Raw genomic sequence first — 144,179 nt, 5'->3', positions numbered from 1 at the left:
GAGTTTCCATACGTGGGAACCTGGCTTGCTTGGTGGGGTGACGGGAAGGCTAAGGGGCAGCCTACAGAGGCAGAAGCAGGACCAGTCCAGGTCAAGCGGGAGCTGGGAGGGGCCACTGTGGCCGTCTATCCTTTCCTACTCCTGCAGGATTAACTGCCCAGGAGGACTGCTCCAATCGGCCTTGCCTGGCTCTTACTCCTCCTGGCTAGCGGAGGCCTGAACCACCAGGACTCACTGGGGGGCATGTGACCTGAAGCAGGAGGACTCGACCCTCGGGCACCTGGACTCATGATTGTGCCCACTTTACAGGTGGGGATACTGAGGCACTGAGTGCGGAAGTCACTTGCCAAAGACTGCTGTCTTATTTGGGTTCCCCGGAAATAGACTCTGAGATGAGGATCTGTGCGCAGGTGGTTAAGTGGGTACTGCAGGAGTTATTTGGGTGCAGCTGGCCTTCTGTGAGGGAAGAAACCTCTCCCCAGCCTCTGTCCTCAGCAAGTGCCCCTCATGTCCTTTGGCCAGATCCGGGTCTGTTCTGTCCGAGATAGTAGTGCTGGGGTGGGAATGGCACCACCTCCCTCACCCCTGACCGCAGCGCTGAGGGGCTCTGGAGCTGGGGCAGTGACCACTGACTGGGCCTGGAAGACCACAGACTGCTTGTGCCAGCCAATGCACCAGTGCCCCCAGCCCAGGGGCAGTGTCACCTCAAGACCTCTCCATGACCCAGGTAGACTGGGGCTCCATCCCCAGCACACACTTAGCCCGAGTCTGGACCCCTAAGTTGCTGGCTTGTCCCTCCTCCATCCTTGGGAGGAAGGCCAGGGAAAGAGTGGTGGGACGGCAGCTCCACCACTGTGCACGAGGGCCAGGTGCAGGCCTGGTGCCGGGAGACTTGCACGGGCCCCCTCCTGCGTTCTCCTGGCCTGGGGGTGGCAGCCAGGGGCTGGGCCCCAGGGAGCTCTCCATCCCAGCTTCTCCCGCACCTGGAGCGCCCCCAGCCTTGGCAGCCTCCAGGCTGAACTGACAGCAGCTGCCGCAAAGTCTCTACACAGCTTTCCATTTGTTTTGTTAAATTAATTTTAGATAAGTAATGTGTGGATACGTTTTTCTTATACAATTGAAATTACTTTAGCAGAGCCGAGGACCCCTGACCACTTGCCCCTCGCCTAATCCCAGGCCCGGGTAACATCTGAGGGTTTGCTGACTGCCCCCGCAGCCCTTTCCTGTGCATTTACAGACACGTGTATAAGGCGTCCTTATGTGTGTGTTACAGATAGCATGATCTGTCCATATTGCTCTGCAGCTTGATTTTCTCACCATCGACTGTCTTGCTGAGTAGAAGAGATGTCAGTGTATGGCCCTCTGCCATTCTTTCGATGGCTGCTGTGTTCCCCAGGAGAACCGGACTGGCTGGTGTAGGCTTTCTCCTGCAGACGGATGTTTGGAGTCTGCTAAGATTCTACAGCTCCCTTCCTTGGGTTAGATGATTTCTCCTCCATTATTGTGGGATGTCTCCAAGCCCCATTGACTCCTTACTCTCCATGTGCTCCGTGGCCGACTCCTCCACTGCCTCGCCTCAGCTTTTGTCTCTGTGCCCACGATCCCACATCTCCATCTCCAGGGGAAACCGTACCTGACCACCTCTGCTGGATGGCCCACGGACACAGCCACCCACAAACTGGCCTCTATGTTCCACAAGAGCAGGGACTGTGGCCAACATTTGTTGAACCAGATTCTGTTGGTCATGCCTGTGTCCTTCTGGAAGAAATTCCTAAGGGCAGCCTTGGGTGGGCATGTTTACACACCAACCATTCCCTTGATCACCCCTGCTTGAGGGCAGCCAATGCTGGAGCAGGCTGTGATCCACGGAACCAGCCAGGAGGAACCTTGCAGAAGGCAGGAAACCTGGGCCGCATCCTGCTCCTCCTCTTCCTGGCTCTGCCCACGGGCCAGTCAGGACGAGATCTGAGCTCGCATCTTCTCTGTATCAATAGGTTAGGCATGATAACTGAGTCTACCTCAAAGGTAGGATTCAATGGGATGAGGCAGCCCAAATGTTACCAACTGTCTTTCTGTTAGGATCACACCACTTCTCTTCCTCACCATGTGCTGTCAAGACTGAATGCAGCAGAGAACAGCGAGGCACCGAGCCCCGTGACGGCACATGAGCGGGTGCTCAACGAATGCTGGCTTCCTTCGTTTCTCTCCAAATTTATCTTCAAATAGAAAGAGTTAGTGAATTAATGAGCAAATGATCAAATTGCCATCCCCCACGGCACTGACCTGAGGAGGATCCTTGCTGACTGCTGATCGGGAAGCATCAATCAGTGCCTAAAAGGTTGATGGGTGTCTACCTTGCAGGGACCGATGTTGGAACCACTGAGAGGAGCATCCAGACCCCCCGTGCCTCCAAAGGATGCAATAGGAAGCCCCCAGCCCAGCCTCTGAGGTTTTCTGCCATAAAGTTGAGCCTGAATCCAGTGATGGCTTTAGAACTCACTTCCGGTTTAGGAAGGAGAGATAGAGGATTCAGTTAAAAGACAGCACGAGGCAGGTTGGACAAATTGGGAAGGGGGGACACTCTCCAGGACGACTAGGTGGCTTGTGCAGCAAGCCAATGGCAAGAAGGCAAAGAGAGGAGGCTAGATTAAAAAAGAACTAAGAAATGTAACATCCACATAGCATGTGAGGCCCTTCGATGGACCCTATTTGAACAAAATAAATGAAAAGAGACTTTATTTTTGAGGCAATGGAGAAATGGACGTTAGATGACACCAAAGACTTCTTGACCATTCAGTGTCATAATGGCATTTTTTATTTCTAAAAATGGAGCAATAAAGCTATTTGCAACAATTTTAGAAAGTTAATGGTAAGAATCCAGGCTAGTGGTGCTGTCGTGAGAGCAGTACGTTCACGTATTGGTAGTGAGAGTACATGAGCATCGGAAGACAACTCGGGACAAGCAGCAAGAACCGTGAAGTGTTTGCTCATGTTCTCCAGCCCAAGACACTCGCTGCCGGGTAGTTGCTCTCATGAAATAATGCGAGAGCGGAGGGAAGCTCGCACAGCAAGGGCGTGGCTCTTTGACTTTCATACTTTGGCTGATGGCTTTGGAAAGCAAAGTGCTAAGAGCTGTGTCACAACTTGGAGGCCTGAGCAACGTGCTGGCTGTGATCGTGCAGGAAGGCATGTGGCCTGGCCCGGGCCAGCAGAGGGCCTGGAGAGGTGGCCGCATCTGGGACAGGCGCAGCTCTGCTCGGAGGCGGGAGCCAAGCTGGTACCACGCTTTGTTGGCCACAAGTACAACTTGCTCAGGAATAGATGGGGAGCCTGGAGGGGTCTGTGCTCACTCAGCTGGTGACAGCTCAGCTGGCTTTCCACAGGGCAATGCTGGGCTTCCAGGGGTCCTGGGAAGGCCCTCTCCTTGCCCCATTTCTCCCAGGAGCCCCTCTCTGCCAGTCTTGGGACTCCCTGTGCACACACAGACAGGCTTCTCCCACTAGAGTGGCATTGTCAGACCCTGTCCCGAAATCTGAGCTGGAGAAGGGGTGAGATAAAAGGCAGAGTGTCTGGGGAAGAGGGAGCCTGTGGAGCGAGAGGAAGTGGAAGGAAGGGAACTGGTGCTGGGTCCTCGCACATCTCGTTGCCTCAGACCCTGTTTAGAATGAGGCACAGTATAAAATCTCTCTTCACTATGGTCATTGGTGGGTTTCGTTATCTCTACTTCATAGATGAGAAAACTGAGGTTCTGGGGATTGGTAATTTTACTGAAGTTACCTGGCTCTAGGTGGAAAGCTGAGATGCCAACCCAGAGCTGTGTCTCTGCGGTCAGACTCTGGGGAACAGGCCCTGAAGATAAACAAACAGGAAGACTCAGCTCTCACTAGGTCATCTCTCTCTGCGGTACCCCCCACAGCTTCTCAGACAGGAAGCCGAGGCCCCACACTGCCAGCCTCCTGGATTCTTACCCCAGGATCTGACTTCAAACCCACTTCTCAGGGTGCTAGGCCCTCATGCCCCATTTAAGTATGTCCTTAAGGACAGAGCTTCCTGCAGATGCCACTAGGTCCCTCTGAGGGGTCAGAAAGATGGCATGTGGCCAAGGTCCCCTGTCAGGAAGTGGAAGAACTAAGACTTGAGCCCAGATGTTTGAGAGGCGAAAGGCTGCATCCTACGGTAGACATGCAGTTTACTTTTTTATTAAATTGTGGTAAAGTACTAAAAAATTTTACCTTTTAAACCATTTTAAAGCATACAATTCAGTGGCACTAAGTACATTTACATTGTTGTTTAATCATGACCACTAGCTAGTTGCAGAACTTTTTCATCATCTCAGATGGAAACCCCATACCCATTCTCAGTCACTCCCCATTTCTCCCTGCCCGCGTCTCCTAGCAACCACTAATCTGCCTTCTGTCTCTATGGATTTGCCTATTCTGGACATTTCATATCAATGGAATCATACAATATGTAACCTTTGTGTCGAGCTTCTTTCACTTAGCATAACGTTTTCCAGGTTCACCCAAGTTGTAGCATGTATCATAAATCCGTTCCTTTTTTATAGCTGAATAATAGTCCATTTTATTTATAGACCGCCTTTTGTTTATCTGTTCACCTGTTGATGGACATTTGAGTTGTTTGCACTTTTGAGCTGTTATGAATAATGCTGCTATAAACATTCACGCACAAGGATTTATTTGAGCACCTGTACATACCTAGGAGTGGAATTGTTGGGTCATATGGTAATCCTACGTTTAACTTATTGAGGAATGACCAGACTGTTTCCGTAGCAACTGCATCATTGTACATCCCCACCAGCAATGTGTAAGTGTTCCAATTGCTCCACATCTTGCCAGCAATTGTTGCTTTCTCTTGTTGTTATCGCCATCCTAGTGGGTGTGAAGTGGTATCTCATTGTGGTTTTCATTTGCCTTTCCCTGATGATTAGTGATGTTGGACATCTTTTCATGTGCTTGTTGGACGTCTGTATAACTTCTTTGGAGAAATGTCTATTCCAGTCCTTTGTCGACTTTTTAATTGAATTGTTTGTCTTTTTTGTTGTTGAGTTGTAAGAGTTCTTTCTTTATTCTGGATACTAGATTCTTTTATTTTTTTAAAAATTGAGATATAATTGACATATAGTTTTAGGTGTACAACATAATGATTTGATATATGTACATATTGCAAAATCACCACACATTGTTGCAAACTTTTTTCCTTGTGATGAACTGTTAAGATCTGCTCTCTTAGAAACTTTCAAATATGCAATACAGTACTGTTAGCTATAGTCACGATGCTGTGCATTACATCCCCAGGACTACTTACCTAGACTCTTATCAGACAGGTGATTTGCAAATACTTCCTCTCGTTCTGTGGATTTTCTTTTCACTCTCTTTTTAAAAATTAATTTTTTACTATTTTATTTCTTTTTGAGGAAGATCAGCCTTGAGCTAACCACTGCCAATCCTCCTCTTTTTGCTGAGGAAGACTGTCCCTGAGCTAACATCCGTGCCCATCTTCCTCTACTTTATATGTGGGGGACACCTGCCACAGCATGGCTTTTTGCCAAGAAGTGTCATGTCCACACCCAGGATCCGAACCGGTGAACCCAGGGCCACCAAGAAGCAGAATGTGCGCACTTCGCTGCGGCACCGGGCCAGCCCCGTAAAAATTAATTAATTTTTTAATTGAGGTATATTTGACAATTGAAAATTTTATATATTTAAGATTTACAATTTGATTTTACATGTACATTGAGAAATAATCACCACATTCAAGCTAATTAGTATACCCATCTCTTCAGAAAGTTATCACTTCTTGTGCGCGTGTGGTGAAAACACTTAAGCTCTACCCTCTTAGCAAATTTCAAGTATACAATGAAATATTGTCAACTATAGCCACGTTGTTGTACCTTAGATCTCTAGCATTTATTCATCTCAAATAACTAAAACTTTGTATTCCTTGACCAATATTTCCCCATTTCCCTCTTTCCCTAGCCCCTGGTAACTATCATTCTTCTCTCTGTTTCTGTGAGAACAACTATTTTAGATTCCACATATAGGTGAGATCAAGCAGTATTTGTATTTCTGCATCTGGCTTATTTCACTTAGCATAATATCCTCCAGGTTCATCTATGTTGTCATAAATGACAGGATAATCTTTTTTAAGGCTGAATAATATTCCTTTGTGTATATTTATAGCACATTTCTTGTCCATTCACCCATTGACAGTAATTTAGGTTGTTTCCATATATTGGCTATTGAGAAGAATGCTGAAATAAACATGCAAGTGTAGACATCTCTTTGAGATTCTGATTACATTTCATTTCAATGTATACCCAGAAGTAAGATTGCTGGATCATATGGTAGTTCTATTTTTAATTTTTTGAGGACCTTTCATACTGTTTTCCATAGTGACTGTACCAATTTACATTCTTACCAACAGTGTATGATGGTCCTCTTTTCTCCACATCCTTGTCAACACTTGCTATCTTTTGTCTTTCTGATAATAGTCATTCTAACAGATGTGAGGTGATATCTCATTACGGTTTTGATTTGCATTTCCCTCATGAATTATGAAGTTGAGTGTATTTTCATGGACTATTGGCCATTTGTACCTCTTCTTTTGAGAAATGTCTATTCAGATCCTTTATCCATTTTTAAATCAAATTATTTTTTTTGATATTGAATTGTTTGAGTTCCTTATATATTTTGGATATTAACCACTTATCAGATAGATGGTTTCCAAATATTTTCTCCCATTTCATGTGTTGCCTTTTTATTCTGTTGACCATTTCCTTTGTTCTGCAGAAGCATTTTAGTTTGATGGAATCTCACTTGTCAATTTTTCATTTTGTTGCCTGTGCTTTTGGTGTCATATTCAAGAAATCATTGCCCAGACCAATGTCCAGAAGATTGTCCTCTATGTTCTATGTTTTCTTGTAGTAATTTTATGGTTCCAGGTCTTATGTTGAAGTCTTTAATCCATTTTGAGTTGATTTTTGTATACGGTGTGAAGTAACTGTCCAACTTCATTCATCTGTATGTGAATATCCAGTTTCCCCAACCCTGTTTATTGAAGAGGCTACCCTTTTCCTATTTGTGTGTCCTAGGCACTGCTGCTGAAGATCAATTCACTGCAGATACATGGATTTATTTCTTGGCTCACTATTCTGTTCCATTGGTCTATATGTCTGTTTTTATGCCAGTACCGTACTGTTTTGACTACTATAGCTTTGTAATATAGTTTGAAATCAAGAAGTATGATGCTTCCAGCTGTGTTCTTCTTGCTCAAGATTGCTTTGACTATTCAGGGTCTTTTGTGGTTCCATATGAACTTTAGGATTGATTTTTTCTATTTCTGTAATGAAAACCATTGTGATTTTGATAGGAATTGCATTTAATCTGTAGCTTGCTTTTGGTAGTATTGCCACATTAACATGGTTAAGTCTTCCAATCCATGAACACAAGTTGTCTTTCCATTTATTTATGTCATCTTTAATTTCTTCCAGCAATGTTTATTAGTTTTCAGTGTGCAAGCCTTGAACCTCCTTGGTGAAGTTTATTCCTAAGTATTTTATTCTTTTTGATACTATTGCAAATGAAATTATTTTCTGAATTTTCTTCTCAGATTGTTCAGGCTAGTATATAGAAATGCAACTGATCTTCATATATTGATTTTGTATCCTGCAACTTTACTGAATTCAGTTTTGACTTCTAACAATTTTTTTTATTGTTTAGGATTTTCTACACTTAAGATCTTGTTATCTGAAAATAGAGACAGTTTTACTTATTTTTCTACCTGTATGTCTTTTATTTTTTTCTTTTACCTAATTTCTCTTGCTGGAACTTTCCATATAATGTTGAAAAGAAGCAATAAAATCAAGTATCTTTGTCTTGTTCTTGATCTTAGGGGGAAATCTTTCAGTCTTTCACCAGTGAGTATGTTGTTAGCTGTGGGTTTTCCACGTGACTTTTATCATGTTAAGAAAATTTCCTTCGGTGGGTGACATCAGCATCATAGCGGCGTGAGGTGATCCTTTAGTCCTCCCTCCCAAAAGGGCATTCATTAACCAGCAGAGGATACCCACACAGCACAATAAGACATCTGAGAGACCCACACAGCCAGACATCTTAAGGTGGGGGTACTGGACCCCTCATAAGCAGAGGAGGTGAGCAAATCTCCTCCCCCTCCCCAGTGGGAGTGATGTAGCTCATGGATCTGCACACAGTGGCCCGTGTACAACTCTGGGAGGAGGCAAGGAAGCGGGCAGGCCTCCAAGTGAACTCTTTTGCTCTCAGGGTTGAGTCCCAGCCCTTGGGTGTGTTCCACACTGAGGTGGCTTGGCCACCATGTGGGTTCACCCACCAAGCCCAGCAGCCCAAGTGGGCCACCTGTGAATGCAGAGCAGGCTCACATGTGATAAAGAGGGCGCCCCTTGCACCTGGTGCACCAGCTTAACTGGTTGACCAGGGCAGTGGATCTGTACCAGGGTGCCGTGCCTGCATGTGTGACCCACTGGGCAGTGGTGGCTGGCAGGCAGACACAGATGGGTCCTGTTGGCACAGCTTCCAGCAGCCAGGGACAACTTCAAGAAGATGTGGTGGGTTCAGAAAACACAGCTCCTGCCCCCTCTAATGGTGGCAGGTGGAAGCTGCGACCAGATACTACCACTAGGCACAGGCAAATGTCCACTCCATCAAACACCATGAAGAAATACATTAACACTCCAGATCAGATGGATAATGACAAATCTCCAGAAACCAATTCTGAAGTCACAGAAATGCATAATCTAAATGACAGAGAATTCAAAATAGTTATCATAAGGAAACTCAATGAGTTACTAGAAAACTCAGAAAGACAGTTCAATGAACTCAGGAATAAAAGTAATGAGCAGAAGGAATTCTTCACAAAAGAGATTGAAACTATTTTAAAAACCCAGATATGCTGGCAATGAAGAGCACAATGAATGAGATTTTTAAAAATCTAGAAACCTTGGGGCTAGCCCCGTGGCCGAGTGGTTAAGTTCACGAACTCCGCTGCAGGCAGCCCAGTGTTTCGTTGGTTCAAATCCTGGGCGCGGACATGGCACTGCTCATCAAACCACACTGAGGCAGCGTCCCACATGCCACAACTAAAAGGACCCACAACGAAGAATATACAACTATGTACTGGGGGGCTTTGGGGAGAAAAAGGAAAAAATAAAATCTTTAAAAAAAATCTAGAAAGCTTAAAAAACAGAGCTGACATTATGGAGGACACAATTAGTAATTTAGAGGACAGAAATATAAAAATCCTTCAGGTGGAGAAGGAGAGAGAACTAAAACTTTAAAAAAATGAAGACATTCTCTGAGAAATATCTGACTCAATAAGGAAATGCGACATAAGGATTATAGGTATTTGAGAGGGAGAAGAGGGGGAGAAAGGAGCAGAGAGCTTGTTCAAACAAATAATAGTTGAAAACTTCCCAAACCTGGGGAAGGAACTACACTTACAAGTAATGAAGCCAATAGAACTCCTAATTACATCAATGCCAAAAGACCTTCTGCAAGGTGTATAATAATGAAATGGGCAGAGGTCAATGACAAAGAAAAAATATTAAGGGAAGCAAGGCAGAAGAGAATAATCTACAAAGGAACTCCTATCAGGCTCTCAGTGGACTTCTCAGTGGAAAATTTACAGGCTAGAAGAGAATGGAATGATATATTCAAAATACTAAAAGACAAAAACTTTCAGCCAAGAATACTCTATCCAGTAAAACTATTCTTCAGAAAGAACGGAGAAATAAAAACTTTCCAAGATAAACAAAAGCTGGGAGAGCTCATCGCCACAAGACCCCACCTACAAGAAATGATCAAGAAGGCCCTCACATCCAAAACAAATAGGAAAAGGTTTACAAAGCCTTGAGCAGGAGATAAATAGGTAGATAAAATCAGAAAACTGCAGCTCTCTATTAGAACAGGTTAGCAAACACTCAATTATAATATTAGAGATAAATGGAAGGAAAGTATGAGAAATAATTATAAACACTTCATTTTAATCACAAAAACACAACACAAAATGGAATAAGTTGTGAGAACAATAACTTAGATGTGGAAGAGGAAAGAGATGGAACCTACTTAGACTAAGGAAATAAAAAGCTATCAGACAAGACTATCTCATCTACAAGATCTTATATACAAACCTCATGGTAACCACCAAACGAAAAATCACAACAGAGACACAATGATAAATAAAGAGAAAACCATCATAGAAAATCACCAAAGTGAAATGGAAGTAAAAAATACGCAGGACAAGAAACAAGGGAAATACAGAACAACCAGAAAACAAGTGACAAAATGGCAGTATGAAGCCCTCACATATCAATAATCACTCTAAATGTAAATGGATTTAATTCTCCAATCAAAAGACACAGAGTGGCTGGATGGACTAAAAAACAAGACCCAAAAATATGCTGCCTCCAGGAAACACATAGGCTTAGAGTGAAGGGATGGAAGAAGACACTCCAAACAAATGGCAAGCAAAAGAAAGCAGGTGTAGCCATACTTATATACGACAAAGTAGATTTCAAGATAAAAAAGGCAATGAGAGACAAAGAGGGTCAGTATATAATGATAATAGGGACATTCCACTAAGAAGTTATAACACTTATAAATATATATGCACCTAACACAGGAGCACCAAAGTGCATAAAACAACTATTAACAGACCTAAGGGGAGAAATTAGCAGCAACACAATAATAGCAGGGCACCTCAACACCAAATTTGTGTCAATGGATAGATCATCTGGAGAGAAAGTCAACAAAGAAATAGTGAAATTAAATGAAAAACCAGACCAGAGAGACTTAATAGAAATATATAGAACATTCCATCCAAAAACTGTAGAATACACATTCTTCTCATGTGCACATGGAACATTCTCAAAGATAGACCATATGCGGGAAACAAGGCAAGCCTCAATAAATTTAAGAAGATTGAAATCATATCAAGCATCTTTTCTGATCAGAATGCCTTGACACTGAGAAATCAACTACAACAAAAAACTAGGAAAGTCCAAATATGTGGAGACTAAACAACATGCTACTGAACAACCAATAGATCAATGAAGAAATTAAGGAGAAATAAAAAAATCTGGAGATAAAGGAAATGAAAATGCACCATACCAACTCATATGGAATGCAGCAAAAGTCGTCCTAAGAGGGAAATTCATAGCAATACAGGCCCACCTTAACAAACAAGAAAAATATCAAATAAACAATCTTAAGTGACACCTAAGAGTACTAGGAAAAGGAGAACAAACAAAACCCAAAGTCAGCAGAAGGAGGGAAATAATAAAAATTAGAGCAGAAATAAATGATATTGAAACAAACAAACAAAACAGCAGAAAGGATCAATGAAACAAAGAGCTGGTTTTTGAGAAGATGAACAAAATTGACAAACCCTTAGCCAGACTCACTAAGAAAAAAAGAGAGAAGGCTCAAATAAATAAAATTAGAAATGAAAAAGGAGAATTACAATGGATACCACAGAAATGCAAAGGATTATAAGAGAATACTCCGAAAAACTATATGCCAACAAATTGGACAAACTAGAAGAAATGGATAAGTTCTTAGGCTCAAAAATCTCCCAAAAGTGAATCAAGAAGACATAGAGAATCTGAATAGACCAATCACAGGTAAAGAGATTGAAACAGTAATCAAAAACCTCCCCCAAAATAAAAGTCTAGGACCAGAGGGCTTCTCTGGAGAATTCTACCAGACCTTCAAAGAAGATTTAATACCTATCCTTCTCAAACTATTCAAAAAAATTGAAGAAGACAGAAGGCTACCCAACTCATTCTATGAGGCCAACATCACCCTGATCCCAAAACAAGACAAGGACAACACAAAGAAGGAAAATAAAGGCCAATATTGCTGATGTACATAGATGCAAAAAATCCTCAGCAAAATATTGGCAAACTGAATACAGCAATACATTACAAAGATCATACACCATGATCAAGTGGGATTTATACCAGGGACACAGGGGTGGTTCAACATCCGCAAATCAATCAATGTGATACACCACATCAACAAACTGAGGAATAAAAACCACATGGTCATTTCAATAGATGCAGAGAAAGCATTTGACAAGATCCAGCAACCATTTATGATAAAAAACTTTCAATAAAATGGGTATAGAAGGAAAGTACCTCAACATAATAAAGGCCATATATGGCAAACCCACAGCCAACATCATACTCAACTGGGAAAAACTGAAGGCCATCCCTCTGAGAACAGGAGCAAGACAAGGGTACCCACTCTCGCCACTCTTATTCAACACAGTATTGGAGATTTTAGGAAGAGTAATTAGGCAAGAAAAATAAATAAAAGGTATCCAGGGGCCGGCCCAGTGTTGCAGCAGTTAAGTTCACACATTCCGCTTCAGCAGCAGGGGGTTCGCTGGTTTGGATCCTGGGTGTGAACATAGCACCACTTGGCAAGCCATGCTGTGGTAGGTGTCCCACATATAAAGTAGAGGAAGATGGGCACGGATGTTAGCTCAGGGCCAGTCTTCCTTAGCAAAAAGAGGATTGGCAGCAGATGTTAGCTCAGGCTAATCTTCCTCAAAATAAATAAATAAATAAAAGATTTCCCCCTAAAAAAAAAGTATCCAAATTGGAAAGGAAGAAGTGAAATTCTTACTGTTTGCAGGCAACGTGATTCTTTATACAGAAAACCCTAATGAATCCATTGGAAAACTATTGGAAATAATCAATGACTACAGTAAAGTTGCAGGGTACACAATCGACTTAGAAAAATCAGTTGCATTTCTATACTCTAATAAGAAAGTAACAGAAAGAGAACTCAAGAATATAATCCCATTTACAATGGCAAGAAAAAGAGTAAAATATCTAGGAATAAATTTAACCAAGGAGGTGAAAGACCTGTACACTGAAAACTATTAGACATCATTAAAAGAAATCGATGATGACATAAAGAAATGGAACAATATTCCAAGCACATGGATTGGAAGAATAATCATAGTTAAAATGTCCATGCTATCTCAAGCAATCTACAGATTCAGTGCAATCCCAATCAGAACCCCAATGCCGTTTTTCATGGAAATAGAACAAAGAGTCCTAAAATTCATATGGGGCAACAAAGGACCCGGAACGGCTAAAGCAATCCTGATGAAAAAGAACAAAGCTGTATCACAATCCCTGACTTCAAAATATACTTCAAAGCTATAGCAATGAAAACATCCTGGTACTGGTACAAAAAACAGGCACACAGATCAACGGAACAGAACTGAAAGCCCGGAAGTAAAACCACACATGTATGGACAGCTACTATTCGACAAAAGAGCTAAAAACATACAATGGAGAAAGGAAAGTCTCTTGAATAAATGGTATTGGGAACACTGGACAGCTATGTGCAAAAGAATGAAAGTAGACCATTATCTTTTGCCATACCCAAAAATTAACTCAAAATGAATTAAAGACTTCAAGATAAGACCTGAAACCATAAAACTCCTGGAAGAAAACATACGCAGTACACTCTTTCACATTGGTCTTAGAAGCATATTTTTGAATACCATGTCTAGTCGGGAAACAAAGAAAGATAAACAAATGGGACTATGTGAGACTAAAGAGCATGTTCAAGCCAAGGGAAACCAGGAACAAAAAGAAAAGACAGCCCAGCAACTGGGAGAAAATATTTGCAAATCATTTCTCCGACAAGATGTTAATCTCCAAAACATATGAAGAACTCATACAACTCAACAACAACAAAAAACAAACAACCCAATCAAAAATGGGCAGAGGATATGAACAGACATTTCTCCAAAGAAGATATACAGATGGCCGACAGGCATATGAAAAGATGCTCAACATCATTAATCATTAGGGAAATGCAAATCAAAACTACAATGAGATATCACCTTACACCTGTTAGAATGGCATCCATTCTAATTACCAAGAGAAAAAAGTAACAGATGTTGGAGAGGATGTGGAGAAAAGGGAATGCTCATACACTGCTGGTAGAAATGCAAACTGGTGCAGCCACTATGGAAAACAGTATGGAGATTCCTCAAAAAACTAAAAATAGAAATACTACATGGTCCCACTATCCTACTGTTGGGTATTTATTCAATGAACTTGAAATCAACAATTCAAAGAGACTTATGCACCCCATGTTCATTGCAGCCCTACTCACAATAGCTGAGATGTGGAAGCAATCCAGGTGCCCATCGACTGATGAGTGATTAAAGATGTGGTATATACATACGATGGAACACTACTCAGCCATAAAAAAGACAAAATTTTCCCATGGATGGACCTTGAGGGAATATTGCTAAGCAAACATGGATTGACCTTGAGGGAATAATGTTAAGCAAAATAAGCCAGACAGAGAAAGACAAACACCACAATATTTCAGTCATAGGTGGAAGATGGACAAACACATGGCCAAAGAGAACAGATTAGTGGTCACCAGAAGGGAAGGGGGTTGGTGGATGGGTGAAAGGGGCAAATGGGCAAAAATGTATGGTGATGGATAAAAATTTAGATTATTAGTGGTGGGTATGATGCAGTCTACACAGAAACTGGTAAATGATAATGTACACTTGAAAGTTCACAATGTTATAAACCATTATGACCTCAATAAAATAATTTTTAAAAATTAAAAGAAAAGAAATTTCTCTTCTCTTCCTAGTTTTTTATCCTGATATGGTCAGTATTTTTACCATGAAAGGGTATTACATATCATCAAATGCTTTTTCTGTATCAATAGAGATTACCATTTTGTCCTTCATCCTTTTAATATGGTGTATTGATTTTCACCTGTTAAACCACTCTTGCATTCTTGGGACAAATCCCACTTAGTCATGTATAAAATCCGTTTAATATGCTGCTGAATTCAGTTTGCTAGCATTTGTTGACGACTTTTGCAGCTATATTCATAAGGGTTATTGGTCTGTACTTTTCTTTCTTTCTTCTTCTGGTGAGAAAGATTGGCCCTGAGCTAACGTCTATGCCCATCTTCCTCTGTTTTGCATGTGGTTCACTCCCACAGCATGGCTTGACAAGTGGTGCAGGGCCACACCTGGGGTCCAAAACTGTGAACCCGGGCCACTGAAGCAGAGCGCGCTGAACTTAAACACTATGCCCCTGGGCTGGCCCAGCCTGTGCTTTCCTTTTTTGTGATATCTTTACATGGCTTTGGGATCAGTGTAATGCTGGCCTCAAATAATGAGTTACGAAGTGTTCCCTCCTTGTTTATTTTTTTGAAGACTTTGAGAAGGATTGGTGTTAATTCTTTAAATGGTTAGTAGAATTCGCCAGTGAAGCTACCTGGTCCTGGATTTTTTTGTTGGGAGAGTTTTTGTTACAGATTTAATCTCTTTACTTGTTATAGGTCTATCCAGGCATTTTATTTCATCTTGAGTCAGTTTTTCATGTTTCTAGGAATTTGTCCATTTCATCTAAGTTATCTGATTTGTTGACATACATAGTATTCATAGTATATAGTATTGTCATAACCTTTTAAATTTCTGCAATGTCAGTAGTAACATTCCCACTTTCATTTCTGTTTTTAATAATTTGAGTCTTCTCTCTGTTTTTCTTAGTCAACTTAGCCAAAAGTTTGTTGATTTTGTTTACCTTTTCAAAGAACCAACTTTTGGTTTTGTTGATTCTCTATATTGTTTTTTTATCCTGTGTCATTTTTCTTCACCTTAATCTTTATTATTTCCTACCTTCTGCTAGTTTCAGTTTTGCTGCTCCTTTTTCTAGCGCCCTAAAGTGGAACATTAAGTTGTTGATTTGAGGACTGTCTTCTCTTTTTAATGTAGGTGTTTGCAGCTGCAAATTACTCTCTAAACACTGCTTTTGCTGTGTCCCATAAGCTTCAGTATTTTGTGTTTTCATTTTCATTCTTGTGCTTGCCTTTCAGCAGTTTGATTATAATGTATGTCAGTGTGGATCTCTGAGTTTATCCTACTTGGAATTTGTTAAGCTTCTTGGATGTGTAGATTCATGTATTTTATCAAATTCAGCAAGTTTCTGACAATTATTTCATCAAACATTCTTTTTGCTCCTTTCTCTCTTCTTCTGGGACTTCCGTGATGCATATGTTGGTATGCTTGATGAAGTCCCACGGGTCTCTTAGGCTCTGTTAATTTTTCCTCATTCTTTTTTCTTTCTGCTTGCTAGATTAGATAATTTCATTTGGCCTGTTTTTAAGTTTTCCAATTATTCCTCTACCAGCTTAAACCTGTTTTGGTCAGTTATTGTACTTTTTATCCCTATTTTAATCAAGTTAGCCTGCTATAACAGACTACCATAGACCGGGCGGCTTATAACAGCAGAAATTTATTTCTCACAGTTCTGGAGGCCAGAAGTCCAAGATCAAGTTGCTGGCAAATTTGGTGTCTGGTGAGAGCCTGTTTTCTTGTTCACAGATGGCCGTCTATACCCTGTAACCTCACACGGCAGAAGGAGCAAGTGAGCTCCCTGATGTCCCTTGTATCAAGGCACTAATCCTATTCACGGGGGCTCTGCCCTCGTAACCTAATCATCTCTCAAAGGCCGCTTCCAAACAGCATCACATTGGAATTAGGTTTCAACGTATGAATTTGGGGGGGACACAAACCTTCAGTCTATAGCAATCTCCAAAATTTCTACTTGGTTTCTTTTTGTAGTTTCTGTTTCTTTATTGATATTCTGTATTTGTGGAGACATCCTTATCCTGGTTTCCTTTCACTCTTTCTCCATGGTTTTCTTTTTTTCCTTTGAGTCTTGTTAAAGACAGTTAAGTTAAAGTCTTTGTCTGGTAATTCCAACATCTATGCTTCCTCAGGGACACCTTCTGTTGATTTTTTTCTTGTGAACAGACCATACTTTCTTGTTTCTTTGCATGCCTCATATTTTTTTTTTGTTAAACACTGGACTTCTTAATATTTTGATCTGGTAACCTGAAAATCAAATTCTGCCCCCTTCTCAGGATTTGTTTTTTGTACTTATTCTGAGTTGCAGTTGCATTTGTTTAGTAACTTTTCAAAGCTACTTTTGTAAAGACTGCATTCTTTGTTATGTGTGGCCTCTGATGTCTCTGATCCTTTAGCTTAGTCATCAGCTAGTGGTTTGATAGAGATTTCTTTAAATGCCTTGAGCTGAGAGAAAGGGAGACAGGGAGAAGAAAAAGAAAAACAATTCTTCAGGTCTTTGCAGATTTGTCTGTGTTGGGGCACCCCTTTGGTGCTTAGCAAGGCCGTTGATAACTGAACCTTGGCCTTCACTCCTCCTCTGTGGAGCCTAAAGGACAGCAAGAGGCAAAAGCTTAGGGTATCCTCAAGTTTGTTTCTGAGCACACATCCTTGCCTGGCCACGCACAGCCTTTTTAGACCCCTTGTTACACGTGGGAGCTTTCCAAGCCCTTTATTCCTCAGAGTCTCTCACCCCCTCGCTTTTCTTCCCAGGCTTCTGGTCTGTCTATCGTTTGCCTCAAGTATTTTTTTCCTCAGGAAGCAGCAGCTCGTTCATTCGCCTTTCAACATTTTTGAGGAATAGCCTCTGTCTAGCCACTTCACCCTGAGATAGTTCCAAGTTGACAAAAAAAAAGCAAGCTCCTTGCATCAGTCCTTCAGGGAGCCCCTGAAAGGTCAAAACAGACAAACACACGTCCTTGGGAACAAGGTCCGCTCGGCTCCCAGGCTCCACAAAGGGAATGCGGACTGCTGTTTTCAACAGCTGCCACTCCAGGGAGGGGCCTGGGCAAGGGTAAGGCCAACTGTCACAAAGCCCTCCAATCACGTTTCAGGGGTCTTTCCTCTGGTTAAGCTTTTGCTTAGTTTCTGTAGATCTTTGACAATTTCTAGAGTTCTAATAAGGTTGCTTCTGACAACTTTTGCCAAGTTTTTTCAGTGTTTCTGGAGAGGAATGGGCCCCCAGAGTTCCCTACTCCACCATTTACAGTGATGTCACCCACATTGTATTTTTAAGAAGCTGCCAAACTGTTTTCCAAAATTGTTGCACCATTTTACATTCCTACCAACAGTGTTCAGAGTTCCAGTGTCTCCATATCTTTGCCAACACTTGGTACACTCAGTCTTTAATTTTAGCCATTTGTTGAGATTGCCTCCTATCCACCCTGTTGGTGAGGGAAGATCCCCACCCTAAGTGAAGTGAGATGGCTGAACACACACCGACACTGGACAGGTGAGATAGACAGCAGTTTATCAGCTACACGTACTCACAGTCCCAGGGAAGAGGACACCGTACACCAGGCAGGGCCACGTGAGGGTTGTGCTAAGGAGCAGAGTGACCCAGCAAGGGGCTGTGGGAGGAAGGCTTTGTAGTGACAAGAGGACGAAGTGACCCTTGGCTCCTGTGGGAGGATGTGAGTGGCTTGTTTGAATAGTTTGTGGGCTGGAGAGAGGTGAAGCCTGCTAGGTTGGGCACTGGTTGGTAGCCCAGCTGATAGGGGAGCTAGCTGGGTGGGAGCCCTTCCCTCTGGAAGGGGACATAGCTGGCAAGAACAAGGGAACTCATGGTTAGGCCTTCAGAGCCCCATGAGGGTCAAAGATATCAAGGCAGCACATGGAATTTCAGGCCTCACAATATACCCGTCTAACAGGTGAGTAGTGGCATCACACTGTGGTTTCAATTTGCATTTTCCTAATGACTGATAATGTTGAGCATCTGCTCATGTGTTTATTTGACGTCCATATATTTTCTTTGGTGTAACGACTGATTGAACAGACCAACTTGAGGAAAATGTCATCTTAACAATATTGAATCATCCACCCATGAACAAGGTGTATCTTTCCATTTATTCAGGTCTTTTAAAATTTCTGTCAGCAGTGTATTGTTGTTTTTGGTGTACAAGTATTGCACATTTTTTTAATTTACTCATATTTCATATTTTTGTTGCCATTAAAAATGCTATTTTTAAAATTTCAGTTTCTTATTGTGGAGGTTTTAGCCATTTCAACAAGTCAAGGAAAAGAAATAAAATTGATCCAGACAGGAAACAAAGGAAAAGTGTCTTTGTTCACAGATCACATGATTGTCTGTGTAAAATTCTGGTGGAATCTACAAAAAAGCTACTGGAAGGAACAAATGAATTCAGCAAATTTTCAGGATACAACGATCATACAACGATGATGCAAGATCAAAGTACAAAGTCAATTTTTTCCTATATATTAGCAATCAATGATTGCAAATTAATGTATTAATGTTCCTCAAATTGATCTGCAGATTCAATGCAATCCCAACTAAAATCCAGCAGGGTTTTTTTTTTCAGAAATTGATAAGCTGTTTCTAAAATTCACGTGAAAATTAAAAACACCTATCATAGCCAAAATAACTGTGAAAAAAGAGGAATAAAATTGGAATACTAACACTACGTGATTTCAATACTTACTATAAAGCTATGTCATCAAAGTTGTGTGGTGTTCGCATAACAGAGAAATAGATCAATGGAACTAAGTAGAGTTGAGATATTAGACCCACACATATATGGAGAACTAATTTTTGACAAATATATGAAGGCAATTCAGTGAAAAAAGGATAATTTCTTCAACAAATGATGCTGGAAAAACTGGATGTCCATATGCAAAAAACAAAACCCTCAAAACATACCTTATATCTTAACATAAGTTAACAAAAAATGGATCAGAGATCTGAATTTAAAATGAAAAACTATAAAACTTCCAGAAGAAAACATAGGACGAAATATTTGTGATCTTGATTTAGGCCCAAAGCTGTGTAATTAAGTATTTTACAGCTTTTTATATTGTAAGCAACTCTGAATTTAAGATGATAGATTGAATACACACATTAGACCTCTGCTCACATCCCACAAAATTGAAAATAAATATGCCTTTAAAAATGCAAAGAATAGAAAATTAAACACAAAGAAAATAGAAGGAAGGAAATAATACTGATACGAGCAAAAATGAATAAATGTAAGAGAAATACATAGTGAGAATTAAAAAACTCAAAATATAATTATTTGAAGATTATGACATTGATAAACCCCTGAAAAGGTTGATTAAAAAAAAAAAAGAAGCCACAAGTAACCAGTAATGAAAAAGAGAATATCACTACATACTCTTTTTTAAAAATAAAAGTTCTGGGCTGGCCTGGTAGCCTAGTGGTTAAGTTTGCAAGCTCTGCTTTGGCAGCCTAGGTTTTGAGGGTTTGGATCCTGGGGATGGACCTACACACTGCTCATCAGGCCATGCTGTGGTAACGTCCCACATACAGAAGAGAGGAAGATTGTTATGGATGTTAGCTCAGGGCCAATCTTCCTCACCAAAAAATAAATAAATAAAAATTGTACATATTTAAGGTATACAATATGATGTTTTGATATACGCATAAATAGTAAAATGATGACTACAGTCAAACTAATTAACATACCGTATCCTCACATGGTACCATTTTGTGTGTGTGATGTGAGCAACCACAATCTACTCTCTTAGCTAATTTCCTACATTCGACATAGTCTCACTAACTATAACCTTCATGTTATACTTTAGTTCTCTAGACTTACATGTCCTACATAACCGCAAATGTCCCCTCTGACCAACATCTCCCCATTTCTCCCACTTTCCCGCCCCTGGGAGCCACCATCCTGCTCTCTGTTTCCATGTATTTGACTTTTTTAGACTCCACATATAAGTGAGAGCAAGCAGTATTTTTCTTTCCGTGTCTGGCTTATTTCACTTGCATGATGTCCTTCAGGTTCATCCACATTGTCACAAATGGCAAGATCTCATATTCCTTAGGCATTAAAAATATCACAAAATGTTATGTTAAAGTTTATGACAATAAAATTGAAAATTTCAACAAAATAGATAAATTACTGGAAAAAACACAACTTAGCAAAATAGAAAGAGGAAGAACTAGAAAATCTGAAGAGCTTAAATATTAAAGTGATTTAATCCCTAATTTAGGATTTCTCACAAAACAATCTCAGCCTATACAGCTTCACTGGTGAATTGTCCCAAACATTTAAGGAAGAAATTGCAACCATTTCACTAACTCTTCCAGAGAAAGTAAAAAGAGGGAACGCTTTCATGAGAAAAGTCAAGCAGAGGCCTGGACGCTTTCTTCACAGAAGTAAGCCTGGCTGGGACGACGACCTCAGGCTGCCTTCCTCAGAGCAGTGTTTCCTCGGAAGCACATGGAGTTAAGATTCAAGTGGGGTGCCACGTACTGGGAACTGGTGATGGGCCCCGCTTGCTATGTGACTGGGCCTGGACCAGGAAAGCAGTGAATTGGCATGAAGGCCGGGGTTCCAAATGACTGGAGGGACACCAAGGCAGTGGCTTCTCTGTGTTGAAGTGCAGAGCGTTTGTATTGTTTCGAGTTAGCTGAGTTAAAACTGTTTCCCAGAATTCCTGTCCCTGCGTAGTTCTGGCTTAGCCTGGGCCACAGAGACATTTCATATGAGATTGTGGAGGTAGAGTGAAGAAGCAGCCATATTCTTTTGACACCATGCCTGACTGCAGCCCACACAGGCAGCTTGTCTGCTGGCTCACTTGGTGTGGGGCAGCTGCCCTGAGCATGCAGCCGTTCCAGCTCTTGCCAGATCCTCCTCCAGCTTCTCATGCTCCTGGGCCAGGAGCATGGTTAGCTCCATGAGGAAGGGTGCCATCTTGTCCAGGAGGTCACTTTCATCTTTAAAGCTGGAGGCTTGAGGGCAGTGAGAGAGCAATATGGGCTCCAGTCCATTCTCATAGGCTCCCATCCATCCTTACAGGTTCTGTCACGGGAGTATGCCCTGAGCAGCTCGAAGGAAGTTTTAAAGTGCTTGAGGTTACCAAGATACCATTGTGAACCAGCCTGAACCCAACCAAGCCCCACTGTAAGAGAAGCGCCTGTATAGATGGTCTGAGATGACTGAAAATCACCTAAATGTTGCCTCATTTTAATACTAAGATCTGCCCCTCAGGACGAGCCTAGGTCACATTAGCATAACTTGTGATATATGCGATGAGCATGTCTTCAGATTGCACCTGTGCCAGGTAATACCCACCTCTACATGTGATGACAAAACTTCCCTTTTCAATATTCATTCCCCACCCGAAATAAAAGACACCTGTTTCCCTTTGTTTGGGGAGAGCCGTGACTTTGGGAATGATTCCATGTGGTCTCCTATTTGCTGCAAATAAATTTTACTTTGCATGACAACTACTTTTGGTGAAGACTCTGATTTCAAGTCACCAGGAAGTGGACCCACTTTGGTTTGGTAAGAGTTCCAGCTTGTCCTTCTTTTCCCCACTTCGCATTCGTCTTCTCTTCTGATTGCCTGGTCTGCTGACTTCAGGCTCCAGCATCAGGCACAGAAGCAACAACTTCACATAGATTGTTTAACCAACTCCCACACTGCATAAGGTCCAATCCTCTAATAAATCCCTGTAATCTGCTAATTCTGCTTCTGTGATCAAATTCTGACTGATACACAACACCACCTTGCCATCATCTCTGGCAACCATGTGTACTTCCATACGGCAGGGGACAAGAAGCAGTATGCATCAGCAGTTGTTCGGTTGTTCCCCATGCATCCTATCAGGAGGTGTGTGATGTGGACACGTCTCACTACTGCTAATGTTAACCTTGATCATTTGGTTAAGGTGGTGTCTGCCAGGTTTCCCCACTACAAAGTTACTATTTTCTCCCTTGTAAATAACAGGCATCCTATGGAGGGAGACTGGGAGATTACGAATTTTTAGCATCCATTAATGGTTCCTTGCCCACAAACAATTATTACAGTAGTGCTTGCTAAGTAGGGAGTTTCTATTTCCATCATTCCTTCTACATTTATGAATTAGAATTCCACTATAATAAAGAATTTTCCCTTCTTCTCCATTTAATCATATACTTAAATGCTTATTTATATCAGATTCATGGATATTTATTTTATTATATGAGTTATAACCAATTATTTATTTTGTTGCTCAAATGTGCCTACATTTGGCCATTGGGAACTCCTTCAAGCTGGCTCATTTGTCAAAGGACCATCTTTTGATTTGTTGGTGCTCTCTATTGTTTATATACTGGCTATTTTATTGGTTTCTGGGGCCAGCCATAGGCTTCTTTTCCTTCTAATTTAACTTGCTTTTTCTTCCTAACTTTTGCAGGCAGAAATTTATAAAATTGATTTTAAACCTTCATTATTGTATAATATAAACATTTATAGTTATGAATTTCCCTCTAAGCTCTGCTTTAGCTGCATCCCACAAATATTGGTTTGTTCAGGGTTTTTTCAAGGATTCAGTTTAAGATATCTTCTAATTTTCCACATGATTTTTTCTTTGACCCATTCATTATGTGAAAAAGGTCTGAGTAATTTAAAATATTGAGGAATTTTCCAAATTTTTTTTTGTTTTTGATTTCTAATTTAGTTCTGTTGTGGTCAGAGAATGTGTTCTGTATGATTTCAATCATTTCGCATTTAGTAAGATTTGTTTAATGGACCTGCACATGGTCTATCTTGATGAATGTTACATGTACACTTGGAAAGAGTCTAAAGTTGTTTAATAGAGTGCTCTGTAAATATCAGATTAAGTTTATTGATAGTAATATTTTAAAAATTCATTCTTACTGATTCTTTTGTCCACTTTGGTTTTTATCAATTACTGAGGGAGTATGTAAAAATTCCCAACTATAAACTGTGGATTTGTCTAATTCTCCATTAGATCTCTCAATATTTGTTTTTTATGAATGTTAAAAGTTCTCTTATTAAGTGCATACACGTTAATAATTATCTTTCTGAGGAATTGAACATTTTATTTCAGTGAAAGTTCTCCTTGTATCTCTGATAATAGTCCTTGTCCTGAAATTTACTTTGTCTAATGTGAGCCATTCTAGCTTTCTAACAGTTAGTCTTTCATGGTATTTCTTTAAACCTATGCACTGCTTTATATTTAAAGAGCACATATTTAAAGTGCATAGTTGGATCTTACTTTTTTATTCGGTTTGACAAGCCCTACTTTTCACTGGAGTGTTTATCCATTTACCTTCTTGTAATCATTGAGAAGGTTGGTTTAAGTAGAACAAATTTCTATTTGTTTTCCATTTGTGCCATGTTTTCTCTGATTTTTTTTTTCTTCCCTGCCTTCTTTTGGACTAATTGAGGGTTTTTTAGTTCTATTTTCTCTCTTCTATTTGCTTTTTAATTATACCTCTTTATTTTAAATTTTTAGTGGTTGCTCTAAGGATTATAATATTCATCTTCAACTTATTAACTTATCCATTAAATACAACGGAATATTGTTCAGCCATAAAAAAGAAGGAGATCCTGCCATTTGCAACAATGTGGATAGACTTGAGGACATTATGCTGAGCGAAGTAAGTCAGACAGAAGAAGACAAATACTGTATGATCTCACTTATATGTAGAATCTAAAAAAAACCAAACTCATAGATACAGAGAGAAATTGGTGGTTGTTGCCATAGGTGGGGTGTAGGGGGTGGGCAAAATGGGTGAAGGTGAACAAAAGGTACAAATTTCCAGTTATAAGATAAGTAAGTCCTGAGGATGTAATGTACAGCATGGTGACGATAGTTAACAATATTGTATTGTACATTTGAAAGCTGCTGAGAGAGTAGATCTTAAAAGTTCTCATCACAAGAAAAAAATTTGTAACTATGTGAGGTGATGGATGTTATCTAAACTTACTGTGGTGATCATTTTGCAATATATACGGATATTGAATCATCATGTAGTACACTTAAAACTAGTGCAATGTTATATCTCAGTAAAACTGGAAAAAATAGAAAAGTTTTGGCCATTATTCCTTCAATTACTTTTTCTGCCCAATGTCACTCCTTTCTTTCTGAAACTCTAATTACTTGCATCTTAATAATACTTGAGGAGCCGGCCTGGTGGCGCAGTGGTTAAGTGTGCACGTTCTGCTTCGTCAGCCCGGGGTTCGCCGGTTCGGATCCCAGGTGCAGACACGGAACCGCTTGGCAAGCCATGCTGTGGTAGGCGTCCCACATATAAAGTAGAGGAAGATGGGCATGGATGTTAGCTCAGGGCCAGGCTTCCTCAGCAAAAAGAGGAGGATTGGCAGCAGATGTTAGCTCAGGGCTAGTCTTCCTCAAAAAAAAAAAAAGAATACTTGATACTGTCCCCACAGGTCACTGAGGCTCTATTCTTCTTGTTTTACCCTGAGTGCTTCAGTTTAAATAGTTTTTATTGACCTGTGTTCAAGTTTACTAATCCTTCTGCACTGCACGTTTTTCTGTTAAGCCTATACTGTGAATTTTTAATTTCAGGTATTGTATTTTTTAGTTCTAGAATTTCCATTGTTTTTCTTTTTCATGCTTTCATTTCTGCACTGAGTCTCTATCTGGTCCTTGCATTTCTTGTGATAGCTGGTCTAAATCTAGTTCTTGTCTCCCACCATGATTGGAACTGGAAATATCCCATTCTACTTTTCCCCATTTTTGAATGTGAATGGGTAGTCAAGGGTTACCATACATTTGAGGAAATCTTATTATTACTACGTTAAGAGAACAAAACTAACAAGCAAGCAAACAATTAACTTGAAAGAGGCAGAAACCAGGCAAGAAAAGAAAAATTTTAAAAAGAAATCTATTATTAATATCCCCAGAGAGACACTGCATCCATGCTCCAGGAACAGAATTTTCTATTTTAAAAGGGTGGGAAACCATTCAGAGAAAAAAAAGCACTGCTTTTACAAAATAAAAATATGATCCCAGAGAGAGAAAGTTCAACAAAGAGATGGAAAACCTAAGGGAGAAAATGTTAAAATTGGTAATCCAGTCTAAGAAGTCTAAGATCTGAATAATAAGAGTTTCAGAAAGAGAAAACAGAGGAGGCAGAGAGATCAAAGAAATAATTCAAGAAATTTCCCAGAAATATAAATCTCCGGAAGAATACCCCCTCAACCGGTGCTCTGCACAATCAATTCAATTCATCAACATCAAAGTACATTGCTACAAAACTTTAGCACGCTGAATAAAAAGCACATACAAGTCAGGCCTGACTCACGATGGTTTGACTTTACAATGGTGCGAGAGCAATGCACATGCAGTAGAAACCATTCTTCAGGTGTGGAACTTCGCTCTTTCCCTGGGCTGTCGGCATGTGGTACGATCCTCTCTCCTGATGCTGGGCAGCGACAGCGAGTGCAGCTCCCAGTCAGCCCGCGACCACCAGGTGAACAGCTGATACACTGACAGCCATTCCTGCAACCATTCTGTGTCCAGACAACCATTCTGCTTTTCTCTGTAAGTACGGTATTCAATAAATTACATGAGGCGTTCTTATTGTATCTTACTATATTATTACAATCTTATTATAAATAGGCTTTTTATAAAACATCTTATTATAAAATAGGCTTTGTGTGAGATGATTTTGCCCAACTCTAAGCTAATCCAAGTGTTCTGGGCATGCTTAAGGTAGGCTAGACTAAGCTAGGATGGTCAGTAGGTCAGGTGTATAAAATGCACTTTTGACTTAACGATATTTTCACCTTACGATGGGTTTATCAGGACATAAGCCCAACGTAAGTCAAGGAAGATTTGTATTTTATAAGCTCCCAGATAGAAAGGAATAAAAAACCAAACAGTTTCCATTAAAAAAAAGATGATCAATTAGAATGCTTCAGATGTCTCGACAGCAGCTCTAGAAGGAAGCAGACACCTTCTGGATAATTCGATATCCATACTCAGCAAATCTACCAGTCATGGATAAGAGGAGATCAAAGACATTTTCAGACATGCAAGGTCTCAAAATAATTACCTCCCAAGCTTCTCATTTCTAGAAGCTGTTATAGAATGTGCTTATACTACAAGGAAGAAAATCAGGAAGGAAGCTAACACAAGATCCAAGAAAGAGAGGCTCCAGCCCAGGAGGGAAGCAAGGGAGAGCCCCGGCATGACAGTGAAGGGAGGCCCTGGAAGAAGGCCGCGGCCCAGGCACAGGGCCACCCGCCCAGACGGGAGTGGGCCGGGAGGCTCTGGGAGAGACTTCCTCGAGAAGTTCAAGCTGCAAAAACAACTGAGTTATTTTTACACAATCAAAAGGTGATTTACCTAAATGGAGGAACGTTTGGGGATAAAATGAGTGATAAGTACATAGAGAAATAGGTGACAGTCATTACCTCTAGTGCACACAAAAAGCTGTTCTAGAAAAGGAAAAGTAATTACGGTACCACATGGTTCAGTTGTGAATAGCATTTACATAGACATAGTGAAATGTCCTGAATAGCACTCTCACAAAACGACAATAAAACTGCACACATTGGCAAGAGGAGGGATTAAAAGTGAGTCTGTGGGGGGGCTGGCCCCGTGGCCGAGTGGTTAAGTTCCCGCACTCCGCTGCAGGCGGCCCAGTGTTTCGTTGGTTCGAATCCTGGGCGCGGACATGGCACTGCTCATCAAACCACGCTGAGGCAGCGTCCCACATGCCACAACTAGAAGGACCCACAACGAAGAATATACAACTATGTACTGGGGGGCTTTGGGGAGAAAAAGGAAAAAATAAAATCTTTAAAAAAAAAAAAGTGAGTCTGTGGGCTGAGTTCAGAGAGGGAAAGGAAGAGCGCTAAATCTTCATCTTGCACTGCGGAAACAATGAACGAAGCTTAAAACGAAACAATCAAGAAGTAGTGATATAATTGCACTATTTAGAGATATGAAAGTTAATGCTTAAAGAATCAACTAGAAAAGTTGAACAAGAAGTGGAGGGGCAGCTGTTCTTGGTATAATTCTTGCACAGTTTCTTATGTCTTTACATTGTGTGCGTGTATAACTTTGATGATCAATAGTCAATTTAAAACAGGTAACACGGTAACGAGCACTTGTAGGCAGAAAGTTTTTTTTTTAATTTTTAGTTTTAAGAATTACTTCCAAAGGGTAGATTTCCAGAAGTGGAAGTATTGGGGCAATAGTGCACCCTTTTTAAAGTTTTTGCCACATTTGCCGTTTTCCTCTCTGAGGGTAGTGTCACTCCATGCCAGCACCAATCTGCTCTGCCTTGGACCCCACAGCCCTTCCTGCTTGCTGCACTGGGCTCCAGGGGACACCAGGCACTGGGCATCTCTGCCCCAAAGGCCCGAAGTTTGACTGTGTAACTGTGGGTTGCAGGACCCCAGAGGAGAGAAGGAGCCCTCTTAGAGGCTACTGGGGTGGGTTTCTTGGAGGTGACATTCAAGAGGGATCCTAAAGAGTAAGGAAGAGTTTACACGTGTGGAAGGCAGGGCGGCACTGCTGCTAGGAAGGGAGAGACAACTGTTTGCTGGGTTTTTTTTATGAGATGGTCAGTGAGGTAGGGCCACAAGAGGAGACGCAGGAGAGGCTTAGAGAACAAATTGATTATACTCGCAGACCCTAGAGACAGGAGGCACAGCATGCCTCACGGGGCCACGTGGGAAAGACACCAGGGTGGGCAGGGGGCAGAAAACAGGAGCAGGAGAAAGTCTAGGTCAGAGCCCTTGTTGGGGTTTCCTCGGGAAAGGTGAGGCAGGGCATGATGAACAGCTGGGACTGGCTAGTTTGGCTCTAAGCTATAGGGACAGTCCCTACTTGCCTGGCTCCCGGCCCTGGGAGGATGAAGGCAGAGGAACACCACCTCCTGGGCTGTTTGTGCGGGTAGAGAGGTCTGGCTCTGGAATAGTTACTTTGCACAGCAGAGGCCAGCTCGGGGCGAGACCCTTTGTCATCTCTAAGAATTGGCCAGCCCAGGAGGGGCAGTCTTCCCAGGTAGAAAGGTTTTTTTAAAGATGTCAAAACATCACAATAAACGGAAAATAAAAAACATAAACAATACAAAAGCCAACTCAAATTTGGAAGGGCCGGGGAAGGCAGCCTTAAGGACAACGGGAACCAGTGACAGGAACGCCAGCACGCCCTCCCGCCTCCTCTCCTCTCCATCTCTTTCCAAGTGTGTGTTGGCTTCATTCTCTCAGACCAGCTTCTCTCCCGGGTGGAGACATGGCAACCTTGGCTCCAGGACCAGAGGGGAAGACGCTTCTCTCCCCTCCGGGTGGAAAGAGCTCCCATTCACTTGGCTCAGATGGAAAGCACCCCCACGACACACACACACTGCAGACCCCTGTGACCGAGGTGGGAACTGTGCTTGAGCCAGCAGGTGTCAAGGGCCTAATTCTGTGGCTGGGGGGTGGTAAGGCATCAGGAGAGCTAAGCACAGCCCCACTTCCAGGCCTCACACTTGGCCTTCCGTCTGCCTGGAAGGCTCTTCCCCAGATAGAGTGGCTCCCTCTCCTGCTCTCCCTAGGTCTCTGCTCAAATGTCTCCTTCTCAGTGAGACCTTTCTTGGCCTCCTCTCCTGCAACTGGTGCTCACTGTGCACTGAACTGGCCTGTTGTTTCTCTGTGGCACGTTCCACATTGGCCCCTATACCTGTCCTCATGTGCTTGTTCTTGTCCTGTTTCCCTGCCACCAGAATACCAGCTCCACAGGGCAGAGCCTCTGTCGAGATTGTTCACTGCTGTACCCCCAGTGCCTAGAACAGTGCCTGGTGCATGGTAGGCAGTCCAGAAACATGCAGATCATGTGGCAGAAGAAGCGGGGAGAGGAGAATATCCTCGAAAGAAGGGGGAACTGTACAGATATGGTGCTGGGGTGTCATTCATGCTCTGAGTGTGTCTCTCCTGGCTGGGGTCCAGGAAAGACACACCCCTGATGGAAGAGCCCCCTGGGGTTTCAAGCCACACCCCCACTCAGAAGGCTCCTTCTACTTTCTTTCCCTCCCCAGGACAGAGCTAGTGGGGGCACTGGGAAAGAGACAGGTATGATTAAGGGAAGGGCGGTGGCTCTGTCCATGGAGGCAATGGATGGCCGGATGGCCGCCTAGCTGGTCCCCTGCAGTAGTCGCTGATAAAGCCACATGGACTTCTGGACACCTGTGCTGTCCAAGACGTTCCTCTCTCATAGGCAAGAAGCTGTCTTGTGACCTTACTGAGAACAAGGTCATGGTGTGGAGGAGGAGGACACCTTCTTAGGACTCAGAGTGGCCAAGAGGGAGAATCCTGAGAAGAGGCAGATGGGCCCCTGAGTGTCTGGGGAGCAGACGCCGACTGAGGTGGGACGGCAGGTGGAATCAAAAGTAGATGGATGACATTGCTCCTGGTCCTCTGCCCCACTTGGCTCCGCCCCACTTGGTCCTGGCAGTGAGGTGGGCTTTCCTCCCTGCTGCTCCGATGAGGAGACCAAGGGGCTCAGTCCTAAGCAGGCCCATCCTTGGGAAGGCTAGGTCCATGGGGCCAGAGATTTGTTTCTTTTGTTCACAGAGGTGTCTGAGTGCCCACAACAGTGCCTGGCACAGGGTGGGCCCTTCATCGATATTTGTGGGGCCAGGAGGAGCATCTGCCACTTGCTAAGCAACCAACCTGAAGGGACAGTTAAGTCTCCCTTGGGGTGGCCCCAAGGCCATAACGTGGCCAATGTGCTGTCTTTCCGGGAGACCACTTTCGAGCATCAGGGCTGGCGGGGCGTGGGAAGAGCCAACTTGACGGTGGTCAGACTCCGTCTCTGAAGTGTGTGGAGGACTTCCCACTGGGTGGGCTTGTCCCCGATGAGCTCTGAGGGCTCCGAGCTCGGGGATGCTTCTGTTTCCAGGCTTACCTGTTGAAATGTGGACACTGCTGCTCACCCGGCGCTGGAGAGGCTCTGTTAGACCCACCCACCTGTCCCCCAGGGCTCACAGGGCCCGCATGTCCCTGATCCTCAAAGGCGAGGAAGAAATCTTCCTGAACACAAGCAGCCCCAGGGCAGTGATTCTCAGGGGAACCCAAAACTTGTCAGTTGAGATGAACTATACCTCAAAAGTCCCCAGGCCTCATTAGCACCTGAGTCCCCTGGGAGCTGTGGAAGACCCAGATGCTTGGGCCTGGGAGTCTGCATCCCTAACAACCACCCCATGGACCTGGGAGAGCGAGGGTCATGTTCTTCAAGGCTGTGCGTCAAGTGGAGCCAATGTGTCCTGGCCACTCACCGGGAAACCACTCAGCCTGGGACTCCCACAGCCGTGGTTCACCACACCACAGGGCCCCTCAGGCAGCATGTGGTGTGGAGGACTTGGTCACCTCCACTGGAGGGTAAGTGGGTCCCAGGGAGCTGCCTCCTCCTTAGAAGTCCAATCTTTAATGTCCACTGTGCTGAGGGATGTTCCAGCTTGAGGACCAGGGGTATCCACGTGGAGGGGAGGATGGTAGGCTGAGTAATGGTCCCCAAAGATATTCAGGTCCTAATCCTTGGAACCTATAAACATTGCCTCATATTAAAAGAATCTTGGCAGGTGTGATTATATTAAGGATTTCAGGATAGAGAGATTATCTTGGATTATCTGAATGGGTCCTAATAGCAATCACAATTGTCCTTATAAGAGAAGCAGAAGGAGTCAGACACAGAAGAGGAAAAGGCGCTGTGAGCAGGGAGACAGAGACGGGAGTGATATGGCCCCAGCCAAGGGATACCAGAAGCCGGGAGAGTGAAGAAGTGACTGCCCTAGAGCCTCCACAAGGAACCAGCCCTGCTGACACCTGGATTTTAGCCCCTTAAGATCTACGTTGGGTTTCTGACCTCCAAAACTGTAAGAAAATAAATCTGGGTTAAGTCACCAAGTTTGTGATAATTTGTGACAGCATCCACGGGGCATCTCTCCCAGGAAGCTGTGACCTGGTATCTTGGCTGTTCTGCTGGCTGGTATAGGGGACCAGCAGAGGCCTAGGAGTCATCTGGGAATTGAACCTAATACCAGCAGCCTCGAAAACGTCCCTTCCCTTCAGCATGTTGTTCTCAGTTATCTGACGAGCGGGGGGCCTCCCAGACCCGCCCCAGAGTAGACGCCCTATTGGCGCACTTGGTTCCCAGGGCTATCTGCAACCCAGTCTCTCGGGTCCCAGGTCTCTTTGGGTGAGGCCTCCCTTTGCAATCTAGCCAGGCCTGAGGGATTGCTGAAAATCTCCATGCAAGCTGGAAAAGGGGAGTGGGGGGCCACAGTCTCTGCTCAGCATCCTCTCCTGAGCGTGGATGGGCCACAACTCCCAACGCCTGAGCCCAGGGTCCCTCTGCTGGCTTCTCCCACTCCAGGCCCATCTGGCCATTTCACATTTCAGGGCCTCCAAATCTGTCCCCAGACTGGGCCTCCTTGAGGCAGAGACTGTCCTTTCTGCAGCAGAGGGGTAGAAATTGGTGCTCACTGTAGGACTGCTGGCTCTGCACAGGCCTAGGAGTACAGGAGTGCTGGACATGAGGACCAGGCCTGCCTCCTCTTCCCATTCTGGCCCTGAAGGGCAGAGTCAGGTCTGGTCCGGCTCCCACACGCCTCCTGGGGATGGCATGAGCCTGAGTGTGTGTTGAACAGGCAGTCCTGGAGATCTTGGGAAAGCTGGTCTACTCAGGAAAGCATTAGGGCCATATTCTAGGGCTCATTCCCCACCCCACGCCCCCTCTCCTGTAACCCTCTTTCCTACCGACCCCCAGCTGCAGATGTGGACATCAGCAGGATGTGGAGACCCTTGTGTCTGACTCTGTGAAGACTCCTTGGACCTCCCCAGTACCCTCTTTAGGGCTTCTGTTCCCATCGGCACTTCCTTCACTTCTGGGCTCAAGCCCCTGCCTGCCCTGCTCCTTCCCCACACCCCACACTACACTCTGAGGCCGCCTTCTGCCTGCTTGGATTACAACTAAAACCTCCCCTGCGGACCCCCCAGCCACGGTCCATGCTCCTGTCAGGACATCCAAGCTCTGGCCTCAGTCCACTGGGCTCTGAGCCTTGCTGGGCTCCTCTGGGCAGAGGTGGAAACCCAGTGCAGACTGGGTCCAAGACAAAGGACAGGTGTTGCTTCAGTTAGCTGAAACCCCATGGGTAGACTATAGGCATTGCTGGTCAGGGGCCAGCCCCATCTCCAGGCCGATGCATCTCCTCGCCCACCACCCTGCCTTCTCCCAGCTCTGTGCTGGCTTCACTCTCAGGAGACCCAGCACTTCGCACTTCCATGTGCCCAGCTTAACAAACCCACAGGAATTAGTCCTTGCAAAAGTCCCCAAATGGTGTCCTCTCATCCTGGGTTGAACTCCTGCCTACCTCAGAAGCAATAACTTTGGTAGGAAATGGAACTCTGCGAGTCAGCCTTTCTGCCTCAGCCTCGTGCCCAAAGTGGGGGTGCTAGGAGAGGTGATCTGGCTGGAACCCCATCTGCGGAGACCAGAGCAGGGAGGGGCCTAAGGGAAAGCCACTAAGAGGGTGGGGATTCTAGGTAGGCAGAAAGATCAGATGTTTCACCCAAAGGTGCTCACATCTGCTGGGCCCTCCTGTGGCACCCTCGGCTCTCCTCATGTCCCCACTGCCAACAGGCTGCCAGTCTGGCTCTGGGCTGTGCCTGGCCCCTGGGTGTGCCACTTGGGCTGCAGGGCCTCTCTGTTCTGTTCACTCTGCTTGCCAGTGCCTGCCCCAGCCCCAGCCCGATGGCTTCAGCCCTTTGTGGGGACCAGACTGAGCCAGTGGAGTCTGCTGCAGCCTCTCCTCCCCCGGCACAGCGGGAAGATGCAGTGAGGGGTGCAGGATGAGGAGATACATCTGCCACTTAACACCCTAGAGAGCTCAGGCTCAGCCTCTTTGATCCTAAAATAGGGGGTAGTAATTCCTGCTTACCTGCCAGAGCTGCGGTGAGGACAGCTGCAGGAGGATGTTTGGCAGGCTAAAGGAACGGTTTGTATATACATATTTATTTATTTATTTAGGTTTTTTAAAAATTGCAGTAATATTGGTTTATAACATTATATAAATTTCAAGTGAACGTCGTTATATTTTGGTTTCTGTGTAGATTACATCATGTTTACCACCCAAAGACTAATACTCCAGCACCATAGAGGCACTGTTTAAATGTGACAGGGCCAACGGGTCCAGGTAGTTCCCCTAAAGAGGTACTGAGCTTGAAGAATGTGCCTTGGACCAGGTGTGGCCCCCAGATCGGTGGCTCCAGGCTGGAGTGGTCCATGCAAAACAGATGCCCAGCTGTTCATTTTCAGCAGGATACACACTGGTCCACAGAAAGGCCACCACAGAGGGTGCTCTGGAACGTGGAGCCAGGGGTGAGACTGGTCCAAAGGGGCTGACCCAGGGCTGGGATGCCCCGCTGGCCCAGCGCCTCCTTGGTGGGCTACTCAAACCCTCTCCGCAGACAAGGACTGTTAAGAATCCTGTGGTTGTGCACAGGTCTGACCAAGGGCCTCATTTTGCAGAACCCTCCCAGCCTTGTCTCTTGCCCCACCCACCAGGGGCAGGGCTGGAGGGGCGGGGTTTGCCTCGGCTTCCCTGGCTGACCAACACCCGACTCAAACATCAACATTCTGAACTTCAGGCCTAATCCCTTCCAGGAGAGCAAGACTGGAGGGCCGAGAGTCCCCAAACCCTCCCCTCAGTCACGCGCAGGCCAATGAGGTTGTTTCCTGGTGTCCCTGCTCCTGACTAGAGGGCGGAAGGTCCCCAGGGCCGCTCAGAGCTCACGGGTCTAGCAGTCTGTGTGGTGGGGGGGGGGGCGGGGGGGGGGGACGGGCTCACACAGCCCCCTAGCACTGAGCACTTGGCCAGGGGCCAATGGGAAGACCCTACACCCCACAAAGCACGGATCCAAGAATGAAATTCTGCGTAAGGCCCCATGGTATCCACTCCAAGTGCTATCTCAAGTGGCACAGATAACTGGAGTGAGGTCCTCAGAGGAGGAGACAGCCCTGGGGGTTGGGACCATTGGGGAGGCTCCCCAGAGGAGGAAGCTGGGCCTGGGGCTGAGAGGATGGGGCACAGCAGAGGGGGCTTGTGAGCAAGGCTGTGGTGGTGTTGGGGAGGCAGGGTGTGGCGGCTCAGGCAGGGGCCAGTGATGCCCTTGGAATTTCCCAGGGCTTTCCAGAAGCCAGAGATCAAGGATGGAGTGGGTTGTCCTTCCTGTCTTGCTCCTCCTACACTGGCCACACCTGGGAAGTCCTGGGAGGGTGCCCACGGGCAGCTGGCACACTCTGCCTTAGTGGGCTGGGAGGAGTAACAGGAGGAGGAGAGGTACCATAGGGCCCCTGGCCAAGGCCCTGCCCTGCACTCAAGACAGAATGGAGGGAGCTGAGAGGAGAGGGTGACGAAGGGGTCACCCGTCCAGCTGTTGTACAAGAAGAAGGGCATGTCTCTGGTCAAATTTCAGGGCCAGTGGGGACTGTTTTCTGGTCCCAGTCAGCCCCAGCAGGTCCCCTCCCCCTTGCCCAGAAGATCTGAAGTGGTGCAGGTGGGAGCAATCTGACACTCATTGTCAGAGAGGCGATGCCCTCACCCCAGTTTACAGATAGGAGAATTGGGGCTCAGAGTAGATAAGGCACCCAAGGGCCAAAGGCCAGGAAAGTGGGAGCAGGCTGGGAGGCGCCCAGGGTGGCTGACCGCTGACTCTGGACTGGGTGGAGGAGGGGGCAGATGGGCCCATCTTGGGAAAGGGCAAACCTCAGGGGCGGGTGTATCTACTGACCTGGAGAATGGGAGGTCTGAGAGACAGAAGGCCAACAAGAGTCAGGACAGAGAAGCCGAGGTGAGCTCAGACGGGCGTGGAGCACAGGCTGGCAGGGGCAGGGCCAGGCTGTGGACTGGCCCAGAGGGCAGGGTCGGGTCAGCAGGCAGGGCATCAGGGCCAGAGCAGGGCCGCCCAGGAGAACTGCCTGGATCCCACTGAGAGGGCTCTGGGGCTTCCTGGGCCCAGCCTCATCACCCTCTGTGTTCATAGCCCGAGCCCCCCCAGTCATTCCCACAGCCCCCTCTAGACGGGTCAGTTCTTCCCCCTCCGTGAGCACAGTTCAGTCTCATCTCACAGTTGACCCTGTGTGAAATAATCTACTTACAAACCACAGCTTCCCCAAACCCTGAGCTTCTGCCCCTCCTTCCGGCCTTATCTCAGGAAACTCCTCCAGAAGTGTTTCCTGAATTCCTCTGAATCCTGGAACATGTGGGCCAGTCACTCAGCTCTGGTAGAAATACGAGTGTGTGCTGGATGCTGGAGGAGAAAAGGGCACCCGCCGGCCTCGCAGTGGGGCTGACCGCCAGGCATTGGGGAGACAGCCGACAACCCGAGGAAGGAGCAAACACACCAGTGGCAACTTTGGTATCTGATGAAGGGCAGGCCCAGCACGCTGAGGATGGAGACGAGGGGCAGGGCCTCGGAGGTGGAGAGGCTGGAAGGGGCCTGCTGTGGAGACCCATGGAAAAGCGGAGAAAGGGGACTGCACAGGCGCAGCTGCACCCCCTGGGGGCGCCTCAGACAGCAGCAGACTCAGGGGCCGTGGGGGAAGGCCAGGAGTCCTGGCGGGGACCGCAGGTGTGAGATGTCTGCCAAGGAATGGAGATGGCAGGTGGACAAGTTGTCACAAGAATCTGGCAACTCTGAGGAGAGGCCCCAGGCAAATGACGCAAACCTGAGAGTCCCTGTGGCACCAAGGACATTTGTCTGAACTGCAGGCAAGTACTGGCTCTCACCACAGAGTCAGAAGAGCTGAGTTCAAGTCCACTCTACCACATGTCAGCCAGACCACCCAGACACCTTCACTGCTACCCAGGGAGGGTCCCCCACACTCAGCCTCCAGCCATCACAGGGGAGCTCCCAGCTCCCACATCCACACCTCCCGCCAGATCCCGCCCTCCCCTGGGCGTCAGGAACATGCCCAGCTCCTCTACATGCTGCACCTGGCTGGCTGTCCTCCCCCGAAGTCCTCTAGGCCCAAAAGGAGCTCATGTCTTCTCCCTCCTGCCCTCTGCCCGTCCTGCTCAGCCTCCTCCACCCTCTATCAGGGATGATGTCACTGATATCCACTCCCAACTGCCAGAAACCTAGTGGGCACTCTAGGGCTTTCAGACTGTAAGGTACACGTAAGTCACCTGGAGGTCTTGCTAAAAGGCGGGTTCTGATTCTGCAGGTCTGGGAGGCCTGAGATTCTGCATTTCTGACAAGCCCCCCAGGGACTGTGCTGGGGCGCAGCTGGAAGAATGAGGCTTCTCTAGGCCCCTGGCCCTCCCTCATCTCCCCCTCCACACCCTGAATACTTCCTGAATCTTTCCCCACTCCCCTCCTCCTATCACAGCTGCGTTCAGGTCCCACCATCTCTAGCCTGGATTGTGGCAGCCACCTCCTGACCCCTCTTTCCTTGGTTAATGTTGCTGAGGGGTGTTTCCAGAAGAACTCAAATGTCCTGTGAGAGGCATTACTTATCCAGTCACCAAGACCACGGTCACCAATGGTGGGGTGGGCGGACTGGGTGGGGGGGTAGGTCGAGGCCTCCACTCTATGGCCAAGGACAGGCTGCAGGGTTCAAGACTCTCCTCACCACAGGCACTGTACATGTGTATGTCTGTGCACAGAGCAGCGCCCTGGAGGGGCTGCCAAGATCACAGCAGGGAATGGACTCTAGTGAGGTCATCCCATCAACCCGGGCTGATTGATCAGCGGGCCTAAAGATCCAGGGCCAAAGCAAGGGAGAGCCAGGGGTGAGGCCCTCTCTCAAGAGCCAGGAGGCCTGGCCCTCCTTACCCAGGGCTGGAAATTGGTGGGTCCCAGATTTTTCACAGTGTGGACTAAAATAATTTATTAAAATACAGATGTCCTACCCTTATCCTAGAGATTCTGATTCTGTCTCCCTGGGGAGCCATGTTTTAAAAGGAAGAACTACAAACAAAAATGACTCAGGAGATGCAGACGCCCACCCCAGTGAGAGTGCTGCCGCTCTTCGTCACTGATGCCAATGGCCCCACCTGGCGGCCTTCGGGGGAGTTACACACATTCTTGATGGGCTGCTATCAGTATGTCCCCTTTGCACGAGAGATTCTCATCCCCATTTCACTGATGGGGAAACTGAGACTCAGAGAGTGGAGGTGACATCTCCAAGATCATACATCTGGGAAGTGGAAGGGTCCAGCCTTGTCATCCATGCCAAGGGCTTGTAAATCTGGCTGTAATCAAAGTCACCCAGGGAACCTTTGCAAACTAGAGATGAGGCCTTCATGGTCACCCACATGCGTGTGGCTCCTCACCCTTCTGAGCAAGACCAACACTCAGGAGAGTCAAAGGCTGTGGTACCCAGGACAGAGGCTGGCCGAGGACTGGGGTGGGTTTGGGAGACCCCTCCATGCTAAACCCAGCCTTACCCCATCAGTTGCTGGATCTCTGTGGGCGGGTAGCCCTGGGGAGTCTCAGGGAAGGGGTGAGGGCTATGCAGGACACGTGGAGACTCAAGGCAGCATCTACTTACCAGCCAGAGGAGAAACATTTCAGCATTTTAACAAGTGGGGTGTGTGTGTGTGTATATATATATATAAAATGATATGTTAAATTCTATTATTATGTTATATATGTATAATAATGTTAAATATATATATTTAAACTGAGATATATACATACCAGTTATATATGTATATTTAAAGACAAACGTATAAGCATAGGGAAAACAGAAGAGAGAACAACAGTAACACAGTTTTGGAAGCTGGAAAGCAGACAATTTGAGTGGCAACTGACCTAGCAGGGAGCATTGGCTGGATGTTGTCCCAAGACCCTGTTAACAAGAGAGTAAAGGAATAAAGGCTCTATGAGCCCCAAACACAAAGAAAAGAGGATGCCCATCAATGGATGATTGGGTGAAGAGGATGTGGTATATACACACGATGGAATATTATCCAGCCATAAAAAAGAAGGAAGTCTTGCTATTTGTGACAACACGGATAGACCTTGAAGGGAAATAAGTCAGAGAGAGACAAATAGCGTATGATGTCACTTACATGTGGAATCTAAAAAAATCCCCAAAAACCCAAACTCATAGATACAGAGAACAGATTGGTGGTTGCCAGAGGTGGGGGTGTGGGGTGGTTGAGGTGGGTGAAAGGGGTCAAAAGGTACAAACTTCCAGTTGTAAAATGAATAAGTCTTGGGGATGTAATACACTGCATGGTGACTATACTTAATAATAATGTGTGGTATATTTGAAAGTTGCAAAAAGAGTGGATCTAAAAAGTTCTCATCACAAGAAAAAAAATTTTTTGACTATGTATGGTGATGGATGTTAACTAGACTTATTGTGGTGATCATTTCACAATATATACAAATATTGAATCCTTGTGTTGTACACCCGAAACTAATATCATGTTATATGTCCATTATACCTTGAGAAAAAAAAAAAAAAAGAAAGGAAAAGAAAAGGGCGTGTTGACAGTTAAAGATTTCCACAGAAGAATGGGGAAGGGGTGAATTGAGCTGACAGCACCTCCTGGGGTCCCCCAGGCCACCCAGCCCTGGAGGAGTTCTGGTGCTCTTCCCAGCTGCCTGGTGGGACCGACAGTGATGGGCTGGCCGAGGCCAGGTGCATTTGCCTTCTGCAACCCTGGTCTCCAGGGACAAAGTCAGCCCTATGGTGACGGCTGAGAGCCAGCAAGCCCAGCCCCCAACATCCAAGTTGGATCTGTCTGCCCCACACGTGTGAATGGAAGAAGGAGAGCCCTCGACACCTGAGGATATCCAGCCTCCTACAGACCCTGCCAGGCCCCTACAGACACAGGGACAGCTCTGGGCATGCAACAGGAGTCAGGAAGGAAAACTCTCATTAGACTCTTCACAGAGATTACAGATGATGTAGCATATTTTACCCTCACCTAAAAGATGCCTACAACTTGCTTTTTTCTCAGTGTTGTTTTCCAGATTTATTCATCATAAATAAATCAAGTAGTTAAATTTTTAAAAATTCCTTTGTATGCACAGTCCACAATTTACTGAATGACATTGAGGTTGATTCTGTTTTGCTTTGTTTTGTTTTTTGCAATTACAATTAATGCTTAATAGCCCTGTGACTTTGGAAAGTCACTTTAAACTTCTCTGGGCTTCTGTTTACAGACATTCCATTTACAGATATTTGTAAAATGAGGGTAAAAGTAGAACCTACCAGAGAGGTTTGTGATGAAGATTAAATGAATTAATAAATGTAAACCTTCAGTGGGTCTCAGTCAAAGGCGATTTTGTACCCAGGGGACATTTGACAGTGTGGGGAGATGTTTCGGATGTCACACTTGGGAACTGGGGCCACAGCTGTTACTGGCCTCTGATAGGTAGAAGCTCAGGATGCTGCTAAACATCCTACATTGTACAAGACAGCCCCCCCCCCACCCCCCGCCACCCAAAGAATTACCCAATCCCAAATGCCCGTGGTGCTGAGGTTGAGAAACCCTGGAATAGTGCATGGCACACAATAAGCAGTCAGTAAGCATTAATCATTTTTTTAGAGCGGCAATGAAAATTCTTTTTTGTATCTTCTAGGAATACAAATCTCTCACAGAAACCAATACTGCCTTTAAATACTCATGGAACATTTCCCAAAATTGTTGTACTCAGCTGTAAAGACCACCTCAATAAATTCTAAAATGTAGAAATTGTACAAAGTGTTTTCGTATCATGAAGTAATAATTATAAAGAAATTAACCACAAAAGGAGAGCTTCTTCCTGGCCCACACTTTCCTCTCACACCTAACAGAATTCCAAAGCCATCCAGAATTTTTAAAGTTTCATAAGTAACTATTTTTCAAGGAAGAAACATAAAACGACATATAAATTTATAAAGTAATATCAATGATAATATGTATTAAAAGCTATTGAATACAGCCAAAGGAAAACTCAGGAAAAAACCCATAATCTTATGAAATTTCACAAAATAAATAAAATTAAAAATAAATGAGCTGAGCATTCACTTCTAGAAATAAAATGAATAAAAACAAATACCAAGAGAGTAGAAAGAGGATATTAATAAAAATAAAAAAGAAATCAATGAAATAGGAAACAAAAGTAGTCCAAACAAATAACTATTTTTGAATGCCAATAAAATAGATAAAACTCTGACAAGTATGTCTTCAAGGGGAAAAAAAGCAAGAAACAGAAATAAGCAATATTAGGAATGAGGAAAAAGATATGACCACAGATACATAGGAGATTAAAAACTGTAAGAAAGAATTCCATTCAAGATGGAGTACTGACTACATTCTTCTGATTTCACGCCTGCAAAACCCCATGAACTACAATAAAGGGATGAGGAAAAGTAAATAAGCCCACACACAAAAAATGGAGAGAACAGAGAGGAGAAAACAGCAATAAAAATTTGGAGGCTGGTAGGCAGATATTTGAGTTGTAACTGACTTAGATTCCAGACAATAGAAACTAAGCCAAGTGTGGATAAAGTTGAGAAACTGAATTAAAACCTCAAAATCTAGCTCCTATACCACACAACCTGGGCCATACAATCCACCAGCAGCAGCAGAGCAGCAAAGTCCCCAGCCACCCAGCTCACACTCCACAACCAGGGCACTAGTGATGGCACCATCTGCCAAAAGCTGCAGCAGCAAAGCCTTGGGGCATCTCAGACCTTCGACCACACTCTACACCCAGGGACTGGTGGGGCCTGCAATGGCACCATCAGCAAAGTATCTATGTCTCCCTGCCCTCCACCCAGTGCCCTACGCTCACCTCCACCCCCTGCAAACAGGTCACCCACAAACAGCAGGCAACCCAGAGAAGTACGTCCTGCCCCCTAGAAAGGCAGCTGGCATGAGCAGGAGCCCAGCAGCACCAGAAGAACAGAGCTGACTGGAATAGCACAGCAAGGGCTTAGAAAACTAAAGCATCATTGAACTAAAGTCCACAAGAGTTGACAGAACTTACATGCTGAACTGGGTGCCTGGCTGCTGACATGGAAGATTTAAATGAGATTAAGAGTACCTGCACATAATAACCAAAATAGAAAATCACTTGTTGTACCAAGAACCAGGAAAACCAGAATCTCCATGAGGGAAGACAGTCAACTGAGGTCAATACCAAGACTCCAATGTGGGAGCGATCCAACAAGGATTTTAAAGCAGCCGGCATATAAATGCTTCAACAATCAATTACAAATTCTCTTGAAACAAATGAAAAAATAGAATGTCTCAGCAAAAAAAAAAAAAAATGTTATAAAAAAAGAATCAAATGAAAATTGTAGAATTGAAAAATACCAAAATTTTTAAAGTCACTGGATAGACTCAAAGTAGAGTGGAAATGACAGAAGACAGAATCAGTGAACTTGAAAACAGACTGAGAGTAGAACTTACTCAGTCTGAACATTAGAGAAAAAATAGACTGAAAAAAATAGTGAACAGAGACTCAGAGACCTGTAGGTCTAGAACAGGGGATCTGCCGTTGGAGTCCCAGAAGGAGGGGAACGAGCATGAGACGGAAGAGGTATTCAAAGAAACCATGGCTGAAAATTCTGCAAACTTGGCAGAAGACATAAACCTTCAAGAATCAGAGAAACCCCAGATATGAGAAACCCAACGAGATCACACTAAGACACATCATAACTAAACTTTCTAAAACTAAAAACGAAGAAAAAATATCTTAAAGACAGCTAAAGACAAACGATGCACTTCTCACAAAGGCACCGCATTTCAAATGACAGCGGGTTTCTCATTTGAAACCACGGAGGGCTTCAGAAGTGAAGGAGAAATAAAGACATTCTCAGATGAAGGATAAATGAGAGAATTTGCGGCTAGCAGACTTGCCCTTAAAGAACGGCAAAGGGAGCTCTCCAGAAAGAAAACGATAGCAGAGGGGACTGGGCCCTCAGAAGGAGGAGCACAGAGGGGCAAAGAGAAGCCAGCACAGTAGATGACCCTTCGCCTCGTGAGTTTCATTAATCACTTCTCGTAGTTGAAGCAAAAGTTATAGCACAATCTGCCGTGGTGGTCGATGTGTGTAGAGAAAACACTTAAGAAAATTCTACTTTAAAAGTGGAGAGGATAAAGGAACCTACATGGAGACAAGTTGTCTACACTTGACTCAAAACGGTAAAACATCCACACCAGTAGGCTATGATTAAGTTACTTACATATATACAATAATACCCAGAGCAAACCAGTAAGAAAACTATACAGTGATACACTCAAAAACTGTATCAATAAATCAGAATAGAACTCTAAGAAATGTTCAGGTAACTTAGAGGAAGGCAAGAAAAAGAAACAGAGGAACAAGAAAGGGAGGGAACGAGCAGGAAACAAACAGTGAAGCGGCAGACTCAGCCTCAGTATACCAATAATTTCCTTAAATATAAATAGTCTAAGAACACCAAGTAAAAGACAGAGATTTGGAAGAGTAGATTAAAAAATAAGAACTCAGTTATGTTGTCTATAAGAAATTCACTTCAAACACAAGGTAGATTTAAAGCAAAAAGATTGAAAAAAATAGTATGTCCAAGCCCAAGCCATTCCCCTGGAGTAGCTGACCAAATGTTCAAAGAATTAAAACCACTTTTACACAATCTATGTCAGAAAATAAGAGAGGAGGGACACTTCACAACTCATCTTGCATCTGTATTACCCTGATACCAAAACCAGGAAAAAGCACAAAAATGAAAACTACAGACCAATATCCCTCACCAACTTAGATGCAAAAATCCTCAAGAAAATTTTAGCAAAACAAATCCAAGAACGTATAGAAAGAGTAATACACCATCACCAAGTGGGGTTTATTCTACATATGTAAGGTTGGTTCAATATTTGAAAATCAAGAAAGTCATGATTATATCAGCTTACACAGAAAAAGCATTTTCCTAAATTCAAAAACTAAACCATTCATGATAAAAATTCTCAATAAACCTGGAATAAAGGGGGACTTCCTTAACCTCATAAAGAACATCTACAAAGCCTATAGCTAACATCACACCTAACAGTGAGGACTGAATGCTTTCCCTCTAAGACGGAAAACAAGGTGAGGATGTTTGCCCTCACCATTCTTTTTTGACACAGCGCTGGAAGTTCTAGCCACTGTGACAAAGCAAGAAAAAGGAAAAAAAGGCATACAGATAGGAAAGGAAGAAACAAAACCGTCTCTACTTGCAGACGACATAATTGTCGACACAGGAAATCACAAGGAGTGTACAAAAAATCACCTGGAACTAATAAGTGAGTTCAGTAAGGTGGCAGGACACAAAATTGCCATGCAAAAATCAATTGTACTTTTATGCACCGACAACGAACAAGTGGAAATCAAAATAAAAAATACCACTTAAAATTGCTCCAAAGAAATGAAATACTTAGGTAAAAATCTAATAAAACATGCACAAGATCTATACGACGAAATTTATCAAATGCTGATGAAAGAAATCAGTGAAGGCCTAAATAGCTGGAGAGACATACCATGTTCAAGAATTGAAAGACTCAACATCGTAAGGATGTCAGTTCTCCCCAAATTGATCCGCAGGTTTATCACAATTCCTATAAAAAATCTCAGCAAGCTTTATTTTATAGATAGAGAAGAGCTTATTCAAAAATTTATATGAAAAAGGAAAGGCCCTACAACAGTCAAAACAATTTTTAGGAAGAAAAATAAAGTGGGAGTAATCTCTCTTCCCGATGTTCAGGCTTCACTATTAGCTACAGTAATCAGAACGGTGTGGTACCAGCAAGGGGACAGTCACATGACTCAAGGGAGCAGACTCATGGAGGGAATGAAGAAACAGATCTGTACAAATATTCTGAATTAATTTTTGATGAAGGAACAAAAGCAATTCAATGAAGGAGGGAAAGCCTTTTCAGTAAATGGTGCTGGAGCAATTAGGTATCCGTGACAAAAATGAAAAAAAAAAAACTTTGAACTAATCCTCCCACTTTATGCAAATTTTAACTCAAAATGGATGATGGACTTAAACGTAAAATGTAAAGCTGTAAAACTTCCAGAAAAAAATAGGGGAAAATATTTTGGACCTAGGACTAGGCAAAGCGTTTTTAAATTTGACACTAGACACATGATCCATAAAAGGAAAAGTTGATTAATTGTGCCTCATCAAATTTAAAAAATTTTGCTCAACAATAGACTCTGCTGAGAGTATGAAAACACAAATCAGAGACTGGGGGAAAATACTGGCAAATCACACACGTGACAAAGGACTGGCACCTAGAATATATAAAGAACTCTCAGAAATCCAACATTAAAAAGACAAACAATCCAATTAGAAAATGGGCAAAAGACATGAAGAGACATATCACTGAAGAGGATATACAGATGGCGATTAAGCACATGAAGAGACGTTCAATATCATTAGCCATTAGAAAAATGCCAATTAAAACCACAATGAGACATCATACCTATCAGAATGACCAAAATAAAAAACAGTAATAACACAAATGCTGGAGAAACTGGATCACATATACATTGCTGGTGGGAATGTAAAATAATACAGGATAATATAATTTTTTAAAATGCTGTCTGGACCAGTTTTGAGGCCCTGGTTAGGGACTGGTCAGTTCCACTTCTTGAGCAGCCAATTAAGCGCATTCCCCACTACCTCCTCTATTGGGCTCTCACACTCCTGGTCACTATACACCTGCCTTAACCACCCCAGGGCCAGGTACCAGACAACCAAGGATAGCTCCTATACCCCAGAACCCATGGAAATTATCCAAATTAGCCAATCATAAACCTGTGTACCCTGCCTCACCAGTTCCTGCCTGTGGAAACTACAATAAAGGCACTTGCCTACAGTTGCCCCCTCCCTCCCTCTGCCCCCTGCCTGACCCTGGTGCTGCCCCGAGTGGCCCCGTGTGGAGCACTGTGTTCTCCACATTGAACTTTGAGTAACAAAAGTGTAAAATTTTTTCCAGTTTTTCTCCCTTAACCTGTGTCTGGCTTCATCTTACCTCACTCAAGGAAATATGATTAAAACATACAGCCACTCTGGAAAATAATTTGGCAGTTCCTTTTAAACCTAAAAATGGAGTTACCATACAAACCAGCAATTACACTCTCGGGCCTTTATCACAGAAAAATGAAAACTTATTTTCATGCAGAAATTTGTACATGAATATTCTAGAAACTTTATTCATAATAGCCCCAAAGTGAAAATGACCCTAATGTCCTTCAACTGATCAATGGTTAAATAAACTGTGGTACATACACACCATGGAATACTACTCAGCAATAAAAAGGACAAAACTATCAATACGTGTAACAACTCAAAGGAACCTCAACGAAATTATGCTGAGACAATCTCAAAAGGATACATACCACATAATTCCATTTATACAAGATTTGTGAGAGAACATAATTATAGAAATGAGGTTAGTGGTTAACTGGGGCTAGGCATGGGGACAGGAGGGGTGGATGTGGCTGTAAAGGAGAGCACCGGTGAGGCTTGAGGTGATGGTACAGTTAAGTGTCTTGTTGTGGTGGTGGTTCTATGAAGCTACACATGTGACAAAATTGCATAGAGCTACACACGTTCACACACACACACAAGTATAGCTTGTGCAAATACAAGTACAGTGCAAGTGTAACTGCTGAAATCTGAATAAGCCTGATGGTTTGCACCTAATGTCAGCTTTCTCATTTTGATATTGTACTGTAGTTGTGCAGGATGCTAATATTGGTGGAAGGTGGGTGAAGGGTGAATGGGACCACCCTGTACATTTCTGTGCAACCTCATGTGAATCTGTACCTACTTCAAAATGAAATTTTTTTTTAAACAGAAAGGGACTCCTAGAAACAAAAACAAACAAAACAAAACTCCAAAATACTCAAAAGTCTCAGAAATCGGCATTAGCTACATCTGCAACAGGAAGTTACACCTTTTTGAAAGAGTAGGGGAGGCTGAAAACAAGAAGGATGGGAGAAAGCCCTCTGAGAAGAAATTAGACCCCAGAGCCCTCCCTCACTCTGCTCAGTGTGATGTCTGCCCCTCCCCGACTCCAGGGGTTTGTTCTGTGATGAGAGTAAAGCAGAGGATTTCTAGATATTTGTCCCTATTCAGCTCTAAGAACTCTGGCAAGTAAAGGGAGGCTGGGAAATTCTGTCTCTGTTCTGAAGAGTTATACTGTAGTTCTGGTAGAACTGATCCCTTTGGCCTCTTTCGTACACAGGCAGCCCACTTCACACACACACAGCACTCTCATCCTCTCCCTAGGGGCCACCTAGGAGCCGCGCAGCTCTGAGTACACAGCAGGTCCCATTATGGCTTCCTATGGTCCAATAACCAAGGCACTGAAAGCCATCTGCCTCCGACACATAGATACATAATCAGGTGTAGAACAGGACAGTTGCAGCAAACAAACCAACCATCTAATTCAAAAAGAAGGAGGACAGTAAATACACAACAGTCACTGGTTCTTGCTCATCTGGTCTTCTAGGAACCCTGCAGGCTCCCATTCTCCGGAGGCAGAGTAGGTTTTGGTCAGCCCCCAGCAGTCCTCGGTCTGCTGGCCTCTAAAGCTTTGTCCCTGTTCTCTAGATGGTATATTTTCTTTCATGGTCACATTAGACGTGGGAATAAGAGCACCTGCTTCCTGCTGGTGCATGTTTGGCATATTGGGTGTTGCTTTGAGGTTAAATAATTATGGAATTGTAGGCCACATTGGTGGTTTCTTTGGCAGTAAGCTTCCCTCTAAAACCTACTAGGTTCCAGTTTATCCTCATCCTATTAGTTCCAATGTGAAAGTACCCATAGCCAAAGATCTTGCCTGGACATAGTTTTTAAATTTTAAGACTTGGGTCATTTACTTATGTGCTTTTGTGGTCTGCTCATTACCAAATTTCACAACCTAATGAATCTGAGACCATTTTTTTTTTTTTTTTTTTTTTAAAGATTTTATTTTTTCCTTTTTCTCCCCAAAGCCCCCCGGTACATAGTTGTGTATTCTTCGTTGTGGGTTCCTCTAGTTGTGGCATGTGGGACGCTGCCTCAGCGTGGTCTGACGAGCAGTGCCATGTCCGCGCCCAGGATTCGAACCGACGAAACACTGGGCCGCCTGCAGCGGAGCGCGCGAACTTAACCACTCGGCCACGGGGCCAGCCCCCCTGAGACCATTTTTAAAATAATCAGCTTAATTTGGAAGGCAATACCCTCAATATATTTTCTGCCAGCAAGCTTTTGGTTTCTGCATGGCAGAGCATCAATCTTACCTCCTGTCAATATATACCACGATTCTGGAGGAACTCGCCTAGAGCTGGTGTGTGTCTCTGTTCCACAAAATGCTCAGAAACCAAGCTTCTTCCAGCTCCCATTCTTATTCTGACATTGTAGGCCTCACGCTCATGGTCCAAGACGGCAGCTCCATGTTCCAGGCAGGAGGATAGAAGAAGGGCTAAGGAGAAGGAGGCAGCAATGGATGGGGCCTTCCTTGGGGACAGGAAGAGTAGGTACCATTTGTTGGAAGAAGTGTGCATGTGGATATCTGATAGCCAGGGGACGGACGGGACTGTGGCATAGATGTTTATCTGTTTAACAAAATTCATGCTGTTCTTTCCATTGCGTAGGTTTGTTGTTGAGAAGCAGCTGCTCAAACAGAATTGAGGAAGCTGTTTCCAAGCTTACAGAAATCTTTCCCAAGTCTTCTTTGCATTTGGTGGGGACATGTGACTAGTTTTTGCCAATGGAATGTGAGAAGCGCAATGGGTGATTTCAAGCTGAGCTAATGAAGAAGCACATGTGCTTTCTCTCCATCTCTTTCCCCTTTACCGGTAGATACAGAGGGCTCCAAAGCACAGGGCTGGAGTTCTTGACATTTTTTATGCCAAGAGCCCTCTTGGCAGTCTGATAAAGTCTACAGACTCCTGCGCAGAATAATGTTTTTTGAAAGCATAAAATAAAACACATAGGATTACAAAGGAAACCAGTTATAGTGAAACACAGTTACCAAAATACTTTAAGTATTACAACATAATAATATTTATGCATTTAAATAGTATATCAAATAACAAGATCTACCGGTGGGTCTACTATCTGCCACGTTTTCAAAGTAGCAAATGGGTAAAAATGATATTTCTAGATATTCCCAACATTTTCTTTTAGGATGATGAAAATGTTTTAGAACTAAAGACAGGTAGTGTTTGCACAACACTGTGAATACACTAAATACCACCGAGCTGTACACTTTAAAATGGATTATTTAAGTTATGTGAATTTCACCTCAACTAAAAAAAAGGAAAAATTAACTGGGGGGAAAGGATCTCCTGAGTAACTGTGATGGGCTATGAGAATATCAGGCCACTGGTGATAGTCACAGGCCCTTCTCATTCTACTGGGATTTGTTATCTAGATGCCAAATGGCAGGAAATGCAAAATATTTCCCATCTGGGTTCATAGCGTCCCTTCCTGAATTCTATCCACAGATCCCTTGGGGTTACATGGACCTCACTCCCCACCCCCAGAATAAGAACCCCTGCCCTAGGGGACAACAGAGCCGTAAGAGGAAGGGGCCCAGGTCCCTGAATCATTACATGGAAGAAAGTCACCTGCTGAATGGGCTGTTACATGAGCAAGGAATTTTGTATCTGTTTATTAGAGCAGCTAGCACTAACCTGAGCCAACAAATTCCCATTTCTGCTTAAATTACTTCATCATGTTTCTAATCTAGAAACTGAATGAATCCTGATAATTCAGAGAGTGACGCACGAATCAAGTTAGACATGAAGAAATCTGGGATTTCTGTCACCTGGACCCTTCCTGATGAAGCCCCAAGACCCCAGCCATCTCTGGGAGGACACACATCCTCTGCATCTCTTCAGATTTTGCCTTCAGCTCCACCGAGTTTCCCCGTGGACACTGCACGGGGGGCTCTGGACTGATCCCCTGCCTACAGAAGCAGAGAAGCCACCCAGGAAGCCAGCAGTGCAGGTGCAGTGCCCACGTGAGTGTCCTTGAGACACACTGAGTGTCCTCAGTTTGCCCACTGTGGTTTCCTGGGAGCCTGAAAGGTCAGCTGACAATGTCAGTTTTGGGAAACTTAACAGGCCTCACGTTACCTGCCTCAAACAAGAGTCAACTTTCCCTAAACTTCCTTTTCTTTTTTTTTGACTGGCACCTGAACTAACAGCTGTTGCCAATCTTCTTTTTTATTTATTTATTTTCTTCTTCTTCTCTCCAAAGACCCCCAGTACATAGTTGTATATTGTAGTTGTAGGTCCTTCTGGTTGTGCTATGTGGGACACTGCCTCAGCGTGGCCTGACGAGTGGTGCCATGTCTGTGCCCAGGATCCGAACCAGCAAAACCCTAGGCCGCCAAAGAGCAGCATGCGAACTTCACTACTTGGCCACGGGGCCGGCCTCTTCCCTAAACTTTCTTTAGGCCGATCTCCTTAAGAAATGTCATTCAGACTCCCCTCCTAGTTCAGTCTCCTGCCATCACTGCAACACCCCGCATCCCATAATAAGCAGCAAGGTAATAGAATGCCTTTTGCCCAGGGTAGTGCCAGCTCCTGTAGACCTGACATCAAACAGCCCTAACGGCCGCCCCACATTTGGACTTTCAGCCCTAGGAGTCAGGAAGCAACCTTATGGAGTAAGCAAATCCGAGGGAGTTTTGGTTTGTTTCTTTGTTGTTTTGTTACTTAAGGCCAAAGCGTCATAACCAGTTCAAATCTCTGGGAGTGTGGCTGGGGCGACAGCAATGAGACACTGCTTTCTTCTTCAGGCCCTTTTGCTGTTTGGTTTTAATTTTTTAAAACCACGACCACAAATTATTTTTATGATGAAAATATGGGTTAATCTTAGAAAAAAATAACATATACTTAAAACAGAAATGGATTTGCTGCCTTTCCTCTTTCCCGTTACTTCTCTAAGGTGAGTCTTCATGGAGAGTGAGCTCTAAAGTGGGAGAGTCCCTTCTATCTCCCACATTCTAAGGCATCGAGGCCCCTTCTCCCGACTGCACCAGGAGTGAAACCAGGACCACAGCGGGGCTGGAGAAGCAGCCGGCAGGGGGTCTGTGCATCTGCAGGTGGAGGCTTGATAGAGAGCGGACTTTGGGCCTTTACTTCTCTCTGCCTTTCTGCATCTATTCCTGTTTCTTCCAGCAACAGCATCCCTAATTTTTCTCTGGGACCCCCCAAATCTTTCCATATGTGCTTTGTGTGAGGCTGACAACAATCCAGCTCCAGGAGAGGGCATGTGACTTCTTCCTGGCCAGGGTAGGACACTGCCCTGAACATGGTGTTTGGTTCAGGGATGGAAATGAGAGTAAGGCCCAGGATATTTGTTTGGCTGTTGAGGGAAGTTCTCTTTCCTCCGGGCCTGAATCCTATAGGACCCGGTATCTATTCTGTTTCCATATGGCCCCTGATCATAAAGTCAACATGGAGGTGAGCAGAGCTGAGCGGCATTAGCCCCCAGATCAAGCCCCACTTGAAGCTGATACACTCTTCCTGGCCTTTTAAAGCTATTTTGGCCAACTAATTCCTTTCTTTTCTTAAAACTGTTTGAGTTGGTTTTTCAATCAATTGCAGTCTAATACAGAGGACCCAGAGACAAAGGACACTCTGGGGAGGAGATATGACCAGGATCTGAAACTTCACCTATTAAACTGGGCCTTATCTGAAGAAAACTGTGGCCTGAAGGCCTCAAGCCCAGAGAAGGGAGACAGGTGACTAAGGTGTGTCTATGTCCTTGGTACTGTGGAGGGGTAAGGGACCTTGGTCATTAGTACTGGTCTCTGGCCAGAAAGTCTCCATCCTGAGAAGGGGCGTCAGACTATCAGCGCTGAGCGGCTGCATAGGATCCATACTGCAGGCTCACCAAGCAACCTCTAGCACGACTTAGCTTTCCAGGTGCTTTCCCACTGGGAGAGGAGGAGTGGAGCTTCCACCACAAGCATTCTGCTCACACAATAGTTGGGTTTGTCTTGCAAACAAACCTTGGAACCTGCTTCATTCAGCAGTCTCCTGTGCATATTCGTTATTGTAGTCAGTCTGATCAACCTGGCCCATCTCTGGGGACCCTGGCAACTCCAGCTGCTGGGCCCATAAAGTTATAGTCCACATACCATATCGACTCTGAGTTTGAATTCCAACGCTCTATTCACGTCCGAGAAATAGCACAGTAACATCCACAATCGTGGCCATCACTTGGTTGTGTACCTTCATTACTCTTCCGCCTATCCATTAGCCAATACAGATACTAAGCATCAAATTAGAATTCTTTTGAATGCTGGTGACAGAAGCACAACTTTAACTTAAGCAAAAAATGAATTTACTGGCTCACGTACCTGGGATAGGTCACAGGCTAAAAGGAAAAACTACCAACATCAGGACTTTGGTACCAAGAAAAGAGGCTCTGCGTCACCAAGACGGTCTCTCTTCATCACTCTCTCATCTCTCCACGTGGTGGGGAAGATGCACTGGCTGCCACCAATTCATACTGTCCCAGCTTAGCACCCCAACAGAGCAAGAACTCTCTTCCTACATCCACCTGTCAATCCCAGACTGGTCCTGCTTGGGTCACGTGCCCATCCCCAGGCCTGAGGGGCGAGGTTCTCAAAACAGGGGAAGGAACCGGGAAAGCCTGTGGGCGAAGAGACTCCGAAGCAAGCCCTGTTGCTTGTGGAGGGAACAACATGCGTCAGCCTTGAGCAGCTCACAGCCTGGCAGGGGAGAGAATAACGGCATTATCTGCTAAGTGCCGTGATGGAGGGAAGGGGGCCGGGAACCCTGAGAAGACAGAGAACAGCTCTGCCAGGGCAGCTTTCCAGAGGAGGGGTGAGGTGGAATCTGCTCCCCTCCTGACCACCCCCAACTCTCCCTGAGGAATTGTCCCTTCCTCAATCTCAATATATCCGGTTCATGTGGGGCTGACCTCATGCCTTACAGCAGAGGTAGAGACTGAACTCAGGCCAGGCCAGTGACAGCCTGCCCTGGATTTCTTGCTGGATTGATTAGGAAAGAAGTACTCTCTATCCAAGTAGAGAAGCTGGTAGAATCTAAGGCTGCAGATGCTAGTGGCCATCTTTCTTTCCTGGTCACACAGCCCTGTGTGAAGAAGCCAGCGGGGAGGAGAGCAGTGTGGAGGGGAGGGGGGTGAGATCTACTCTTGGAGACATGATGCCTGAACTTTTCAGTTATCCAACACCTGCATACAAAAATGACCTCTTTCTGCATAAAGCTTATTTGAGTTGGGGTTTTAAAACTTGCAATGGGAAGTCGTGCCTAACATGAGGGGTACTTCCATCTGCATCTGGAAAGGTGAGAGGCATTTGGTGGGGTTCTCTCCAGATACTCAGGAGGAAAAGGATGTGCAGGGCCACCACTGGTACCCTCCCTGTGTAGCTAGTCTACTAAGATGGCTCCAAATAAGTCCTCCCCCCAGTATGTGCATACAGCTCCTGGGTTATGTCTTCTCCTCTTAAATCTGGACTGGGCTGTGACTGCTTTGACCAATAGACAGACTACAGAGGAAGTGACATTCTTCAGGAGGCATGGTAGCTTCCAAATCCTCCCTCTTGGAGCCCTGGGTTGCCATGTAAGACATCCAGGATAAGCTGCTAGAGAGGCCACAAAGAAAAGCAGGAGAATGACACTACACAGAGAGAGGCCTCACTGGGGGCACAAGGGTGCTAGACGTCCAACTCCCAGCCACTATCTCAGTAGAGGCATGAGACCCCCAAGTGAGACCAGTAGAACTGTCTAACTGGGCACCAGAATCATGAGATATAATGAATTTGTTTTCTGCCACTAAGTTTTTTGTCATGCAGCTAGACGTCCCCTCCTCCATACACACTGCCAATCACAAAAAGTAGCTCCCTCTGGGCAGATGAATTACAAAAAGGACCCCCTCCTCACATGGGGGCAGGGGCCCAGCTGGATGTATAGCAAGGGGGGGTGCACAACCCCAGTCTTCAGTAGCTTTGGGTTGGAGGCTGCCGAGGGATGCCCACAGGCAGCCGGTCAGTCCTCACTTGTCCTACCAACCCTTTACTCCTGCTAGTTTTTCACGATGCCTGCCCTTGTCCAGCGCCCTCTGGCACTAGAGGACTGGGCAGTCAGTGTTGATTTCTTGGCACACGGCAGGCAGTGACCATCCCAAGGCCATGCTGCGGAGAGGCAAGCGGAGAACTCAAACAGCCTTTGTCCCTCAGTCTTTTCCTTCCCCTTCCAGCTCTCCTTTGCCCCAGCAGCAGCCACCCATTTTCCATATTCTCTAGCCCAAAGCAGCCTTTCGAGAGGGGATGTCTCACTTGTTGCTATTGTTAGTTCCTGTAACTCATATCACACTCATTTTTCGGGGTTCATTTTCCAGAAGTTGCCAGAAGCCCATCCTAATTTGATTCTAGTTTGCCATGTAGGTGAATGGGCGGCTCTTCCTTTTACCTCGCGACGAGCTGGTCCATCTCTAGTGGATTTTTAACAACCGGGTTGGGTGTTTCTCTCGCCCTAGTCTGCGAGCTTACTGAGGGAGGGTGGGGCCTAATTCCTCTCTGCCCTGGCCCCAGCGTAGGGCCTGGACCGCCAGTCAACTAATGTTCCCCGATGCAAGCATCATCACCAGCCCGGTGGTTTCTCTGCTCACCCCCCAGCTCCACAGACTAGAACATCTTGATTTTTGCACGCGCCAACGGACAGTTTACTCTGGCTAGAACTCTCCCTTAATTTACCGGACTGAATGACTATTAATGGACCGAAGTGGACCATTAATTAATTTGTTCGGCATGTCTGAGGAAGGAAGAATCACGCGACTGTTCACGACGGAACATCTCGTCTTCAGGAGCATCAAGATACTGGCTGAGGTCCAAAGTCTGAGCGCTCCTCCGTGTTTCCACGTGACTGACAGACAAAACGAAGGCGAAGAAGATCAAGAAAAAAGAGGGAAAAGAGGGGACCAGTGTGAACTTCCCGAGACAAACGAGAGCGAGCCAACGAAGGGAGGAGCGCTCGGGCGGGGAGCCAGGAGCGGCAGGCGCGCAGGCCCCACGCAGCGCGCGGGCGGGGACAGGGCGGGAGCGGGGGCGGAGCGGGAGGAGCCGAGCGGGAGGAGCGGGCCGCGAAGGGGGCTGGGGGCGGGGCGAGGGCGGAGCGGGGGTCGGACCGCGGGCGGGGGCGGGCCGAGGGCGGAGCGAGAGGCGGGCCGAGGGCGGAGCAGGGGGGGGCGGGCTGCCCCGCACGCCTAGTGGTCGCGCCCGGCGGCAGCGGCCAATGGGCGGCCGGGATGTTGGAGCGGCGGCGGCGGCCGGGGCGCTCGCTGGCTGGGGACGGCGCCGCCGCCATGATGCTTGTTTGCTTTCAATGAAAGCGAGGGGGGCGCGGAGGCGGCGGCGGCGGCGGCGGCGGGGGCGAAGGCGGCGGCGCGGGGGCGAAGGCGGCGGCGGGCGCAGCGAGGCGGGCGGGGCCGGGCCCGCGGGCGGGCGGGCGTAGGGGCCGCCGTCGGGGCGGCTGAGCCGGCGGCTGACGCGGTGGCGCCCGGAGGGGGAACAAAGAGCGGCGGCTGAGTGCGGCGGGACTGGCATGGTGGTTCCACAGGGCGCACCGCGCTGCTCTCACAGGGAGGCGGCGGCGGCGGCGGCGGCGCGCCCGCAGAGGTGAGCGGGCCCCGCGCCGTCGTGCCCGGGCCCGAGCGCGCGGGCCCGGCCGTGGGGCTGGGTGGGCGCGGGCGCGCGGCCGGCCGGGCCGGGCTGGCGGCTGTTGGGCCCCTCGCGCCCCCGCGCCGCGTCCCGGGCGTGATTGACGGCGGGGCGGCGGCGCGCAGGGGCGGCCCGCGGCTGGGGAGCGGCGGCCGTGGGGTGCCGCCGCGGAGTGTGGAACTTGGCGGTGGCCGCCGAGCGGGAAGCCGCCTGCGAGCGTTCGGGGCAGCGCAGGCTCGGGGCGAGGTGGGAGCGCCGGTGGAGAGATTCGTGGCGCCGCTGAGGCCTCGGAGACGCCCCTAGTTACTTGAAGCAGTTTTGTCCGATAACCCGAATCCCATCTCTCCTTTTTCTTTCCCAACACCAGTCGTTCTTGTCTTGGCACACTTTTCTTTTCTTTGACTCTCCCTCCACCTTGCAGAAAGAGCCTAATAACTAACACCTGTAACCTTTAACTGTTACTGCGGGTGACAGCCTTGTGCGTGGGCATCCTGCTTGACCCGCTTGGGTTTGTTGTTAGGCTGACGCTGTTTAAATAGTCTGCTTGGATTTTGAGTTCCCATACTTACCTGTTTTCCAGTTGGATCGTCCCGTTAGTGCTGGTGCTGACCCGTTGCCTCCTCGTGTGTGGGAATTCAATTTTGGAGAGTAAGAGTGAATGTGAGCAAGTGAGAAATAAAATGGCACCTTGTATTTCTCACAGTACACGGCGATTTATTGTTCCAAAACGGTTTTGTAGGCTGTTGGAGCTGATAGGGTCATTAATCGAAAGGTTTTGAAGACTTCTTTTTTTGTAATTGCTATATCAGAGTAGTATAGTCTTTATAGTGTGACTTTTACGGTAAAAATTGCTTAATATTTTTAGACCAGTGATCTAGTCCAGTCCCCTTGCTTTGAACAAAATATTTGAATAGGTGCCGATGAGGAAACAGACCTAGAAAGGTTAAAACGACTTGCTCAAGATACTACAGTTAAGAGGGAAAGGCCTGAGTTTTGCGTGAAGGTGAGAGCTCATGAGAGTGATGTAATTGCTGGAGATGAGTTCTTTGGGGAGGGCACAGGGTGTGTCAGTGGATAGACGTTATGTGAGGTAGGTGAGTCTGGTCAGTTCTTAGGTGAACGAGATACTTAAATCGTCAAAAATGAAGATGTGACAAAGGACGTAAATTTTCTTGTGAGTCTCAGAAGATTCCCACTGAAAGTTGATCCTTGCATAGTTTCTAAAGTGCCCTTGGTCAGTGGTAATGTAGATGAAGCAGCTCCTTTTGAATGCCTATTCCATTTGTAGGTATTTTCACGTTTCTTAAATCTTCGCGGCAAAGTAAAACTACAATTATTGGGAAATTTCAGACTATTTTCTTCTCAACAGATAAGAAGTTGCTTATAGAACTTGGTCCTGACTACAAATAAAGGCATTGTAGGAATTTGCCTAATGTACTTGTAGTTTATAAGTATGTGTTTTGGTTAGTGTTTAGGCATCCCACTATAACCACATTAGCTTTCTTATGTTCTTTAAAGCATGAACCTTTTTTCATATCATATGCAACAGAAAGGGACAATATATGTAAGGCATACTGGAATATGGCCAAGGCTGCTCACAGTGGTAGCCTTTGGGCCACGAGGGGTGAGGGATCAGTAACTTCAGCACACTTGTAGCTTTCCTGCACGCGACGTACACTGGTTGGGAAGCGCTGCTTTTAAAATCTTTATCACATAGGAAAAATCCAAATAGTTTCAGCTAAGAACGTATATTTTAGTGGAGGAAAGACTTGGATTTGTGGATGTGCAGTGCTGTTTACACTTTTGTTGTGATTAGAACTTAATGTTGTTTGGAAAAAAAGTTCCGATTTTAATTTTCAAATCCTTAGCTTCCACAAATCTTTTACTGATGTACATTTTTTTTCTTTAACCTGACCTGCTACTCACTTTAGGAAGTTAGCCATTTTATGACAAAGTGTGATTAATAAAATACTGTGTGTGTGAAATTAAGAAATACTAAAATAAAACTGTAAACTGTATGCATAGTCTGTGTGCATTAGAGTATAATGGAATGCACCATATTGTGATATTTGAACAAGTAATTAAAGAGAAGATAGTTTGCATCCAAGATGGGGACTCATTTAGGCTGCCTTAACCTTATCCTTCTGGACTTTACCTCTCCCTCATCCATTTAGATTTTCCTGATAAGTTATGTGTCAAGGAATAGCATGCTGGACACAGTGTTGGACCCTGAGAATTTGACAATGAGTAATGCTCATTTCTGCCTTCTTGTGGTCTGTGGGCTTAGTAGGTGGACCAAATGCTGTGGGAGAACAAAAGAGAGAATGATTAAATTTGTGGAAGGTATGAGAGCTGTTTACAGAAAGTAACGCAGAATAAGTGTTTGTCAAACTGGGGAGACGGGGTCATTTCACACAGAAGGAATGGTGGGTGCACTGAGATGCCAAGTGTTGGGGTAAGGCCAATGGTGAGTGGTTACTGGAACAGGGAGGGTGCCTGCAGATGAGCCTGCAAAAGTGTTTCTGGCCTCAATTTTGAAGGACCGCGGTTGCTAAGCTAAAAGTGAAGTTTACATCTTTGTCCTATAGCAGAGGAAGGAGCCAAAATATTTTTGGTAGGGGATCAAGGAGATTTAGAGATCACTTTAGTATCAGTGTGGAGGGTTGAGTGGAGGCCCTACAATATAAAAAAGTCACGTTTGAGATAGTATAGAATTAGTGACTGCGTCTATTTTTAACTTGGATGTAGTGTCTCTTGTGTCTGTGGGCCCTTTTATAGTGGAGTTTAGGGCTCTGTCCAATTGCTCTATAATACAGGGTAATTTAAAATCAACATGTCAGGATGTTTTGGAGAAGTTAAAAGCAGTCAAAACAATGAAACCCATAAAATGGTACACTTGAAAGTTCAGGCATCGAGAACATGTCTTCTGAGTTAGGCTGAGGTGGGCTGTAGAGCTTAAGCTGGAGAAATCAACCCTCTGCTCACCAGAAGTGAAAGCCACCAGCTGAAAGGTTATGACTATCCTCATGGTCTCTTGGGATATGGGCTGTAAACGTTTTGTGAAATTTTGGGGGGAGGGTAGAGTTTTTTCTCCAGTAAATTATTGAAATTGGAATATTGAAACTTTCTTAAAGCCTGGGAACTCTTCATACAGTTGTTAATTTATATAGTCAGTTCTGCTGTAAAGCGACCTATAGGTTCCTAAAAACCGTGCTATGCAAAATTGTGTAAAAACTAAATGCCTTATGGGAAAAAAATGGAATTGGGGCGCAACATTAAAAAACTTTGTCAGTAACTTACTTAAAAAAAAAGGAACCTGATAAAAATGGTAGCACAGTTTTACACATGTTGAAGGGTTTAGGGACATATAAGTACTGCAATAAATGTGGCACTTTACCATCAACCCATCAGAAGGGTTACTGCCTGTGAGTTATGGTGAAGTGGTGGAAAGAGGCTGACCTGAAATCAAGTGGAATGTTATAATAGCACCAGCTGTGGATGGGTGGGGCTCATAACACACACACAGACACACACACACCAGGTAGAGGTTTGAGGTGTGTGTGTGTTGTGTATTTCTACACAGCTCTGTTCAGCTGGGTGCATTATTCTACCTTTATCTAGTGTTTTTCACAGACAAAATCGCACATAAGCAAATGGGAATTTTGCGTTATGCTCAGATTCCCTGATAAATCAATCACGTTAGAACAAATTCACATTTTTGGAACAAGCGATATAGCAGAACTGATTAGACTTGAATACAGCAATTAAAAAAACTCAGCTCCAAAAATACTTGTTGAACACCCATATGTCAGTACCATGTATAGACTTGCTACCCTTATGGGGCTTATGATCTTTTGTCCCAAGTGGGTTTGTAGTGGTACAGAGAGAAAGACAAATGAACCAATAAAGCCCTTATCAGCTCGTGTAGTAATTAGGAGTATACACAGCATTTAAGAGGATACTGAGGAAGGAACAACTGGTTTTGCTTGGAACCTTGAGAGAGTTATCTCAGAGGTCTTTGAGCTGAGTTTTGAAGGGTGGATAGGGTTTTGTCAGGCTGAGGAGGACATTTCAGAGAGAAGAAACAGCGTGTGCAAAGTCAAGTTACAGATAACTTGGGTTGTGAAACAGGATGCAGGGATGTGAGGGGCAGGAGGAGTGGCCAGAAACAGTTCCTTAATAGTCTTAGGCTGCTTCTTAAAGCGTTGGGACTTCTGTCTATATATAATGGGGATCCATTGAGAGTTTAGGTGGATGGGGTGGGGCAATTGTGTGTGGCGTACTTTTTCAGGAGACACATAGTAAAAATGGGGAGGCTGGATGAAAGGGGGCAAGAAACTGGTGTTAGAGAGTTCATTGAAGTCCTTGTGAGAGGTCAAGGATATCAGCGTAGGAGCTAGAAAAGCATAGGATAGATTTGAAAAATATCATAACTAAGGACAGGCCAGCAATGAGCTGTAAAAATAGGAAGGAGTTGAGTATGGTTCAGAACTTCTTTAGCTTGGGGAACTGTTGGTATGATTTAACTCTTGGTATGAAATACAGGAAAAAGAGCAGATTTGGGTGAGCAAAGTGAAATAGACTTAGGATCTAAGTTTGACTTGCTTGTTGGATATTTGGGATGTGTAGTAGATAACTGGATCAGAGAATGGTTGGGGATTTTATAGACTTGATCATTATATAGTTGGCGTTGGAAGTTATGAGAGCACTCAGGAAGGGTGAACAAATGCTTTTCACCCTTTTTGGGCAAGTAGGGTCCCCATTTGAGAATCGCTTGAGGATTATGAAGAAGGAAATGAAAGTACGCACACATTCAAGCTTGGAACTTGCTCATGGACCACAGGTTAATAAGGACAGGAAGAGGAGAGGACCGAGGGAACTTGTAGGATCAGCCAGCATTTTGTTTCAGACAGGATTGCAGTAAAGTGGTTAGAGAGGCAGAAGAACAGGAGAGAGCAGAATTACAGATGCCAGGAGAGGTAAGAGTGCCGAGCAAGGGGGAGTTTTCAATGGTGACTTGTAGTTCCCAGGTGTAGGGTAGAATGCGCTCTGAGAATGGATTAATAGAATTTGACAGTGAGGTGAATATAAGCAGAGCAGATTTATGTGGGACCAGGGAAGTAGAAGTCAAACTGTAGATTGGGCTATGAGCAAATGGGAGCTTAAGCTGAAAAAGGTTATAAACTGCTGTTTGGAAAAGTTTAAAGTGGACGAGAAGGAAAGAGGGTTATAGTTTAAAGAGGAGACAGGGTTGAGAGAAGGTAGGCACCTGTGTTAGTTGCCAGCATTCTGTTTCCTGTAAGTCCAAAACTTAGGAAATAAGTTTCTAATATGTATATTTCAAACTTTTCCCTGATGTATTGGCTGAAATGATGGACTTACATGGTCACATAAAATTGTGGGTTTTTTTGTGGAATTTTATGTGATTTCAAAAACAGTAAAAGAAATGCTTCCTCATTGGAGGAGGAGATATCTAATGTAAAATTTTAATATTAGAACTTTTAGTCTTCAGTTACTAGGAGACTAAAATTTGCTTTTTGTATTCCCTGTGCTAGGTTTGTACTTGCACTGTGCTTAATAGTCCAAAATTCAGTTAAGTATTTGATGCACTTTTAAATGTAGAATAGTAGCAAAGAGGGAATCATTAGGCATAGTCATTTTCTTTCAAAGTTATTTGCTACAAATATACACCTCACAAGTAAACATGTGGAGATCTAAAAAAACATAAATTAGGCAATGATCTTTGTATCCAAAAAGAATATTACTGGTGATTCTTTAGATACATCAGTTGTTTTGTGTGTAAATTTTTTTACTAGGCAGATTTTGAGTGGGGAGGTGTGGGGAGATAGATGAAAAAAGAAAAAAGTTATTAGGAGTCCCTGCTAATTAAAGACCACATAGAAATGAAGATTTATTAAAATTAAGTCAAAAATATTTGCGCTCAGCTTTTTGGGGGGCAAAATTTTTTCTTCTGTGAGATTGTGTATATTTGTATGGAAACACTGCGACATCATAAAGCAATACCTGATCAAGCAAACTGCCGTGTTTTAGACCAGTAGCTTCCTTCACATATTTTCATCTAAAAGTGCTGAAAATGAAAACTAGTTTATTTGGGATAGCTAAAGAATTGTCATTTGGTTTCTAATTTTAGGGAAACTACAGAGGTTCAGACTTAGGGATTTGTAGTTACAGAAAGAAAAAAATGCCTTTGTTGAATGCTGATGGTGTGAGAGGCACTGCTCTTTACGCTGCTGTCTCATTTGATCCTCACCAAGACTGGGAGGCGGACATTTATAAACGAGGAACCTTAGCCTTGCAGATAAATGCAGACGTGCCCTTGCAGGGCTGGAACTTGAGAGAGGTCTGTTTGACTCCGGTTTGTGTGCTTAATGACATCGTACTCTGCTCCTGCCCTCCCTCCTAAGACACTCTCATGGGGCTGTGGCTTAGAGTACACCTTTGATACAGATTTGATAATATAGGGAGACCCAATTGCTGCCCCAGATTATAACCTCTTACATTACTGGCTGATCATGTTGACATAATAGAGCTAACTGGCAGAATCTTTCTTAATATTTGTGATTCTCTTTTTGGTTATGGATCAAAAACCTCACAAGAGTCCATGGAAGAGTACTGTTCATGGTGGTAAAAATCCAGCTTTAAAGCATTTCACTATTATTAGGAAAAGGCAGTCACTTATACATCTCCTGTCGAAAAGCAGTGCACAGTGGAACTCCATTGGAACATAGTTGCTTTAGATTTCTTTCCGTACCTTCTGAAACATCACTGGGTGGCTTTAGAGCACTAGTCCAGTGTTGTTAAAGGCTTCTTGATGGTTTGTAAGGCCAGCATTTCATGAATAATTTTCTTTCTTAGGAAAAGAGGATTAGTGGGTCAAAACTGATTGTTAGTATATTAGAACCTCCCAAATGATTCTATACGTAAATTAGCAGCTAGAATAAATGTTGAATGCCTCAAAAGGCCAAAATTCCTATTAGATGGTGGTAGCTGGAATATTGTGACTCATTAGAAGAGAGGAGGTAGCAAATAGATTATGGAAAATCTGCCAAAAGAGAAGAAAGAAATGAAGGTTTCTGTTGGCAGCCATCATTTGGTGCTGAAGCTGTGAACTGGACTATTGTTGCTTGTCTCGTCCTGAGAGAATAGCTTTAGGATTGCTGGTCTCCCTCTCCTTACCTTTCGCATCTTGGTGAGGTTTGAGTGCACAAATCATGGTTTTGACTTAATGCCCTGCATATGGTTGGGCATGCAACTTTTGCTGATTAGATCACAAATCTTGTTTCTCTTGATATGTTTTTTGCTCTGTACTTTATATTTGACTTTAAATATAGAAATTAGAATTTCTAAGCTAACAAATATTTGTATTTATTTTGAGTTGAAATTTGTGAATGACCTATACTTGGTGTACCTTTTCTTTTTGAGGAAGATCAGCCCTGAGCTAACATCTGCCAATCCTCCTCTTTTTGCTGAGGAAGACTGGCCCTGAGCTAACATCCGTGCCCATCTTCCTCTACTTTATATGTGGGATGCTTGCCACAGCATGGCTTGATGAGCAGTGCCATGTCATCACCCAGGATCCGGGCCGGCGAACCCCAGGTGGCCAAAGGGGAACGTGTGCACTTAACTGCTGCACCGCCGGGCCGGCCCCTTCGTGTACCTTTATATAGCTGTATCTTGAGTTAATTTATTGGGTTGAATGAAATTGCTAATAGTTGCCCATTCTTGACCTTCATAATTGGTGGTTTCCTGTGCTGGTTGTAGTACACCCTGTGCTTCTCTCTGACGGTTTTATAGTCACTAGTGTTATTGGACACAAGCCCTGAGTTAGAATTGCATTGTCACAGCAGTCTAGTAAGCTGTTTGGGCTGGGCACCATGGGTGCAGATGGGTATGCCAATCTTTTCCTTTTAGAGTTTAGTATTGACTACTACATCTGCTGTTTAGCTCTATGTTTTGGAGGAATATTTTACCATAATTTAAAAACCTCTATTTTTGCAGAGGTCTTATTGATTGGAAATTTTAGTTAAACCAATTTGGACTGAAATTTATTTTTGTACTACTTGAGAAGGATTTAAAGAAATTGTGTATGAGATTTTTGGGGGGAGGGGGAGGTGGCTATGGAAACTTTAAATTCTTAGAAATATTGCTAAGATGTTGTTTGCCTTTTTCATTCTCATTCTCTTACGAGCATGCAGTGGAATTTTCCAGAGGCTAACAAAAGGATGTGTGATATCTGATTGCACTGAATTCACAGCAGATCTGCGAATCCAGCTGTCTTCTAGTATGTCAGATATTAAAGAGACTTGCCAACATGTAAGACAATGTCATTCTTCTCATGAAGTTTTACTTTGTTTTTGAAAACAGTTACTTTTCATAAAAATGTTGCTTGTTAACGTGATGGGTTTATTATATTTAATGAGTTAATAAATATTTTAAAAATTCTTAGTTCTCATTTCTAGTATGGTAAATATTGATAGATATAACTCATACAGAAGAAAGCTCTTTGAGGTACTTGGTAGTTTTTAAGAGTGTGTAAGGGTCCTGAGACGGTGGCATTTGAGATCTGCTGTCTTAGAGGAGTAGGAGAGTTTGGGAGTGGAGAGTACAGGCGAGCACAGCCTGGAAAGATGATGCATCTGAGAAGGAAGCTGGAGGGCTCCTGGCTCAGCACCGTCACATTTGGAGAATGAACGTGAGATCTTGGTTTTATCAGTGACGATTCTAGAGAGTTGTGTGAGGCAGCGATGTAACAGAAGGACTACAGCTTTGCAGCTGGATTGTCCTGGTTTAATTCCAGCTCTGCTATTTACCAAGCCTGTGTGACCTTGGGCAAGTTATTCAAACTCTGGGTCTGTTTTCTCACCTAAAATAAAATAAGGATGGCATCTACCTCATGATTGCCTTGAGAATTAAATTGAGATAATACAGGTAAATTATTATATAGTGATTGAAAGCACAGTCTTTTGGCTCAAACTTGGGTTAAAATCACAATTGTGCCACTAGTGTCTCTCTGACCTCAGGCAACTTACTCATTCTCTGGACCTTCTTTTCTTTATGCAAGGAGAATAATAGTGTTTACCTACAGTAGTCTTGAGGGTTGAGATAATTCATGTGAAGGGCCTGGTGGGCTGGCCAAGTGACGAGTGCTCAAAAAATGTTCGCTGTTGCATGCCTAATGCCGAGCGTGGTAGGTAGGCGACAGTGGTTTTGCTGCTGCCCTCATCCGTTTGAGGTTTGCTCTTCCTTGGCTGTAGCTTGTCCTCTTGCTTCTTAGCCCGGCTGTCCTGGAACCAGTGTTCTCAGGCTTTGGTTGCGAGGGTCCTTTTCTGTCTGGTTTCTCTAGATTTTGCCTTTAAGATTAGAAGCCTAGATAGTAGTTTTTCTTATTCCTGGTAAGATGGGCACTGCTTCAGTTAGCACACTTGTCTCTTACAAAATGCTTGCTTTGGTTTACTATCACAGCTTCTCCCCTTGAATTCTTATAAGTATTCATTGAATACTTACTATTTGCCATGCTCTGAAGATATGAAAATATTTAGAGTATGAGTGCAAGGAGCCTACATTAGAGTAGGTGAGTAAGACATGTACAAAAAATAATTAAGGTGGGGTTAAAGAATACAACAGCAGAAATAGCTTCAAGGTTCAGAATAGCTCGAAGTAGGGAATGATAAAGCTCTGTGTTTGGGAGGGATAGGGAAGAAGGACCTTTTTGAAGTTGGATATCTGAGTTGGCATTTGAAGGACGATTAGAGTTCCTAGGCGTAGGGGTTGGGGAAGAAAGGGTGTTTCAGGCGGAAGCAGTAGCATATGCTAAGGCATGGACGTTTGTGAGAGGGAACTGGGAACTGGGGGGACCCAGACAGTGAGACTGGAGAGGCACACGGGGGCCAGGTTATAAAAAAACTTTACTCGTTTTATAAATGAGCCTGGGTTTCCCCTGTTTAGTTAATTCAATGCGTAGCTGAGCCTCTTTTGTGTCAGGAACACTGTCAGATTCCAAGGGTACAAAGTTGGAGGAGATGTGGTTTTCGGACCAGGAGGGTAAGTACTTGTGTTTTTAGGAGCTCACTTTGGACAGTATCTAGGATGGGTTAGAGTCGAGGAGAGTAAAAGAAAGAACTTGGGTCTGAGACTGTTAGAGTACCTCATAGGGCAGGTAAGAGCCTCGGGAACAAGGAGAGAAAGATTTAGGAGGTAAAATGGGCTAGAATTAGACACTGGATGTGAATGCTGTGATTAGATGAGAAAGAGTCAAGGATAGTGCTCATTTCTGGCTTGGAAAACTGGGTGGGGATCATAGGAGGAGGGCGGGTTTGAAGATTGAGATGACAATTTTTACTTTTTGTAAGATCTTTATGATACCTTGTTTGTTTCACTAGCTTTTTATTGTCCCTCCCATGTGATTTACATTCCTTTGAGAGATTATCATGAGTTGTAAGATAACCTGCCATAGTATCCTTGGCTATTTATAATAGTAGCCTTGAAATCAGCAAATCCACAATTAGGATTTAAGTTTTGCTCTTTAGAAAAGGGTAGTCATCTTTTGTAGAGTTTTTTATGCTTCTTTGTTTTGCCACCAGGGCACTAGTGATAGACATTTTGCCACTAAGGACAGCTCCTGAATGAGGTTTGTCAGCTGTGTATATTGTTAGTTGGCCAGTCATGGTGGAAACCTGGATAGAAAGCCAAGAAAACAAATGTGATGACATTGAGAGTCAGGATGATTTGGGTTTAAAGTGAGATGTGGAAGTACCTTAACTGAATCGAGGCTGTAAAAACGGTTTAGGAACTGTGGTCCAAGGCAGCCGACTGGGTGTGCACTGGAGGCACATCATGTCTTTCGTTTGTGGAATTCAACTAATAGACTTGGCAAAAACGGAGGTGAATAATTTAGTGTGGTAGGCCTGCCGTCTCAGTGACAATATTATAAATTTAAAATTCCAGAATATTTCCATTTTTTAAAGACGTATCAAATTATTGTTTACATGACATTTCAGATGTCTTACATGTCATGATAGAAGCAGAATACAAGTTAAGTCAGTATTTCTTACTGAAAATTGTTAATGTACTTGTGAATGAGCTGTCATTTGAATTGTATTCAAAGAGGGAATAATTTTTTTTCTTTTGCGGCTTTAGAATAGTGCTTGGTGTTTTTTTAATAATGGGAAATAGAGTTATTTTTGATTCATGTTTATAATTTGATTTCCTTTCTTTGGATATTTCCTTTTCTATTTTAAAATACCACCATTTCCTACTTCCCTTTCTGTCAAAAGCATGGTTCAGAACTGATTTCTGTTAATCTGTTTTGAAATTCATAGACTTTTTTCATTGAGCCGTCAGTGTATCTTCTCACTGTAAGGTATGAAAATAAAGGGCTATAATAAATTTGGGATAGGATTATTGGAAACATGAGTTATATTGTATTTTAGTCTACTGAAAGCTGTGGATGTCAGATTGGTCGCTGAAGGACATCCAACAAACTATTATTATTTTGTCTAGTCTTGCTTTGTGGAAGGCGATCGTGGTTCCAGTGCTGTGGGAAGATAGCTCGTGAGCAGTTTATGATCCGCTGTGGAGGCCTGGATTGGGGTGTGGGTAGGGAATAGTATCTGGGCTTAGCTTTGAAGTGTGGATAGAATTTCAGTGTGAAAATGGTATAACTAATGGCATGGAGATAGGGAAGTGTGGAGCGTAATTGAAGGATGGCTGTTTGTCTGCTCGTTGCATCAAAAGAAAGGGAAAAATATTGAACAAAAGTCTGGAAAGGTAGAATATTTTGAATTCTTAACTAAGAAGTTTGAAGTTGTTTTCTAGGCAGTAGAAAGTGGGGTGGGGGTGGTGAGGGGAGCTAGGATGCCACAGAATCATAGTTTTAAAGCTGATATAGGACCAGAAGTCATTCCAGACAAACCTAGTTCTTTAGTCAGAAGTCTCCTTTACAAAGGATGGCTCTTTTTCCTGAATTTTGCAATGTAATTAAGAACTCAACTTCGGGAAGAATAATTTGAGAGTGGTATGTAGGTTACTAGTAATCTTAAAGGCATAAATGCCAATTATAAGAGGCTATTATAAGAGTTGAAGAAGTGGGAAATAAAGTCCTAAATTAGTGAGTCTGTAAAAATAAGAAAGGGTTGTAGTGTGGTTACATGGTTGTGAAATTTTTGTTTGCTTCCCCAGTAGATTAAGATAGAAGATCATGCATTTCTTGTTTACTCTTTCTTCCTAGCACGTGGCAGAATGCTAGGCACATAGAAGGTGCTTAGTAAATGTCCACTGAGTGCTCCTGTAAAGAAAGCTCCCTTGAGGAAGCATGGTTCTGGTTCATTGAATTGCTTTTGGATTTCTCTTCTGTGGAAACCTGATTCTGGGTCATGAAGGAAAGAACGTTTAGACAAGTTTGTTAGTGTAATGTGCTAGGCTGTAGCTGAGACACTGGGAGACACAAACTGGGGAGACAGGTGCCGTAGTAAATGTCTGGGCGGAGGAGGGAGTGAGTATGTGCCTCTGTTGGGAAAGGCTTGCAGAGGCTCTGGGGTGGCCCAAGTTGCCCTGAAGCGTGTGTAGTTTAGGATGAAGGTTGTCTTTGGTGAAGGGATTAGCATGTGTTGAAAGACTACGTCTTAGAAGTAGGTTTGCTATAATTAATTTAGAACTTTATAGGTTGGCATGTGTGCAAGCGGCAGAAGATGAGTGAGGTATTGTTAGCTAAGACCAGATTGTAAAGGACTGTGAAGTTCGGGCTTTAGGTAGGCAGGCAGAGGGGATCTCTTAGGTTTTTGAGCAGGAGAGTGACAGGAGCAGGATCTGTCGGGAAGAGGGAGGCAGGGAAGGTGCTTAATAGTTGAAGCTGAGAAATGAGGAGGGTCTAAATTAACTTCAGTAGAGGTAAAAATGGAGAAGAGAGGTTTAGAAATCTTGAAGAAGTAAGAATTACTCAGATTTAGTGAAAAATTGGATAAGACCTAGTGAAAAATTGGATTGGAAGGAGTAAATTGGCACCAAGGTTATTGTCAGTACCTTTGCAAATACGCCCTAACTTGTGGCTCTGGGAGGAGCCTGGTCAGTCAGATGAATACAGGCTCTTTCTGCAGGACTTACTCTTCCTGCTTCCCTCCCTTCCTTTCCTCTGCCCCTCTCATTTTTTCTCTCCTTTATGTTTGGGAAAGAAGTGAAGTACAAAGAATGGAGGAGAAAATGTGAAATGCATGTAAAGGAAAAGAGAGATGTTAAATTGAGCATTTTACTTTGTCACTTGAGATTGGCTATAACTCAATCTCATTTCCCTTGAAAAAAATCTGGCCAATATAATTAAAATAAATTATTTAGCTCAAATACCTTTTAACAAGAAACACATTTTTGTATATGACCAAAATAACATGATCACATAATTATGCGTTAATATTGTAAGTATGAACTAGGTATTAAATGTTTCTCTAACTGTCCACAAAATGTCCTTCATAGCTGATTTGTGGAGCCTATGTAGGGACCATTCATTGCATTTGATGATATCCCTTAATTCTCTTGAAATCTAGAATAGTTGCGACACCAGTTTGTTGGAGGCCGCAGACCAGTTATTCCGCAGAAAGTCCCATGTTCTCATTTTGTCCGATTGCTTCTTTGGTGTCATCTGGCTATTTCCTCTAGTTCTTAATCAAGGTAAACGTTGTTGATGTGTACGTCATATTCTGTCGCATCAAGAGACCCAGTGTCTGGTCTCCCCCGCCCCCGTGGTGTTGTGAAGATTGATGAAGAGAGTAACAGTTGATTCCTCCTGTGAGCCTTTTCTACCTTATGAACAGGAGACAGTCTAGGCTGTGGTATTGCTGTAGCATTATGCCAGTACCAATGGTTCATCTGGTGGTTTTAACCCAGTTTATAATCTTGCCTAAAAAAGGTCCATTAGGAATTACAAAATGATGTTGCTTTTGTTTTTGTGATTCTTTCGTTCACCATTTATTAGCTGTCATTCTTTTTGTAAAGTAGGACTTTCATTCAACTGGGGCTGTTTGATTACTCTGAAATGCAGTACCTACTGAAAGGATAAACACTTGAATCTTGCTGTTCAGTTACCAATTTTCTTAGTTTAATAGCTGCCTCAGATTGTGGCTGATTTGTGCTGTAGCCTTTCCCTCCCTCCTCCCTCCCTCTCCCGTCTCTTCTCTCCTGCCCCCCCATCTTTTACATCACTGCCAGCTCTGTTTTCTGCAGCACAGATAATTATCATGTTATCCATAAATTTTTGTTTTGTTTTGTTTTGCTGAGGAACATTAGCCCTGAGCTAACATCTATAGCTAATCTTCCTCTTCTTTTGCTTGAGGAAGGCTGGCTCCAAGCTAATGTCTGTGCCAGTCATCTTCTACTTTATATGTGGGTTGCCACCACAGCACGGCTGACAAGTGGTGTAGTTCTGTGCCCGGGATCTGAACCTTGAACCCGGGCCACTGAGGCAGAATGCACTAAACTTAACCACTATGCCATGGGGCCAGCCCCATCTGTAAATTTTCATTCAGTATATTTCATCCCACTATAATTATTCTTTTTGCTTAGATTGTCACTACTTTGGCCACTGAGGTCCCCTTCTAGCTGGCTCCTGTATCATGCTAACATGACATGATGACCCTGTTAGACTTAGCTTTTTGACACTAAAAGATGTCCCGTGCTCATTTTATACATTTCCTGCCCCAGACTTGTAACTGGTCATTTTGCAAAGAACTTTGCTTTCTTGGTATTAGAGATCAAAATCAAGGATTAGGAGTGCCATTATTCCTGAGGTAAAACTGCTTCCAGAACACCTCAGTGAATACTTAGAAACAATTTAAAAATCGATTATATATATATATGAATATAAAACATATATTGATATTTTCAAGTCAACTTTGGTATTGGTGTTTTCATTTAATTTCCTTGATTTATAAATATTTTCTTACCCTAAAAATCTTGATTCCTGATATTATTAACATAAGTACTTATTTGCTTAATCCTACAATATAAAGTAAATAATTCAGTATAAAACCAAGAGTTTACTTATCACTGTTGTTTTCACAGCTCCATGATTTCCGTAGTGTGGCTGTGCAGTAAGTTCTTTAACCATAGATTCTTATTGATGGTCATTTAGGTTTGCATTTTTGGTTATAAACAATGCTGTAATGAGTAGTTATTTAGAAAAAGGTTGTATGTTTTCTTAGTCATTATTTGTCTGAAAATGCCCTTTTGTCTTCACACTTGACCAAGTATTTGAATATAGAATATTTTTTAGTTGAGGTAAAATTTACATAAAATGAAACATATAGACCTTAAATGTGCAGTTTGAGTTCTGATAAATATATATATCAATATAAGCCATATCTCCTTTAAGATATCGAATATTTTCATCACTTGCCATAAGGGCAACCACTGTTATCACCACAAATTCATGTAAATGGAATCTCTTTTGGGTCTTTTTCATTGAGTATAATGTTTGAGATTCATCTCTAGGTCATTCTGTTTTTATTGCTGCGTAGTATTCACTTGTATGGATATATCATAATTTGATTATCCTCTCAGTGTTGATGGACATTTGGGTTGTTTTCACTTTTTACCAATTATGAATAAAGCTGTTATGAACATTTATGTGAATGTCTTTTTGTGGACATACGTTTTTATTTCTCTTGGGTAAATACCGAAGGGTAGATTGCTGAGTTATAGACTAGGTAATTATCTTAGATGTTGTATCAGTCATTTCTTTTGTTTTTCCAAAAGAAATTGGTTTAATTTTGCCTATTTTTGCCTTCTGTGTTGGTAGGAATTATGTTTGTATATTCTTCTGTGACTTGCCTTTTTTGCCTCAACCTTGTTTTAGAGATTCTAATATTCTAATACTTAACTTTTTCCGATTAGGTCTGCATTCTACCTTTTTATCTCAATTTGTCTTCTCCCATCCTTCTTTATTTGTAGTTTTTGTTTATGAGTTTCATGTTCTCTTTAACTTCTTTAAGCACGAGAAGCATTTTTTGTGGACTTTTTTCCTATTTCTGTAGTATTTCTTTCTTTTTTGTAGTATTCATTTGTATAGCCATTACGCTGTGTGTGTGTTAAACTGTGCTTGACTTCGGCCACTCCATGCTGACTTGCTTTTTATGCAGCTGTGGTGTGGCTGGGTTCTTAGGCACCTGTATGGGGGATTCATTTTGAAGGTTAGGTGTAGTTGGAGTGGGAGAGAGGCAGGCTGTGGCTCACCTCTTGGCTCTGGGCAGTTATGATTGGTGGATTTCAGCTCTGGTTTTTGTAATTACATATGCTTTTCCCATGGGGAGCATTCACATATTCGATTTCCCTCAATTATGATTGAGCATAGCTTGATTTCTGACAGAAAAATAGATGAGAGGCTCCTATCCGCTTTCCTTCTGTCCCTGGCTCCAGCAGCTGTTTCTTTCTATTCACTGCTGGCCAGAGGATGGTTAAAATAAATTTAATGTAAGGGCCATAACTAGGGAACTGTTAATCTATTTGGGGCTGCGGGTTGGGGGCTGTAACTTTTGTGTTGGGCCTTTGTGGCTGTCTTCATTCCAGTCTGCTGCTTTAGTTGTTCTTACTTCTTCACTCTTTACTTTAAATTCTGATAAATCCTTTATAAGCCCTCCCAGTGATTGTTGGCCCAGCCCCCTCTGTGCCCGCCCCGCCCCTGCATTTCTGAGATGGTGGGTGAAGACTGGATTCCTGAAGCTTCCCCTCTTCCAAGTTTGTGGTGTGCACTTAGGCCTCCCTTAGTTTAAATGCCCCTGGATTAAATGCTTAATCTTAGTTTAAATCCTCTTTTATTCATTGTACTATAGTCTGTAATTTTGCTTTGCAACACTAACTTTCCCAGGATGGTGGTAGTTCTGTGTTTTTAAGCCATTTCATAAAATGTTTAATTATGAAAGCATAGCTTCCTATGCTGGTAAATAATGTCCTGCCTTTCTTGAAGGTAAGTCACTATTCCGAGATAATGAAAACCTGTTTTTCTGAGATCTAGGATGGAGATGGATTATGCTGCCAGAACCAGCAGTGACGTCTGACGTTGGAGGAGTAGGAGATTGACCAGACAGGTGTTAGTACTGCTAACTCTGGCCTAGCTGTTTTTTAAGTCTTTTGTAATTCTTCTTGATAGTTTTCAGGTCTATTTTGGAAACCTTTTGTTCTTTTTAAATAATAATCTGCAGTGGCACACTATATTTTTTAGACAGCAAGATCTGCTTGTTGATTTCAAAGCCTTTGGAAACTCCTAAATTGTAGGTGTTCTTATATGCTTTCTCTGCCTTGTCTTCCATGCTGTGTTTTGTTGGACTCCCAGACAGACTGGTGGGGTGCTCAGTGAGCAGAGGCACTCCTGCTGCTCCCCCAAAGAGCGTGACTGTCCATGTGCTGCTGTGTCTTCTATTCTGTTGTGTTCTCTCTTCCCCCCAGTTTCTAACCCTCACTCGCAGGGATTTGGGAAATAGGATTTCCTCACTGCTTTGAGTTTAGAGTAATGAGTAGTCTCTTAAATTTTAAGACAACCCATTTCACATTATGAAAAACCAAGAAAGGGAGTGGTTGGCTGCCCAGGCAGAAATCATGACTCTTTGATGGCATGACCCCAGGTCTGGGGCCTGGTTTTCAGATTTCTTAGTCCAGTAACACTTTTATTGGTTCTCTGAAGTATGATCAAACTCTGAATGTTGATTCACACTAAGTTCACAAGAGACTGGTAAATCAGACTTCTGAACTTTCACTAGGAATTCAAATGTTTAGTAGGACCAAAATACTAACTCAGCTGGACAGAGCAATTTCTGACCATTATTAAATTCTATTTGGAAAAGCCAATGAAGATGAGATGGCTGTTTTTTAAGTAGAATGTGGTCAGAATAATGGCATTTGGATGACCACGAGGGATGATGTCATCAGGCTCTGGTAGCCTTAACACAGTATTTTATAGTTTTTAGGTTATTGCTGGTATATTCATATCATTCAGAAAGAGCACTTTCTTTGTCACCAGATTGTCCCCTAGATGTAATGGGAACAGTTCTTGGCTGTATAGCTCTCTGTTAGGTATTTTCTATCTGAAGTTCTAAAAACTTCAATCATTGTGTTTCTCTTCTAAAGAAATTAACATATAAGATAACAGTTTGTTTTATCAGAATTATTTAACAAAACAAAAAAATACATGTGCTATTTCTTATGCAGATGATTAGTCTCACTAGTCTCACCGTTTTTATTCTTACTTTTTTCAGGCAGCTTTTTAGGATTATTTACCTCCTGTGTTTTGACTACATGGTCAAAGGCCATTTCTATGTTTGAAAAATGGCTCTACTTCTCATTGATAGGGAGGCAGCATAGCATAATGAAAGTAGCTTGGACTTTTTTCCCATTTTTTTTTGTATTGTGGGAAGATATACTAACATAAAATTTACCATCTAAACCATTTTTAGTGGTTCATTGGCATTAAATACATTCATAATATTGTGCAACCATCACCACCATCCATCTCCATGATAGTTTCCTTCTTGTAAAACTGAAACTGTACCCATTCAACAACAAATCCTCTTTCCCCCTCCCCCGGCAGCCACCAGTCTACTTTCTTTCTCTATGATTTTGACTACTCTAGGTACCTCATATAAGTGGAATCAGACAGTATTTGTCTTTTTTGTAATTGGCTTATTTCATTTTGAAAGTAACTTTAACTTTTAATCAGATGCATTCGAAGCCTGACGCTACTTCTTTGCTTAATGCTGATTGAATTGCTTAAACCCTCTTGGACTTCCGTTTCTGTTAGTAAAATGGAGTTAATTCCAACTCTACAGGAAGAATTAGCAAAAAACAGTCAAGAATGGTAAGAGGAGAACCAAGAGAAAAGATATCCTGAAAGCCAAGTGAAATAAGTGTTTCTAGGAGGGAGCGATCATCACCATCAGATACTGATCACAGGACAAGTAGAAGGAGGTCTGAGAGATGGCCACTGGATATAACAGTGTGAGGTCATTGTTTTTTTTCTGGACCATTTTTGGCGGAATGTTAAAAGCACTTACTGATTTGAAATGAGTTTAACTGGGAGATGGTATACAACTTTTGAGGATTTTTGCTTGTAAAGAAAATGAGAGAAAACAGTATGGTAATTGGAGGGAGAAATTAGGTCGAGACTTTTTTTTAAATAGAAGAAATAATACCATGTGTATGTATACTGAAGGTAAAGGTCACATGTGGAGGGAAATTTGATGTGAGAGGGAACTGCCGAGTAATGTCCTTGAATAGGCAAGATGATAGGGTAGCATTGAGTGCTGAGAAGGCAGGCATTTTGTCCCTGGGTGAATAGTGTAGATGGGTGTAGGTGGGAGTTCATAGAGAAAGGCCTCTTCTAGTTGTTTTCTGTTTTGACATGAAAATAAAAGTAAGACAGGGAAGATGGAGGAGTTGGTGTTAGAGATTTGAAGAGAGAAGTCATGTAGGAGAAGGGACTAGGAGAATTTACAGTATAATTTCTGGGCAGCGTGAACCGTCCAGTTGAGGTAAATGGTTGCTGACTGGCTCCCTTTAAGATGGTAGGTTTTTCTCCGGCCGTGTTTAGCTGTGGAGGTGTCCAGAGTAGGTGGAGAGTGGATAAAGCAGTTGTGGCTCATCCAGATGTGTAAGGTGAGGTGAGGCTGGGGCACAGAGTGGGGGAATGTGCACGGGGGTGAGACTTCATTTCACCTAGGTACATTTCACATAGGTACAGAGTGTGTCTATAACAATAACCACAAGTGAAATGAATAATAACCCTTTAATATCTTAAATTTCTATTTAGTTTTTCAAATTTGTCAGGTTCTCAAAAATGTTTTTTATACTCGATTTGTTCAAATTGGACCCAAAGAAAGTATATACATTGCTTTTGATTGCTGTGCCTCTGAAGTCCTTTAATCCATACCAGTTTCCTCTCACTCCTTCTTTTCCATGTCGTCAATTTGTTGAAGAAATTGGGTCTTTGGTCGTGTTGAACTTTCCATATTCTGCACCTGCCTGGCTGTCTTCTTGTGGTTTTATTTTTAAAATAAAATTTTTAATCTTGGTAAAATATACATAACAAAATTTACTATCTCAACCATCTTTAAGTGTGCAGTTTAGTAGTGTTAAGTATGTTCGTTGTTGTGTCTTGTGTTATTTTTAACATGTTCCCCTGGCCTCCTTATTTTGTGTAAACTGGTACCAGATCTAGAGAGGCTTGATTTGCTTCAGGTTCAGTTTTGTGTTTTGATCTTTGTAGATGAGGGCAGGGCGTGCAGAGTGCTGGCATGCAGGGCTGCTTGTCTTGATGACCTTGATCATTGGGTTGAGGTCTGACAGCCTGATCTATCAGTTTAAAAATTTTCCTGTGGATTTTTTTTCATCTAATGCTTTTATTAACCATTGATGATCATTGCCTAGATCCATTTTTTCATTAGGGGTTGTGAAATAGTAATTTTCTAATTATATAACTCTTTTTGCATTTATTAGTTGAAATTCTGTTAAGAACATTCCCTCATCTAGTTTTTGCCAGAGATGCAGGATAAATGCTTGATTCTCTCCCTTTATTTTCCACTTTTCAGGTGACAGGTTTTTTTTTTAATTAAAGTTTTGAATTCATGCAGTTTATAATGACTTGTAGTCATTGTTTTGATGTTCAGGTTTTCTTATCTGTGGCCCGCTGGGAGCCTCTTCAGGCTGGATCTTGTGTCCTTCACAGCCACAGCATCTTTGTTAGTGTCCAGGCTTATTTGTATCTTTCCGATCCCAGACCTGAAATCCTCCATTTCTCCAAGGAATTCCTAGTTCTTTTTAGTGGAAAATGGTATTTGGAGATCATAATTTGGGTGTCTACTTTTTAAAAAGATGTTGTTCTTTTCAATTATTTGATTCTTCAGAATACTGATTACTTTCTTTTCTTAATTCAACAGGCATGCCCAAAGAAAAATACGAGCCCCCTGACCCTCGGAGGATGTACACAATTATGTCCTCCGAGGAAGCAGCAAATGGAAAGAAATCACATTGGGCAGAGCTTGAAATAAGTGGTAAGACATGCAAGCATAAACGTATGGTATGAAAGTTAAGATATGTTAGAAAATTGTTTTCTAATGCCAGGACACAGAAGAAGGAGTGCTGCGTTTACCAGTGCTAATTAATCTGAGAAGCAGGGAGCTTCAGTGGAAAGAACATGGTTTGAGTCAAAAGTTCAAAACCTATTCATTACTTAATAAAGTAGGGATAAGAATATCAAGGATGAAATGAAAATAATACATGTGAAGTGCCTAGCGCAAAAAGGTTTGTTTTGATACTTAATTCTCTGATAAAGTACGATTGAGCTTTTCATTATCAAATTACAGATTTCCAGTGGGATGGGAAATGCCTATTCTAGTATAGGTTCTTGGATGGATGTGTTTCTTCTTGTTTTCTTCATCTAGTCTCTGAGGGCAGCCTTATTTAGAAACAAAATCTTGGAAGAGTTTGAAGCAGGTCTCAAAGTTCCCTTCTGCCTTTCATGTGGTCTAGACATATTCAGAGAAATATGTGAGTCCCCCAGTCTACAGAGGATATCTTCAGCACCCCTGCCAGTGAGCAGGCAGCCTCTTTTTTAATACTTCAAAGGTGGTGAAAGGACATTATTACGTCTCAGGGCCACCAGTGCTAAAGAAGTTTTGTGTTCATATTGGCCGAGTATGCCTTCCCCTACTTTCCTTTCAGTTTGGCTTGATTTTTGCCTTCTGAAACAGTACAGAGCAAGTTCTCTCTTCTTTCTTCTGGCTGCCCTTGATTTTTTTTTTAATTTAATGCAAGAAACATAACTGAGCATATGCTGTGTGTGAAACATTTTGCCAGGAACTGTGCTAGGCATATGGAAGATATATAGATGGAAAAAAACACATTCCTTGTCATTTGGATCTTATCGCATGTTTGTTTTTTTAGTGCCATAGAATTGATTCTGACTCCTGGTGACCCTCTGTGCAGCAGAGCAGAACGTTGCCTGATCTTTTTGCGCCATCCTCTCATCTTCCAGTGCTGTATCAGACACTGCTTCCCTGCTATTCATAGGGTTTTCATATCCAAATGTTTTTTGTTTTCCAAAGGTGGATGGCGATCCTTCTTCCTAGTCTTGTAGTCTGGAAGCTGCACTGAAACCTGTCCGCCATGGGTGACCCTGCTCGTATTTGAAATACTGGCAGCATGGCTTTGAGCATCACAGCAACACACAGTTGCTGCAGTATGACCACTGACAGATAGTGGTGTGGTTCCCTGACTGGGAAATGAGCCCGGGCCGTGGCAGTGAGTGCCAAATCTTAACCTCTAGACCACCAGGGTTGACATATTAGAGAGTGAGAAGAAGGGAGTGTAACAGTATAAATAACTCTTAGACAAAATATAACTGCCAAGTCTAGGTCGAAAAGTGCTACACAGGAAGCAAAAGGGAAGTAATGGTAATAGTACTCCTCCCTTGTCAGCTCAGAATTTCTGGTTAACCTATTGAGTAAACCTAAGTGCCCTCCTCTGCAGCCATGGTAGAATAGAGGTCAGTACCCACATAGGTCTCTCCTGTTTTCCCTCTTCCAATTTTTAGAGTGCTGGCCTTAATAAAGCTGAGTTTAATTTCATAAAGTAGATGTGGTGGAGAGTGAAGTTTCTCTCTTGTTTGTCCTCTCCTGTCGAATTTGACTTTCTGTGTCAGGGGACCCAAAGAGAAACACGCTCTCTAATACCAGTTACCTTCAAAGCACGGCAGTCACCACTCCCACTTTCCCCCTTTAATTTCTGCAGGATTGGTATTTAACTGTGTTTTTCACTTATTTCAGCCTATATTATCATGAATTACAGGTCCTTTGCTTGTAGGGCAGTTTCCCCTTTCTTAGAACATCAGGATAAGCTAGAAAGCACTCGCTTAGGTCAATGAGATTATGTCTCTGAGGTTAAAGGGATTCTCCTCCACCGTCTCCTCCCTGTGCCTCATGTTGGGCGCTTCTTGACAATTTTGAATCACTGTTCTCTGCTTAGTCTGAACTTTGGGATGAAATCTGTATACAAGATAGGAAGGAAGAGGGGAGATTCCTTTAAAGTTGCGTTCTTAAGAAATAGTCCTTACCAAGTATTATGGAGGATAAACTGTTGGTTGAATAGGTCTTTGGAACAGGACCTTGTAATTAACAAAGGCGCTGTCAGGAAGGTCACTTTATTGTTCTTAGTAAGTCCTTAATACATAAGCTCCTATGTGTAAAAATTATCCAGGCTGAGTTCATTTCGTGCTAAGACAGTTCTTTCATGTTTTACACATATGCTTTATATCGGCTCATTAAGATCGTGTGACATGAAGTTCTAGGGGTCTGAGGTCACTGAATCCTGGATCCACAGTTATCTCTTAGGCTGTTTCTGGTTCCAGGGGGTGGGTGGTGAGTTCCTTGTGCCTTTTGGAGGTAACCAGATAAGCCAAAAGACTATTAATCATTTACTTTTTAAAGAAAGCCTTTTTTTAATTGTAAAATGAAACACAGATAAAGAAAACCACACAGACAGATACGTTAATGAATTATTATAGGGCCACAAGTCTTCTAACACACTACCCAGGTCAAGAATTAGAACTTTTTCGTTTACCCCAGAACCCCTTCCATATGCCCCTTCCCGGGATCCAAACCAGTGAACTCCTGGCTGCTGAGGTGGAGCGCATGAACCTAACCACTGCGCTGCTGGGCTGGCCCCATTTGTTCTCTGAATTTGCATATTTGTCTCAAACCATTTTAAGAAGTTTTTTTAAAAATTAAGGTACAAGTGTTGGCCTGGTGGCATAGCGGTTAACTTTGTGTGTTCTGCTTCCGCGGCCTAGGGTTTGCAGCTTCAGATCCCAGCATGGACCTACGCACTGCTTGTCAAGCCATGCTGTGGCATACTTTACACATATAGAGGAAGATGGGCATGGATGTTAGCTCAGGGCCAGTCTTCCTCAGCAAAAAGAGGAGGATTGGTGGCAGATGTTAGCTCAGGGCTAGTGTGCCTCATAAAAAAAATATATTAAGGTATAATTTACAGTAAAATAAAAATAAAATACAGTAAAACTCACTCTTATTGTTGTGCATTTCTTTTACAAATACACACAGTGTGTAAACACTATCACAATTACAATATGGAACAATTTCATAACCCAATAGTTGCCCCTGCTCCTTTGTAGGCAAACATTCCTTTTGCTTCCAGCCCCTCGCAACCACTGATCTGTTTTCTTCTTTTTAAGACTGTTTTTTAGAAGAGTTTTAGGTTCACGTCACATTTGACAGAAAGTACAGTGCATGACACCTTCACTATCAGCATTCCCCCCAGAGTGGTGCATTTGTTACCATCAATGAACCCATGTTGACAAGTCATTATCACCCAAAGTCCATCATTTACATTAAGGATCAATCTTGGTGTTGTACATTCTTTGGGTTTAAACAAATCTGTAGTGACATGTATCCACCATTACAGTATCATCCAGAGTATTTTCACTGCCCTAAAAAACCTCTGTGCTCTTGCCAATTCATTCCTCCTTCCCTCACCCTTTCATCCCTGGCAACCACTGATCTTTTTACTGTCTCCATAGTTTTTGGCTTTTCCAAAATGCCACATGGTTGGAATCGTACATTGTGTGGCCTTTTCACATTGACTTCTTTCACTTAGTAATGTGTATTTAAGTTCCTCCATGTCTTTTCACGGCTTGCCAGCTCATTTCTTTTTAGTGCTAAATAATATTCCATTGTCTGGATGTACCACAGTTTATTTATCCATTCATCTACTGAAGGACATCTTGGCTGCTTCCAGGTTTTGGCAATTATGAATAAAGCTGCTATAAAGGTCAGTGTGCAGGTTTTTGTGTGGACAGTTTTCAACTCTTTGGATAAATGCCAAGGAGTGCAATTGCTGGATCATACGGTAAGAGTATGTTTAGTTTTGTAAGAAACTGCTGAACTATCTTAAAATGTGGCTGTCTCCTTTTGCATTCCCACCAGCAATGAATGAACTCCATGTTGCTCCGCATCCTCTCCAGCATTTGGTGGTGTCCGTGTTTGGATTTGGCTTTCCTAATAGGTGTGTGTAGTGGTCTCTTGTTTTTTAATTTTCATTTCCCTGATGACATTAAGAGCATCTTTTCATATGCTTATTTACTATCTGCATAGCTTTGGTTGGCCGTCTGTTCAGGTCTTGCCCATGTTTAAATCAGGATGCTTATTTTTGAATTCTTGAATTTCAAGAGTCCTTTATCAAATGTGTCTTTGCAAATGTTTTCTCCCAGTCTATGGCTTCTCATTCTCTTGACAGTGTCTTTCACAGAACAGAAGTTATTAATTTTAATGAAGTTCAGCTTATTAATTATTTCTCTCGTGGATTGTGCTTTTGGTGTTGTATCTAAAAAGTCATTGCAAACCCAAGTCATAATGGATTTTCTCCTGTTATCGTCTAGAAGTTTGATAGTCTTGTGTTTTTCATGAGGTCTGTGATCCATTTTGAGTTAATTTTTATGAAGAGTGTAAAGTATCTAAACTCTTGTTGTTGTTTATGGAATCCAGTTATTCCAGCTCCATTTGTTGAAAAGACTTTTCTCCATGGTACTTCCTTTGCTCCTTCGTCAAAGATGAGTTGACTGTATTTATGTGGGTCTATTTCTGGGCTGTCTATTCTGTTCCATTGATCTGGTTGTCTATTCTTTTGCTGATGCCACAACTGTCTTAATTGCTGTAGCTTTGTAGAAAGTCTTGAAGTCAGGTAGCATCCATCTTCCAACTTGTTCTCTTTCAGTTTTGTGTTGGCTATTCTGTGTCTTTTGCCTCTCTATATAAACTTTGGAATTAGTTTGTTAATATCCACAAAATAACTTGATGGGCTTTTAGTTGAGATTGTGTTGAATCTGTAGATAGAGTTGGGAATAACTGACATCTTGACGGTATTGAGTCTCCCTGTCCATGAATATGGAATATGTCTCCATTTATTTAATTCTTTGATTTCTTTCATCAGTTTTTTTAATAATTTTCCTCACATAGATCATGGTATGTTTTGATAGATTTATACCCAAGTTATTTTATTTGGGGGGATGCTAATGGCATTGTGTTTTTAATATCAAGTTCCAGTTGTTCTTTACTGGTATATAAGAAAGCGATTGATTTTGAATCTTTAGTTCTTCAATTATTTGTGATTTTCTTTTTTCTCCTGCTGGGGAGGTCTTCCAGGGAGGACCGGAAAACCTGCAAGACAAATTCTGAAAGAGCTGCAACACTCAATTGTCTGTGATTTTTAAAAATTTCTCTTTGGTGGTTATTTGTTAAGTTTTTTATAGTTTAGTTTTCTTTTCCTTCTTTACTTTCTTTAACTTCTGTTGTTTTCTCTTCCTTTCTTTTAGTTTTTCTAAATCTTATTTATGTTCTTTTACCATTTTCTTAATGCCTTTTAGCTCATTTTGAAGTTGTAGGTAATAGTTTGTGGTATGATTTTGTAGGGAATTATTCTGGTCCTTAAATAACTTAAATGTGTGATGACTTTTATGGGATTTGACTTTATAACTTTTCTGTTGTTCATTTTTATTTAACTTTAGTTTTTGTGAGCTCTTAGAAGGTGTGATTCAGAATCGTTTTTCTAACTCGAGAGCTCTTCTGTTTTTGCGTTGTTCACAACTGTGGGAACTTGTTTTCTGAGACTTTCTGGTTCTGTTCCCTTCTCTCATTTTTATCTGGACCTTTTTCTCCCTTTGTCTCTTTTACGCCTGTCCTACTCAGTTTTAATTCCATTTTTGGACCTTTTTCCCTCAGTGTAGAACATTGGCCGGTCAGTTTGGAGAGTTCCTGGGGCCCAGTCTGCTTTCAGACTTACTGTGGACACTTTGCACTTGTTACTGAATTGCACTAAACTCCTCCCACTTGCGATGATGTTCTCAAATTGGTGCTTTCCAGTGGCTGCTAGTTGGTTTCTCTAGTTTCAGTTCCGTTAGACACATTTACATTCAATCTTGTTACTGATATGGTTGGGTTAAATCTGCTGTCATGAGATTTATTTTCTGTTTCTCCTGTTTTTTTGTTGTATTTTTCTCTCTCTCTTTTGTTTTTTTTTGGATTAACTAGGTATTTTTTGTAAAATTGCATTTTATCTCTTTTGTTGACTAATTAGCTGTAACTGTTTAATAATGGTTGCTTTAAGGCTTATAAGATAAAGTATACCAAGTCATATACTACTTCACATATAGTATAAGAGTCTTAACAACAGTGTACTTTTCTTTCTCTTCTCCTGGCTTTTGTGTTATTGCTGTCATATATTTTACTTCTGCATATGTTAGAAATTTCACAATATATTGTTATTTTTCCTTTAAACAATCAAGTATTAGGAAAGTTTCTTTTTAATTTACCCATGCACTTATTTCCAATGTTATTCATTTGTGTATAGGCAGGTTTCTTTCTGTTACTATTTTCCTTCTGATTAAAGGACTTCCTTTAATATTTCTTGTAATGGAGGTCTGCTGATGATTTTTTATTTCAGATTTAATGTCTGAAAATGTCTTTGTTTTCCTTATTTTTGCAAGATATTTCTGCTGGGCATAGAATTCTAGGTTGACAGTTTTTTTCTTTCAGTTTCTTAAAGATCCTGCTTTACTGTCTTCTTGCTTGCATTGTTTCTGATCTGCTGTCTTTCTTATCCTTATTTCTTTTATATATGTCCTTTTTCTCTGGCTCCTTTAAGACTTTCTCTTTATCACTGGTTTTAAGCAATGTGATTATAATATGCTTTGGTTTAGTCTTTTTTTTGTGCTTAGGTTTTCTTGAGCTTCTTGGATCTGTGGGTTTATAGTTTTTATGAAATTTGAAAAAGTTTAGGCCACTATTCCAAGTAATTTTTATGTCCCCCATCCCCACTGCCCTTTGGGCAATACACTTACTTCTACCTTAAAGTTGTCCCATAGCTCACTAATGCTCTGTTTAATTTTCTTAAAATTGCTCTTGTCTTTATTTTCTTTTTATCCTTTTGGACAGTTTTTGTTGCTTTGTCTTCACTTTCACTAATTTTTTCTTTGCATTGTCTAATTTGCTGTTAATGTCATCTAGTAATAGTATATTTTTCGTAACTAGAAATTAAATGTGGACTTTTTTGTATCTCTCGTGCCTCTACTTACCATTTTGCCTCTACCTTGTTGAGCATATGTAATACAGTTCTAATAACGTTTAATGTCTTTATTTGCTAATTCTGTCTTTTCATTTCTAGGTTGATTTTGATTCCTCCCCACTCCCACTCCGCCTTTCTCTCTTTCTCTGTCTCTTTTTTCATGCTTGATAATTTTTTATTGAATGCATTACATTGTGAATTTCACCCTTTTGGGTGCTGGGTGCTTCTGTATTTCTATGAATACTCTTGAGCTTGTTCTGGGGTACAGTTAAATTATTTAGAGACAGTTACAGTCTGATTCTCTCGGCTTGTTTTTAAGTAATACTTCTCTGAGTTCTGTGAGTTATGAGGTTTTCTACTCTGGTGGGAACACGAGCCACTCCTGGCCCTGTGTAATCCCCAGGATTGCTCCCTCCACTCTTGGGTTTGTCTTCACTCCCCGAGCCCTGGCCTCGCATTGTTCCATATGTGCATTTGCTACTCAGTACTCAGCTGAAGACTCCAGGAGCAGGAGGCGTCCTCTTCAGACCTCCAGGGCTGTCTGTCTGTGTAGCTCTCTCCTCTTTGGCACTCTGCCCTGTGAACTCTAGCCACCTTGGCGTCTCTGGACTCCCAGCTTCATCTCCTCAATTTACTTAGACCGCCAAACTCCACCTGGGTTCCGTCTACCTGCACTAGTCTCTGGACGCTGTCCAGGCAGTAAGCTGGAAACAGTCTTAAGGGCTCACTGTGTTTCTTTCTCATCTGTCAATGATCATTGTCTTCTGCTACCTGGTATCCAGTGTCTGAAATTCAGTTTTTCATATATTTGGTTTTTTAGTTGTTTTAGGTGGGCGGGTAAATCCAGTCCATGTTACTCTGTCTTGCTGAAAGTATAAGTCTGTCATAGTTTTTTAAAAACACTTTTGTCTGATAAATCCAATATCTGAATGTCACAGGGGGTTCTGTTCTGTTATTTCTCTTTGTCTTCTGGGTTTCAGTCCTTTGGTCTGAGAATTTTTTATTAAATCCTGGAAATTCTATATGAACTGGTAGAGTAGTTTGATGGTCTGAATGGCATTCTCTTCCTTAGGAGTGACTTGCTTTTGTGTTGGCCAGGCAGCTGTGGAGAGAGTGGGGAGCTTACTCTGCTCGGGTTCGTCTCATTTGAGCCTGGTGTTCAGTGGTTGTGAGGCTGGCTTCCTGCAGGATCACCCCTATTCCATTTGTAGGTCCCAACTGAAATCCTGGTGGTTTAACAGAGCTTTCTTCCTTGGTGGTTCGCGAATTTGTGTTTTGTCTTCCCGGCTGTGTAAGAGGGTTTGAAGTTGTGCTCAGCACCTCAGCCCGTCAGCCCCAGCTTTCACCTCATCTCCTCGCCTCTGTAGCTTGTGATTCCACATACTCTTCCAGAGGGCTTGTGGTGGGATGTGTTCTGCTTGTTACCTCTCTCTGCTTCCCTTCTCTCCAAATTCTTTGTCTCTTAGGTCTTTGCTGCCTTTGTAGTTCTTTAGTGCTTTCAAACTCATTTTTGTGGGGTTTCCCCCTTATTTTTATCTAGTTTTTCTTTCCTCCATTGGGATAACTACCCACTAACAAATTACTCTGTTGTTACAGGAAGCTGAAATCCAGGTGTGTACAAATTTTAAAGTTCTGCCTAAGGAAGCTGCAGATACCAAACAACTCTCATGTTCCTTTTGTTGTTGTTGTCCCTTTTGTTTTCCTTTGTGTGGGGGCACTGCTGTGGTTGCCTGCTTTTGAAGGATATCTCTACCCGAGAACAACGACTGGCTCCAGGCCCTTGAGGTGCAGGGTAGGGCGGGGGAAATGTTCTGACCAGAGCCGCACTCAGGAACCTTCCAGGAACTAGGGGCTTGGGTCCGGACTTCTTGGTAGCTATCAAATGATCTTTGAACCAGCTGCCTTGGCTATAGGCCACACATTAGCCTTTTCTACTTTGTGACATTTTCCAGCATTTTGATGTCTTGAGTTTAGTGTGAAAGTAACCTTTATTAAGACTTAGTGTTCTTCCATTGAGAGTGATAAGATAGACCATGTCTCTCAAGTTCTGCATCAAGTTCTTTTGATTTTTTTAAAGAGAATGTTATATTTAGCTCTTTTTGATAATCGTGGTAAGTGTAACTGCAGCGTCAAGTAGTTTTCATTGTGTTATCACCTTGTGCAGCTGCCCACCCTCTGAATAACCCTTGTGTCTGCTTTATCAGAGTGGGGACAGGTATCCAGAGAGGAGCGAAACCCACATGGAGGGAACAAATACTGACTGGTAGTTCTGAGGCCACACTTACTCGTTGGAAATCACTGACATGTCACTCATTCATTCGTTTATTCTGAAACTTCTGATGTGGTAGGTGATGGGACATAAGATTTCAGGAACCTTGCAGGCTCTAGGAGGAGACTGCCACAAGAAGATAATTATAAAACCATGATAAATACAGGGCAGAAAGCTTGAACTGTTGTCTTTTCTTTAAGACTGTCTTAACCAGCCTAGAGGGATCAGAGAGAGCATCCTAGAATAGCTGACTACTGAATTAATGATGTTAGCCAGAGGAGAGTGGAGGTAAAGACATCTCAGGAACAGGGGACATAATGAGAATATAAAAAAGTACACAGTGGAAGTCTCTCTTTCATCCCCCCATTACACCTCCCAGCATGCACACACAATATATACGTTTGCCCACAGGGTTATTTTCTTTTGCATCCCTCTGGAGTCCCTCTATGCATATACAAACACAAATATAGATTCTTATCCCACACTTTAGTTTTAATTCAAAAGATGGTATCTTATATACTTATTTCTGCACTGTGCTTTTTTTTTTCATGTAACGTATTTTCGAGAGATTTCTAAATAAGTATATAGATAGGTCTCTTGTACTTTTTAAGCTCCATATTTCTGTCACATGTATACTGTAATTTAAGTGGTACTGTATTGATGGTCAGTCTGTGACAAACAATGCTGTAGTGAATAACCTTGTAGATTATTTTGCATCTCAGCTAATAAATCTGTAGGTCAAAGGTTATATTCATTTGTAATTTTGACAGATGATGCTTGGCTGTTTTTCTTTAACTAATGAAATTCAGAATCAGCTTAACTAGTCCTGACATTTTTTTCATGATCGTGTTATTTTATAAATTAGGATGATTTATGATATGTCTTTCCATTTGTTCCTTTTTGTATCCTTAAGTCTAATATACTTCCTATTAGGTTTATTCTTAGGTATTTTACCTTTCTGGTTCTTATTATAAATAGGCTCTTATCGCCTATTATTTTTTCATCTGATTTTATATGCAAATTACTGTTTTCTGTATGTTAATTTTATTCTTTTCTGTTACGCTAGAAACTCTTTTTATGTAAGTTCTATTGAGATATAATTCACATACCATACAATTCACTCAGGGGCCGGCCCTGTGGCCTAGTGATTAAGTTTGGCGTGCTCTGCTTTGGCAGCCTGGGTTCAGTTCACAGGTGCAAACCTACACCACTCATTGGCAGCCATGCTGTGGTGGCAACCCACATACAAAATAGAGGAAGATTGGCACAGATGTTGGCTCAGGGCAAATCTTCCTCAAGCAAGAAGAGGAAGATTGGCAATGGATGTTAGCTCAGGGTGAATCTTCCTCAGCCAAAAAAAACACAACTGTATCATTTAGTGAGTTTAATTATATTCACAAAGTTGTGCAACCATTACCACAATGGCTTTTAAAACATTTTTATCACCCCAAAAGAAGCCTGGTACTCATTAGCAGTAGCTCCCCATTTCCTCCCAACCCCCTATCACTAGGTAACTAGTAATTTACTTTCTGCATCTGTAGATTTTCCTGTTCTGAACATTTCATGTACATGGAATCATACACTATGTGGTTTTTGTGACTGCCTTCTTTTGCTTAGCATACTGTTTTCAAGGTTCATCCATGTAGCATGTATCAGTACTTCATTCCTTTTAATGGCTGAATAATATTTCATTGTATGACTATCACATTTTATTTATTCATCCACTAGTTGGTTGACTTTTGGATTGTGCTGTGGAAAAACACACTCCTGTGTGTCTCTTCTACTCTCAATACTTTATTACAACACTCCTTCACTTCTGACATCAGATGTGTGGGTTTTCCACACATCAGGCAGTTCTGTGACACCAATTGGGTGTCCTGTGATTTAACTGAATTCCAACAGTGTCTATCCGGAGATGGTGTCAGATCCCAGAAGTTAATGGTTCAGTCCCACAAGACTGCTCCCCCAGCTTCAGATGTCACTCACTAGTCCAGGTTGTCACCTGTGCTTCTGACTGATGGGCTGTAAATCAGAGCTTCCCATGACCCCCTCCTTGGGTTTGATTAGTTTTCTAGATCGACTCACTGAACTCAGGAATAACAGTTTACTTACTAGATTACCGCTTTATTATGTAAATTCAAGACTAGCCAGATGGAAGAAATGCAAAGGGCAAGATGTGGGGAAGAGACCAGAAGCTTCCATGTTCCTTCTGGACCCCTCACCCTACCCACATCTCCACATGCTCATCAGCTTGGACACTCTCGGAACCCTATAGTTCAGGGATTCTTGAGGAGGCTTCATCAGGCATGATTGATGACATCGTGGAGATTGATTCGACCTCCAGCCCCTCTCCCCTCCCTGGAGGTTGGGACTGGAAGTTCCAGCCCTGCCGGCCTGATTGGTTTTTCTGGCAACCAGCCCCCATCACAAATGGAAAGCCCCATATGGGGGCTTTCCAAAAGTTACTCCATTATGTAAACTCCTTATGAATAAGGAAAGACGCCTTTACTGCTCTAATTACTTAGGAAGTTCGAAGGGTTTTAGGAGCTCTGTGCTGGGAACAGAGATGAAGAAGAAATGTATGTTTCTTGTTATAAATTGCAGTATCACAGATGGTTCCTACTTTTTCACTGTTGCTATGAACATTTGTGTACAAGATTTTTGGGGACATTTTCGTTTCTCTCAGGTATATACTTAGCAGTGGAATTACTGGGTCATATGGTAAATGCTTAACTTTTTGAGTAACTGCCAGACTATTCTCCAAAGTTTCTGCATCATTTTACATTCTAACCAGTAGTGTTAGAAGGTTCAAATTTCTCCACTCCTTGACAACACTTGTTATTATCTGCCTTTTTGATGTAGTCATCTTAGTGGGTGTGAAAAAGCATTTCCTTGTGGTTTTGCTTTGCATTTCCCTGATGGTTCATGAAATTGAGCATCTTTGCGTGTGTTTATTGGCCATTTGTTTGTCTTCCTTGGAGATGATATAAACTGTTGACAGTGAAAAAGTAATGTAGTGGGTGGATGGGAGGAAGTATGAAAGGATCTCGTTGGTTGTAGGGAGTCAAGTTTGAAAGTGAGACATGCAGTTAAAACTAGAAAGACTCTTAATGTTTAACGTTTTTTAGCATCTTTTTATTAGAGGGATTTTAGAAAATCTGTTATAGCAGAAAAAGAAGATTTTGAAGTGTATAGTTCCGTCATTTTTTCATTTTTTTCTTCTGTTAAAGCATGTATAGTTCAATACATTTTGACACCTATTTATTTTTTTTAAGGTATGAATGTAATGTTTTGTAGCTATACTCAGTGATAGAATTTTGGTATTTTTATATGGTGCTAAATTGTTTAATTAGCATGTTCATTTAAAAAGTAAAGGTAAGTTTTTTAGCAAAGTATGCGAAGGTGTTACTAGTTTAAATGTCAGTGACTCAGCTTTGCAGTCAACCCTTCTTTTTCCTGAGGTCAAACAGTTAGAAACGCTGGAGCACAGACTGAAATGTAAGTCCCCTGACTTGAGTGCGTCATTCTTTTCTTCTGCATCACAGTGCAGTGGTCGTTTTATTTTGAACATAATATTCTCACCTTTCTCTCTCCTTTTGTGTTTTTCCTAACACTTGTCTTAGTCTTTGCGTTCTTAGGTTCTAGGCTTTTTACCTTGAGGTCTAATCTTTCACTTAAATTAGGTCTGTTTCCTTTGAACAAGCTGCATTGTTCTGCTGCTGTTTGGACGTGAATCACTTCCCACTGAGGTTCAGTGGTGTGTGCTTTTCAGTTGTGTTTTCCTTTATGGGCTGAAACTTCTGTTGGTTAGCTCACATGCTTTGGTGTGCTGAATACGTTTCCATCCCTGTCAACCTTACTGTTTTTAAATTAAGCATAATTGTTGTATTTGATCTGCCAAATGTTCTCCTTAGTGCCCTTTATGTAATTTAATCTGGTCTCTTTTCTTCCTCTTAATCCAATTTTCACATCTCACAACACAGTCTCTTTTTTGTGTGAGGTTTCAGTTTCCCTTGCTGGGAGCCCAAAATCCTAGTCTTTAACTTCATTGGGAGTTGTGACTGGGGGAAAATTCAATTTACTGCCTTTTCCAATTACAGTTGATTCTCATATTCTCTGTAGTCACCTTGAAGAATGAAGTAAGGAATACTGAACCATTGCTCCCAGAGGAAATATAGGGTTAGGTTCCTGTGAGCCTCTGATCACAAGATTTTCATCACCTGATCAATACATAAGCTTGTTTTATGTGTGTTTCTGTTTGAAGACTCCTTACTTAATATATATTGTTGACGCATTAACATTGAACTCCAGGCCAGCAGCACTATGACTCATGCCTCAAGGAAGCTTGTCTAACACACAGATTTTCTCTCTAAGGCACATCACCACCTTGCACTTAGCACTACACTGGTGGCCACTTAAACATCAAAATCACCCACAGAAAGCACAAAAATGCAAAAACTGTGGCACTAAATAGTGACACAGACATGTGTTACATCATGAGAGATGGAACAAGAGGACAGTGGCTTTGGCAGCTGGAAGCTGCTGTGGGCGGCTCTGATTTATTGCTGCTCTGAGCGTGTTTGTGAGTGACTGAAAGCACTGTGAGCATTGATTTTGGGGTTACAAATAAATGTGAGGGAGTAGGTGAATTCACAGATACAGAAACTAGCAACAGTGAAGATCAACTGTAATTCCTGTCTCTTCTAAAATGTCAGTTTTAGAGATTCAGTCAAGATTTCTTCCTTGTTTTTTCTCAGTCTGCAAATGTGGAGGTAGCTGTTTGATTCCTTTGTAGACATGCTAATTGCACCGCGTCCCTTTAGTGTTTGCTGATCGCCCCTTGGTTCAGGGAACACCATTAGATTGAATTAGATTAGATTAGATGCGATGCCTTCAGCTCCTGGGATTGAGCAGTAAAGAATTCTGGGTGCTTTAGAATGAAATTACTTCTTAAAAAGGGCTCTTGGCCTAGGCCAGGATAATTCCAGCCTTTCTTAGGTCACTGAACTGTTTAAAATTGAATGCAAATTTTTGGGATGCTTATGAGTATATACAATTTTATGGAGAGGTAAATAAACGTCAGAATCTCAAAAGGTGACTCTTTTTCATTCATTGTCCTCTTCCAGAAAATTAAGAAGCTTAATTTCTTGGATTGCATAGTTCCACCAACAGAGATTTATATTTCTCCACAGTATGTTACATTCTTTTACTTCTATAACTGTTGCTCTTTTAAACTAATTTTTCTGTTTTTTGCAAAAATGGAGTACTATAATATTTTGAAATTTGCTTTTTTTCTATTGCCTTTATTGTGACCATCTTTCCATATCAGTGTGTATCAGACTCTTTTGCATTCTCTTTAATGGCTGTAGAATATCACTGTATGAATGCACTGTAATTTAAGTATGTCCTATTAATAATCATTTACGTTATTTCTAATTTTTCCCTACTACCAACAATATATATCTTGGCATACTTGAACAGTCTTTTCATAGGATAAATCACTAATTGTGGATTTGTGATAGGGCAAAGGATATTCAAATTTAAAATTTTAGTGACTATTAGAAGCTTGATTTCAAAATATAGTTGCATCTTTCCCATAATGAAAGAGCGTGTCTGTTTTCCTCTTAGCTTTGTCACTACTGGATAATAGTCTTCTTATTTTGCTATTTGTATAGGTAGAAATGAAATATTTTATTGTTTAAATTTGCATGTCTTTCATTACTGAAATGAACATTTTTTATGACCCTTTTTTTCCCCTTAAGTGATTTACCTTTTCTTATCTGTTGTTCATTTTCCTATTGTTGATTGTTTTACTTTTTCATTGTGGAGCTCACATAAAAAAATTCTAAGGATGGGAACTTTGTCTTATTTACCGTTCTGTCCCCACACAGGCATCCTAGTCACTGAAAGTCACATGAATTAATGGATCTTCCATCTTTGACTGCCATACATGTTGGCGTCCCCACCATATAGAGGTTTGAAATTTTAATGAATTCACACCTGACAGTATTTTCATTTTTGAATTCTAGGATTTGAATTATGCTTAGAAATATTCTCATCCATTATTCTTCTGTTTTTGGTGTTAAGAAATTTATTCCAGAATTTTTCTTTCCAGTGTCTGGTAGAGGTCTGAATCCTCCCTTCCATTCTCCCTCCACCCCCGGCATGATTGATTCATTTATACATAACTCCTTATACTTGATTGTTTTTTCTTCCCTTCACAGATTTTCTGCTTTCCTTTCTGGCTTCCTTCTTATTTGAGAATTTTGTATCCTTACTGTTAACTTGACGTATAAAAATGAATTTCTCAAGCCTTTTTACCTTTTCTTCTTAAGTAGTATCTTGAGTGTAGAGGGCTGAAGCACATGCAAAATGTGGTAGGCACTCAATAGTTTGTTATAGTTTAGGTGCTTTATTCATATTGAATCTTAGCTGTGTGTTTCAGTTTTGTGAAGTGAAAATTAAGTAAATAAAATTTGCTTTACAAATAGTATATGCTGCGGATTCTACTCTGATAATTATACAGTAAGGAAAAGCACCTTCTTAGATCAAGATAGAGTTTATTACACAGCTTTGCTGGTGTATAATTGACATGTAATGATTGGCATATTTATAAATTAAATGCGATATATTTTGACCTATGTGTACATCTTTCAAATGATCACCACATTCAAGAATGAACATACTCATCATTCCCTTAATTTTTAATCCTTCCTTCCCTGCCTCCCTCATTTCTTTATTTTCTCCCCCATTCCCAGGCAAGCATTGTTCTGCTGCTTTCTATAACCATAAATTAGTTTACATTTTGAAGAATTTTTATGTAAATGAAGTCATACAGTATGTACTTTTTTTGGTCGTCTTTTTTTAAAGATTTTATTTTTCCTTTTTCTCCCCAAAGTCCTCTGGTACACAGTTGTATGTTTTTAGTTGTGTGTCCTTCTAGTTGTGGCATGTGGGACATCGCCTGAGCATGACTTGATGAGCGGAGCCATGTCCACGCCCAGGATCCGAACCGGCAACACCCTGGGCCACAGAAGCGGAGCCTGTGAACTTAACCGCTCGGCACGGGGCCAGCCCCTTTGTCTATCCTTTTTGTTTATTTTGAGATTCATCCATGTTTTTGGTTTTCAATAGTTCATTCTTTTTATTACTGAGTATTATTCCATTATTTGAATATGCTAGCATTTGTTTATTCATTCACTTGTTGATGAACATATTTGGATGGTTTCCAGTATTTGGCTATTACAAATAAAGTTGCTATGAACATTTATGTACAAGTCTTTGTGTGGACATATCTTTGTGTGAACTTTTATTTCTCTTGGGCAAATACCTAAAAATGGAATTGGTCATATGATAGGTGTATGTTTAACTTTTTACAAAACTGACAAACTGTTTGTAAAGCAGTGGTCTCGTTTTACATTCCTACTAGATGTCTTTGATGCACATCCTCACCAACACTTAGCATGGCGAGTCTTTTTGATTTTAGCCGTTGTTCTGGGTGTGTAGTATCTCATTATGGTTTTAATTTGCATTATCTTAATAACTGCCAATGTTGAGCATCTTTTCATGTGATTATTTGCTATCCATATCTTCTTTGGTGAAGTACCTGTTCAAATCTTTTACCTGTTTTGAAAATTGGTTGTTTTCTTATTATTGAGTTTTGAGAGTTCTTTATATAATAAGTCCTGAGATCAGGTAGTGTTAGTCTTCCTGCTTTGTTGTTTTTCAAAGTTGTTTTGACTTTCCTAAGTCCTTTAATTTTCATATGAATTTTAGCAGTAGCTTGCCAGTTTCACACTTGCTGGCATTTTGATTGGGATTGTACTGACTCTAAACCAATTTGGGGAGATCTAACATTTTCATCTTAATACTATCTGTCTTTACTTATTTCAGACTTCTTTAATTTCTTTCAGCAGTTTGTAGTTTTTAGTACACAGGTCCTGTGCATTTTTTTGTCAAATTTGCTCCTGATTTGTAATTTTGATGCTATTGTAAATGTTATCATTTTCAAATTTTAATTTCTGTTCATTGCTAGTATATAGAAATAAAATAGATATTTTTGTATAATGATCTTTTATGACCTTGCTGAACTCAATTATTAGTAGCATTTTTGTAGATTCCATAGGATTTTTACATAGATAATTGTGCCATTTGCAAATAAAGATAGCTTTATTTCTACCTTTCCAACTTTTAATTTTTCTTATCTCATTACATTAGCTAGAACCTCCAGTGTAATGTTGAATGGGAGTGGTGAGAGTGAGCATTCTTGCTTTGTTTGTGATCTTAGGGGGAAAGTGTTCATTCCTTTACCACTAAGCTTTTTGTAGGTGCGCTTTATCAAGACTGAAGGAGTTCTCTTCTATTCTTGGCTTACTGAAAGGTTTGTTTTTTAAAAAAAAATCAGGAATGGATGTTGATTTTTGTCAAATGCTTTTCCTGCATCTATAGATGTTTCTCAGAAAAAATTTTTGAATGATTTTCTTCTTTTGAATGTTCAAGAAACCTTGAATTTCCTGCCACAAATCTTACTTGCTCATTAAGTACCCTTTTAATAGATTGTTGGATTTGATTTGTTAAAATTTTGCATTTATGTTCATGAGGGATGTTGGTTTGTAGTTTTCTTGTTCTAGTTTTGTCTGGTTTTAGTATCGGGGTCATGTTGGCCTCATAGAATGAGTTGGGAGAGTGTCTTCTTGTCTTCAGTTTTCTGGATGAATTTGTGTAGAATTGATATTAGTTCTTCCTTAAATGTTTGGTAGTATTCACCAATGAACCCATGTGGGTCTAGAATTTTCTTTGTGGGAAGATTTTTATTAAACATTTTCGTAATAGTGCACAACCTTCACTACCATCCATCTCCATAGCTCTTTTCATCTTGAAACTTGCCTTCATTTTTGAAAGATATTTTTGCTGAGTTGCTAGATCGACAGGATTTTTTTTCTTTCAGTGCATTAAAGATTTTGTTCCCCTGTCTTCTCTCTTGCATTGTTTACAGCTAAGTCTGCAGACATTTTATCTTTGTTTTTCTGTGTGAAATGTAATACTTTTCCTCTGACCGCTTTTAAGATTTTCTCTTCATCACTTGTTTTAAGCCATTTGATTAAGATGTGACGTGTAGTTTTCTTTTTTGTCCTTTATGGAGTTTTCGTGTGCTTGGGGGTTCACAGAGCATTTTGTGTCTGCCGGTTTATAGTTTTCATCAAATGTGGAAGATTTTCTGCCTCGGTTTATTTTTTGGTAACAGCTTGAGATATAATTCACACAATTCACCCACTTAAAGTGCGCATTCAATGATTTTTATATATTCAGAGTTTGCACCTACTACCACAATCAATTTGAGAACATTTTCATTGTCCCCAAAAGAAACCCTGTACACGTTAGCACTCATTCCCAATTTCGTCTCAAACAGCTAGCCCTTGGTGACCATTAATCTTCTTTCTGCCTCAAAGGATTTTTTACTATTCCGGACAATTCTTTTTGTTTTTTTAAAGATTGGCACCTGAGCTAACAACTGTTGCCAATCTTTTTTTTTTTTCCCCCCCTGCTTTTTTCTCCCTAAATCCCCCCAGTATATAATTGTATATTTTGGTTGTGGGTCCTTCTAGGTGTGGCATGTGGATTGCCGCCTCAACATGGCCTAATGAGCGGTGCTATGTCTGTGCCCAAGATCCGAACCCTGGGCCCCCGCAGCGGAGCGTGCAAACTTAACCAGCTGGCCCCGGCGCGGCCCCGGGACGATTCTTATAAATGGAATAATATAATATGTGGTCGCTGGCTTCCTTCATTTAGCAGAATGTTTTTAAGGTTCATCCATGTTGTAGCATGTATCAGTACTTCATATAATCTTCTATTGTATGAATAAACCACATTTTATTTACCCATTAATCAGTTGTTGGACATTTGGATCATTTCCACTTGACTCTTAACAATAATTCTTCAAGGAACATTCATGTATAAGTTTTTGTGTAGACATGTTTTCATTTCTTTTGGGTATACACAGGTATACCTCAGAGATACTGTGGGTTTGGTTCCAGACCACCACAATAAAGCAAGTACTGTAATAAAGAGAGTCATGTGAATTTTTTGGTTTCCCAGTGCATATAAAAGCTATGTTTACACTATACTGTCATCTGTGAAGTGTGCAATAGTGTTATGTATCAAGGAAGGAATTGCTGGCTCATGTGGTAACTCTTTCTTTACCCTTTTTGAGGAATTGTCATACGGTTATCCGAAGTGGCTATGTCACTTCACATTTCCACTAGCAGCATATGAGGGTTCCAGTTTCTTCATACCTTGCCAATTCTTACCATCTCTGTTTTTCTTTGAGGAAGATTAGCTCTGAGCTAACATCCGTGCCCATCTTCTTCTACTTTATATGTGTGATGCCTGCCACAGCATGGCTTGATGAACGGTGCGTAGGTCTGTAACTGGGATGCAAACCGGCCAACCCTGGGCTGCTGAAGCAGAGTGAGCAAACTTAACCACTGCGCCAGCTGGGGCCCCTCGTCTGTCTGATTATAGTCATCCTAGTGGGCATGGAGTAGTATATCATTGTGGTTTTGATCTGCATTTCCCCGTTTATAGTTTTCGTCATGGTGATACTGAGGATCTTTTCATGTGCTTTTTGGTGATTTGTATATCTTCTTTGGAGAAGATCATCACTCATTTTTAAATTGGATTATTTGTCTTTTTCTTACTGAGTTTTAAGAGTTCTTTATATCTTCTGGATATGAGTGTCTTATCAGATTTATGCTTTGCAAATAGTTTCTTTTGTTCTGTGGGTTGTTTTTTCATTTTATTGATGGTGTCCTTTGAAACACTAAAGGCTTTAGTTTTGATGAAGTACAATTTATCCAGTATCTTTTTCATTATTTCTACTATTAGTATCATATATAACAAATTATTGCCTAATCCCAGGTCAGGAAGATTTATGCCTATGTTTTCTTCTAAGAGTTTTTGCATTAATTTTTGTATAAGGTGTGAGGTAAGGGTCCGACTTAGCTTTTGCACGTGGATATCCAGTTGTCTCTTGCCTTTATTTCTTAAGGTATTTTTTTCTGTCCCCGACACATCCCTGTTTTGGAAACTCCAATTACATATATATTAGGCTGTTTAAAGTTGTCCAAGAGTTCACTGATGTAGTTTTTTTCAGTCTGTTTCTCTGTTCGTTTTGGGTTGTTGAAAGATTACTGTGGCTTTGTTTTAGACATGGTGTTCCACTTTGGAAGTTCAGTGTGGTGTCTATGCTGACTTGTATCTCTGCTTCACATATTTAGTCTTCTAGCGTCTGACCAGAAGGGATGCAGTTAGAGTAACTTTTAAGGTCTCTCTACAAATTTTATCATTATCTCTTCTGGACTGATTTTGATTGATTTTTCTCTTCATTATGGATGTTATTTTCCTGGGTTTTTTTGCATGCCTGGTAATTTTTTTATTGGGAGCCAGATTTTGTGAACTTTACCTTGCTGGGCGATGTATATTTGTATTCCTATAACTAGTGTGGAGCTTTGTTTTGGGATACACTTCAATTACTTGGAAACACTTTGATTCTTTCAAGGCTTTCTCTTAAACTTTCTTAGGTGAGACCAGAGCAGTCTTTAGTCCGGGGCAGATTTTGCACGACTGCTAAGGCCAATGCCCTGTGAATTACAAGATTTTTCTGGCAGTTGGGAATACCAGTTGGCCTCAGTGTGTGTGAACCTGGGAATTGTTGCCTCTACTCCTTTTGCATATTTTTTTCCTCTGGCTCAGGTAATTTGTCACACACATATGCTGATTGATACTCGGTTGAAAACTTGAGGGGCCTTTCCTCAGATCCCCCAGACCTCTCTGTTCATCTCTCTCCTCTCTGGTACTCTGCCTTTGTAAATTCTAGTCGTCTGGCTTGCTTGGACTTTTGCTCTGTCTCCTGAAGTGGGGGAGATCACTCTCCTGCTGCTGTCCAGGAGGAAAGCTGAGATGTTGTGGGCGCCTTGTTTGTTCCCGTCTTTCAGGGATCACGTGGGAGGGCTATCACTGGCTGGTGTCTGATCTCTGGAATTTGTTGATTCGTGTATATTGTCTGGTCTTGTAGTTGTTCAGCTGGGATAGTAAATTTGTTCCCTGTCACTGCATCTTGATTAGAAGGGGAGGTCTCAAGATTGCTTTTTGAGCCAATAGAAAATCAGTTCTCAGAGACTGGTCTATTTTCATTACCTCTGTTTATTTCATTCTCTCTCAGACTAGATCCTGGACCATTAAAGAGATTATAGGAAAAGTTCTTAGATGGATTATAGAAATGATTGGCATCTATCAAGAATTGTCAAAGTACAGATTTAATATTGCATTGAAAGACATGATTCTCTCCTCAGTCACTGAATCCTGTGTCTACTGCTGCTTGATTATGTAGTTATGACTTAATATCGGAAATGTTTCTGGGCAAGTGTTTTTACTCGTAATTATACAGTATAGCTTTGTTTAGTTACGTGATTCTTGATGCAGTTATCACTTGGGTGCTCTGGTCTTAAAAGTTTGCTAAGCTGAGAATATCTTGTTTACCTTTTGTTTGTAGGCAAGATTCTTGTTTTCTGTAGTATAGATATAAACAGCCTCTGAAATACTGGATTAGATGGTTTTTTTTTTTGCATAAATCCAAATCCATCATCTTGAAATACAGATTTATCATTACTGTAAATTGCTCACACTTTTCATGTCATAGCTGAGGCCACTTTAAAGAATAGTCTTAACTATTGTGCTCTTATAATAAGGATGCAATCTAAATATTGATCGATTGCCTTATATGGGATTTTTTGGTCTGCTAAGTGGAGAGTTTATAAACTTAATTGTAGCAGTGAATTGTTCTAGAATAGGTAAGATTTCTCCTGTTAACTCCTTCCATACAATTTTTTGTGTGATAAATAACATTTAGGTGTTTCAGTGAGTAATAATTTAATCCAGGGACCAAATTGTAGTAAACACTACATAATCCTTGCCCCGTTTTTTCTTTTCTTACAGGAAAAGTAAGAAGCTTAAGCTCATCTTTGTGGTCACTAACTCACCTGACAGCTTTGCATCTGAGTGACAATTCCCTGTCCCGTATTCCTTCAGACATTGCCAAGCTTCACAATCTGGTGTATCTGGACCTGTCTTCTAATAAAATCCGGAGTTTACCGGCAGAACTCGGAAACATGGTATCACTCAGGTATGCAGATTCAACTTAGTACATAACTATATACCCCGTGAACCAAAATAAGCATTCATTTTATTAGGAAACAGCACTATCAATTTAATGGTATTTGAGCAAAAGTAAACATAACTATACATCTTTTACGTAAAGTTTTCTGGGAAAATTGAATGTCAGCTAATAAATAATAAATCAAATAGATCCATTGCCTAAAACTTGTTTTATTGCTATATTTTGTGTAATATACTTTATTCCTGAACCAAGATTTTTGGACAAAGTGGAAGTAAACAAATAGAATGCACTTGTGTTATCCCACATCCGCACTCACTGATGACAGACAGTTGTGCTTTTCCCCACTAAATTCTGGGGCACCAGTCCATCCTTAACACAATCCAGGAAACCACTGCCAATCAATGAAACCTTTTTGGCCATTCCAGGGCTTGTGTGCATGATAGTAATAAAGCTTGGACTTGAAAGAAGCTAGAATTAGTTATCGAATTTGGGGGACTATATATTGCAGAGTCACACACAGTGCAGGTTGGAACCCCACTTTGCCATTTGCAAACAGTGATTTGGGGCAAGCTTCTCAACTGCCCTGAGCGCCTCCTCAGCTGTGGAGCTGCTGTGACGCTTACCAGCCAGGCTGTGATGAGAGACTTGAGATAATGAGTGAAACCACTAGCAACCTACCTGCACATACTGTATTTAAAATGATAATTGCCGTTTCTTTTATTACCTCTGTTTTACAAGGTAAATGGGTTCCACTCAAGTTGAAAATAAAGCCGATTTCCAGCCATTATGTTAATCTCAATGGAAAATCTTGCCCCATTTCATATTATCTGACTTTTTCCTGTGATTCCACTGGCTTTTTCTCCTGCCTTCTACTGTTTGCCGCAGAGTGTGAAGGAACAAGAACCTTGAGAATTTCTTTACCTCTGTTGCTCCCAGTTCAGCCTATGACATTTTTTTAGGTTTAATTACTGAGTATATACTATGATCATTTTTAATCCCCTACACCAAATTTACTTAAATCCCCTAAACCAAATTTACTTAAAGGACCTCCTTTTCCACATGATATATTTAGAAATAAACAGGAACCAGTTATTGAGAACTAGTTTTTCTTGTTCACTTTATGGCCTCACCAAACCTCTGGTTTATTCAGTAGTGACCAAGGTTCATTTAAATTTCAAGGACCAAGGATTATAAAAATAGTTCTCATTCACATGTAAAAAGTGATAAATAAAACTTATTATAGGAACTTGCCAGTATCTCAGTGTTGGGTCTTTGGTTTTTTCCATGCTGAAGAGTCCTTTGATATTTATACTGGAGTTGTCTGTACAAAACAAATCATTAAAATAATCATCAGTAGTTAATATAGCTGCCGCTTATTCTAAAGTGAAACTTTAGTGAAATGGAGAAATATTAATCATAAACAGTTGTGCAGCTATCATAAGCTCTTTTGAGTTGGTGTTACCTGCTTATTTTAATTCTCTGTTAACAACCCATGGGTCAGGTGGCTTTATCTTTCCGCTTTCCCAAGTGTGTGAGGCAGTCTGTGCCTGTGGAGACCAGCACCGCACTCAGGGTGGTCTGTGGGCTGCAGCCATGTGCACACTGTGCCACCCGCCTGCACGGTGAGATGCACAGTGTGTCAGAGTAATTTTGTAACTGCTTCATACTCTTACAAAAATTAGGGCTTATATTTTGCTGGTCTCTTTTTTTTCTCACATCGTTTTCCTAGTAACTCATTTTTTTCCCTATATTTTAAAAATGTATTGGTCTGTGGCAGTTTGGGGGTTTTTTATTATGTTTGTTTTTTACCACATATGGTTTGAGAAGCACTGCACTAGACATTGGAACATAATATAAAATTTTGTCAATCTTAGGAGCTTATATTCCCAGAAACTATATTGTTGATTTTAGCTGTTAGTTAAAGGTTAATATGTCTTCTGACTTCCTGGAATTTTTACATCAACAGGGAACTCCATTTAAATAACAACCTGTTACGAGTTCTACCTTTTGAGCTGGGAAAACTGTTTCAGTTGCAGACTTTAGGCCTGAAAGGTATGACTTCCCATATTTGTGCTGCTTATGTTTTGTATGTCTTTGAGTCTAAGGAAGCCATAAGAGGGAATTCTTTTGCTGGGGGATTTGCAAGCTCACTCTTCCCCAAACTTCGTTGATTTCTTAGCCACATCCCAATGGTTTTTGCTCTCGTCTCCCTGCAGACTGTTTGGTAGTCTGCATTTTCGTTTTTGCTCCTGGCCCAGCCTTGCTTTTCTAACCTTTGTTTCAGTCATCTCTATGTTCTGGTGATACACATCTGAGGTCAGACTTTATTTATTTCATCATGCTGTGAACAGCTTTTTCTCTTACATTCAAATCTCAAAAAATGGAGACTCTCTCAAAGTGCAGGAAACGATAAGTAGAAAGTTTTGATCCATTTGGACCTGCTAATAAAGATCAGTATTTGAGCATTTTTAAAAAAACTTGATTTATGAGGACTTCATTAATATGTTAGAATTTGGGGCCATAATTAATCCAGTAAGAGCTGTTGGGAAATATTTTTTTAAAACTAGCGAAATTGAAAGTCCTATTTTAATAATATGTCAATACTTATAAATGTTTTATCACCTTACGTGATTCTTCACCAGTCTTGCAGATGTGTCCAGTTTACTCTATAATTGATGCCTAAAAAAGGTCACATAATGACGTCTTCAAGGATTGCACTCTTATTTCTTAAAAATACAGTTATAAAATGAGGTTTTTACTCCTATAAATCCATTTAATGTAAAAGTAATGGTATTGTTTGCAAAAACGAGTTTAATGGAAAAATATAAATAATACATTTACAAGTGTATGTAAAACCATATTCAGCAAACATGAGCTTTATAAATGGTTCTTTGGAAAGTGTTTTCTGTGTGGGCTGGCCTTGCTGAGGCTTCTTAAACTAGAGGTCAGGAAAAGGCGAGCTTGTAGGTGCTTCTTCTGTTACATTTCCCTATGATAAGCCTAACTTTTTTTATTTTTCTGTTTTTGTTGAAAGAAAAATAGAAAATGTAACAAAGTGTATTCATATACTGACCATCAGAATTAACAATTAATATTTTTTTAACTTTTCTGTCAGTTTTTTAATGCAAAAGAAATAGAACATTAATAGCACAAGACCCTCTTTGCTTCCCTTCTAGTCCCCCCCCCATCCCAGAGGCTGGATGCTGTGTACTTCTGGGTCAAGGTTTTGTAATCCACCGTATACATTTTACAGACCTTAGTCTGTATTCATTTCTCTAAGGATTCATGAACTTTATTTGAAGTTTGTTGGAGGGTCATTGGTCACAAACTTTCACACTGATTTAATGTGCATAAAAGCCTGTGAAAGTAAGCCTGGGAGGGGTAGGGCAGTCTTTATGGCACCTTTGTTTTTGATGATCCCTTGCTCTTCCAGTTCGGGAAGATCCTTTACTGTTGACATCTAGGCTTTTATGCTTCTTTCTTGGAAGTATAGTTTCACAGAGATGTTTGTTTATCCCAGATACCCTGTTGGACGTTGTTACACAGCTGTCTGTAATGATGGTCTTTTCACTGATTTCACCTTTTTTGGACGAATCCTGTTATTTTCCTGAGCTTTGCAACTTAGACTTTAATGTTGTGCCACCTTCTTCTTAAAGCAGTTACATAATCCTTGCTCTCTGAAAACATCTATCATTGCTTTCTCATGGCACCTGTTAATTACTTAGAAGAGGGAAAATGTATCACTTAGTTCAGAAATCATGTCCGTTTGCAACATCATCCATTCATAGAGAGCCAGAGTATTTCCGCCTCATGAATCAGTTCATATCATTTTCTTTAAAGTTGATTGCATAGGGCTAGCATGCTTCACTGTTTTTTCACATTTTTCCCTGTTCTTCAAAATTGTTCTACAGTGAAAGGTAGGACTGTAATCTTAGATGCACATTCACTTTTTAAATTTTTTTTATTTTGAGATACTTAGAGATTCACATGAACCTGTAAGATGTAACACAGAACAATTCATGTGCCCTTTACTCACTTTTCCACAATGGTAACATCTTTCAGAACTATAGTGCAGTATCACCAGGATCTTGACATTGCCACAGTTGAGATACACAACAGTTCCATCACCAAGGATCCCTCATGTTGCCCTTTTATAGCCACACCTTTTCTTCTTGCCCCAGCTCACTCCTTAACTTCTGACAATCACTGATCTGTTCTCCATTTCCATACTTTTGTTATTTCAATGGTATTATATAAATAGTCATGCTGTGTGTAACCTTTTGTGGTTGATTTTTTTCACTCAGGTTAATTCTTTGGCGATTCACCCATGTTGTTGCATTTTTGTTCCTTTATGTTGATGGGTAGTGTTCCATGGTATGGATGCATTATGGTTTGTTTAACCATTCATGCATTGAAGGACATCTGGGTGGTTTCCAATATTTGGCTATTACAGGTGAATCTGCTGTGAACATTCTGTGTATAGCTTATGATGTGAACATAAGTCTTCATTCTCTAGGATAAATGTCCAGGAGTGTAATTGCTGGGTCATATGTTAGTTTCATGTTTAGTTTCTTAAAAAACTACCAAACTGTTTTCTGGAGTGGCTGTACCATTTTACATTTTCACCAGTAGTGAATGAGTGATCCAGTTTCTCTGCATCTTCACTAGCATTTGGTGTTGTCACTATTTTTATTTTAGCCTTTCTGATAGATGTGTAGTGATATTTCATTGTGATTTTAATTTGTGTTTCCCTGATGGCTGAAGATATTGAACATCTTAGCATTTGCTTATTTGTCTCTCTATATCATCGTCTGTGAAATATCTCTTCATGTCTTTGCCTGTGTTCTGTCTAATTGGATTCTTTGCTTTTTATTTTTTTTTTCATGAGGAAGATTCACCCTAAGCTGACATCCGTTGCCAAGCCTCCTCTTTTTCCTTGAGGAAAATTCGCCCTGAGCTAATGTCTCTGCCAGTCTTCCTCTATTTTTTATGTGGGTCACTGCCACAGCCTGGCCCCTGACGAGTGGTGTAGGTCTGCGCCTGGGAACTGAATCTGGGCCACCGAAGCAGAGCGTGCCAAACTTAACCACTAGGCCATGGTTCTGGCCCCTCTTTGCTTTTTTACTGTTGAATTTTGGGGGTCCTTTATATATTTTAGATCTAGGCCTTTGTCAAATATGTGATTTGCAAATACTTTCTTGGAATATGTAGCTTGTTTTTTCATCCACTTAACAGAGTGAAAGGATTCTAACACCTAATCCCCACATGTGTGTGTAGAGGGATTCCCCCACACCGGCAGGCGATTCTGGGACACCGGCTGGGTGTCCTGCAGTTCAACTCAGTTCTGACACTACCTACCCAGAGACAGCATCAGATTCCACAGGTAAAGGGCTCTGTCCTACAAGACTGCACCCCCGCCACCCCCCAACTTCAGATGCTAATCAGAATCCCAGGTTGTCACCTTTGCTTCTGACCCACTGGCTGCAGATTTGAGGTTCCCCCAACCCCTCCTTGCGTTTGATTAATTTGCTAGAGCAGCTCACAGAACTCAGGAGACTCATTTACTCACTAGATTACCAGTTTATTATAAAGGATATAGCTCAGGAACAACCAGATGGAAGGGATGCAGAGGACGAGGTATGGGGGAAGGGTGCCGAACCTCCATGCCCTTTTCAGGCCTCTCCACTCTCTTTCTCACCAAATCTCCACATGTTTAACCCAGAGGCTCTTTGAGCCCTGTCCTTCTGGGTTTTGAGGGAGGCCTCATTACATAGGCACAATTGATTAAATCATTGGCTGTTGCCGATTGAGTCAACCTTCAGCCCCTCTTCCCTCATGGATGTTGGACCGAAAGTTCTGACCCTCTAGTCACATGATTTGTTCTCCTGGCAACCAGCCCCCATCCTTGAGTGGGGTCCAAAAGTCACCTTGTTAACATAACAAGAGACTCCTTTATCGCTCTCATCACTTAGGAAATTCCAAGGGTTTTAGGAGCTCTGTGCCAGGAACAGTGGACAAAGACCAAATATATATCTCTTATTATAAATCACAATATCACATAGGGTCTGTTATGTATCAGAAGTTTTTAATTTTGATGAAGTTCAGTTTATCATTTTTCCTTTTATGGATCCTGCTTTTGGTATCGTCTCTGAACTCTGAATAGCTCTGTATCCTAAAGATTTTCTCCTTTGTTTTGTACTAAAAGTTTTATGGTTTTATGTTTTACATTTAAGTCTGTCATCCAATTTGAGTTAAAAGAAGTGAGGATTAGTTCAAGGTTGATTTTTTTTGCCTTTGGATGTCCACTTTCTCCAGCACCACTTGTTGAGAAGTCTTTCCTCCGTTGACTTGCTCTGCACCTTTTCAAAAATCATTTGGACATATCTATGTGGATCTATTTCTGGATCTTTCTGTTCTGTTCCCTATGGAACAGATGAGTCTATGTGTCTATCCCCCTGCCAATACCACGTAGTTACCTGAAACTTGAAATAGGGTAATAAGTCTTAAAATAGGGCACACTGATTTCTCCACTATAGTCTTCTTTCCAAAATGGTTTTAGCTCTTCTAGTTCTCTTGCCTGTCCACATACATGTGTCTAGATACACGTATATAGATATGGAATAATATCTATAGTTACAAGAAATATTGCTAGGATTTTTATCGGAATTGTGTTAAACCTTCATATCAAATTGGGGAGAATTGACATCTTTACTTGGCTGAGTCTTCCAATCCATGAATGTGCTATATCTCTTCCATATATTTAGATCTTTGATTTTTTTCTTCAGTGTCATGTAGTTTTTGGTATATAGGTCCTGAAAATATTTTGTTAGATTGATGCCTCAGTCTTTCCGTTCTTTTTTATTTGAGTGATTGTAAATGATACTATATTTTAAATTTTAAATTTTGCTGTCCATTTCTAGTATATAGAAATAGAATGGATTTTTTTTTTTTGGTGAAGATTTGCCCTGAGCTAACATCCATTGCCAATCTTCCTCTTTTTTTGCTTGAGGAAGGTTAGCCCTGAGCTAACATCTGTGCCAATCTTGATGCCTCCACAGCATAGCTGATGAGTGGAGTTATGTCCACACCCGGGATCTGAACCCGCCAACCTGGGCCGCCGAAGTGGAACATGTGGGACTTTAACCACGCGGCCACCAGGGTGGCCCCCTGGATTTTTGTATTTTTCTCTTGTATCCTTCTACCTTGTTGAACTCCTTTCTAGTTCTAAGAGTTGCTTTTGGTTTTTTTGTAGGTTTATTTGGAATTTTCTATTTAGAAAATCATCATTTACAAATAGGGACAATTTTACCTTCTGCACTTGCTGGCTTCTTCAGCTCCTTGTCTGGGATATGTGAGCAAAAGGTAAACCCAAGAACTTCACCGCTATGTTGTTCCTCAGGTCCTGAGGCCTCTAGCCATTTTGCCTTCTCACCGTGTTTCAGGGTTTTATGCTTGTTTACACATAATGCACAGGGATTTTAGTTGTACTCAGCAGGAGGGGTCGGAAAAGGACGTCTCCTTTGTCTTTCCAGTAGCAACTTCTCTCGTTGACTTTTGTTCCTTATTTCTGAGGACTCAATATCATGTTTCGATTCCAGAATTGTGTTGTTGTTTTTGTTAACTTTACCTTACATATATTATTTTTCCAGGCAATGAAGAGCAGATTAATTTTAAATTTAAAGGAATCCAAAAAAGCAAGTAGACTTTGGGGGAAATATATCATTAGGCTTTAGCTGCATTTACTAGAGAGTCGTAATTAGATGTTTGTGTTTGGGAGTGGTTTTTAGTTTATAAAGAAAGATCTTAGAAGGAAGGGTCCCGTAGGTATAAGCAGTCAGTGTTTGCCTCCAAACGTTGTTTGCACTAGCAAGTAGTGGAAAGGCAGCTTTAGTGTAGGTCTAGTTAGAATGGGCTGCTGACCTAGTACTAAGAAGTTTTTAGTTGAATTCATTTTCTCAAGATACCTTTAACAAAGGGTTTTGCTAACTCTCAGGTTATGACTGTGCCTGTCTCGTAAGATTGTGACTAAGTGGAAATTTCAGGGCTTTGGTAGCTGTGAAGAACTGTAGACTTGGGAGAGAAGGATACTGTTGTAACCTGCCTTCCTGCAGAGACGTGCTTTGCACATGGGGAGCACATTTTTACCTTTCTAATTCTTAGAATCCTAGAGTCTTAAAGAGATCTTAAAGGTCAACTAACTTAGCTGTTCTTCCCGTCCACATAATCTGGCTTTTATGAAGGGAACACTACTACCTCACAGGGTAGGGCATTTCATCGGAAATAGTTCTCATGTTGACCAACCTCTTCTTCTGAGCTGGCTTTTCTATTAGATCCTATGCCTTGGTCCTCATTCTGCCATTTGAGTCTACTCTTTCACAAAGAATAGGAAAAAAACCACTTTTTCTCTGGGCTATGGTCATTCTTAGATTCCATGTCCTTTCTTTTTTTTTTTTTTTTTCATTTGGATGGTGAAGCTCTTTCATCATTTTAGCTGCCTTTTTCAGTCTACAGAATTTCTTCATTTTTCTTAAAGTGGTCCTATGGCATCCAAGACAATGTACACCACTTGTGTGGCGTGGATAGGAACTTTGCTGTTTCAAACAGTGCACTGTACTGTTATTTCTCATGTGTACATAAGAAATCCTGCTGAGAGGACTTAAGATTCTTATAAATACATGTAAATTGTTGATTTGCTTCCGTTTTTGGCACTTGAGAAACAGTTATTGAGTTTACAGATGGCTCACGTCCCTGGGGTTTTCCCCCTGCCTTGGTGACTTAATCTTAAACCAAGTCTGCCGCAGTTTGTTAATTTATTCAGTAGAATTTTAAAAAAGCTAAATGCTAGACTACATTAGGCATTAGGATGTTTTCTTGTTAGCTTAGTTGCATTCTTACATTTTGATTCTTTGATTCATTATATTGGCTGTCATCTTTCCCTGTCTGCTCCTTCTTCCCACTCTCCCCAGTTCATTTCACCTGCTTTTTACCATTATGCAAGTGTTGATGAGGCGGGTTCAAATACAGAGCAGTATTAGATATCTTCCAGAATGATGTGAGTCCATTAGCAGTCATTTTTTTTAAAGATTTTATTTTTTCCTTTTCTCCCCAAAGCCCCCCAGTACATAGTTGTGTATTCTTCGTTGTGGGTTCTTCTAGTTGTGGCATGTGGGACGCTGCCTCAGCGTGGTCTGATGAGCAGTGCCATGTCCGCGCCCAGGATTCGAACTAACGAAACACTGGGCCGCCTGCAGCGGAGCGCGCGAACTTAACCACTCGGCCACGGGGCCAGCCCCCATTAGCAGTCATTTTTTGTATACCTCTATGGAACACGGTATAAATCATTTTTACTCTTCACATCAAAAACTGAAAAAAGAATATTTTTTCCAGTTTGGTATATTCCTAATAACTTTACATTGCTATATAGATGATCTGATAATTTTGGTGTATTTTTCAATTTTGAAATATTTTAGTACTTATCTTGGTTTTATTTTACCTATTTTGAAAATATTTCCAGGAAATCCACTTACCCAAGATATATTGAACCTCTATTTGGAACCAGATGGAACAAGAAGGCTACTGAACTATTTGCTTGATAATTTGGCAGGTACTGCAAAAAGAAGTAAGTGATCATTTGTTTAAACCATTTTTTAAGGGAAGACGTATAAGAATATTGCTTAATTTTGTGTTTTATATTCAACTAGTTTCAACAGAACAACCACCTCCAAGATCTTGGATTATGTTACAAGAACCAGACAGAACAAGGCCTACTGGTTGGTAGCCTTATTTTTTAACTCTTATTTTCACTTGGTCTCTATAAAGCAAATAGTATTGTTGGCATGCTTTAGATTATGGGCAGTGGTACAGTAGAATGCTTAGGGGTGATGTGGTTTGGGAGGTAATAATAAAGACTTGATTCTTGCCCACCAGGCCTCCATACTATGCTACCTCCATACTATGCTATAGAAAATATGCTGTAAAGCAGTGCTCCTCAACTAGAGGCAGTTTTATCCCCCGGGGGACATTTGGCAATGTCTGGAGACATATTTTTGATTGTCACAACTGGGGGAGGTGCTGCTGGCATCTTGTGGCTAGAGATCAGAGATGCTGCTAAGCATCATACAAGGCACAGCACAGCCCCCCACAGCAAAAACTGTACTCACCCACAATGCCAATAGTGCCACTGTTGAGAAACCTGCTATAGGGTATTGATCAAATTCACTTAGAATAAATACACCAAATCTTTCTATATGAGAAGTTTCCAAACCCTAGTATATTCCAAATGTATTTGATACTGTAAAATTGTAAAACAGCCAAAACACTTACTTGAGGGAGAAATTGAACTAATGACCTCTAATCTCCTTTTAACTTAAATTTTATGAAAATAGTTTCGGAACTTCTGTGATGTGTGTAACAGGATTTGGTCTAATACTCCTTTCCTTTCACGTGAATTAATAATAGTTGCTCTATAGAAGAAAACTAAATATGCCTATTAAGGAAACTGCCTGTCACGTTTGCACATCCTATGTTAACAGTTGGCAAAGTGGAGGGAGCATAGGAATGAGGAGCCCTGGTCTTAGAGGCTGAAGGGCTCACCATCTTCGTCTTTTAGCTTCAAACCTTCTGTGCTATGTCTCTAACAGATAATACTTTGTATTATAATTGGTTCATGTATCTGTCTTTCCTTCATTATTCGAGTTTATTTATAGCCACCATGTCTGGCATATAGTAGCTTTTTAATAAATATATGTTGAGTGAATAAAGTCAAACTTAACACTTAAGTGAAAACTACTGAAATTAATTGTGGGTTTCCTGCCACACGTGTGAATAAGTAAAATTGTCTTTCCCACAGCCTTGTTTTCTGTCATGTGCTACAATGTTCTTTGTGATAAATACGCGACCCGGCAGTTATACGGCTACTGTCCATCATGGGCGCTAAACTGGGACTACAGGAAAAAGGCCATTATTCAAGAAATCTTGAGCTGCAATGCTGATATCGTAAGTCTTCAGGTAAGTCATCAGAGTCGTATTTGTTTAAATCACACAGATGCCCAACACTGGTACAGCAAGGAGCAACCTGGGAATGCATTACACGGACACATTTGAAGCCCCAGCTTTAAAATATTTAGCTTTTTTTTTTTTTAAGATTGGTCCTGAACTAACATCTGTTCACAATCTTTTTTTTTTTTCCCCAAAGCCCCCCAGTATGTAGGTGCGTATTCTAGTTGCAGGTCCTGCTGCTTGCGCCATGTGGGATGCCACCTCAGCGTGGCTTGATGAGTGGTGCTAGGTCCGTGCCCAGGATCTGAACCAGCAAACTCTGGGCCACCAAAGTGCAGCATACGAACCTAACCACTCATCCACAGGGCTGACCGCTGTTTGGCTTTATAACAATTAAAATAGTGACCGTTTTTTGTGAATCCTGGGAGCATTCACTGCCTGCTTTGTTGTGCAGCACTGTGCTGCTAAATTAAGCAAATGGGTTAAGCTGGGTTTTAAGCGTTTGCTGTGACAGCTCAATTTTCACCTTTCCCTCCCTAATGCCCCTGCACACTATTTTTGAATTGGGTGGCGTTGTCCAAGTATGATTTTGCTTTATGGCTGGTGATAACAAAATAATTAGGGCACAGTGGAAAGAGCATTGAGCCTGGTCCATGTAACTTGGGGTTCTTAGTCCAACTTACATAATAACTTACATGACCTTGGAAGTCACTTTCTCTCCAAGTGAAATTATGATCTGGAATTATGATCTGGGGAGTTCCTTCTACCTCTCTGATTCTGGTTCCACATCAGTTCTAAAATATCAGGAAATACACGTGCATAGAGGTATATGTCTTTTCATTCTTTACTCCTAAACAACAAAGAATTGACCTTGTCATCTGGTACCTGTAAAATGACAAATAGGCGTTCAGTTAGTTTCAGATAAATTACATTGCAAAGGTGTTACATTCTTTATTCTGTAGATCAGTCCTTTGAAATTATTTTAAGCTCTCATACTGTACATATAAAAGTTAATGCAAAGGACTGATTTTTGTCTTATGAAGTAACTTCGCTGTTTACAATTTTTCAGGAGGTTGAAACAGAACAGTATTACAGTTTTTTTCTGGTAGAACTGAAAGAACGTGGCTATAATGGATTCTTTAGTCCTAAATCTAGAGCTAGGACAATGTCAGAACAAGAAAGAAAACATGTTGATGGCTGTGCAATATTCTTCAAGACAGAAAAGTAAGTCATCTTATTTTTAAAAAGGAAAATTTTCTTTATATTTGCAGAGTGTGGGCCAAGGGTATGGAAATTAGTTGCCAGATAAGAGAGTGAGACCTTGTATCATTACTCAAACAATACTATTGACTTAAGGTTTTGTTTTGTTTTGTTTTGAATCATCAGAAATAATCTTGCTTTGGAGACATTGTTGAAAGTGCTGCTGTTTCTTCAGGTGTTTACTAGAGCTTAACTCCAATTGTTGATTGAAACACCTTGTAATTAACATTCCCTCTAGGATGGTAGAGCGATTCTTAAACCTATACTTTGGAAAAGAATTATTTAAAAATTACAAGATGGAATATTCCACCATGAAACCTAAACAGAAGATGACTACATTATCTTAAGTTGTAAAAGTGTTTCAAGATGTTATTTGTGTCAGTAACAGACTGAGAACAACTTTAAGTGGATGTGCGAAGCTTTGTGTTAAGTGTGGAGGATTTTCCATAATGTGATTTACATGCCATCATATCTGTTAAGGAAGTTTGGGAAAACTGCATTTCCCACAAAGCTAATATCTTGGTATTCCCAATTCTTTGTTTGTGTGTGTGTTTTTGTTTTTGTTTTAGATTTACTTTGGTTCAGAAACACACTGTTGAATTTAATCAGCTAGCGATGGCAAATTCAGAAGGGTCTGAAGCTATGCTGAACAGAGTCATGACAAAAGATAACATTGGAGTTGCAGTACTGCTAGAACTTCGAAAGGAATTGATTGAAATGTCATGTGAGTGACCTTTTCACTTCGTGTAAAATTGACCTCCAAAATTTAATAGAAAACAGAAAATTTGTAATAATAGTCTTGTCTAACACCTGAAGAAACTCAGTGAGAACTTAAATCTTTCCTAAAGTATCCCTTTTTCCCTACCACAAAGCTTGACATGAGAAAGAAAGCATTGCTCAGAAAAGTGTTTCACACCTTGAAAGGCATAAAGCCAAAGAACAAAATAGTTTCTTTGCTCCCAAGGATTTTTCTCATAAGAGAAATGTTGAAGTAAATAATAGTTAAAGTAACTGCTTGGAGAGAAGAGCTGCATACACGTCTGTAATTTCTTGGCAGCAGGATATTCTGTAAGCCAACTTCTCTTCCTGACCTACTTGTAATCATTATTTTAAAGGTCTTGAGTTTTGGAGAAATGGACTTACTTCATATTAAAAGTGTATTTAGAGGGACCGTCCTGCTGAGAAGTGAAACTTCTGTCACTTGAGGAACAGTTGAAGCTGAAGGATAGAAAAAATGAAAGATGGAGCTTAGTGATCATCTTCACCATAGCAAAGAAAAAGAGTAGAGATGTAATTTTGGGAGGCTCAAGTTAGGACATTTGAACTAAGACCAGAAGTTTCCAGGGGACAGAACTATTTAAAACTCAAAGCTGTCCCAAAGAGAATGGGCTGTGTTGTGCCGACGGTGGACGCCCTGTGCGGACGTGCTCGCTCAGAGGGCTGGGGTCTGGCTCTCCGGGTCGTTGTAGGGTAGATTTGGTCATCAAATGGGAGATTGTTAGGTAAATTTTAGGGTCTTTTTTTATTCCCAAGACTCTGAGATATTACTTGGTTTTAGACCCTGTAGGAATATATGGCCTGATGGACGGGTTTTGTCTGTCTTTCTTTTTGTCTAATATAGCTGGAAAACCACATCTCGGAACAGAAAAACAACTGATTCTTGTGGCTAATGCTCATATGCATTGGGACCCTGAATACTCTGATGTGAAGTTGGTTCAGACAATGATGTTCCTCTCAGAAGTGAAGAACATTATTGACAAAGCCTCACGGAGCCTCCAGTCCAGTGTGTTGGGAGAGTTTGGAGCTATTCCACTGGTGTTGTGTGCAGATCTTAATTCTTTGCCAGACTCTGGTAAGAAAAGAATGTTATCTTATATAGGATGCTTTTTGACTTAAAATGTTTGTGTAATTTGTTGTTTCTGATAATTCCAGTTTAGTCAGAACAAAAATTCAGTTTGTAGTGGCATCTATGAATCAGGTGTAAAGATTTCGCGTGGAGCAGTGGGACCATTCTAAAAATGAAATGCTGTTATGGAAACCTGAGGAGGGAGGACATGAATCATTTTCAATAAACACCTAGGTGATAACTTGAAATAACTTGTTAAAGAACATATAATTATATTTCATTACCCTCAGGTTATGTATAATCCAGACTCTGAAAAGGTTATTAAGACAGCTTCTCTGGGATAGTAATGTAATCCAGTTTCAATTTGACCTTATGTTATAGGAGCTTGATTAGAAAATACACCTCAGGTGGAAATTGAGAGTCTTTGTTTGTACAGATCAAGCAAGTGGTTTTAACAAAAAAGAACAGGGATCTTGATCTGTCACAAAGTAGAATACAGAACGCCTTCTTCTTGAATACTTTACCGTAGATAGTACAGTGAATAAATCATAACCTTGTGATATCAAAGTAAGGATTTCTTCTTTTTTGTATTTCAACTCCTTGTTTATTCTCTCTCCTGTACACAAGAATACTTTTTCTTGGACTTGCATGCGTGCGTGCGTGCACGTGCACACTTTGGAGGGGTTAAATTCAGCAGCACATCACTGCCATCACGATAGACGAAAGCCATTAAAAAGATAGAAACTATGTTCAAATTCGTTTTCAGGGAAAATAAAGGTATCTGAGATGTATAATTCTTTAGTCCATCTCATCAAAACTTGGGGGTTTCTGCTGCTGACGCAGTTGAGGATTACTCTCTGGCAGTTTCTCTGCATGCTTTCCACCCACTCTTCAGCTACAGAAGTATCTGAGGGGCAATGGAAGACTCTTGTCAAAGAATGCAAATCTTAAGACCCATTTCAGTGTTGGAAAATACAGTATTGTAATAGCAAACACATGGGAAAATGTCCAACTTGCTAACTAATTCAATGAAAATTAAAATAAATATTTGCAGAGCCCATCTCATGCTTAGGAAGTTGGAAGAATAGTGTCCAGGGATAGTGAAGTTGCTCTGTAACTAACTAATAACATTCTCTTCCATGGTTGGCAATACGTACAATGGCACAATGAATCCTAATTTTGGTATTTTATACCAAGCAAATAATTTAGCATAAGCAGAAACCTACATACTAATAATTGTGTTCTTTTTAAAAAGTAGAAACAACCCGAATTTTAAAAAAATTAAGGAACTAGTTTAAAAAGATAATTGTGGGGCTGGCCTGGTGGCACAGTGGTTAAGTTCGCCCGTGCCGCTTTGGAGGCCTAGGGTTCATTGGTTCCTATCACCTGCGTGGATCTACGCACCACTCATCAAGCCATGCTGTGGCAGTGTCCTATATATAAAATAGAGGAAGATGGGTACAGATGTCAGCTCAGGGCCAATCTTCCTAAAAAAAAAAAAAAAGAAAAGAAAGTTCATGTGATACAATAAAGCAAAATATAAAATATTCAGTAAACTATGATTAAACCTATGTAAAAGTGGATTTAGACAAGTTCTGGCAAATGTATGTAAAAAAAACTGAAACATTTTAGGAAGTGGGATATTTTTGGTTTAAAACTATTTGCTGTTGAATTTTCTTTTTTAGTGATTTTTGTACACTGTTTATTATACTTGGCAAGAAAGTACATTTATTTTTATTATAGGTGTTGTAGAATATTTGAGCACTGGTGGAGTAGAAACAAACCATAAAGACTTTAAGGAGCTGAGATATAATGAAAGTCTTACAAACTTCAGCTGCAATGGGAAAAATGGGACGACCAATGGCAGGATCACGCATGGGTTCAAGTTAAAGAGTGCCTACGAGAGTGGCCTGATGCCCTACACGAACTACACCTTCGATTTCAAGGTGAGTGTGGAGATGGATCAGCTTTAAAACCTCTGTTTTTTGGAGTCTGGTAACTTCGTTGTGTCTTTAGAATGTGGCTATATGTTCAGAATGGAGTTAAGCCATCTTAAATTAGTTGACGTCATACTCTTTTCTTACTCCTATGTAGAGTTCGTGTGATTAGTCTCCTGTCCCTGCTTTATAGATACCTGTAGATTCATTTCCAGGGGAAACAATCAGATGAAACAATGATAGTAAATCCTGAGTTAACTGTCACTGTTTTTGGGCAACTCCATTTCTTAAAGGCTCATTACTAACAGCTGTGCATGTGCTACCACACTAATTTGTGGTCAGTTGCGGTGAGGGGTTCAATCTCTCATATTTTAATTTAACTGAAACTGCTCTTTGAGTGCCAAACTGTGGTTTATTATTAGCCATCTTCAAATTTCTAAGATTTATCACATGCCTTCTTGTACCGTTAACAGCTCACCATGTGGAGGCTTTCCTCAGTGATTCTCCTCATTTTTGCTGTCAGTGGTTGTTTAGGGCTTGTGTTCAACTGTCCTTTTTAGCCACCTTCTGCATTTCTGCTCTCTTAAATCCTGGTTTTCCATTTCTAACCTGCTGGAGAAATAATTGTTCAGGTTGGCTAGTCTATTAGAGTGTAAATACTAGTGTTAGCTGGTTCTTAATTTTGGAGAGGAGGGCTTTTTAGACTCTTGAGAAACTGCTGAAAACTCTGACAGTTTTTGTTTGCCTTTGGAGGAACCACAGTGCTGTGGGTAATGATTTAACTCGGGGAACAGCTGACTGTAGAGTTGAAGAGATAGAGTAGACTGGGAAAAACTAACTTGTAAACGACAGAAGAAGAACAAGGGAGAGGAGGACAACCAGGACTGTGTAGGAGTCTAACTGCTGAGGAAGGAAGGCCCTCCTAGTGGGGAGGAGCAAGTGTAAACTTCAGAGAAGGTGATGGCAAGAGATATTTCACTGGAGAGCTGGGCAGAGAGACTAGAATGTGGTGAGTTGAAGAATAACTGAGTGATGAGGTAGTAACAACCAACTCTTAGATTCTCATTTCAAGCAGATTGATTGAAGAAGAGGTGAGAGTGATAACCAAAAGGTGGGAGAAATTAGGGATTTTTTTTCTCTTGTTCCCATTGCTGCTGGAGAAATGGGAAGAAGACACTTGAATGTGATTAAATACTTTTGGCCAAGAGCATGTAGAGGAGAGGCTGGAGTTAAGGGAAGAGAGGGTTAAACCAGAGATCGTTAGCCGTGTGCCAGAGGCCGTGTCTCGGTGCTGCTGAGGGCATGCACGGCAGAGACCCTCGTGGAGCCTGGGGTCTTGGGGAGAGACAGGTCTTGACTACATAGATGAGTATGTAGTTACACCTTGGGCTGCACATTAACCGGGGAAGGGAATTGGAGGGGATAGGAAGTATTAAGTGGGTGAGGACAGGATTCAGGAAGGTCTTTGGAAAGTGAACTTGAAGGTTGCGAAGGCATCAACCAAATGACAAGTAGAAGAAAGTGTTCCAGGCAGAGGGGACAGCATGTGTGGAGGCCCTGGGGCAGGAAAGAGCTTGGCATCTGCGAGGAGTGTACCCCACTTCACCTCCCCCCTAAAACAGAAGGGCTAGTATGGCAACAGAGGAGTGAGCAAGGGGAAAAGTAGTACAAATTAAGTTAGGAAAGAGAAGCAGGGCCCATTTCATTGAGGATGTTGTAGGTCTCTTCAGAAATTCTGAAAAGACCCAGCTGGGAGGAAAAATGAATGATTACCGTTGCTAAACTTTCTTCGTTCTGCCAGATTTGACATTTGGGGTACCATTTGGTTTACGTAGTACTGCCTCTTCCTCATGCTAAGTTTCTTTGTTTATCAAATATGAGTGTAAGGGTATGTCTTGAACGCTTTCAGCATTTCAGCGTTATCTTATGTGGGGCCGTGTCTTTTTTTTCCCCTTTCTGTTTTTCAGGGTATAATTGACTACATCTTTTACTCTAAACCTCAGCTGAACACTTTAGGCATCCTGGGACCTCTGGATCACCATTGGCTAGTTGAGAATAATATCAGCGGCTGCCCACACCCACTCATCCCCTCTGATCACTTCTCACTTTTTGCACAACTGGAGCTCTTACTGCCTTTCCTGCCCCAAGTTAACGGCATTCACCTTCCCAGCAGGAGGTAGTCAAGTACCTTCAGAGGACGACCTCAGTTTCATTTCTAAACTCATAAAAATCTGAATAGAGGGGAGTGAGGTATGGCCACTAGGGTTTTTTTTTTTCCTTAATGGTAATTTGAGTTTTCAATCTGATTTTTTGATAAAGATATAGTATGAAAGCCAGGTGCTAGCAACAGACAAATACTGAGCCCAATATGCTTTATATACTGTTAGACAGGGATTGGTGTGTGTGCACCTCTCTTTAATTTGTTACAAGTGATTTTCCTGTTTCTTCTATTCAAATAATATTTTCATGCCTTGAAATAGGAAAATGTTTGAACAGCATACTCTCTTTGCACAGAAATCTGTAGCACTGCTTTCCTGAGGCCAGTAGTACCATCCAGAGACCATTCTCCCATACTTGACTCTTCCCTTTTCAGACTTGTTTGTAAAATAAAGACTTTGAATTTAGCCTTTATGATTGTATATGATCCACAGGAGACCTGATTTATGAAATTTTGTACTAAAAAAATCAGATTTGGAAATGATTGTATTATAAACTAAGGCTAAGTTTTTTTACCTGTTTCATGCGTTATAAAGGCCAGCTTGTAAAAGAAGCTGCAACAGACTTTCTCTGCTGATGATTTGCACTGTTAGGGTTTTGTTAGCCCTTTTGTACTACTTTATTTTTAAATTGAGAACATTGCTCTTTAAATCTGTTTAAAGCTTAGGACATTTTCTTCGACCAGTGACAACTTATCCATGAAACCCTGTGTTGTCATGAAAACTATCTACAGGAGAGAGAAGCTGCACGGTGAAAGATCTGGGCGTCTGTGGACTGAATGTAATGGCTGGTATATGTACGTTCTGATATTTTTAAATCTTTAACTTTTAAGTTAAAACATTACAGCTGCTTAGGTACAGCTTCTTAACTCCCTTTTGAGGCGCTTCCTGTCCTATCTCCACTGTGCCTGCCTAAATTTGTTCTCGCTGAGCACTGCCTGTGCGTGCAGAGAAAGTCTGTGCATCCTCTTTTAGATTTTTAAATACTGTTTAACGTTTGTGAGAATTTTGTGAAAATGCTTTTGTGTGAGCTGTGGCTCTTCCCGTTGTGAAGCACCGAAAGTCACATTTGGAACATGCTCCTAGGGTGGGTCCCTGGGTCTCTGCTCATCAGACGCAAGCACTGCTTCTTGGCGCTGTTGCACAGTGCTGTCTGTCGCCTAGAGCGCTATCATGTGAGCTCTTTTTGTTTTCCATGAATTCTTTAGTCTCCATGTTTTTTAAAATCATTCCTTTTTTTAAAAAAAGAAAGTGATTTTCCGTTTATGAAACAGTATAAAGGAGATATATTTTCAAAACAGGTCCCCAAGACAATTCTTCAGATCATTTTTAAAGTGACTAAGTCATTTTAATATGTCGACCAAGATCAAGTTATATTCTGCCCTGTATTTTGCCCATAGTGCCATTAGTAGATTAGAGATAGAAGCCAGCTGTAACTTTGCAAAGTTAACTCATGTATATTTTGTTCTCATTCATTCATTCTTCTCTCAAAAATCAAATGAATTCAGAGGGAACTTGGTTTAACTGCTTTTGTTTCAACTGCAGGCAGGGGAGCAAAAGGATACCATGTGAGCATTAAACAAAAATTGTTGATTGTTAACAATTTTTATATAGAGAAGGAGTCATTTTGGATAATGACTTAAAATTTTATGAAAAATGTTCGGCACTTAAATGTGCTTAATTTGTTTTTAAGAGAAAATAAAATTACATACTGTTTAAATAAATGATGATTTTTTTTTTTCTTTCTTTCTTTCTTTCTTTCTTTTAAAAAAATTTTCCTGAAGGTTTTGATCTTGAATCTTTGTCTTGGACCTGGTTTTTCCTTTGAGGTTTTTAAAGATTTTGTTGTGATGGTTTTTTTTATTTTTTGCTTTTTGTTTAAGTTGTGCCGACACCAAACACACCCAGTTTATAATCAGTCCATTAGAAGCTCGTATTGATGTAGAACTAACGCATAAATTTTATGGGGTTTTTGTTTTATTTTTTTGTAAAGTGTGAATAAAAGGTGTGTTTACTCATTTTTCCTAAACACTGTGTTGGTAATGTGCATCATGACAATTTCCAGCAAGGGCAAGCTGGAGCTGGTTGGACTGAGGAGACGAAGGGAGCCACTTTTCCTGTGATCTGCCTTTTGTCAGAACAGGTCCGAGAGCTTTATGGAAGGGGAGGGGAGAAGCACTTCCTCTGTGCGTGGAGGATGCATTCTTCTCCTAGATGCTGGAACTAGAGTGCACTTCTTAGATGCTGAAGGTTTGAGCTTTATACAAAGTGTTTTCATCTGTATTGATATTGTCTACAATATGTTTGAATCTGGGGGCAACATAGTGAGATATAACGGCCGGTTATGTCTTGAAAATATTTGTTCTTGCCTCTTCTTGGCATACTGCATTCTGTGGGTCAGTTTGAACAGCTTCCCCACCTTATTGAGATAGTTATAAATTGAACCAAGAGTATAGATTTAAAACTCTAACTTCAAAAGAGAAAGAAATATTTTAGGCCTGTGGGGAATAAATGGTCACCCCAAGATAGATTATGATAACTTTTGTTAAGCGAGGTTTTGTGTTTTAAATATTTTCTGTGTCCTGAATAATTTCCAATAATCCATACTCCCTAAAATGCAATAAATCCTAGTATGTTTTCACAGTATAGATTTTTTTTTGACAAATTCTATAACAAATATATTTAATGTGGTGTTGCCATAATGTAATTTCAGTGTTCTTGCTGGACAAATCCATCTTATGAATATTTTACAGAAGATTTGGGGTATGTTTTCTCTTTTAATGATTAGAAATTTGAAAATCCTTGTGTAAATCTCTTGAAATGCTGTTTACCATATAAGTGGTAACTATTTATGCTTTGAGAATTTAAATGTTCATCAAAATTAATTTATGGCATAATTTAAAGTTGTAGAAATAAAATGTTGATTGCAACTTTAATAGTCCTACAAGATAGACAAGGAACATCTCCAAGAAATATGTTTTTATTTGATTTGGTTACAGCCAAGAAAACTTATTTTGAGTTAGCACTTTGAAACCTAAGGACATTATTAAATTGGGTGGAATGCACTTCTGAATGTTGAAATTAAAATTTCAAAGCTCTGCTAAGGTTCACGTTTTAAATAATAAATACCAGTTTTAGTATTGCGTTTTTTACTATTTAAACTAATGGGATTTGTTTCCATAGAGACTTTTAAGGTTTTGGAATCATCTCGTATTAGAACAAAAGCCAACCTAAGCAAAACAATTACAGCAGTTTGTTCTTTTAATGAACCAATCAGAATATCCAGTACAGATGCTGCAGATAATTCAAAGAACATCTCACAAGTGTTTCTCCCCAACTTGTAAACAGTATTTTAAGATGTTCATTTCGCTCTTCTTTTTGGTGACATAAATTTTATTCATGTTCAAGTAGTGTCTACAACAGAGTATCTAATCTTATTCACAGTACATTATATTGTGTAATGCACTGGACTACTTTTGTTTACCATTCATGTAACAAAACTCAGCACATTATCTGCACTAAGCTCAAAGAATGTCGCATTTGCCTGGGCGGCTCTTTGATACGGGCATAAGCCGAATGTGTACCTATGGACTGGTGGTAACAAGGGCTTTTACTGTTCTTTCCAGTGGAACCTTCTTGGTCAAATTGTAACTAGCTAGTATTATATTTATATACAGGGTCTCTTTTCTTTACCAATGTATTTTCCTACTCATAGCCAACAAATAAATTCAATATCTGTTTCAAATATTTTAACAGTGTAATTTGTATAGCTGTAGTACTGAGGTTTGAGAAAAATAAATCAGCAGTTAATCAGCGGACCACACAGTTCAAATTCTGAGTCATCTGGGACAGGGTTATAACTCACCTTTTGAAAGGGAAGAGTGAATGGGAACAGAGCTGTGGTATTGGAGAGAAGGTGTGAACTTAATAATTTCCTTATTGGCTCTCTTGTTCTGTATGACACTCATATCTTTGCCAAAGTCCAATTTTATATTTGGGCATCTGATGGTCCTTTTGCATTTAGGATTTTTTATTGTTGTTACTATATATACTATACCTCATAATAGAAGAAATGATCTCGTGTGTTTTCCATCTTTTGGAAGGAGGTTGACATTTCAAATAAATGCGTTTAAATACAATAGCAAACATTGTGTTGGTGGGATTATAGCAATTCATTAAATGTTTGGCTTGTTATATATAAAAATGTGTGACTTCCCTACTCTTAAGAATATTAAATCCATTCTCTTTTTAGAAACTGCTTCTATAACAAATAAATGTAAATTTTTATGAAGGTGTTGGAAAAAAATCATTTAAAATCAGAAGACAATTTAGATAAAATGATGTTTGCTGAGATGTCTAGTTTTTAAAATAGGCATTTTTTACCTAATCCTCACTATATAATTTTACCTCACTCTGTAACAGAAGTCTTGTTCCTCCTTATAATTGTCAAAGAACAAGTAAAAACGTTAATGAAATATGCTCATATTACTTTATAAATTCTAGTTAATGTTCTTTAGAGAAATAAGTACCTAAGGAAACATGAACTGAAATATATTTGGAATAAAGTTTTTAGGTTTTAGGTAACGATGTTATATGTACCAAGAATTCTGTTTTTGGAGTTTTACTTAGATTTTCAAATTTAAATTGATTTTAAAATAAGCTTTCACAGATACTGTAAAACAGTTGTAATATACAGGTTATATATTAGCAGAATCTTATAAAGATAGTTTTTACTAGAATTTTACAAGAATTTGAGGAGTATTTCTATAAGTTAATTTCCTCCAAGTAATGAAACACACACAGTGTTCTAAGTCACTTGTTCCCAAATGAGTCTAGGCAACTGGTCTATAGCTAGGAGTTGGGAAAACTACTGGAATAGAAGGTGGCATGACGACCAGTTTCTACAGTTTCTTTAGCAACATTAACATTTAAAATCAAGTGCATAAGGAGATGTCAGTTTTCTCATTTTCTTTGAACTGCAAACCTCAAATCACTCTAATCTACTCAAAAGCTATTAAATTACTTCAGGCCTGTCATGAGTAGCTTTGCTCACTAGCCCAGTGTGCCTGGAGGCGGTCTCAAGAACTCCTGCATGGGATGCTTTTCAGCCTTACCAGGAAAGCAGTGAGTCTGAGCTGTGGGGTCCCGAAGAGCCGACTCAGCACAACTCCTTCATTAGTTAATGTCGTGTGACTGCCAACCCCACAGGCCTGGTGATTCCAGTACCTCCCCTTTATAGCAGCCCTGCTGGTACTAGTTTCTGAACTTTATGTAACTCTTGAAAACCTTGAAAAGGAGTGATGGTGTGACCATGCCAAGTAGAAGACACCTGTGAGATGCAGGACTTGCTCTCCTTTTAATATTCACACTGATGTGGGCGCTGATGTCGTGGTGAGGGTGTGTGCCCAACGTGTTGAGCGTTAGTTGGGGAATTATGGATGGAATGGGTTTCTGACATGATGTGGGTCTTTCTGTGGGGCATGCAGTAGGAGTGGCTGGCACACAGTGGGCACGCCTTTTGAACTTTGAACAATATGTTAAGGTTTGAACTTCTTCCTGTGGGTGGGTGGTGGTAAAGAGCCATACAGGGTTTTAAATGGGGAATTGCATTACCAGATTTGGGTTTTAGAAGGGTGACTCAAGCAGCTCTGTGGAGGATGGATTAAAAGTGTAAGACTAGGTGCCAGCTTGGTGGCACAGCGGTTAAGTTTGCACTTTCTGCTTCTTGGTGGCCCAGGCTTCACTGGTTCCGATCCCAGGTGTGGACATGGCACCGCTTGGCAAAAGCCATACTGTGGTAGGCGTCCCACATATAAAGTAGAGGAAGATGGGCATGGATGTTAGCTCAGGGCCAGTCTTCCTCAGCAAAGAGAGGAGGATTGGCAGTAGTTAGCTCAGGGCTAATCTTCCTCAAAAAAAAAAAAAATGTGTCAAACTGGTTAGCTGGCTCCTGGCATGGTCTGGTTGACAGATGATAAACTGAGGACGGCTTGCAGGGCAGTAAGAGTAGAGGGAAGGGGAATTTGAAGTGTTTAAGAAATAAAGTCAGTAAGAACTTCGGTTCTTGCCTCACTTGTGGGAGAAAAGACAGGTAAGTGAGTTTTGCTCAGTCACTCATTGTTTCGTTAGGCAAACCTCAACTCAACATCTCTTATGTTTTTACCGCCAAGGCCTTCAGTTTTCCTTCACTGACCTGACAAAAACATTCAGTTGAAGATTTTCTTTCTCAAACTCCCCTTTATTTCATCTCCCATTATATTTCATTCAGATTTTAGTCTGCAAAAGAGATCAAGCGTGCCCCTACTAAACAGTTAAGTAATTCCAGAAAAATAATAAAAGACAGCGTTTGATGCTAATTTGATTCTTTTAGCCTGTTACCTTAGGCTTTTTTATGTTCTTGAAAATGCCTTATGAGGTCGCTGGGTGAGATGAGGCATTGGAGGGTACTTGAGAAGAGGACACAAATGGAAGGCGTCCAGGATCCTAAACCTAGTTAAGTTCCCGTCATGCCAAGGCTGAGGCCTGTGTTGTCCAGGATGGTAGCCTCTGGCCATGTGTGGCGTTTGAGCACTTGAAATATGACTGGAACTGTCAAATGTTTTCTGTTAAGAGAAACTTTATTATTTTGATAGGACATTTCCCTTTATCTGTTGTGTCATATAAGATATGGAACCAGAGTATTGCTTGTTTGCATTACACATAAACACATCATCAGTTGATGTCAAAGAATTAATTCCATTCTAGCAATGTTGTACTAGTGAAAGAAACATGATAGTGTTAGTTGAATATTTTATGCAAACAGCATGAGTTACTGTGCCTATGTAAATCATAATTAGTAATTAAATGGAAACAATTATTTTTCTAGTTTAAAAAATAAGTATGGACAAATCATTAAATTTTAAATCAGTCATACCGATACAGAACTGAGCTAGTTGCACAACTGGAACAGAAAAGACTGGAAGGCATGTCATGAATTTCATGATGAATGAAAGTTGCAATTTGCTGCATCAGAGCAAAAGAAAAAAACCTGTTTGTTGTGTAAAAAAATAAAATTGAAAGTACGAAAGTGAAAAATATTGATAGATTTTCTTCAAATAGTAAGAAATTGAAATTAATGTTTCAACAATCAAAAACGAATAGATGAAATTAATCATCTGAAATCAGAATTAAATATTCAGCAAAGCTTTTAGACAATTTATAACCAGATATGAGTATGTAGATTTGGCCAGCCATAAAGACTTGTATTCTTGCTAGAAAAAAAAGTTAATGGAGATATGGTAAAAAATGTATAGATATTTCTATTTTGGAAATTTTGTTAGAAAATTATGAGGAAAAGACAACGTGTTTTACAAAATGAAATATCTTAAGTTAAGCTAAAAATCAGTTCCGTATAGAATACAAGACTTTTCTAACACTCCTAAAGATCAGTTGATTGAAAATTTGAAAAACTGAAAGTTGTTAACTTTAGATGAATTGTGTGATATAAAAGACACTGCCCATTAATACTTTGTGTGCTTCATCTTAAAGGACTAACAAATGTACAAAGAAATGTGAATTCTCAGCCTAAAAAAAAACTTGTGGCATAGATGTTTTTGCATCTTTTACATCTGCCAAAGAACGTCTGCTGGATATGAAAAAAGATCTATCACTATGGTGCTCCAGCTATGTTAGGTCAAAAATCTGGATTTATTGGGATTATTAAATAAGTCTGGATTTCCCTCATTGTTTTGTTTCACCTTATGATGCTTATTGAAAAGAGTTTCACTCAGTTTTCTGAAACAGACTCTGAAAAGTGTCATGGTTGTTATAATTGGTCAGTATATATAAATTCAAATGAGGGAACCATCACCAGTTTGGGGAAACTGCTCAGAGAAATAAAAATAGAAGGTGATTTAATGATCTTGTCTTCTTTACTAATGCTCATTGGTTGAATTATGAAGGAGTTTTAACAATAGTTTATTGTTCTAATTAATTCCCATTTAAGATTATCTTGCAGCAAAAGAAATGCTTGCCAGATATTTAGTAATCAAAAAGCAAAACATGTCAGTGTGATACCCGTGTCCTCAGGGAGAACACATGGCATGTGAATGAACCACAGTTGAAGCTCCAAGAAAAGGAAAAGCTTATTTGTGACCCTCATAGGCAAGTACAGGAATTTATGTTGAAACTTCATAATACAAATCATGAATACTGATTTTTGTACATTTTCTAACGTGTAAATTTTAACTGGCATTTTGTAAATCAGCTGCAAAAACTACAAGAAAAATTTGAAGAGCACTTGGTGTTGATAAATTTAGAGTTGCTTTTCAAATTATGCAAATACCCCTTTGAATTTGATGTCAATTTAGAGTTGACACAAGAATTAGTACTTGAGTAGAAAAGTTCTTAATTTGGAGAGAAATTAACAAGCTTTTGCTACAAAGTTAATTACATTTATCTTTTTAGATGAAAGATGAAAGAAAGAAATGAATTTTGTTGATGTAGATCCCAAAAGTTTTTTAATGATTTTTGAGGATTTGATCCAGTTATGGGAAAACTTAAGTATACTTGGAATACTCTGGGAATTTGAATCTACTTTTTCAATTACATTTTCTGAAATTGAGTGCAAAAGTCATTAAATTAAAATGTTATACTAGAAAATATTAATGCAAAAATTAGTAAAGGAGGAATAGACGAACAAACAAGACATGATGTTGGAAAAAAGGTAAAATGGCAGATGTAAATCCAGTAATAACGTTAAATGTGAATGGATTAAACAATCAAGTCAAAAGATCAGACTCGATAAAAACAATCCAACTATATGCTGTCTAAAAGAGACACTGTAGATTCAAAGATACAAATAGGTTGAAAGAAAGGATGGAAGAAGGTGTCATGTAAACAGAAACAGGAAGAAAGTTTGAGTGGCTTTACTAATAGACAAACTAGGCTTGAAAACAAAAATGTTGCTACAGATACAGAGGGATATTTTATAATGATGAACAACACTAAAAAATGATAAGCAGCCCCAAACTACATGAAGCAAAAACTGACAGAACGGAAGGGAGAAAGAGACAGTTCAACAATGATAGCTGGATACTTCAGTACACCACTCTCAATGGACAGAAGAGCTAGGCAGAAGATCAACAAGGAAACAGACTTCAACAACAATATAAACTGGATCTAACAGGCATGTACAGAACACTCCACCTAACACTAGAACACACATTCTTCTCAAGTGCACATGGCACATTTCTCCAACAGACCATAAGTTATGCCATTAAACAAGCCTCGGTAAGTGTAAAAAAGTTTAAATCATACAAAGTATATTCTCTAATCATAATGAAGTGAAACTAGAAAGAAAGGAAATTTGGAAATATGTGGAAGTTAAACGCATACACCTAAATAACTATTGGGTCGAAGAAAAAAATCAGAAGAGAAATTAGAAAGTACTTTGAAATAAATGAAGACAGTATGCCAAATTTGTGTGATATAGTGAAAGCAGTGCTAAAAGGAAATTTATAGCTATAAATACCTACATTTAAAAAAATCTCAAATCAATAACCTAACCTTCCACTTGAAGACACTGAAAAATAAAGAGCAAGGCAAATCCAAAACAAGTAGAAAAAGGGAAATAGTAAGGATTAGAGCAGAAAATAATGAAATAGAGAATAGAAAAACTAGAGAAATCAACAAAACCAAAAGCTGATTCTTTGCAAAGATCAGCAGAGTTGATGAGCCTTTATACAGAACAGAAAAAAAGAACCTTCAGATTACTAAAATCAGGAAGGAAGGGGGACCTCACTACCAACCTTACAAAATAAAAAGGACTGTTACGGGCAATTGTGTGATGATAAATTAGATTACGTAGATGAAATAGACAAATTCATAGAAAGACACAAACTACCAAAACTGACTCAAGAAGAAATATTTGAATGAATTTATAACAAGTAAAGAGATTGAATTAGGAATGGAAAAAACAATATGGAAAGAAAAGCCCAGGCCAAGATGGCTTTACTGGTGAATTCTACCAAATGATTAAGAATAAATATCAGTACTTCACAAACTCTCCCAAAAACTGGAAGAGGGAACACATTAGCTCATTCTATGAGGCCAATATTATCCTGATAGTAAAACCAGACAAAGATGTCACAGGGAAGAAAACTACACACTAATATTGCCTATGAACAGAGATGCAAAAATTCTCAAGAAAATACTAGCAAAACAATCCAGCAATATGGAAAAAAGGATTCTACACCTTGACCAGGCGGGATTTAACCCAGGATGCAAGATGGGCTTAATGTCCTCACTTAATGTAATACACTGTAGCAGTAGCATAAGGGACAAAACCACAGTCATTAGACAAAGAAAAGGCATTTGACAAAATTCTATAACCCTTCATTTAAAAATAACAAAAACACCAAACTAGAAATGGAAGAGAACTTTCCCAACCGGGTAAAGGGCAATTACAAAGAACCCACAGCTAACATCCTACTTACTGGTGAAAGACTGAGGGTTTTCCCTCTAAGATCAGAAAAAAGACAAGATGTCCACTCTTGCCACTTCTGTTCAGCATTGTACTGGAATTTCTAGCCAGGGAAGTTAGGCAAGAAAATGAAATTAAAGGTATCCAGAATGGAGAGGAAGATGTAAAACTACATTTGCAGGTGACATGATTGTGTACACAGAAAATCCTAAGGAATCCACACACCAAAAACCCTATTAGGACTAATAAAGTTCTGCAAAGTTACGAGATACAAGATCAATATACAAAAATCAGTTGTATTTCTATTCACCAGCAATGAAGAAACCAAAAACAAAATTAAGAAAATAATTTCATTTACAATAGCATTAAACAGAATAAAATACTTAGGAGTAAATTTAAGGAGAGAAATGCCAGGCTTGTACACTGAAAATTATAAAACATTGAAAGAAGACCTAAATAAATGGAAAGATATTTCCATGCTCATGGATTGAAACTTAATACTGTTAAGGTGGTAATATTCCCCAAATTATTCCACAGATTCAAAGCAATCCCTATCAAAATCCCAGGAGGCTTTTTCGCTTGTTGCAGAAATTGACAAGCTGATCTTGAAATTCATATGGAAATCCAAGGGACCCCAAATAGCCAAATAATCTTGTAAAAGAACAAAGTCAGAAGACTCAAGCTTCCTGATTTCAAAACCTATCACAAAGCTATGACGATTAAGACAGCGTGGTATTGGTGTAAGGACAGCATAGAGATCAATGGAATTGAATTGAGAGCTGGGAAATAAACACCTTATGGTCAATGGATTTGTAACAGAGGTGCCAAGACACCTCGATAGGGGAAGGAATATTGTCTTCAACAAATGGTGCTGGACAACTGAATATCCACAAACAAAAGAATGAATTCAGACCTCTACCTCCCATCATATACAAAAGTTAACTCAAAATGCATAGAAAATCTAAATGGAAGAGCTAAACCATAAAAACCCTTAGAAAAAATCATAGGTGTAAGTCTTCATCACCTTAGATTGGGCAATAGTCTCTTAGCTAAGTCACCTTAAAGCACAAGCAACCAAAGAAAAGAGTAGATTAATTGGACTTCATCAAAATTAAAAACTTCTGGGCTTCAAAGTGTAAAAAAGTAAAGTGACAACCCGTAGAATGGGAGAAAATATTTGCAAATCATATATCTGATGAGTCTAGTCTCCAGAATATATAAAGAACTCTTAAAACTCAACAATGGAAAGACAAATAACCCAATCAAAAAGTGGGTAAAGGATTTAAATAGACATTCTCCAAAGAAGAGTGACCTCTAAAGAGTATGGGGTTTCTTTTTGGAGTGACAAAAATGTTCTGAAATTAGATAGTAGTGATGATTGCACAACACTGAAAATTCTTAAAACCTCTGAATTTACTTTCAGGGGATGAGTTTTGTGGTATATGAACTATCTCAAAAAAACACCTAAGTGAAATAATTTTGCGTGATTTCTTCTGGGACTTGAATTCTTTGATATGTTTTTGTGATTCATTCATGTTAATGTGTGCAATTGTAAGAACTGTAGTTCATGTATTTTCACTGTAGTGCGATATTGCATTGTATAAATATTCCAAAATATATCCGTTCTTCTCTGCAAGTATCTTTGAGTTGTTCCTAGTTTTCTTCCTTCTTCCCCCAACCCTTACAAACCATTCCGCTCTGCACATTCTGGTAGGTGCCAGACTGCAAGAACTCCTCTGGAGTATAGACTTGAGGGTTGGAATCGCAGGTGGCAGGGCATGCACAGGGTTGACTTTCCTAGACATGCTTAACTCTGTCCAAAGGGTTTGTTCCCATGTACTCTCCCATCAGCAGTTGGAGATTTTTTTCATTGTTCCACCATTTTGCCAATGCTTTTTTGTCTGACTTTTAATTTTTGGCAGTCTGGGAAGTACAATGGAATTTCCTTGTGGTTTTAATTTGCAATTCTCTTATTAATGAAAGGGGTTTTTGTTGTTGTTTTGCTATTTCAGGTTCCTCTTACGATTTTATGCCTATCGAGGATTTTGTCCTTTTCTGAATGATTCATAATTCTTTACATACTCAGGATATTTACCCTTTATGTGTGGATATTACCAGTTATGTGTGGTGCATATATTATCTCAGTGGTCTTTTATTTTTTTTTTAACTTTGTATTTTGAATTGTTTCCAACGTATGCTGGAGTGCAGAGAATGATCAAATGACCCTGGTTCACCCATCAGCAGGCTTCACTTGCCATTCCGTGGCCAGTCCTGTTTCAGCTAGCCCACTGTTATGCACCCCCTGGGTGATCTCCAAGCAAAGTCCAAACATCATAACATTTCATCTGTAAATATTTCAGTGTATATTTCAAAGTGATAAGCATCCTTTTAAAAAAATATTTATCAGTTTTCAGAAAACTGAATTGATTTCCTTGTGTCCTCCAAAGGTTACCATAGACTATTTTTCCCTGTCTCAAAAACATATGGATTTAAACGTATTTGATGAGTTTTGTCCACTGCACTTTACCATTTCCGATGTTTGAATCACCCCATCTTTGGCCAGTGGGAGCTTTATTCACACTGGTCCCTTCTGTTTTTGGCACAGTCCTGACAGTCTTCGGTAGCCTCCTTCTGTTCCGGTAGGAACAGATGGTCCAGGCTCATCTTTTACATTTCCTGCTTCGCACCTGGAACTGGCTATTTCTCCAAAAATTCCTGGCTCCTTTCATGGGAAATGGTATCTAGAGGCCGCAATCCGGATGCAAGGATTCTCATGGCTACTGGATTGGTTGGTTTCTAAATCCTTTCAGAGGACAGAGATAAGAGATTTTTCCCCCTAAAGATAAAAATACATCAGGCAACTATACTTCCAGTTGGAATCTGGAGCTATAAAGTTTTTACCTAACTTTAATGATCTTATGTCAGCATCTCCTTTCAACTTTGCCAGAAATCTCAGGCTTCCATAACACTTACATAATTACTCATTTGACTTATCACAAAATATGCAGAGAATGGCCTAAGTACAGCAATGCCATCAACAAGAAAAGTTTGTTTTTACAGTTCTTCTTGTCCTTGGGGTGTACCCACCCCACCCCACGCCCAGGAAGTAAAGTTAAATTACTGTATTTTCATTTTACTTGTAATACTTCCTCCCTGGTGACTATACCAGCACTGGAAACAAAAGTTAGGATATTTTTTTTTTAATTTCAATTTTTAGAAATTACTTTTAAAAGATTTATTTAGTCTTTTAGAATTATGTAAAATATTTACATGGTTACAAAGTCAAATTGTTAAAATAAGATACATTTAAAGAAATCTAGGAGCTGGCCTGCAGGCGTAGTGGTTAGTTCGTGTGCTCTGCTTTGGCAGCCCAGGGTTCAAGGGTTGGGATCCAGGGTGTGGACCCACAGACCACTCATCAAGCCATGATGTGGCAGCAACCTACATACAAAATGGAGGAAGATTGGCACAGATCTCAGCAGCAATCTTCCTCAAGCAAAAAGAGGGAGATTGGCAAGGGATGTTAGCTCAGGGCCAGTCTTCCCCACCAAAAAAAAATTTTTTTTCAGGAAGATTAGCCCTGAGCTAACATCTGCCGCCAATTCTCCTCTTTTTGCTGAGGAAGACTGGCCCTGAGCTAACATCCGTGCCCATCCTCCTCTACTTTATATGTGGGATGCCTGTCACAGCATGGCTTGCCAAGCAGTGCCATGTCCACACCTGGGATCCGAACCCGCAAACCCCAGGCCACAAAAGCGAAACATGCGAACTTAACCTCTGTGCCACTGGGCCGGCCCCCCAAAATAATTTAAAAAAAAGGAAATCTAGCTTTCTCTCCTCGATATTCCCTCTTCTGCCAGGATTAAGGTTGGTCTGTTTTCCCAGGCATCTACAGGAGGAAGGAAGCAGCTATTGCCGCCAGCCTGGGGGCTGCAAATGACGCTCACCGGCTCCCTCGTCTACTAAGCACCGTAATTTCCCCTCCTGAGCTTTCCTGGTGGAAGGTAGTAGGGCCATCTCAGGATGGGATGCTTGGTGTAGCCCCCAAGCCCACCGGCAGTTCCCACAAGCCCCTGGAGCACACAGTGTTCTCCCAGAGAGTCCCTCAACATTTCTATCCCTTGGGTTAGCTCAGGAACTGTGACCAGAGAATCTGCAAAGAGCCTGGACCTGTAATGTTGGGAGCCATCGGACTGGGGTCAGGTCAGGTCAGGTCAGGTCGTGTCCCCACTGCCTTCTTCACCAGAGGTGCATAATGACTATCTCATTACTGGTTCACTTTTGTCCAGACCAGAGCTTTCCACAGAGATTCAGAACCCTTGAGAATCTTGGGGGCCATGTGGTGATAAGAGATTGAAATTTAGTCTGGAGCCAGGTGGCCTCCTCTCTGCTCTAGTTTCTGAATTTGTCAAAATGGCCAAAAAACACTTAAATCCCTGAATATTCTTATCAAAATAGGAACAGAAAAAGGTTGGACCCATGTTTTACTATAAAACAGGTGGAAATGGATTCAGTTTGTCCATGGTTTGCTGATAGGCGAGGCAGGGAGAGCCCTTTCCGGAAAACAGGAAGCTCTCTCTTGAGCTGTAATTTATCAACAACAAAGGAGTCTACCGGCAAGTTACCCCTGAGATGGATGTCAACGTCCAGGTTCTGGGCACCTTCCCGCCAACGCCAGGGATCTGTCCGGAAATGGCAGGTCCTCGGGTGGAATAGAAGGGATCACAGCCACTAGATCATTTCAGTGAAAGCAGCGGGACAGCAAATGTGGCACAGATTTCCTGTGGCCCTCAGTCCTGCCCATTCCAGGGAGGAGCTCTAAGTCGGGGGGTGGAGAACAGAAGCTTTCCAATACGAGCAACAACTGGCTTTGTCTGAAGAGTTCTCACCAATCTTCAAAAATTAGATAATTTCCATGCTTCATAAACAATTACAGAGCGTAATGGGAAAATTCCCAATTTAGTTTTCATACCCTGTCTGTCTGGGATACTTGCCCCAGGCCTCACCTTTAACCGCTGGCTCTGCCACCTGCCAAACATCAGTATTCTCTCTTTCACACACACGCTCACACACACACACACACACACAATCTGGGGCGCACAGCCCCCCCAAGGTGGAGGGACGATCCCAGCTGAGGCCCATCTTCTGTCAGCACTATGCTCACAGCAGGGGGAGGAACGGGGATTGGCATCAAGGCAGGAAGTCCATGTTTATTGAGAGAATAGAGGAAGGGCAGGGACTGTCAGCGCTGGGTGCAGGTTCCCAGCCTGCAGGTGGCAGCATCTTGTCCCCAGGCAAAGGTACTCCAGCCTCTGCTCAGGCAAGGAGCATCAGGGCCGCTGGAGAGGAGAAGCCAAGCTGAAGTGTGCCCCCTCCCACTCACTGCCACTGGGAGAGCAGGGCGAGGCCCAGGGCACTCGAGGGGCCTCAGTGGGGTAGGCAGACGTTGGGGAGGGAGGCACAGCTGCGACTCTGCACAGGGCTCCTGGGCGGGTCATGATGCCTGCAACAGGTGCGTCTTGCACCTTATCTCCTCGGGCCCTCCGCATTCCCCCGGTCGTTCAGACATGGTCAACCGGTTCCCACCCAAGGACATTGTGCTTATCCTGGGGGCAGGAAACAAGGTGTCCCTGACATGGGCCAGGGCGCCTCTTGCAGGGTTTTGAGGAGTGGAGTGCTTCCACTCTGCAGGGGGCCGGCTGCAGGGGTCTGCCCGCACAGTGGGGGTGCCTGGTGTGCCCATGGTACCGGCAAAGCCTTCATGGCCCCCACAGCCTCAGGGCCCAGCTCGGGCTCCAGAAGGCACTCCACCAGTTGCGCCACGGGGATCCCCAGACTGGCCAGAATGAACTTCAGGGGGTTGAAGCTGCTGGGAAAAGGGCTGACAGCAGCCCAGCACTGGCCTCCAAGGCAGGGCCAGAGGCAGCCGCAGCTGGGGCCACAGGCGTGGCCATTGAGTCCATGAACAGGGGAGTAGCTGCAAACACAGGTAGAGAAGAGTCATCCCCTGGACCCGGAGTTCCCAAAAGACCTGCTGAGGGCCCATCTCCTCCAGGGGGCCCAGCTGGTCAGGAGAGGTGGCCACGTAAGCAGAGAGTTGTGGCCCAGCAAGGAGCCAGTTGGACAGAGGGACTAGGAGGTGGCCTGAGGGTGGAGGAAGGAGAAGTGAGCTCTGAGTGGGGCTGGGGCAGGCTTCCCAGGGGAGGGGACACCTGGGCTGTGCCTTGAGGGATGAGACAGAGAGCAGAGGGCTGGTCCCAGGCCATGGCCAGGACCTGCACTAGCCCGAGGCTGGAGAGCCTAGCGGTGGATGCAGAAGAGAAGTCCGGGGGTGGTTGAGACGGGAGAGGAGGCCAAGGGCTCAGACAGGCCAGACCCCAGAGGGCCTTGAAGGCCCCAGGGAGGAGCAGGACTTCTGCCCAGAGGAGCTCTGGAAGCTTCCAGGGAGCTCTGAAAGGCTGTAAGCAGAGGAGCAGCATGGTCCCTCCAGGCCACTGAGGGGGCAGGACCAGCTGTGATGGGGGCGGACAATGAGCAGAGCCACTGCCAGGGCCCCATCGTGAGGTGCCAGGAGCCAAGGCCCAAGGGTATTCACCAGGAGCCGCTGAGCACGGGCACACAGAGCACCAGGAAGTGGCGGTAAGCTTCATGGTGGAGTGGGGTTCAGTGGATGCTTCCGGGAACAAAGACAAGCTTCCCAGAACCTGGCCCTGAGGGTTTCATATACCCTGTCCTCACCTCTCTCCAGAGTGGGGCCTCACCCCGTCCTCTTGAGAACCTCCCTCTTTGCTCAGCTAATAGCCAGAGCCGTAGCCAACTTCCAGCTCAGGCTAGTGGGCCCGGGGAAGCCCCTGCCCCCCTAGGCCTGCTGGGTCACAAGGACTTCCTCTTGGCAGGGTCTCCTGGGCCAGAGGGCTGGCTTTGTCTGCACAGGGCCCACCCAGGTCTTCACCTTACAGAGAGACTTCTGGTCTGACCCCACCTGGCTCTCCAGCAGTGCTGTGGGCCTCGGTGAGGAAGGGGCCGGTCTGTGACCCTAGTCCTTATTCCTGCTCCCAGACCACGGAGATGTCCTGGCTCCTTCTGGTCTTGGGGAGGCAGAGATGAAACTCCAGTTAGCCCCCCGCGTGGGCAGGCTGCATTCCTGGCTACCTCCCTGGTGGGGCCACAGGCAGCTACCAATGCCAGCAGAAGGACCCAGGACATTCTTCCAACTTTGAAATCGGTTTCAACGCTGGGGAGTTTCTCTAAAAGTCCTCACACATCTGTCACTTACAGCGTATGATGATGGAGAACAAGCAAAACATATTTAGCCCTGTGAAAGGTTCACCAATGGGGCGATCTGACTTTTCAGGGAGAGTCCTGGAATACCCCACTTGCGTTACAAGTGGGTCTCGACTCTTGTAGCCTGGCAGGTCTCCAGCCGCCCCAGCCCCTGCGGCCACACTCACCTCTGCAGGGGCTTCATGCTCTCGGGCCTGCAGACAGCCTGTGGCTTGTCAATAGCCATGATCAGTGTGTGCACATTCACACATCCACACATTTCTTACACTTTTCCTTGACTGTTTTGTTTGGGGGATTTTTGCACTATAAATGTATGTTTTGTTGGTCATTGTGGAAGTAATTTCCATAGGATATGCATTTTCAACTCGTGTAAATTTACCTTCCCAGGGGTTTTCTGGAAGGAATGCTGCCCACCAGGCAGGGACACGACCCTCTGTTACTGAGGATGCCCGCAGGGTGGGAAAGGCGGCTTGTCTCGGGTCCACACCCATAGTGCCCCGAGGCTCGTCCTCTCCAGGGGGCATTTGCCGGATGGACGCTGCTCTGGCCAGCTCCCCTCCTCAAAAGCCCGGCTGAGCAGGTGGGATTGTCTCCCCTGCAGTCAGGGTAACTCTGCCCCCACCACAGGCAGAGGGTGCCGGGGGTGGGGTGGGGAAGGCCCGAGGGTCTTCTCTGTGACCTTTGGGGCTGAGGGCTCCCCGAGGTGGAGGCGGTTTCTGGGTGAGTAGGGACACCAGCACAAGGCGGAAGAGGAAAATGTGGACGCAGCTGGGAGGTTTCTCCCTGTTTCAAACCAAGGAGGTTCTTTCTGTCTCCACCTCCTTCTGCTGCCCTGTGTCACCGTGAGTCTCTGCCGTCTTCTCAGGCCAGCAGGGATGTGCTGTCCCCTGCACTGTGTCCTTTCTGGGATCCCACCTCCACTTGGGGGAACACATGCTTGGAGGAGAAGCTGCTGTGGCAGCTGAGGATTGTCAGTAGTTTCCTAAGTGTGTGGGGTGTGCTGGAGCCGGAATGTTCTCATATGCCCCCTGTCCCTGTGAGACTTGGGGACCTGGGTCTCATGAGGGCCGGCATGGCTTGTTCAAGCTTGGGGTTAGGGAGAAGCGTTAGCAGGTCTCAGGACCGCCCTGACTGCTCAGGCAGCACTGCCAAAGAACCCCAGACCCACTCAGGGCCTGGGCAGTGGGTGTGGGGACCTCTGGCTGGGGGGAGCCAAGTGGGAGGGCTGAGGTGGGACAGCCGCTGGCTGTGGGCACTCGAATCGTGACTTTCTTCAGTTAACGTCTGGTTGTGGGAACCGTGGAGTGGCCTGCGCTCCCACTCAGCAAACACCGATCACGTGGCCCTGCTGGCTTCCCGCAGACCCATCGGCGGCCGGTGGTCAGACAGCAGCCCCATCTGCTGAGCTTGGACAACACAACTGAGCGCAATCCCAAATCGGATCTGGAATGGGGCAGAACCCTGGCTCAGTGGGTCCTTAGAGTCGATTTACTAACTGACCCATTTCACAGTTCTGGGGCTGCACCTTGGGAGCGTGCCTTGGACACGAAGGAGCCACAGGCCTGTGAGCGACGCAGGGGTCAGGAGGTCCTGACACTCCCGCGCCTGTGGACCACACCCTTAGCATTAGATCCAGTGGGTTTACAGAAGAAAGGAAAGATAGATGGAGATCCCAGGAGAGGATGGCTTTCTCAGCCCCGCGCCTTGCCCCGGCCCACTGCTGCCCCAGCCAGACGGCTCCGACCAGCCAGGTCCAGGCCCCGGACAGTTGATCGTGGTCCCACTCAGTGGGGGGCCCACTGCTCTTCCCCTTTTGTCCAAGTGGCCTTCATTAGCCCGTGTTCTCTGTCCCCGGGCTCTTCTCTCTCACAGGTATGGGGCCTGCAGTCTGGGCTCTGGGCTCATCCAGCACCTCAGACCTTTGCAGCTCAGGACCCAGAGCTCTCTGGGCCTGGGCTCCTCTTTGCCATTGCTCCCTCCGGGGTCCCACAGGGAAGGCTGAGGCAAGGCAGAACTGCTGGGTTCTCGGCCGCACCCCATCTCACAGCACCCCTATCCCAGCATGGGTCCCCGGGGACAGCTGACTGTTCCCAGCGCTGTAGCTGGCCTTCTCAGTCAAGCGCGTGAGTGCTGGGGCCCAACCAGAGCAGGGGTGGAAGAGCTGGCCTGGAATCACAGCCAGGGCGCGTCCGGACCCGCACCTTCGCGACCTTCCTCCCCAGAGCCACAGCACTCTCCCGTGGCCCCAGCTCGGCTCCCGTCCTCGTTCTGGTGCCCATGGTAAGCGCTCCACGAATATTTGTTACATCTGAGATAAGTGGGGCCAGGAAAAGTATTTAATGAGGTGGCATTAAAAAAATTTTTTTTCTGATATTAACCGCACGTGCCTCATGCTTTATTTGCTAAGTTTTGCCTGCTGCTACTGCTTATTCTCACCAAACTCTCTGATGGAACACTTCACCAGGGTCTTCTGTGGGACTCGGATTTTCACAAGACACCCTTGTCAAGTCCTCTGTCCTCCACCTCCACTGGGAGAGGGGGTCCCAGTGGCCACCCTTTCCTGAGACTTCCCTTTGCCTTCTCCAGGGTTGAATGTGTCCTATTTTCTCCTCCAGTTTCCCCAGAGGGCCAAAGACAACCTCAGGCTCCAGCCAGGACGGGGCAGGGGGTCACCTGGCTTTGGGGTAGGGAGGGGACCCAGGGCTTCAGCTGCTCCCCTCATAGAACTGTTGACCAGCTAGTTTCCAGCCTTTGCTCAGTCCCCTCCTCGGAGCCCTGCGTGGGGCAGCCCCATGCGGGCTATGCGAGTCCCATCCTCGGCGCTGCCAATCCCTCCACCCCCACAAAATGATTGTGCTTTTGTTTGTCTAGCAAAGTTTTTAAAAATTATTATTGAGATGAGATTCACACAACATAAAATTAGTGTTTTCAAAGTGAACCATTCAGTGCCACAACATTCTGCAGCCACGACCTCTATTTCTAAAACATCTCCATCACCCCAAAAGGAACCCCCACACCCATTAAGTGGTGCCTCCCCAGCCCTGCCTCCTTCCCGGCCCCCGCAACCATCACAATCTGCGGTCTGTCTCTGTGCATCTGCTTCTTCTGGCTATCTCATATACATGGACTCATTCAACATGCCACTGTCTGTGTCTGGCTGCTGTCGAGCAGCATCACGTTTTGGAGGTTCGTCCATGCTGTAGCAGGCGTCAGTGCTGCATTTCTTTTTATGGCTGAATAATATTCTATTGTATGGATAGGCCGACATTTGTTTACCCATTTATGCCTGATGGGGGCTGTGTCCACCCTTTGGCTGTTGTGAACAGTGCTGCTGTGAACTTGCGTGCACAAGGGTTTACGTGGGCACCTGTTCTCACTTCTTCAGGTGTATTCCCAGGAGTGGAACTGCTGGCTCACATGGTTATTCTCTGTTCAACGTATTGAGGAACCTCCGTACTGTTTCCCACAGAGCCTGTACTGTTTCATTTTCCTACCTGAAATATAAGAGGATTCCAATTGTCTACTCCTCGTCAACACTTGTTATTTTCTGTTTTAAAAATTATTATTATAGCCATCCTAGTAGATGTGAAATGGTACCTTATTGTAGTTCTGATTTGCGTTTCGCTAATGACTGATGACACTGAGCATCTTTTCTTGTCCTTACTGGCCATTTCCATATCTTCTTTTAAGAAATTTCTATTCAAGTCCTCTGCCTTTCTTTTTTTCCTTTTGGTGAAGAAGACTGTCCCTGAGCTAACATCTGTTGCCAATCTTTTTTTTCTTCTTCTTCTTCTCCCCAAAGCCCCCCAGTGCATAGCTGTATATTCTAGTTGTAGGGCCTTCTGGTTGTGGCGTGTGGGATGCCACGTCAGCATGGCTTGAAGAGTGGTGCCATGTCTGCGCCCAGGATCTGAACTGTTGAAACCCTGGGCCACCGACGTGGAGCGTGTGAATTTAACCACTCGGTCATAGGGCCGGCCCCCCAAAGTTTTAATTTTGATGAAGTCCAGTCTATTTTTTCTTTTCTTGCTTGTGCTTTTGATGTTATATCTAAAAATCCATTGCCAAATCCAAGATTTGGTCATGAAATTTACCCTTATATTTTCTTACAAGAGTTTCATGGTTTTTGCTCTTGTATTTGGGTCATAGATCCATCTTGAGTTAATTTTTGCATACAGTGCCCAATGGGGCCCGACTGCGTTCTTTGCATGTGGGCACCCAGTTCACTGAGCGACCTCCACCCACTTTCCATCTTTCAAAAGTGTATTGGTATGTTTTGTCATTGTTGTTTTCTCTCCAGTTTTTTTTTGTCCTTGTGGATTTACAACTTGAAACAATTATTATGAAGTCCATTTTTAGTAGAAATTTCTGGGAGAAAGCAAAGTGAATACATATGTTGAATCTACTGTGCTCAGGGGGAAATCACAAGCTTTAAATCTGAAAAGGTCTCTGGTGTCTTCCCACCAGCTTCATTCTCCTGTTCTCCTCCCGCTGATGGGAGCTTTTCAGTTCCAATGACTATTGTCAAGTCAAGCTCAGAGAAAGCAAGACTCATGTTTTCCCAAACAAGTAATGACTAAAAGTATTTTTAATTTTTCAATGTTTTATTGATAGAAGATGAGAGAAGACTTTGGGGGAAAAATTGCTAGTGTTTACAAAATTCTACAGACAACAGAAAGCCCTCGTGGGATCTGAAAGCCCTCCAGAGTCGAAATTTCTCAAATTCTGATCTCTTTTGTCTCCCTCTGAGTAAATCTAATTCTAGAAATTTGTCCTCTGGACACAACCAGACCGCCAACAAAAATGCCTTAAAAGGATGTCACGACAGTGAGTTATAAGACGAGAGGGGCCTGTGTCTTCTGTGGGCCTGGCCACTTTACCTTTGTGGGTGGGGGTCTTCCTCCATGAAACATTTTTTTTTGGTGAGGAAGGTTGTCCCTAAGCTAACATCTGTACCAATCTTCCTCTATTTTGTATGTGGGACACCGTCTCAGCATGGCTTGATGAGTGGTGTAGGTCTGGACCGGGGATCTGAACCCATGAACCCTGGGCCACCAAAGAGGAGCACGTGAACTTAATCACTATGCCACCGAGCTGGCCCCATAAAACATTCTTAAAAAATATTTGTTATGACTTTGTTCACATAAAGATGAATACAATCCTGGCTGGATCCATTATCATGTATATTCCATACTATTATATTAATTTTTCTTCTGATTTAAAGAGAAGTTAAAATGAAACCTTCCCATGGCCTTAAGGGCATCGCAGCACCTTGTGGAGAAGCTGGCAGCCCTGAGCAGGAATAACCACAGGCCACCTACTGCCTTGTCACAGAAGTTGCAGGCCCCTTTGTGATGCCACAGCCAAAAACGATGCAGGAAAATGTCGTTAATCTAGACTGGGGCGGGGTTGGGGTCTCCTGCCCCTCTGCACCCCACCCTGGCAGTGATCCTGCCCCAGCACCCCAGCACCGGCCAAGCACATGCAGCCTGGTCCCCCGCCACTGCGCTGTAAGGGCTGGTGCCGGGCCCCGTTCAGGCCTGACTCTGCCACAGACGCTCAGCCAAGCTTTCAGGATTCCTATCAGATCCACCCCCTCTCTGACACAGAGGGGCACTGACTGCAAGAGGGCAGGGTCCCGCTCTCTATCGTGCTGGGAGCTGAGAATGGACGCCTCGCCGTGTTTCCTCACCACTGAGGAGGCCAAGGGACATGCCTCAGGCCCCCAAGTGGCGATGATCAAGGCCAGGGCTCCCTCCAGGCTTGTCGGATCCCTCAGCCCACACTGGCTCTCGGAGCCCCTTGTGAACCATCTGCAGCAGGGCTGGGGGGCGGAGGTCTGGCCTGAACCCAGGGGTGGCCTTTGTGTCAGTTTCCTGAGGCTGCTCTAACAACGCCTCCGTACTCGGCTGAAAACAGCACACATTTGCTGACTCCCAGTTCTGGAGGCAGAAGTCCAGCATCGCTGGGCCGGAACCAAGGTGTGCGCTCCCTCCACAGCTCAGCGGCCTCTTCCAGCTCCTGGTGGCCGCCGGCATTCCCTGGCTTGTGGCTACATCGCTCCAACCTCTGCCTCCGTGGTCACATGGCCTCCTCCTCTCGTGTGTGTGTGTGTGTGCACATGTGTGTGTGTGTGTGTGCATGCATGTGTGTGAAATCTCTCTCCCTCCCTCTTAGATTACATGTGATTGTATGTGGAGTCCTTCTGGGCCAACAGAAGACCTCCCTGTCTCCCGCCCTGAGCTGTCACCACGATGACAGGGGGGCGTGTCCAGGGCTTTGGATGAGGCCATCCCAGAGGGGCCTGGGGGCTTTCTCTTGTCCCAGTCAGAGTGGCTTGAAGATGAGCAGACTGGTGGCCAGTGATGCCAGGCTGGGGCAAGTGCAGAGCTGCGCGTCTACCCATGGGTCACACATGAATCTCTGTCAGCACGCCACCTCGGACTCCTTCTCTTCCTCACAGCTCGGTTCTCTGGGCCCTGGAGCTCTGGGCAGTGCCACGTGTCTGTCCCCACGTCTGTGGGTGCCTTCCCTCGGGTCAGTATTGATCTGGCTGCCTTGAGCACCTCGCTCTGCCCCTTCCCTGCCTGGGGCCTGCCCTCCAGAGCCCTGCCGTGGGAAGGGTGGGCAAGGTCCACTGCTGTCCACGTGGTTTTTGCTGTATAGGCTTGTGACATGGGTGAAACAGATGGAAAAGCCGGCCCACAGGGCTTGAGCAAATACTGAAATTCTGTTTTTTCAGATAGGTGTCCTGCTTGGGGTGACAAGCTGGCAGCCAGCAGTGCCAAACCGCAGACACTGATTCAGGCTCAGGGGGACAAGCTTCTGTCCCCAGGGCCTCCCATAAGCTTTTACTGGGTCCCTCTGCTCTAAGCAGCTGTGCTGACTGCAGCAGCTGTGGCCAAGCCATGTCCTGCAGAATCAGGTCCAGTTTTCCTGCTTCAGCCCTGGCTAGAGTGGGGCCCCAGCACCCCTGGACTGAAGGTGTGCTGGCTTTGGGTCCCTGAGTGGAATGGTGTGGGGGGTGGATATCTTCACCCTCTCGAGTCAGAACAAACACACCTACCCTAGGTACCCTGGCCAGTTCAGGGTGGATCTGAATGGTCCCCCTGGCCTCTTTCTGTGCCTGGTGGCCTTTGGGACTGGAAGGGCCCCAGTGACCAGCACTCTGTGCTGCCTCCATGCACAGGGGCTGGGAGTAGCCGCCTGCCAGGTAAGGGGTGGGAAGTGGTGGGTCAGAGGCCCGGGGACATCCCAACCCGCATTCCAGATCAGGGCCCTACCACATCAGAGATGTACTTACTGCCATCCCAAAGTGAGGCCTGTTCAAATCTCATTCAATAGCTTAAAGCTCAAGGATGTAATAACAGTCCCTTCTGTTACTACCATCTCTCAGAAGCCATGCAGGGACCAGGAAACCTGCTCCAAGGGGACAGGCCCTCCCGCCTCAGGAGGGGGAGCTGCCTCCTTCTAGGGGGGCCACACCCAGACGCCCAGCTGCCAAGCTGCCCCGCTGCCCCGCTACCTCTAAATGGTGTGCCCCAGAGCAGCACAGAGACGTCACCCCGGGAGCCATACTCATCTGGCTAACTGGACCCTGTGGCCCACAGAAGACAGGCTAGGCCTTCAAGGATGCTGCTCCACCAACTTCCAAATGCAAGTTACCCCCTCAGCCCCTCTGTAGTTGTCAGGTTTCCACTAACATCTGGTTTATGGCAAACCTTGCCACCTCCGGCTCCAGCTGGAAAGTACCGGGGTTTCTGTCTCTCCCTGCAGATGCTGCTCTGAAGGGACAGTGGTGCCCTCCACTGCCGTCCAGGATGGGAGCCACTCACCCCCTTGCAGTGGTGGCCGCAGCCAGTTGCTCCTAAATCAAGGAAGAGCAGATCCACCAAGGGTGCTCACTCACTTCCAGAACCCCCAGTTGGATCTCATATGAGGGATGCACTTTCCCCTATTAACATCACGTTGACCCAAACCCTTCGAAAGGCAGGTTTCCCACCCTCTCCTGCCTGTTTTCCTCACTGAGGGCCCTGCACTACCTGAGAATGCCCCTGTCCCTATCCTCAATGGCTGCAGCCCCAAAAGGTCTCTCTGTGACCCATGAGAGGGATGTGTGGGCGGGTGGATGAGCCCCTGTTTATTGTGCACAGATGGATGGACGTGTGAATGGGTGTCTGGGTGCACGGGCATCTGAGGGATGCTGGGTGGGTGAGCCAATGGAGGCAACAGGGAGGGCCTGATGCCAGTGCAGACAGTGTCTTTCCCAGTTGGCTTTTAATGTTGCTTTTGAAGGACATGACTTGGTGGGGGCAGGGTTTCTTTCTCGATACGGTCGGTCACACCTAGTCGCATTTCAACTATTATGTCATCACCAATGTTCTTCAAGGTAGCAACTCCTGGATGAGAAACTGAGGCTCCCAGGAGCAGTACCTGCCTAGGGTCACCCAGCCTCAGGGTGCCACATCCTCTACTCTCAATCCTGAGGAGCCCCCAGAGCCCAGCCTGGCCCAGGCCCAGGGCACCTGCACCTCATTTGGTGGTCCCGAGGGCAGGCCTCCCTCTGGCGATGCTGCGGTCCCCTCCCTGAACCTGCACATGGACATCCGGCGAGCTGCGCCCATGACATGGGCACCAGCTAACATCTTGGACATGCTTGGCTGAGGGTGGCCTCTGGCTGCTGACCTTTGCTGGGCTCCTTTCTGCTCCCCTAGGTGAGGTGCCCACTGGGCTGTGCTGGCACCCCTGCCTGGCCCCCAAGTGCAGGGGTCCAGCCCACACCAGGTCCAGGGGTCATCACTGGCTTCCCCCGTCCCCTCAGCCCCTGGGGCTGCTGGTGGGCCAGCCCCTCCCTGGAAACCTGCTAAGGGCCCATCCAGCTGGTCAGTGTCATGCCTCAATCTGCAGCCACCCTTAGGCCAGCAGTTCACTTGTGAAGGGAAGGGGCCCCACCGCCAGGCAGGGTTGGGGAGGGCCTGCCGCATGCCGCACGTCGTACTCCCCCGGCTAGAGCTCATCTCCCTGGGCAGGGACTGAAGTTGGGGCCCCAGCCCAGACCTCTCTGACCTCGAGGTCCAAGCACACACTCAACCAGCCAGGTGATCCGGGGCACCGTGCACCCCTCTGAGCCTGTCCCCCTGTCTGTGACGGGTAAGTGTAGGCACCTGCTTGGCGCCATGCGATGTGGGAACCTGGCGGCAGGGACCCAGCCTGCCTGGGGCAGCATT

General features: G+C 42.4%; 1 protein-coding gene and 1 non-coding gene across 14 annotated transcripts; one reads left to right on the top strand and one right to left on the bottom strand.

Annotated features, from left to right (window-relative positions):
* The first annotated feature begins 55,144 nt into the window (after window positions 1-55,144).
* Window positions 55,145-120,953, top strand: CNOT6 (CCR4-NOT transcription complex subunit 6). 13 transcript variants are annotated; one of them, XR_002799485.2, is made up of 13 exons: window positions 55,154-55,342; window positions 76,312-76,425; window positions 98,769-98,955; window positions 100,916-101,001; window positions 108,464-108,568; window positions 108,651-108,719; window positions 109,799-109,956; window positions 111,017-111,171; window positions 111,777-111,931; window positions 112,829-113,059; window positions 114,797-114,999; window positions 116,958-117,240; window positions 117,870-120,953. XR_002799485.2 is itself a non-coding variant. In XM_070233698.1 (13 exons), the coding sequence occupies exons 3-13, from the start codon at window positions 76,314-76,316 to the stop codon at window positions 117,168-117,170; spliced, it is 1,659 nt and encodes a 552-aa protein (XP_070089799.1). In that variant the 5' UTR covers window positions 55,163-55,342; window positions 63,601-63,718; window positions 76,312-76,313; the 3' UTR covers window positions 117,171-120,953. The 13 variants fall into 13 exon arrangements, 12 of the variants coding, with proteins under 12 accessions (XP_023472770.1, XP_023472772.1, XP_070089805.1 ...); XM_070233698.1 differs by adding an exon at window positions 63,601-63,718 and having other exon boundaries at window positions 55,163-55,342; window positions 108,464-108,553; window positions 116,958-120,953; XM_070233697.1 differs by adding an exon at window positions 72,399-72,473 and having other exon boundaries at window positions 55,267-55,342; window positions 116,958-120,953.
* Window positions 81,576-81,637, bottom strand: LOC111767984 (U7 small nuclear RNA). Its single transcript, XR_002799946.1, has one exon. It is a non-coding gene; the product is annotated as a U7 small nuclear RNA (small nuclear RNA).
* Window positions 120,954-144,179: the final 23,226 nt, after the last annotated feature.

This window comes from Equus caballus, chromosome 14 (genome assembly GCF_041296265.1).
Source record: "Equus caballus isolate H_3958 breed thoroughbred chromosome 14, TB-T2T, whole genome shotgun sequence".
NCBI lineage: Eukaryota > Metazoa > Chordata > Mammalia > Perissodactyla > Equidae > Equus > Equus caballus.
This window is presented reverse-complemented; position numbering and strand designations above follow the sequence as displayed.

What these genes read in the sequence shown, in the direction of transcription:
- CNOT6 (XM_023617002.2), top strand. Translation starts at nt 76,314, where the DNA reads ATGCCCAAAGAAAAATACGAGCCCCCTGACCCTCGGAGGATGTACACA. An exon ending in GGAATTGATTGAAATGTCAT is followed by an intron (nt 111,932 to 112,828) that starts GTGAGTGACCTT and finishes TGTCTAATATAG; the next exon opens with CTGGAAAACCACATCTCGGA. An exon ending in ACTACACCTTCGATTTCAAG is followed by an intron (nt 115,000 to 116,957) that starts GTGAGTGTGGAG and finishes TCTGTTTTTCAG; the next exon opens with GGTATAATTGACTACATCTT.